The 126,021-nt window shown below is 43.4% G+C and overlaps 1 protein-coding gene across 1 annotated transcript; it reads right to left on the bottom strand.

Moving 5' to 3' along the window:
- Positions 1-25,530: 25,530 nt before the first annotated feature.
- Positions 25,531-103,075, bottom strand: PLPP3 (phospholipid phosphatase 3). Its single transcript, XM_081196896.1, has 6 exons — positions 102,379-103,075; positions 60,316-60,473; positions 43,733-44,016; positions 42,637-42,694; positions 34,047-34,223; positions 25,531-27,474 (listed from the first exon to the last, which is right to left on the bottom strand). Exons 1-6 carry the CDS (start codon positions 102,515-102,517, stop codon positions 27,349-27,351), a joined length of 942 nt encoding a protein of 313 aa, XP_081053022.1. The 5' UTR covers positions 102,518-103,075; the 3' UTR covers positions 25,531-27,348.
- Between the last annotated feature and the right edge of the window lie 22,946 nt (positions 103,076-126,021).

A 126,021-nucleotide genomic window follows, 5' to 3' on the forward strand; every position in this document is an offset into this window, starting at 1 on the left:
TCAGCATTCGGGGGAGGGGAGAGAGCTACAATGCCAAGCCAGTAAATGGAGGAAAGTAAATTTTGCCAAGCTTCAGGAAAAAAGAAAGTAAAGGTCTGATCATATACTCACATTCTTGAGAATTTTGCATCTACCAGATCCAGCACAGCCTTTGCTAATCTGGGGCTTTCCAATTGTCTTGAATTACAATTCCCACTCCTCCAGTCACCATAGATGTGGTGACTGAGGCTGATGGGAGTTGTAGTCCCAAAGATCTAGAGGGCATCAGGTTGATGATGGCTGACCTAGCAGTTCGGTGTCTATCATTTCTGTTACTGCTACTAAACTATTCTACCTCCAGCTTCATCTTGGCTGGCACACGAAAGGCAATCTGAAGCCAAACACAGATAAAAACTAGCATATTCCCTTCAAAATCTGTTGCTATTTGACATGTTGGTACTGTTTCTCTTTCCTCTTCATCCACTGCCTCTATTCTCTGCTGTACAGTGGTAAGTTGGTTCATCCCTCTGTTTTGAAATCTGAATCATAAACAGTCAAAGGTGTGACTTTGGGGAGGGATTCACACATGCCATTTAGCCCCCGTGATTGAGGGGGGCCCCCAGGGGGGCCCAACATCAGCACGCCCCATGGCATGCCACATAACATCAGCATGCCCTATGACATTTGTGTGTGGCCACTGTGGGACTTTGGGGGGGGCAGCCCTTTCATTGGAAATACTGGGGGCCCTGCCCCCCCTCTTGACACCCTTGGAGAGATTACTGTTTTTCTTTTCCACCATTGTATAGAACATTTGATATCAATATCAGGCACTGTTATCCCATCACATGTGCAAAAGTATAAGCTGCTCTGCCCAAGCCTAATTCCTCTAGCTTTTTTGCATGCTCCACCATGAAATTCCCAGTGCCTGATCTTTCCCTTTTAAAATTACAGAGGTACACTGTGCTGTCCTAGACAGGAGCTTCCAGTCTTTTTTGATTCAGCGAAGCACACCAAGCTCTAGGTGAATTCACCTGGTTTGGATAATATTGGTTCTGTGCAGAAAACTCCAAGCATGAAGGCAGCTGCAGAGCTGCCCACTATCTAGCTCCTGATGTTCATGGTGAAGTAGCCTTTTCTTCCTTCAGCTGTTGTCAAAGAGCAGCTCAAGAACCAGAGAGCAGGAGACATCTAGGCAGGATGCATACCACCCCCTGAAAGAATAATGGAAACTGACATTTACCCCTCACAAAGCTACAATTCTCAGCACCCTCAGCAGAATTTTTGGGGTGGGTGTGATTTAAATTCATGGTGTGTACACCTCTCCCCTCCTTGGTTCTGCTGTCTTATTATATTGTTACAGATTTGGGGTACCAGAGTTTGTGGGTGCAAAAGCACCCATAATTGGAGTATGTCAGTGTTAGGAATTACTAAATGCTTGGAGCCTTCACTTGGGAGAGAGACAGCCTTGTAGTGTAAAAAATGCAGGTTAAGCTTGTCTCCCAGACCAGGGCATCACCTGGGGGATGTGACAAAGGTGTTGATGACCCATCAAAGGAAGATGTTTGAGTCTGTGAATCAGCAAAAATGTTGTCCTGTTAAAAAGCAAAGGTCTGGAGCTGGGAGGGCATGTGATCGGATAGAAGGGGGGGTTGTGTTTGGCAAGGCAAACAAGGGAACAAGAAGGAGGAACGTGGCACTGGTAGGAGGAGGCTGCACCGACAGACCAGGGGCCATGACTGGCTGCTGCTCTGGACCCCAGCTTGCTGAAACTATGAGAGGAACAACAAGGGATACTTTTGGTGTGTAATGTTCTGTGCCCCTTCTACTGAAGGCAAACTGGACTTTTTGTGAAAATGTGCTGGCATGTAGGACTACAATTGTTTCACACAAGACCAGAAAAGGTTCCTAGAAACAAATCAGAATGGATACTCCCTAGTCAGCTGGTGTCATCCAATCCACAAAGTGTTCCATAAATAGGTCTTCTGGGAGTGGACTATTGCAGTTTCATTTGCCCTCCCCAGCCCTCTTCTTACTTTGCTTGGCCCACAGTGACCACAGGGAAATAGCTACCCGCCCTCTCTGGTATCACTGGCTCCTAGTTCACAGAATTCCCAGTTGCCTCCAAGTTCTCCCTTGTAGCTTCCCAAGAGACTGCCACCCAAAGGTCAGGTGCAAGTTGATTCAGAGGTAGAGAAATAACAGTTCAGCAGCTTGAACTGTGTGTGTCTTTAAGAAAGTCTACGAGTTCTCTTGAGTTTTATCAGAAACAAGCTTTCTCTTTCCTGGCCATAATCAGACCCATCAGGCAAGGGTGGAGCTTTCGGTTCAGAGCCAGCCGTGGTATATAAATCACCTTGTGCTAAAACTTAGAAACTCATGCTAGGCTCCAGGAGTTTTTTTGCTGTTTTTGCCAGAGCTTCTTGTCAGAACAACCTGCTGCCCTTGATCCAATGCTGCTTCTGCCTATCCAGGTGAAAACCACGACACACCCTTTCAGCTTGCGGCAAACTGTACTCGTGCATTATATATGGACTGTGTTTGCTAGGGCAAGCAACCTAGGGAAGCTCATTATTCCAGGTCCCTTTCATCCCTCTATTTTGTCATTAATTCTGGTACAATTATATGCTCACTGCAAATACTAAACCACTTAACAGAAACAAACTGTTTGCTGTTCATTGAGAAACAGCAACTAGGAAGAGAATTAAAATTTGCTACATTATCAAACGTCAGAAATATGAACGCATTCAACTGGAAATTGCTGAAAAACATGGATCCTGTCAACTTAACCGTCCACTGTTTTCCAGGGGAGTTGGAATTCCATGAGGAGTTCAAAAGAGGCCTAGGAATGGTGTAATTATGGAAAGAATTCTACTTCATGCTTTTACCCATATGTGTGTGAGCCAAGTTTTCTATTGTTTTCTACTTCGTTTTGAGAACTGCGCTCCTCCCAAGGCAATTAAAAGTGCAAATCTGTTATTCGTTAATGCGTCCTAAGGGCTGGGAGTTTAAACATGCAGCAAATTGAAAACTTAAAAAGCTGTGGTTCTCATTAACTTTGCCACGTTATACATTCTATATTAAGGCCTTCAAAATTAACACCATCTACAGGCCCCCAAACACAAAAATCCCAAACGCTATCTGGGTACACACAGTGTCAGCGATTGTTGTGGAAATAACAGGGCTTGATTTAATTCCACACTGCTACGTAACTTTTCCAGAATGTTGGTGTTGAGATATACAGGCTAAGCAAGTAGGCAAGCAGTTGGGCCTGTGATTGCTTTTCTGACAGAGTGACACATAGTCTGGGCAGACATCAGGCCTTGCACAGAAGTAACCATTGGATGTTAAGTTGCTGATGGTGCTAGTGGGCAGTCCAAGGGACTTACTGAGAGACAGGAAAGAGAATTAATTGCCCGTAGCTACTCAGCCCTTATGTGCTGGAGTTATCAGAGTAGCCCTGTGTCCTGTCTAGATGCAGCACTTTATGGGATATAGACCCACCCCTAAAACTAGCTTTTTCTCTATCCTGAACCACCAGGCATCATGCAGGACAGAACAGGAGCCTGAACATTACAATTAGAATTTGCTGAGTGTGTTGGGATTCGCAGGATACTGGATAAGTCTGCAGGCTTCAACAGGATGATGCAATACTCTGCTGGGTCAGAGTGACTCAGCAGGAGTGTGATTAGTGTAATTGGCTGTTTTAAAAAGGAAAGCCTGTTTAACAGGGGGTGTGGTGGTTGTGCTGTAGTGTGGTGGTGCTGTGGTGGAGAGTATTCTTTTGTAAGTACTCTATATGGACTGTTTCTTTTGTATATGCTCACATTAAAAAGGACTGCACTGAAAAACCTGGAACTCTTAGTGCTTTGCTGAAAACGCCGCGTGGAATACGCGACAGGGTTATGGGCCCAGCACGCTTCCGCTGCGCAAGAGTACAGGTGGCAGTTATCTAGCCGTGGGTGCTGGAGGTGAGCTGCAGGGATGGAGCAGTCCAGAACTGGCGTGTTGCTGGAGAAGCTGACGGCCACGAACTACAGCATCTGGTCGGTCCGCATGCAACACTTCCTCAAGCGTGAGGGCCTGTGGAAAGTGGTGGAAGAGCCACCGCAGCCCCCTGAGGAGGATGAAAAGGATGAGAAAGCTTTGGCTACGATCATCCTTGGAGTGGACGACAGCCAGCTAGTCTACGTAGCTGATAAGGTGACGGCAAGTGAGGCGTGGAATGCGCTCAAGGCTGTCCATGTGCGAGAGACAGCTGGCTCACTGATAACACTGACCAGGAGACTGTACCGGTGTCGGAAGAAACCGGGGGACTCCCTGGTAAACCACCTAAAATTCCTAACAGGCCGTTTCCAGGAGCTAGCCTTAAGAGGGAGGCCTGTGGGGGAAGAGGACAAAGTCTTTATAGTCCTGAGTTCCCTTGATGACAGCTATGATATGCTGGTCAACTCCCTCGAGTCTGTAGAGACTGATAAGCTGACTCTGGAATACGTGACCGGACGGTTGTATGCAGAGGAGGACAGGCGTGCAGAGCGAAAGATGACCTCAGCCCAGCTGTTGGAGCATCCCAGAGGGAACAACAGCCGGGAAGAGCAGAGGTGTCGGGAGCCGGAGAAACAGCCAGGAGGAGCTGCTGCAGACCAGCCGGTGGTCAACAAAGTAAAAAGGTGTTTTTGCTGCAAGTCCAGTGGACATCTGCTGCGGGACTGCCCGAGAAAACAACAAAAACAGCGGAAGCACAAGTGGCAGCAGAGGGAGTCTACTGCTTGGGTGTCTGCAGATGGTCAAGAAAATGAGGAGCTGTGGGTTCTGGACAGTGGAGCTTCTCAAACCTTTTGTAAAAGAAAAGGATTGCTAACTGATGCTAGGGCTTCAAACAAAAAACATGTAAGTCTTGCTACGGGCCAGAAAGCTAATGTGGTTTGTGAGGGGGAGGTTGTGTTCCCACAGCTGGGACACACATTCAGGAATGTGTTGTGTGTGCCTAGTTTGCAAAACAATCTCCTGAGCATTCCTGATTTGGCAAAAGCAGGCTTTGAAGTAAATTTTGTGGGAGATCAGTGCCAGATAAAGCAAAATGGGGCAGTGTTGGCAAATGCTAGCCTTAGAACTAATATGTATGTACTGCAGTGTGAATCTAAGGTTGCGAATGTGCAAAATGTCCCGACCCATGATATGTGTATTCATCTCCTGCACAGGCGTCTGGCTCATGCTAGCTATAAGGTGCTAAACAAAACATTGGAGTTGTGTGGGGGGATGAAAAACATTAAAAGTTGTGATAATTACTTAGACTGCAATATCTGCAAGGAGGTTAAAAGCAGGGCTTGCCCAGTAGCAAGAGCAAGCCAGAGAGAAACCAAAAAACCACTGGAGTTGATTCATGCTGATGTAACTGGTCCTTTTCCACCTAGTGTCTCCCACAACAAGTATTGTTTAATCCTAGTGGATGATTTTTCTAGATTTGGCTGGGTCTATCCATTAAAGCAAAAGTCTGACGTTGCCCAAACTTTGAAGTTCTGGGTAAGAAGGGTAGAAAGGCAACTTGGTGAAAAGGTGTCCTCTATTCAATCAGACAGGGGAGGGGAGTTTATGGCAAGCTCCCTAAGAAACTGGTTGCGTTCCCAAGGGATTAAACATAGGCTTACCAATGTGGCCACACCTCAGGAGAACGGAGTAGCAGAGCGTAGGGGAGGTGTCTTGCAGACACAAATGAAAGCATTGTTAGCAGATGCAAATCTTCCAATTAAGTACTGGGCTGAGAGTATTAAGACCGCGAATTATATTGGGAATCGCTTGTGGTCAAGGGTACTAGATGATATACCCTATAAAATTCTCTATAACAAAAGTCCAAGTTTGCAACATTTAAGAATCTTTGGGACAAAGGCATGGGTTGACATACCTGTGAAAAACCGAAGAAAAGGTGGGAAAAGGGCACAGCAGTTGCTATTTCTTGGGTATGAAAGTGGTACGAAAGCCTACAGGTTTGAAGATGATAAAAACCTTTTGAGTTATAGTCGATCAGCCAGCTTTAATGAGCAAAGAAATTGGCCCAAGATACATGCAAACCTGCTGCCAGAAAAAGTTTTACTGCCGAGCATACCTGATAAGGCAGTTGAAACAAAGCTAAGAATTGGCAGCTCTCCCAGAGAAACTGAAAGGGAGGAAGTAAAGGCTGAGCATTTTTCTCCAGCTGCTAGCATGGAGCAGGAGAGAGAAGAAAGTGCAACAGGGACAGGAGGAGGTAGATCTACAGAGTCAATCCACCCCAAAAGCAGTCCTGAAGGTAGCCCAGGGGGTGAGATTAATGAACCAAGGAGGTCTGCAAGAAGTAATAAAGGTCAACCTCCAGACCGTTATGGGTTCCCAGCCGCCATAAACCAGGTTTGTGTAACTGAGCCAGAAAACTTTGAAGAAGTGCAAGAGTTACCTACTCTAGAGAAAGAGGCGTGGTTAAAGGCAATGCAGGCAGAGTATAACTCTCTGCTAAACAACAATGTGTTTGTACCTACAGAATTGCCTGAAGGTAAAAAACCCATAAGCTGTAAATGGGTTTTTAAAGTGAAAAAGCTGGCTGATGGTAGTTGTCAGAGGAAAGCCAGGTTGGTTGCACGGGGCTTTACACAGAGGAAAATGATACATTATGATGAAGTGTTTGCCCCAACAGCAAAGGCTGAAACAGTAAAATCAGTTTTAGCAATGGCAAGTCTGAGAGGGTTAAAAGTTAATCATTTTGATGTTGCCTCAGCATATTTAAATGCTCCTATTGATGCCGAGGTATATTTACAGCAAATACCAGGTTATGAGCTAGAAAAAGACAGCATGGTGTTAAAACTGCAAAGGGCACTATACGGTTTACACCAAAGTGCACGTCTATGGCATGAATGCATAGACACAGCTTTGAAAAAGATGGGATTCAAACAAAGCCTGGCTGATTCCTGTTTATATTCAGCAATGGTGCAAGGAAGTGTTTGTTATTTACTTTTGTATGTTGATGATATCTGTCTAATAACAACTGCACAAAAGCAAGTGTCTTGGTTTATAAACAGCCTAGGTAACAAATACAAACTGAAGTATTTGGGAGAGATTCAAAATTACTTAGGAGTAGAAGTTCAGAGAAATGAAGAGGGCGTTTACTCTCTGAGTCAAAAGGAAAAAATCGAAAAGTTACTGAAGACATATGGAATGGAGAGGGCAAATGAGGTTGACACTCCCATAACTACCCAGTACAAAAATGAACCAGAAGGGCAAAAATGTGAGAATGCAACAGCGCTTCATTCTCTGTTGGGTTCTCTGTTATATTTAAGTTGTTGGACAAGACCCGACATAACATTGGCAGTGCACATGTTAAGCCAAAGAAGTGCAGACCCGGCTCAGAGAGATTGGGTAGCACTTAAAAGAATCCTAAGGTATCTGAAAGGCACAAAAGATTACAAACTGGTGCTGCATACAGGATATGATCAGCAAGTGTATGCATACGCTGATGCCAGCTGGGGGGACAGAGAAAATGGAAAGTCTACCACTGGCTATGCCATATATATTGGAAATGCCCTGGTTCAGTGGAAATCCCAGAAACAAACATTTGTTGCCACAAGTACTTGTGAAGCAGAGTACTCAGCCATAAGTGAATGTGTATCACAAATAGAGTGGTTTGCTTGCCTAACAAAAGAGCTTGGAATACCTTCTGAAATGCCAATCACTGTGCTAAGTGACAACATGGCTGCACAACAGCTTGCCAACCAACAGAACTTTAAGAGCAAGAGTAAACATATTGCGATAAGATACGGAAATGTGAAAAATGCTTTGGAAAGAAATGTGTTAAAGGTACACCACTGTAACACAAAATGTAATGTGGCAGATTTGTATACAAAATGTTTGGATGCTCCTAAATTTCGAGACTTAAGAGAATTATTGGGTCTCAAGCCTTTGACTTAAGGAGGAGTGTTGGGATTCGCAGGATACTGGATAAGTCTGCAGGCTTCAACAGGATGATGCAATACTCTGCTGGGTCAGAGTGACTCAGCAGGAGTGTGATTAGTGTAATTGGCTGTTTTAAAAAGGAAAGCCTGTTTAACAGGGGGTGTGGTGGTTGTGCTGTAGTGTGGTGGTGCTGTGGTGGAGAGTATTCTTTTGTAAGTACTCTATATGGACTGTTTCTTTTGTATATGCTCACATTAAAAAGGACTGCACTGAAAAACCTGGAACTCTTAGTGCTTTGCTGAAAACGCCGCGTGGAATACGCGACAGAGTGAAGGGAATTTACTGAACCAGGCTGCTTTCAGACAGTCACTTTTTTGTGGGAAGGATTCAAATGCACACTGGAAATGTAGGTTCGCCCAACTGAAGTGGATTAATGTGCTCTGCAACAAAGCCATTACAAAAAAATAAAAGGGAAACCCCCTGACTTTTTGCTGTTAAGAAAGTGATGGAGAAATGTGCTGAGAAGTGTGAGGTGAATTAATGGTTAACAGAAAGATGTGTAAACACCCCACAAGCAAATCTGGATGAATTCTCATTGCGTGACCAGGCGGCAACAGCCCCAGCCCCCATAAGGTAGGAATAAAGACTCTGACAACGTTATATGGAATTAAAATTAGGCCACAACTTTATAAAACTTCCGAATGCAGGAAGGCTTAGGCCTTGGGTGTGTATCCCTCCCAACCCCCAGCTGGGGGGAACTGGGGCTCATCAGGGTAAAAGACAAATGGGGGTGCTCTGCGAGATGTAAGTGTAGCAGGCAGCCAAGCCCATATCCCCGCATGCAGGGTAGTTCACTGACAACCTTTCAGTGTATGGCCAGTGACACCCATATATATAACCCCTTTAAGAGGGGGACCCTGGAATCGCTGCCACAGGGGATGAGACACCACTTCATGCCCCCCCATATAGAGAAGAAAAGACTAAAGGATTCCACCGAAGGCCAAAACCACCACCTGAGACCACCAACTCGTGGCTCCACCCCCTATTGATAAATGGGGCTGACTCCACATCCCAGCAAGAAACTTCCAGAAATTACAGCCCCTGTTTGCCAGTAAGCTCCTTGGGAACTGTAGCACCATGCACGATCTTGCAAAGGGCACCCACAATGTAAAGTGTGAGTGCTCATTGTTGTATAACTGCCCTGTAAACAAATCAGAATGAATGCTTCATACTACGCACAGAGTAACCACAAAGTAAGCTTTGTGCGAGCAAAGTAAGATGGATGAATCACAGAATTGTAGAGTTGGAAGGGGTTCCCCAAGGGTCATCTAACCCAACCCCCTGAAATGCAGGAATCCTGCCCACACGTGGGCTTGAACCACCAACCTTCTGGTTAACAGCCAAACAAATTGATCCACTGTGCCACAGAGAATAAGCATGAGCCTCCATAGCATCAGCTGTCGGTAGACTCTAGGAACTTAGACTCACTGACCCCATGTGCCCCTTCCCACACTCCACCATGATCCAGTTTCTTTTCCAGTAAGTTACCTTGATCTAGTGCCAGTATCAAGCACCTGAGTCCTTGAGACTTTCCCCCTACATTCCAGAGAATCTGATAATGTCTCCCGGAAGATGTTAAATGCTGCTGGCACCTACTTTGATAAACTTGTGTGCGCTATTCCCCTGAAGCTTGTAAACAGCCCTTCTCCCACCACCCGTCTTGCTATCTTATACCTCTCCCAGCATTGCAAAAGGTGTTTGTTTTGACTTGGAGGTGATAAATCCCCAGGAATAAACCTAACGCAGGCCAACAGTTCTTTATTTAATTTCTCCTTCCACTGCAAAAGCCCTGAGAATAACTACCATTTCCTGCTGAAGAAGGAAGCAGTGTTTTCCTCGACTGTTATAAATATTACTTCCTTGCTTATATGTTTCCCAGTAATGGAAACAGGAGAAGAAATCTTCCCAGCCATAAAGTTTGTTGGCTTAAAAAAAAAAAAAGTTAAACCAAACTACGCCCAGCTTCCTTTCGACAAATCTGGAATGTTTATGGGAAATGGGAGACCGAGGTGTAACCACCTCAGTCCATATAGCCATGTGTGTGGTCAAGCAATATAAATAGGAGGAGCATAATGTGGCAAAACTTAGTTCCACAAATATCCACTGAAATCCATGGGATAAAAATTAGTCACAATTATGCCTCTTGCCATTGCTGGCTCTGGATTTGGGTATGAAGGTTCCATCAGAGCAAACTCATCAGGTCACTGAGAAGACGATAATGCTGTGATGTGTTCATTTGGCTGTCAATTTTGATTTCTCCCAAAATTTTGCTTTCTCTTTTTTCCACTCTTAAGTTCATTTCCAAGTCAGTTCACTTTTTTTTTTAAGTCTTCACAAACATTTATCCTCATATGCACATTTTCCTATGCAATCTAAAAGACACATTTTTGCAAGAGATTTCTATCCCATGTAATGTGTGTTATGTGATTTCCGCAAATATATACATTTTTAATGCACATTGCTTGGCTGGAGAACTGCATTGCAAAATTCAAAGAAGTGCAAATTTCAAAGGATGGCTATGTCCCAATTCATCCTGGGGGGGAAATGACAAGTGGGGTGCCGCAAGGTCCTAGCCTGGGCCTGTTGTTGTTCAACAACTTTATAAATGATTTGGGTGAAGGAATTGAGGGGATGCTCATCAAATTTGAAGATAACACCAAACTGTGAGGGGCAGCTTTGTTTCAGAAAGTGCAAATTATGTTGGTTTGCCTTTGTTTCAGAAAGTGCAAATTATGTTGGTTTGCCTTTAAATGGGGACTGGATCAAATTTCTCCTCCATTCCTGGCCATGTGTTTTGCATTACCTACACACACACAAAATATTGTGGCATGCAGGTAACAGTGCATTTTGCAAAGCCTTGTTCTATTGGAAAAGGAGGCCATTCCAGAGAGGTTATCTCTCCTGAGTTGGTGAGAACCACCCTGGCTTATTAGATTGTATCTTAACTTGTATGGGCGCTGGAAACTTGCAGAGACAGCTTTCAAATGATTCTAGGACAAAAGCCAAAACATGGTGCTTTCTCCCAAAATGGTTTCTCTTCCAAGCAGGCCAGCCTAAGGTACATAGCGTCCAGTGCATTTAAAAATCAAATATATGTTACATCATTTTGGATTACTCCAAGAAAAGTCTCTGTTTACTACATTACCTCATTTGACAGAAGAACCTTTCCCAGCCCTCTGAAATGCAGTTCCCTCGTGACATTTGGAAACTTTCCATCTTTGGTATGATGCTATTTGTTTTTCACTTTAAAAAGAAAAGAAAAGTCTGTCTATTTGCCTTGTAGTATTTTTCTTTCACCCTCCTCCTCCTGCTTTAACACAAGGAATTCTGTGACATTGATCAAGTTTCATGGCACATTTGCATTAAAATCAAAATCAGGCTTGTCTTGAATGACTCTCTTCTGTGATCTTCAGATGCTGAGAAGAAAAGAGGGAAGAAGAAGAAGAAGAAAAGATCCCGGATTTGACTCCTAACCCCAAGCTCAGGGCTTGTTCTCTGTGCTCCAGGGATCTAGGGAAAGCAACATGTAGTTTCTTCCTGAAATCCAATTACAGCACATCCAGTTAGATCTGGCAGTACTGAAGGAAAGCAAAGTGGAGGGGAGGCTGCTTCCTGCTAGGACAGAGATGCAACTCAAACAAATTTCTTAAGTGGAATCCTAAACACAGTTGCAAGGAAGTAAGACCCAGTGAACTCAGTGGAGCTTAGGATGGGATTCACTTAATAAAAACCATCAGCAGAAGCACTGCTCAGGGACTTCCACTTGCAAAACAGGGCTTTACCCACTCTACATGTCCCATGTGCACCCCCAGCAATTGAATATGGGGGCTCAGGAGAACCCCCAGTGCAATGCATGGGGTAGGAGAGGGGGAATCGTTCCACGGCCATCATTGCACAATATTGAATTCCACCGTTAGTTCTGAGTAAACATGTTTTGGATCGAACTGGAAGTATAGCCCTATTCACTCATTTAGGAACTGGGAAAATCAGCTCATGGGGGAACATGTGCTAACTCCCCCACCCCATCCCTCTTGTAAGCTGAAGGGTGGCTGCACAGAGCGAGCAATATAGAACCCTGTGAAATTACCGTAGTCTGGTAGTTTGCTGAAGTGGATGTTGTGATCCTACTGATCCTGTTTATAATGGCACCATTTTTTATTGTAACATTGCCTTGAGAAAATACTTGATTTGGAAAGGCAACAGACAGAATGATTAAATAATCTGTAAGAGAGAGAGAGAGAGAGAGAGAGAGAGAGAGAGAGAATGAGAGAGAGAGAGAGAACGTGTTCCTGTGCTTGCTTGCATTCATCCCTAGTCACCATTGCTCCTTCCTTCCTTCCTCTCCCTTTGTCGTGTCTTGGTTCAAATTTCAGATTGTAAACTCATTGGATCATGGACATTTTGGGAGAACCCACAGCCCCACAGAAAGCAAGAAAGAGTTGAGTTGAAATGCAGATCAGAAAACAAACACATTGTTCCTTAATTTCTATAGGATGACATAGAAATTAAGCAACACTGACAAAAACAAAGATGGTTTTGGAGTAAAATGCACACCAGTGGGTGATATTATTAAAAAGCAACCATTAGCTTTCAGTGTTAGCAGTATGAGTCTTGCAGCTGATGAAGAAATATCTAGAAACACAATGTTCAGTTTCATAACACCCTTAATTAAACTTATTCTTGCTTTCTCTTCTGGGTACATATGTTTTTGCTTACTAATTATAATGATATACTGTCAAAATAACATAAATATTTAGACTGCCTTGGTGTACTAGAAACCTATATGCTGCTTCATGGTAATATGAGCTCAACCAGTCTGAGGCTTTCCAGGTTGTTCATTGCATCAATTTAATGCTTTCTTAACTTCCAGACACACAGCATTTTTATCAGGTCTTCCATTACAACCACTGTGTGGTCACTGTGAAATTGACAACATGAGACAAATGTGGATTTGACTTCAAAATCCACCCAACAGCAGTTGGGACTAGCAGTTGAGATCCCAATATTGAAAATCACTCCCCACCTTTTTACAAATCTTCTTTATGCTTCTGTTAATTTTTGCTTAATCCAATACTCCTAGACAGGAAGAAACACAGCACACAACAAAACCCAAACTACAAATCTCATGTTATAAACTATCTCCAACACCAATCTGAGAACTATCCACAAAATGTTTTTAACTGTGTTGTGTGACTAATCTTGTTCTCCCATACTTCTGTTGTTTCTTGTATAAATTGGATTGATCTTGATCTCCGATAAAACATGAAGTGGTTTGAAGCAAAAATGTACAGTTTATTGATATGTTTGTGTGTCACTGAAAAGATGCCTTCAGCATATATTTCTATAGATTTCTTTTTTCAAGAATTGAAGCTGTTTACCATTGTTCCAAAGGTCGTAGCAGCAGGAACAACCACTTTGCGTTACTTTCACCATGCCTCCTTTCATTTTCAACAAGTGGACACAGGAAAGCATCCCAGAGATATTTAAACATGTGCTTCTGGGCTGATACGAAATCAGTCCATTTGACCTCGCATGACTTGCCCTGACTGGAAGTAGCTTTCTGGGGTCATGGGCAGAGGTGTTTCCTAGAACCTGCTCACCTGATCCTTAATACTGATAAACTAGTGGTTCAACTTCTGACCTTCTGCAGGCATAACATGTGCTCTGTCACTGAGCTGTTTCTGCTCTTTAGTGAAACTTGTGATTATGTGGTTGTGCAAGCATAGGGTCAGGAACTGCCTGGGCAACATTGCAGTGCGTGAGGCAGAGGCTGCCCTTCCCTGTTGACCTATGCACCCTGTACTACACTGCCATGGGAGTTTTGCATCCACCCTCCATATGGCAATATCTTCTCCAGGGCTGCACATATCGACTGCTAGCTTGCAGAAGGGCCATAGCCCAGAGGCAGAGTGCATGTTCTAAATGCAAAAGATCCAAGCTCCAGGAGTGACTCGCAGGGTTGTGCAGGGGGACCTGCATTGCCCTCCTGACTTTTCACTGTTGTACCTCACTGCTATTTGCTGAGACAGAGAGGGGGAGACAGCAGGGAGCTCAGCATGGTGTGGGTGCAATGCTGGGAGTGTCAAATTGTTTGCACCTCAGACCCCCGCATCAGGCTGAGCACCCCACTGAATTGCCTCTCTCTTGGTAACCAGCAGCGACACATAGCGTTGTAAAGTCCAGAGAGCAACACAGCCCCACCCACACAGCTCTGTCAGATGCCACGGCCGTAATAAAATTATTATTATTATTATTATTATTTATTCTTCACATATGGCTGGGAAAGACTTTTGCCTATGGCGCTTCAAATGACTTCAACTTCCATCCAGCCCTGCCAGCTTGGTCAATGGTCAGGGTTGGTGGAAGGTTTGTTCTGCAACTAATTGTAGTTGTATAAGCTCCGGAGGGCAACAGGTTCCCCATACCTGCCTGTCCTACCTGCGCACAGGTAGGCAAATCCACCATGCTCATTAGGAATAATGGCAAAATAGTCACTTTGAGGCAGCTGCATGGTCCTATTGGCACTAGGCCCCAAAAGCAGAAATAAGGATCATAGAGGTGAATCTTGGGAAAATGTGATTTTTAATATCTCTTTTTGTCCTGATCTAAATGTCAGATGTTTTAAGACCTTGAAATAAAAAGACCCTGTCTGCAAGAGGAGGGAACTTTTTAATCTAACCATATACTTTTTAAGTTTCATTGTTGTGTAACAAAAAAACCTACATTCATAAGCTTAAGATGGAGATAGCTGGCGACAGAAGGATTGTGAATCTTCTCTGATCTGTATTTCTATGGCAGGGAAGAGCAGTTGAGGATGAATTAACAGAAGCATTTTCCATGACCTGAAAATTAACAAGGCTGGTTTAGCTAGGCTCAAACATTATTTTCTGTTATTATTTATTCCTCCAGATGCTACAGTCCAAGGAAATTATTTATGAGAGGGAAAGGATTTGGGGAACAGCTAAGAAAATGAGTTGTAATTGAGAAGCTTGAAGAAATGGAATGTGCTTCATTAACAAATGAAAAATGACGGCTACCTGTAGTTAGCCATCGTTTTTCTGTTGGCTCCTATTGTGCGTTGGATTAGAGGCTGACTGTTTTGTCTCAGTTATAGTTTCACCAAAACAATGGTGCAAATAAGAACTAAGGGGATGTTCCAAACTAAAGATCTGTCAGGATGAGCACGTTAGGATGTGATGAATCTCTGGCACAGTCCCTCATCCCAGCTCAGATGGACCCTAGCTCCATTCTGCTCCATCACACAACCTGGAAACCCAGCAGAACTTAATGCTGGCCAAAAAGGGTGTTATAAGTTAAACTCTGTTTTAAAGGTTTCTTCCCCCTCTGACAGTAGTCTCACTCCTGAATGGGGTTCGGATCTGGCATACTTTATATTGTCTTAACTTAAAGTGGCATAATTTATGCTGGCTTCCCATAGTTAGGATTGCTCTCTTAGCTGTGATAATGGGGTATTTGGATTAAGCGTCCTCCTATTCCTAAGAGGCCATGAAATTCAATCCATCTTCAGCATTCCCACCTTCAAGAGGTCTATGATTGCCTGTTAAAAGTGTATAATTACAAAAGTATCTCTTTACCTTGCTTTGTTGTAATGGGATGATTAGCTGCTTGTGCGTAAAATCGTGCTCCCTCAGAGTTTGTGCGACTCCACAAACCTCTGTGTGTGACAGAGCTCCACAAACATGTCTGCTCTTAGTCACTCGTAGAGTCTGACAGTGGCTGTCTGCGGAAGCGTTTCCAGCAAAGAAGCTCCTTAACGGAAACGCGTCTCCTGGACTCACGGCGTGACAGTTTCCGGCGAGGTGTGGGTCTCCCTATGGGAGACTCAGATACCTCCCCACTGTTCTCGCTGGAAGCGTCTCTGAGCCCTCCCTCCTGCTCGCATTCCCTCAGAGATTCACTCCTCCCCCTGCTGGTTCCTGCCTCAGCTGTTGAGTCTCTTTCTTCCTCCCTGAGACCCTCCACCGCCTGATGCTCCGATGGCAGTTCCCTGACATCCACCTCCCCTCCAGGGCCCCCCTCACCCCCTCCCATTTTCTCTTCCCTGGGAGGTGAAGGGTTAAAACCCCGAAAAGAATCTTCTTCATCTTCAGACGTCTCGAACAATTCCCTCCATCGATCGCCGTCCTGGCTCGCTGAATCCTCCTCCTCTTCGGAATCTGTGAACCCCTCCAACTCCTCTTCCTCGTCGGTGGTGGCAAAGTATTTCCTTCGGAACCTCGCTACAGGCTGAGGTTTGCATGGGAACCTCTGATGAAAAGTTTCTATTAACAATTCGTCATTGACATCCTCTGCCCTAACCCAGGTGTTTTCCGACTCCGGTTCCCCTTCCCACATTACCAAATACTCAACTTGATCTCCCTTCCACCTGGAATCGAGGATCTCCGCTACATGGTAGCTGTGTTCCTTCTCCTCCATTGCTGGTCCCCTAGTGACCCTCCCTTCACTGTCCCCTTTATACGGTGACAGCAATGACCTGTGGAAAACTGGGTGCAGCTTCATGTGGTTCGGTAACCGGAGTCTGAAAGCCACTGGGTTGACCTGCTGCATGACTTCAAATGGTCCCAGCCTTTTGGGTCTTAACTTCTTACAACCCCCTTTGAATGGCAACCCTTGGGTTGACAGCCACACCTGGTCCCCCACCCTGATGCTTTCACCTTCCCTTCTGTTTTTGTCTGCCTGCCTCTTATATTCCTCCTTAGCCCTGTTTAAGTTGAGTTGGAGCTGGCGATGGATCGCTTCCATTTCTTCAACGAACTGTTCTGCAGCTGGAACGCTCCAGTTCTCCCCTTCCCCCCCTGGGAAGGCTCTGGGATGGCACCCGTGATTAGCCAAAAAGGGGCTCATCCCCGTGGACACGTTCTCTGCATTGTTGTAGGCAAATTCTGCCAACGCCAGCTTCTCCACCCAATCATTCTCTCTGTCATTCACATAACACCTCAAATATTGCTGGAGAACACCATTAGCTCTTTCCGCCTGCCCGTTGGTTTCTGGATGACGGGCCGTTGAGAAATTAACCTCAACATGCAGTAAGCTCATGAGCTTCCTCCAGAACCTGGAAGTAAATTGTTTCCCTCGGTCTGAAACCACCCTCAAGGGGGCGCCATGCAACCTAAACACATTTTCTACAAACAATTTGGCTGTTTCTTCTGCTGTGACCGCATGTGAGCAGGCTATAAAGTGGGCCATTTTAGTTAACAGGTCTACCACAACCATGATGGCTGTTTTCCCTCTAGACCTTGGCAGATCAGTCATAAAATCTATGGCCACTGCTTCCCACGGTCTTTCAGGTGTGGGTAGTGGTTCTAATAAACCTGCTGGTGCCCGCCTCTCCCCCTTGGCTCGTTGGCATTGTTCACACCCTCTCACATACTCCCGCACATCTTCCCTGACCTTGGGCCACCAAAATTCCCTGGTAACCAGCCACATGGTTTTGTGTTGCCCAAAATGCCCTGCTGTGGGGCTATCGTGCAGTTGCTTGAGTACCTTCTCCCTCAATTCCCCTTCGGGTATATATAACGCTCCCTTGTAGTACAATGCCCCGTTTCTCTCCTCAAAACCCCCGGGTTTGTCTCCCTCCCTCCTGAGACCCCTGAGTTTGTCCTAGGCGTAATCATCATGCACCGTACCCTCTACCAACTCCCTTTGCCCCACCAATGCCGCCCCACACACCCAGCGGTCCTCTGGAATGACATGGGTCTCTTCGGGTGCTCCCTCCCCCTCCAAATATTCAGGTTTGCGTGAGAGAGCGTCCGCCCTAACGTTCTCTGGGCCTGGCACGTAACAAATCTCAAAGTTAAATTTGGAGAACTCCTGGGCCCATCTCAACTGCCGTTGGTTGAGCACTCGCGCAGTTCTCCAATACTCTAGATTCTTATGGTCCGTGCACACTTGCACCTTATGTTGTGCACCAATTAGCAGGTGCCTCCATTTCCGGAAAGCCTCATGAATAGCAAGAAGTTCCCGGTCGTACACCGTGTAGTTCCTCTCGGATTTGTTCAGCTTTCGCGAAAAGAAGGCACACGGTCGCCACTCTGACTCCTCCTTCCCCGACTGCAGAAGAAGCACCGCCCCTATGGCTCTGTCAGATGCGTCTGTTTCGACCCTCAGCTTCTTTTGTAAGTCCACATGCAGAAGTTGTTCTTCCGAGGCGAAGGCCCTCTTCAGTTCCTCAAACGCTCGCTCCGCCTCCGCCGTCCATACAAACTTCTTTTTACTGCTGAGACAGTCCGTAATGGGCGCCGTCAGGTGGGCGAAGTTTCGGATGAACTTACGATAAAAGTTTCCAAACCCTAGGAACCTCTGCACATCCTTCTTGGTTTTGGGTGTTTTCCAGTCCAGCACTGCCTGCACCTTACCGGGATCCATGGCCAATCCCTTGTCTGACAGGCGGTACCCCAGGAATTCCACCTCCTTGGTATGAAACTGACACTTCTCCAGTTTCACCCACAGCCTGTTGGCTTGCAGCCTGCTCAACACTTCTCTGACGTCTCTCACATGTTGCTCCTCATTCTCCGAATACACCAACACATCATCTAGGAAGGCAACGCAATTCTTGTAGAGCAAAGGACCCAGTACGTGGTTCATAAAAGATTGAAAGCACGCTGAGCCGGCTTGTAATCCAAAAGGCATAACGAGATATTCAAATGCCCCCAAAGGGGTAAACATGGTGGTTTTCCATTCATCCCCTTTCCTTATACGTATCAGGTTGTACGCCCCCCTTAGATCCAGCTTTGTAAAAATCTTTCCCTTCCTCACCCTGGTCAAAATATCATCAATCCTGGGCATAGGGAAAGTCACTGGTTCAGTCACTGCATTTAACCTCCTAAAATCACATACAAGTCTCGGCTTGTCCGTGTGCTTTTTATCCACAAAAAACACTGGGCTACCCCCCGCTGCTTTGGACTCTCTGATGAAGCCCCTCTTCAGGTTCTTGTCAATAAATTCTCGCAACTCCTGCATTTCTCTGTCTGACATGGCATACAACTTGCCCACAGGAAGCTGTGCTCCAGGGAGTAGATTGATCTGGCAATCAAAGGGCCTATGAGGGGGTAGTTGGTCAGCTTCCTTCTCGCTGAACACATCGCTGAGATCTGCATACTGTGGTGGTACCTTCACCTTCTCCAATACTTCTGTCCCTGCTAGGGTGGCTTGGGCCCCTGCTGAACCCTTTTCCCCTGTGCAGTGTTCTAAGCAATGTGCTGAACCAAAGGAAACCACTCTTTGATGCCAGCCCACCAGCGGATCATGTAGCGCTAGCCAGCTCATTCCCAAAATAATGGGAGCGCCTCCCAAGGTGGCCACATTAAACGCTATCAGTTCTGTGTGCCTTGCCACCCTCATTATCATTGGGACGGTCTGCAAGCTGACTCCTCCTCCCAACAACTCCCTGCCATCGATCGTGGTCACCTGCAGGGGGTTGCTTAAAGGGATCGTCTGTATCTGGTGTTCAGCAGCAAACTCCTTGCTCATAAAATTGCAGGAGCTGCCTGAGTCCAACAGCGCCTTTATTTTTAGGGGGTGTCCATTTTGCAGCTCTAGCGACACATCAATAACTAGAGCAGGTTGAGGAGCTTCTGGCACGGGCACTTTCACTGCTCTTTGGCCTGGCTGCAGTGCCCCGACTGTGGCAACCAGGCGTTGGCTTTTACCTGCTCCGTTTCTCCCTGCTCTCCTCCCTCAACAGCTCCCACCATCCCTTGCCATTCCTTCCTCTGGGGGCAGACTCTGGCAAAGTGGCCTGGCTGTTGGCAGAGATAGCATTTCCGGGCGCCTTTTCCCTCCTTCTTAACCCCCTCACTGGGTTTTGAAAATGCGCGCGCGCGCGCTGTTCCGATTTCCATCGGCTCTGCCGGCGGGAAAGCTGGCTCAGGAATGTCTGGAATGCGGAACTCCTTCCAATGTTCCCCTCTCCCTTCCCGCCTCTCCAAGGCTCTTGCCTCCTGACGCGCTCCTATGGTCAGCGCAGATTTGGTCAGCTGATCCATAGACACCGCCCTGGGGCTCCGGGACAGCTCGTCTTTCACAGCCGAAGAAAGACCTTCTTCAAATAGCATCTGAATAGGTGCCGCCGATAAATCCCAACCCAGTCTGTGAATCAGCATGGTAAACTCAGTCCAGTACTCACGGACAGATCGGCTTCCCTGCTTGCAAGCCATTAGCTGTCTGCGCACCACCCCTTCCTCAATATCGCTGGAAAACATGATATCCATTGCTCTAAAGAACTTCATCGTGTCCTTTAGGACGTCATTGTGCGTTGCCATTAGGGGTCGAACCCAGTCCCGCGCCCCTTTCTCAAGATGCCCAATTACGAAAGCAACTCGCGATTCCTCATCAGGGAACTCATCGAACTGCACATTAATGGCATATTGCATCTCTGTCCTAAAGGCATGGTAATCCTTGGGGTCCCCCCCAAACTTCTGCACCAATCCTGGTACCTTTCTGGGGAACTGAGTGGCTCTCCCCTTCTTGTCTGCATCCTGAGCCCTTCTCTCCTCAAGCCTCGCCGTCTGCAGCGCAAGTTGGACTTCCAACGCTCGGTACCTTTCTTCCAAGCTTGGACCAGCGCCAACTCCTGCTCCTCCGGTTCCGGCTGGTTCGCTCATGATGCTTTCTCCTGCACAGGCAGCGTACAGAGACTGTCAGACTGCTGTAATGGGATGATTAGCTGCTTGTGCGTAAAATCGTGCTCCCTCAGAGTTTGTGCGACTCCACAAACCTCTGTGTGTGACAGAGCTCCACAAACATGTCTGCTCTTAGTCACTCGTAGAGTCTGACAGTGGCTGTCTGCGGAAGCGTTTCCAGCAAAGAAGCTCCTTAACGGAAACGCGTCTCCTGGACTCACGGCGTGACAGTTTCCGGCGAGGTGTGGGTCTCCCTATGGGAGACTCAGATACCTCCCCACTGTTCTCGCTGGAAGCGTCTCTGAGCCCTCCCTCCTGCTCGCATTCCCTCAGAGATTCACTCCTCCCCCTGCTGGTTCCTGCCTCAGCTGTTGAGTCTCTTTCTTCCTCCCTGAGACCCTCCACCGCCTGATGCTCCGATGGCAGTTCCCTGACATTTGTTTCTAAACCTGTTACTGAGAATTAATAACAGAGCTCTTATTAACCTTTAACGTATTTCCTTTGTGCTTAGCAATCTACCAAAATAGTATCCTCCTTTTGTTTCTGTTTACTTCCTTTAGAATTCTGGTATGGAACTCCTAGGGAATTTTAGGTCCTTTGCCTACGCTGAACAGTCAAAAGATATTAAAAGTCTTCTAGCATTTCCTCTTCTCCCATGGAGTTATATCTACTGTCTAGGATGTGACGGTCTCACTTGCAACAGTAAACAATTTGTTAAGCTTCTTCACAATAACAACATTGTCTGTCATTAGTCTCTATCTCTGTTTCCAAGTAGACCTGCTGACTCCTTGTCAGTTCCTTCATAGGTATTTAAAGAACATCTTAATGTTCATCTTGATTTCCTTTGCTATTTGTGCTCTATAACTATGGTTGTCATTCTCACTCCCAACTGCCTTCTACTTTATTTAACTACACAGTTCATCTTCAAGGTTACAGCTGAAGAGGGTAATCAGCAAGGACCCAGTCTGTGGGAAGAGTACAGACAGATGCATCTTCAAAGGCAATCATTCTGAAGATGGTGACAAACTAAAATCTGTCCCCTGGTTTCAGTAACTTTGCTTCACCTTGGGCCCAACCTCAAAATATTGTAAAATGTTATGGAGCGAATGTGTTTTTATACCTTAAGCCCCTATCTATTGTATAGCCATCACCATTTTTGCACGGTGTGAATAACTTTCTGCTTTTGTCTGTTCTAAACCTGCTGCCAATCAGATTCAATTTTAGGAGAGGCAACATCATTTTCACATTTCTCACACTATCCATCATAATAATATAGCTTCTGTATGCGCCTCTCTCCTTTGTAATTCTTTCTTCAAGTAGTCCTACCTCTTAAATATATCCTCCTCACCGGAAAGATGTCCGAGTGCTTTACATCTTAGATAAAGGTAAAGGGACCCCTGACCATTAGGTCCAGTCATGGCCAACTCTGGGGTTGCGGCGCTCATCTCGCTTTATTGGGCGAGGGAGCCGGCGTACAGCTTCCGGGTCACGTGGCCAGCATGACTAAGCCGATTCTGGCGAACCAGAGCAGTGCATGGAAACGCCGTTTACCTTCCGGCCGGAGCGGTACCTATTTATCTACTTGCACTTTGATGTGCTTTCGAACTGCTAGGTGGGCAGGAGCAGGGACCAAGCAACGGGAGCTCACCCCGTTGCAGGGATTCGAACCGCCCACCTTCTGATCGGCAATCCCTAACCTCCCTTTTGTATATCTGCAGCTCAGCAATATATTTTCAGCAAAGTGGGGATAAGAACCACACTTGGTATTCCACAAGTGATATACCAATGGTTAATATAACGATGTTTTGATACCTGCTGCTTTACTTTCAGTTCCTTTCTTTACCTTCCTGTTTTCTAAATTGAATTTTCCCCTTTTCCCAACACTAAACTAAAGTTTTCAGTGAGTGTTCATTGTGAGCCCTAGATCTGTTGCAGCCAGTTTAGTGTCTATGTGGGAGAGATAATTCGTTTGTGATTCCACCTCTTGCTATGCTTGTTTTCTATTGAATTTTTTTTATTGAATGGAACATTAAAGCTAGCAGCTCCCTTCTACAATTTGAAGCAATACAGGCCCTAGTGACAGTCCAAAAGTAATTGGAAGAAAATATCTAGCTCAATCCAGTAGCATTTCTTATGGCAATATTGCAATCTCTGAGCAATGGCACGTTTTGAAACATATTTAAAAATGTATTTTGGAGGTACATTGGTACCTATAACTGTTCCCCCCTCCCCATGTTTCTAATTGTGTGTGATTTCCCCACACTCATCCAGTTTGTATACATGGAAAAGTGTTTGGGGAGAAAATGGGTGCTCTTTAATTTCTAGGGTAACACTACTGCATGCCAACCTCACATTTTGACTGTTTGCATTAATGACTATAAGAAATCAAAATGATTAAAGGTTTTAGCCTTAATAGAACTGTTTGTTTTTGCAATCTTACTTGTTTCAGATCTCGATCAGACCAGATAGTCATTTCACTTTACTGTTATAATATTGCATTGGCACAAATCTGGTGCAAGTATTAATACAAAATCAAGTTTCCTGTAGGGCAGTTGTTGGAAACGATCTTGAAACCAAAACCAAAATAATGTCAGTTTTCACTTCTATAGGTTCAATGTAACATATACATATCTGGCAGGCTGATGGAGGAGACCACCCCTAACGCGTATCTGTGTGCCAGGAAACCGGAAACCATGAGTTTGAATCTTGATTTTTATATAGAAGTTTTCTTGGATGCCTCCTAGCTTTTGACTCTTGCATTCTTAATGCCTGTTTGTGGTTGAGTGACTGGATTTGCAGACATTTGCAACAGTCTCCAGATGAGTAACAGAACAAGAAAAAAAAGCCAACTTCTAGTGTTAGTTGGAACACCTGTAATGGATGGAGCAGCAGGGGGCTCAGCCTTCCTTTCTTCTTTTGCTTCAGCATTCCAGGGTTGATTAGTGTCCTTTCCTTTAATGAAATCATCTACCGTTATTCTCTGGTTTGGAGCTAACAACAGCAATTACATTAGTGCCTTATAGCCTCAGTGTTGAACAATGATCATGAAAGGTGTACAGTGATGTATTATTCCGCTCCAGCTTGCAGAGACTACAGTGATCCACCTCCTTGCTGAGGATTTCTAATGATTTCTACTCCAAATGCAACAGGAACATAGCAAGTTAATTTTATTTTGCTAGTTTTAAACAATGTATTGCTAAACATTGGACTAAAAACGGGAGGACTAACCAGCTAACCAACTTTTAATCAGTATCAACCAATGTATATAATGATGGATCTAGAAGGTGCTGAAAAGGCAAGGGACACTCCAATTGCAGGCATGCTTGGGGGAAGCAGACTATCTGGCCCCGTTTCAATCCAGCTTTGGGCTCACGTTCAGCAACAAAACTGCCTCACTCGCCCTGGTTGACCTTTGTTAGGAGAGTGACAGAGGAAGAACAACCTTTTTGTTTCTCCTTAACCTCTCAACGTTTGATACCTGTGACCACTGTGTCCTCCCAGGGTGTTTTTGAGGGTTGGGAGATGGGTTCCACTCCCACCTCCAAGGCCAATTTCAAGAGTAGCAATGGGAGACTACTGTTCAGCATCATGTGAGCTATCTTGTGGGGTTCCCTGGGGGTAATCTTGTCCTCTGTGCTTTTTAATGTTTAAATGAATCATGCCACCAGGGATTTGGTGTCTGGTGTTATCAGTATAGTGATGACACCCAACCCTCTCTCTCCATTCCATCTCAAGTCTGGGAAGAAGGGAGAAGTCCAGTTCTGGAAGGCATTGCACGCCCTTGGAAGAAACAGGTGTGTAAGCTTAGGAGCTACTCCTTGATCCATCTATATCAATTGAGCCCCAGGTGGCCTCTGTGACCAGCTTTGGTTAGTTCATCAATTATGCCCTTTGCTAGATAGGGATATCTTGACCATAGCAATCCATGTTCTGATAATGTTCCGATTGGACTACATGGGAGCTACCTTTGAAGACAATCTGGAAGCTGCAACTAGAGCAGAATGAAGCCATGAGGCTGCTTGTGGGTACCTCTGCCAGACACATACTATGCACTCTTGGAAGTTCTCAAATTTGCTACTGAACCCAATTTAAGATGTTAACACTGGCATATGAATTGCTCAGTGACTTGGGCCTCCAATGTTTGAAGAAGCAGCTCCTTCCACATTGACTTGTCGGAGTTGATCATTAGGAGAGCTCCTATTGTGTTGGACACCCCTCCCCCATTCTGTGGTTTGAGGGACAGTGGTGCATGAGGTCTTCTCTGTGGTTGTGGAGGTGCATCTAGCACAATCGATGTCTGCTTTTCAATGATTGCTCAAGATGCGCCTCTTTGAGTGCATGTTCCTGCACTGCTTTTCTGCTATTTTGTCATTGTGACTTTATTTTATGAATTTAATGTCATTTGAATTGTGATAGTTTTGTAACCCACCCTGCAACCATGTGGATAGTATAAAGTTGAGCTCTTATCTTATGGAGTCTTCTGCACAAACCTTGCATGGTGCTGATTCAGGACCCTAAACCGTGTTTTATATAAATGACTTTTATTTTGTTCTGTGTATATTGGAATGTTTTTTGTTGCTTTGGCTGATGGCTGATGCAAATAAAGATTCATTCATTCATTCATTCATTCAACCTTGCATGGTGCTGTCCAGTGTACCACTAAACAATTGGCTCACCTGCCTCCATGTTGTTGAGGTCAATGCTCAAAACAGAACATCATTTGGGCTATATGTTAACAGCTTTGTAAAATATTCAACAGGTACTACTGAGCTGTATTCTACATAACCTCTCATCACCATTGGTATGTAGATATGCACAAAACACTAAACCCTTTTTGTGTAAAAATTTCCAAGGACATATCAGTCTTGCTATAATCTTCCATTTCATTTAGGCTCCAAGGAATAGTCAAAATGGAGAATATGGGTGCACAGCATTATTAATTTGTGCCTGAAACATTTATTTATAAAGCACATTTATACAGCATTTTTTTGTGTTTTTTTCTTTTGCAAATACAAACTTTAATTTTGTACTCTACAAAAAGTCTTGCATATTCCTCTTTTTACAAAAAAAGAAACATTACAAAAATACAGACAATTTAATATGGTTTTTATACAATTGTCTTTAGTTGTTACTTTCATTAAAATATTGCTACCACAGAACTACAATATTTTAGTCGACTATAAAAAATTAAGTCAATGCTTTTTGTTTTAAGCAGCAACATGTAAATAACACAGGTCAAAACACAGTTTATGATCATAGTGGATATATCTAAAATTGTTTCAGAAATAATATTTTACATAGTTAATTTTTAATGTTTTATACATTATTTATATAATATTTATATATATTTATATATATTTATATTTATAAAAAAAATCATAGCTTGCTAGAATTGAAATGATAGGACGGAGTTTGCATGGCAAAGATGTGCAAAGGTCAGTCTGCCCTGGTTAGCATCAGCAGTTCAGTCCTTTTAAGGTTTTTAAGAACTGTCTTTTGGAATTGCACCTGAAAGCCTAGAAGCGGGTCTCTTCCGGTTTACTTTCTGCGCGTGCCCTTGGTGTTGCTGAGAGCAGCATTTAGCCTAGTCTGTAATGAATAGTTGAAAATGATCCCTTTTCAATCCATGGGAATTACAAAAGGGATTTGACTGAACATCAGGCTAAGACGGTCCCGCCCAGCAGTCCGCCCGATAGCTGGAGGAGTTGCGTTCTGAGTCTCAACCCCAGAGCCAATAGTGCTAACATAGATCAACAAGGCTGACCACAAACAAGGTATCTGTATGTTCAGAAAATACTTTTGTTATTTGAGTCAATGGTAAAAGGGGATTTTTTTAAAAATTAAAAAACTAGGCCACCAAGCATAATACTATGCAGGCTGGACAATTCATACAGTACTGTTGACATTAGATATTAGAGGCATGGGTCCCATATTTCTTGTGTCGTCCCTTATTTGCACCTGCAACCTGCTCTCCAAAGTATTAGTGATGATAATAATTGTGAACATGGAGAATGTCATACAGAAAGTGAGGGATAGGTAAAAACAAATATGGAATGACTCTTTACAACCAGGGATACTGGTGAAGCAGGCTGGGTTGCATTTAGAGAAAGTGGATTCTACACCTAGCCGGAAATAGAAAAATACTGTCTTGCAGAATTGTGTAGTGGAAATAGGCACTTTTCTAACATTTTACTGGGTATACATCTCCGAAACCAAAAGTAAGTTCCAAATTAGAATGGAAATAAAGAAAACCAATAAAACAAGAGGTTACACTTAGAAAGTGATCACAAATCATGAATCAGTGCTTATTTTTCATAGATAGTGCTATAATCTAGTTGGCAAGGATTTTTCTCTCCCCTCTCTCACTTAATAGGAATTGAAAACTGTCATAGCAAATGAAAGAAGCAGAAGCAGAGATGGCCAGTTTCCTAGAAATCATTTAGTGTTCATTAAGCTATGAACAATTCAGCATTCACTACAACATGAACACTCAGCCAATTGCACATTTAGAATTCCTGCATCGTGTTTTGATTTATTTCGTAATTGTTGCCTTTGACTTACTTGAACAACACCCATTTTATGCAAATGTTGTGAGTGTAAAAAAGGCCACAGAGTCAGACCTCATTGGTCAGGCAAGAGTCTCTCCCTACATTCTACTGTCTGATGAGATTGAGAGCAGCAGGTAGTTGCTGTCAGCAGTCATTTTGCAAAAACAAAACAAAAACAAAAAATATATATATTTGTCAAATGTCTACACCATGTTGTGATGATTGTTCCGATCAAGGATATCCACAGGTGAAAGTAACTCCTTCCGGATTGGAGGTGGGGGCAGAGAAATCTTTGTTTTCTCCTTGAAGAGGTCTGAGACATAGAACACCTGTAAATAAAATGAATATATGCATTCAATATAAATATTCAGATTTTTACACCTGCTCCGGTTTATGTAAAGGAAATCTAAATCCTCCATTAATAACAGTTCTGAAGTTACACTATCCTCCTATAATGAGAACCAGACTGAAGGTCTTCTAGACTGGTCCATCAAAAAGCAAACAATTATTTCACAGGAGTCAAGCACTGCTAGATGCCTAGAAGGGACAAAGGCCCAAGGCACAACTTTGCATAAATGTCTAGTGCCCCTGGCGGGGATATCACTGGTATCAAATTTGCAGCATGCCCTGGCATTGTGTAAGCAAAGAAAAATAAATTATGCTTTCGAAAAAGGGGAAAGGGACAAGAGATCTATCTGGAATCTGCAAGAAAATATCTGGAACTTGGGACGCCTTAGATGCCCCTCTTAAGTGTGCCCAACAGGGAAGAGAATCCTGATTAAATGTAATTGGACAGTGTGATTGAGCATCACTTTCTCACCTACTTTTTACTGATATGGAAAATGTCTTTCCTTTTCCACTGGATCTCACCCAGCACCCATTGGTTTCTTTCACTATTTTAATTCAAATACATTCACTGTGTGTTTGGATGGGAGATGTACTGAGGGGATGGGAATTTTCTTAATACAGAAGTCTTGTTATTTACAGTTAAAAAACAACAACAGCCCGGCACACAATCAATAAGCTGTCAACATCCATACCAAGAGTTCACATAGCTTCACTTCCTCTGGTGATTTAAATGGACTAAAATTAAACTTCCCTTTGGAGTCAATTCTCCGTAATTCTTAGTCAGTCAGGGTAGCTTGATATTTCCTCGCCTTCCCACCCACCCGCATCCCCTTTCCTACTGCCCTTTCCTCACAGCTAGAAAATTAAAGCTTAGTCAGGATGACTGTCCTGTCATTTTAAAGAAATAGTGTCAAGGAAGAGATATTCCCAACCACCTTTCCCTGAAATAATCAATGACGTATCCGCTCTTACGGATGTGAAAAGTCTCCCACTTGACAATTCAGAGAGGCAGCCACACAATAGGAAAGCCCTGGGAGGAAACTTTGACATCCTCCCTCAGCCAAAATCGTATCAAGTCCAGCATGACTGATGTACTTTCTCCCTTGCAAAATTTAACTCTGAAGCCAGAAAGGAAAAGGGTCAGACAGAATGCAAGCTCTGCTAACAGGAGAATAAGGCTCATCTCTGCTATTCAATGCTAGAGGCTTGGTGCAAACAAATCCCAGCTATTAAACACATATAATATTTATATACAACAACAATCACACAAGCTGCTGCAGACTTGTTCACTGGCTGGATGACAATTGGTTTACTATTAAATTTCCAATTTCTTGAGCATTGTGGTGACTGGGCCCAGTGTCAAGAAGTGACAGCCATGGGATGGTTGAGGATACAGTGAGATGTGGGCTCGCTCATCCCCATCCCCAAAATATCCTGTTTTCTGCAGGCTACTGTCAGTGTAAATCCATTGGTAATACTTTGAGTGAGTGGAACATACCGGACGAATGATGCCAGTGTCATTTGATAAGCAGACTGGAGCTTCAGACTGCCATCTAAATACTGTATATGTTGACGGGAGTCAATGGAAAGCCCAAGGCAATTCATTCCCACCTTACCTGCAGTTACACAGGGGCTGCAGAATGGGATTCCAATTAACCCAAGAGCTACTCATGACTCAAACAAGAGCAGCGCACCTCCCCAGGACATAGACTGTACATTTTAAAAAGCAGAATATGTGGCTACATCACTCTAGACCCATAGCTGACTTTACCGGTAGGAAGTTTGTGATGGAATAGTTTGTGCAAAATGTTCCCTTGGTGCAAGGTGCCCCATTAACAACTACCTCTCCATCCTGCCTACCAGGAATCCCCAAAAAACAAGGTACAGAAAGGATAATGGGGTTAAATAAAACAGCTGATCCATGAAATATGCCCATCTATTGACAAATGTAATTCCACGAAAATCCATCACTCTGCTCTGCAGTTGAAGTAACCTATGTGTGAGAGGCTCTTATTCCACTGGCGAATGTGTCCAGCAAGAGCATTATTGTTCATATGTTATGACCAAAAGCATTGCTTTTATACTGCTTTGAAGCTCCAGCAGGGTTAGAGAAGTTGTGCTCCTAATTCAACTTCCCAAGACTTCCATTAGTTAGGCTACTAGGCTTTTCAGAGTGAGAAATCACAAAGCATTTGATTGTTTAAAGAGACTGCTTGTTTTACTGGATGCAGATGTTTGCATTCAGGCTTTCAATTGTCTTCCTATGTTCCCAGATCAGTTAGTTTGACATCTAAATATTAGCATTGAAGCAAACAGTTATTTCTCTGAGGAAACAGAACTCCACTCAGGAAAAAAATAGGTGGTTGGCTGCAACAAAAGAAAAATAAATAGTAGTACCAACCTCTTTCCCTGGCTTATTTAAATTTCATGTTCTCTTTGAAGGCAACACTAGGGTTCCTGAACCAAAACTACAGTTCCTTTTTCTGATTGCCAGCATATTAAGTCTCCTGATTCAAATGAAGCTATATTAGGGATGGATAGGCATTCTAGACTTTCTTTTGGTTCTGGAGAAAAAGGTTTCTTACCCATTATAACACTAGCCCTTCATAACGAGAGGAAAAGGAGATGTGAACTCCTGACAGCAAATGTTGTCTCTGACTGTCCTACTCAAATCAATGAGATTTAAATTAGTCAAGACCACTTCTGACTACTTGCTTTTGTTGGACGGTGTGCAGTACTTGTGGTTCATGCTTGTATTCTATCACTACTTCAAGAAACTTGTGGTGGAGAATTGTAAGCGTCCCTTTGATTTTTGGGGGGGGAATAGGTATACTTGGTGTTCTCTGTGTGTCTTCTAGAATTTGGAAGTATTTAAATCCTCATTTAATTTGAACACAACTGCTAAATGTCTGTGCCCATTCATCCATTTCTGTAGTATGGCAGAAGCAAGAGTTGGAAGGCGATTTTGACGCCATGCCTCTCATGTACCCACTTCCTAAGACTGGATTCAATCACGACGATATCCACATTCTATACCGAGAGCTCCATGACAAATCAATTTGTGGCAGGAGTGAGTAGCGGTTGCATGGTGGAAGTGGCAGATGGGGGATTAGGTTCAATCTGGCCTGTATTTTCTAACTGGATAAGTTATGGATGGAGTGTCATCTTGGCTTTCTTAGCCTTTGCTCTGCAGTTCATGGCGTGTGTGGCTTTAAATCAGATACTTGGGTAGTGGCGTTAATTCCCATTTAAACTGTATTTCACTTTTAGCAAGGTTTGAGGTTATAAAAACACTTTGAGAAATCATGAAACATGATCTCCTAAGGTTAGAACAGTGTGTTAAACCTTCCTAATGCTTCAGCTGCTTAACACAAAAAAGGAGAGGGGTAAATGCACAGAGTGTTTTTGCTTGGATTTATGCCACTTCCTGTGGAAGGTGCTCTCCACCCATAAAGAAAACTCAGCAGCAGACAACAGGGAATGTGCTACATGATGCTGTAAGCTGGCAGCTCACCATTTCAACTGATCAATGCCCTTCTTAAATTCATTATATTAGAAAAGACTTTGCTTGGACCCAGAACATTTTAGCAAACAGCTTAACATGAGATTAGGTGAATAGGAGAAGGAAATGGCCCCTAAGATTTGCATCTTCCTACAATTTGCCACAACACAATTATAGCCACCACAAAAGTGGTTCATAAAAGACATTTTGATTTCAGCCATTCTGATTGCATCTGAATTCCAAACAAAACAAGATCTTGTATGGTCTTGGATAAAACAAGTAATGCAACACCCTTAGAGGCTAGCCTCAGCTACTGGCACCTATTGCCAAGAATCAGAATTAAACTGCAAGAACTCCGGGTCAAAGGATAGGACATAAATTTTAAATAAATTCATAAAAGTATATAAAGCACAGTGAAAAAGGCGAGGCTAGGGCTTTTCTAAATCTAAGTCTCATAAGCAACACTCAACTTGCTTATGAACATTTAGGTGGAACATTTCTGGTGGAACGCTCTGTCACAAGAGACTAGGTCTCTGCAGGACTTGACATCTTTCCGCAGGGCCTGCAAGACAGAGCTGTTCCACCAGGCCTTTGGCCAGGGCACAGCCTGACTCCCTCCTTTGGTAATCTTCACAGAACTCTAGCCCAATTAATTTTATAATGAAATGATTTTAGAATGTTGTATTATTTTATTGTTGTTGGCCGCCCTGAGCCCGGCTTCGGCTGGGGAGGGCGCGATATAAATAATAATAATAATAATAATAATAATAATAATAATAATTATTATTATTATTATTATTAGGCCATTCCTTAGGAGCTGGAAATTATGGGAAGACGTAGGGAAGTAGTAGTTCCCCCTCTCTTAGTTTCCTTTTCTACAGCCATGTCTGTTTCCCCACCCCCCATGGCTGCACAAGGGCCAGACTAAAAGTGACCAATACCCTCGGCACATCCTGATGAAGGACTGAAGCATACAAAAGGGCATCAGCCACGGAGGGAGAGGGTTAAAAAGGAAGTGATGTACATGTGTGTGGTGTTTCTCAGGCAGCTGCTTCCTCCGTGGCCTTTATCTCGTCACAGGAAAGTCAGCCTATAGCGGCCGAACTCTCACCCCTCCTCTGGCCCAGTAAAACATGCCATCTGTTTACAGGTCAGGAAAATGGGGTCAGATTTGTAACTTGTCATTGGACAGGAAATGGTGAAAAGTGTCCTGCTCATGCCTCGAGACCCTTATTGTCTGTCAGAAGCGTTTTTGCTGCAATGCATTGAGTTCATCTGCATCCTACTGCACCCTAGCATTGCATTCTTCTTCTTCTCTCTGTCCTCTTCCACACTTTGGCAAAGTTTTTAGAGCAACTAACAGGAGAGCTTAGTCAAAGCCTTCCATTTAGCTATCTTCCAAATTGAAGCCCCTGAGCTGAAAAACTGTTTTGTTGTGCAAAAAGGTTGCCCAAAGTATTTTCTGAATATATCCAAGAGCTACTTCCAGGGTGATCTTTTGTTTGTTTAACCCGCGACAGAAATAAATAAGAATAAAAATGCCACGGAAGCTCTGAAGAATCTTGTTGCTCGGTCTCTGTCACTTGTGGGGGCTCTGTCACTTCTGCTACTAAGTAAAATGTAAGCAGGAGATGTTCACCCACTGAAATTACAATTGAGGTTCAGTGTTTATGTGGGAGATGCAGGACTGGGGAAGGAACGCTTTCTGGAAAACAAACTGATGGGCTGGGGGCATGGAGGGCACTTATGCATTCTCTCTCCCCCCCCCCCCAGATTCTCTGGCAGTTTTATTATTATTTTTCTTCCCAGCTAGATTGTGAAATTGCAAGTGAGGAGGGCAGGGCATTTGTAGGGGAGAACTGGTGGTTTTGGGAAGGAGTAAGCACCTGCCTGGCAAATCTCCCATATAAGAAGAAGAAGAAGAGTTTGGATTTGATATCCCGCTTTATCACTACCCGAAGGAGTCTCAAAGTGGCTAACATTCTCCTTTCCCTTCCTCCCCCACAACATACACTCCGTGAGGTGAGTGAGGCTGAGAGACTTCAGAGAAGTGTGACTAGCCCAAGGTCACCCAGCAGCTGCATGTGGAGGAGCAGAGACGCGAACCCGGTTCCCCAGATTACAAGTCTATCGCTCTTAACCACTACACCACACTGGCTCTCATATAAGTGCAATTCCTGTTATTGCATAGTCAAACTGCATCTTATGTGGGAACTCAGTGCTTGAAAATCCCCAGGTTTATTTACTTCACAAAATGCAGCTGGCTCTGATTCAGAGCACTGCATGGTGCTGATTGTGGAGTTGTGACCCTTTATCTCTATGCTGTGAAGCTCTGATAGCTTTCTCCTGAAGGTTGCGATGCCTCAAAAAGAGATGTTGATCTGGGCATGTTTTCTGGAACTAAAAACATTTCTGCTTAGCTTTTCAATCTGTACTTGGGTACTGAGAGACTACATTCCTCACAGAATTCAAACAGTGGTTTGGTTAGCAATGGAATCAGTGGAGAAGAAAGAAAATACATATATATTCAGCTGCCTTTTGAGATGTTTCGAAACTCGGGATGGGTGGGGGGCTGCTGTAATGGTTTACACATTCCCCTGTGTGAACCACCCTGCTAATGTGCCCAGTCTAGTATGCATTCAAGGAGAACTCTTTTCCGTGCACTAAACATCACCAATCTAATCCTTAGAGGGAAATTATTTCACATGAACTTCACATGTTACATGTGAAAGGTTACTGTTTGCTGTGCGTTTATCTTTTAGGTTTCTAACACTGCATTGCACATTTGTTTTCCTTATTTAAGTCTCCATCCCTTTCTCCCTTCTTTGTTTAAGTCTATCCTTCCCTGGTTTTACCAACTCCTGCACAATGCCAGCAACACTCTCCCCAGTGAGGTCCACCTAGCAGTGATACTACCTTTCTGGTGCCAGGGTAAAGCTTTTCTCTGCTCTTAGGATGGGCTTTAACACTCAAACAGTGCATCACTGTCTTATGGATAAGATGCATGTGGTTGTTTAGTGGAACAATTCTATGGTATGACATGTCACTTACTATGCAGTAAGCCACCAGGGCCCCTTGTACGAAACCAGCCAAGACGTCTGTTGGATGATGTTTGTGGTCAGACACACGAGAAAGCCCTGTGTAAAAGGCCATCATAATCAGTGTGAACTGCAACAGGGGACGCAGCAGACGGGCTCCTCTCCAAGTGAACCTGGCTTGCAGGTACAGCTACAAAGGAAAAAAAAAGGAAGAAGAAAGACATTAGGATGCTGTCTTCGCAAGAGTTGGCACCAGATCCAGTGGGACAGAATTGGTGCCAGGTTTACAATACGGCAAACAGAAAACCTATCTTCAGGGCAGAGCAAAATAGCAGCCAAAAAAAGAAGTGTTGGGTGGCAGGGAGGATCTCTGCTGTCACTACCAACACTGCGAAACAGGTGTCAGCAGTAAGCAAAAGGTGGTAGATGAATTTCAACCCCCACCTTGTCGACCAAATTTGGGCCCCAAGTTCAAACCTTCAGCTCAGTCTTCGTAACTTCTTTTGTCTGTCATGCCATCCAACTTTACTGAGCGACCCACAGTCCTATGATTACAATTACTGGGGAATGGTGTGCTTTCTTTATCAATTTTTAACACACTATTTATAATTGTTTAAACCTTTCTTATGTCTTTCCTTGGTCATTTTTTCTACCTGATAAGAAAGGTTTATACAGTTATAAATAGTGTGTTAAAAATTGATAAAGAAAGCACACCATTCTCAGATGGAAAGTCCCCCCCCCTTTATAATTTTGGCTTCCCCACTTCTGAACATTTTCCAGATCTGGAACCCCCTTTTTGAGATGAGGTAACTGGAACACTGCTGAATATTATTGCAAGTGGAGTTGCAGCATTAAGATTCAGACCATCTTATGTTTTTTTCCTAATTTGCTTTTAAATCCTAGCAGTGTTTGTGACCACTTTGTGACTTGAACTTTTAAAATGCCTTGGACCTAAAATACAGTGTTCGAAATGATACTTTTGCTTCAGCAAGGGAAAACGAACAAACAAATCAACAGCCAACCAAGGACTTGACCTGAAATGAAGTAGCTGAAATGATGTCAAACGGATATTGTCTCCTGCCTCACCCCTCCCCACTTATCCTGGTCTGGTTTCCTCTTGAAAGTTGTGGGCACAACCTATTCCTCCAGTTCCTGTGGGAACCTTGGGAAGCCAAAAAGAGAGAGGAAGAGGCAGCAGGAAAGGCAGAAACGTTTGCCCACAAATCAAAGGAGCTGGAGGCTAAGCCAATCTGAAATGCAGGGCGAGGGGAGTCTGAAAAATGGCCAAGTCCTCCCATTATGGCTGCCTTCCCATAGCACAAGGCAGGGAGATGAACGTGACAAGGTCACAGCAATGTCTGCTTGTATAATTGATGCAGTAAAAGTTTACAGTTGGAGGAAAAGCGAAGCACTGTAGTCTGATCACTGCTTACAAATCAAGACATGAATTAGGATGGGCTCATTCTTAAGCCAATAAACCATGGTTTCTCAGTCCAATATTTTTATGTCTGGACTGGGACATTTTTATGTAGTTGCTTTGTTGAACTTGCCATTGGTACAATGCACAAGCACTGGTACAAGCCAATCAGTATATTTTCAGAAGAAAACAGTGCATGCCAGTAGTCTGAGAGAAGAAAGGTCAGGTCTAAACTTAAGAGAGCTCTTGCAAGCGAGAACTGCAAGCAAGGCAGAATTTTACCAGATACAGCTGTCTCTACCATGGCATTGCAGTTCTGAAAGAGGCTGTACCTATTGGAATTCTCCCTTGTCACAGAATCATAGAATTGTTTTATCTAAGCCTGACTGCATAAGAGCCCATTCAGTCATTAAACAGTTTAGAATCATCCTTCAACATAATATCAATTATTTCTCTTTCGACGAAACTTTAAATCACCATATTTGCTGAACAAAATTTAGTTGCAGCATGTGGAAGGTTAACTAGCCCAATCTTGTGTTCTTTTTCACAAAACCCACCCTCCTGTGCTGTCATCTTCTGCCCTCTTTACATCCGAAAGGTTTTCATTATAAAGTGAAACCAAGCTAAAGAAAACAAACACTTAATGTAAAAAAACAAAAAACAAAAATGAACAACCCAACTGAACTGAAGTTGTTTTTACAGCAGACAAAAAGCGAATTACAAGTGGTTTTTACTCAAGTCTCTATATACTGCTAACTCAGTCGTGGGAGGTTTACGGAGGCGCCAGTGTGTTGTTTATATAGTAACATGAAATGAACAACTGCCACTTGCAGACCAATAAGCTGCAGTGGGAAAAGTGGCGGCCAATAGCACAGAGGAGATAAGTGTGACAAAACCAAAGAGGGAGGGAAGACAGCAGTGACCTCGTGGCCATATGTAGCCAGGGTTGCTGGAAAACCTCTCGCATATAAGAAATCTGGCAGTGGCAACATCACCACAGAGCAGACTGCTCTCAGGGCAACGTGCAGCAGTTCTGTGGCCAGGGGACTTCCAGTGATGTTAGTGGGAATGTCTGTGGTTAGTCAGGGATCCCAAGCAAATAAAAATGAGGGGCTCTAGTTCCCTTAACAAGTGAGGAGGAGAAAAATATTAATAGTTGCTTACGTTTTTTTTACTTTTCAGATGGTTTGGATATAATAATAATAATAATAATAATAATAATAATAATAATAATAATAATAATATCACATACAACATATATTTATTGTAAGAAGGGCTTTCATTCCATTTTCAGACAGTGGCTCAAAGCAGCTAAATCTACCATTTTCAACGTTTATATCATGTGTGAATGAATACATGTGTCATCAGTGCTGTTTTTCTAGAAAGAGGTGCCGGAACTCACCATGAACTCACCCTTGTTCTCTTATAATGGCAATGGTGCCCACCTGAGAGGTGCCGGAACTGAGTTCCAGTGAGTTCCAGCTGGGGGGGAAAGCTCAGCGTGTCATGAAGTTTACACAAGTAAACTCATGCTACCAGTACCAGCTGTGTGAAGGCATCTTTGTTACTTCATAGTACTGCTCTGGGGAGATTTTGTGTTGTTTGAAAACACTTTGGAAAGATGGAGAGGCTACTGGACAATCTGTTTAGGGTGGGAGAAGATGTGGTTAACCACACATACTCCCCTCATAAGCCCTTGACAGGTAAGCTCTGTTTGACACAACTGTAACCGTGACCCATATTCAAACTCTAAAGTGTTAGGCTCTAAAGCTGTCAGGGTTGCCTAACCTACGTCAAAAATTGCTGTGGGGAGGAGTAAGAACACACTATAGAGTACACTGCTGATTGAGAAATGCTTACATTAATGATTAACAGTTATGAAGTACTGTAGGAAATTTTCAAATGAATAAGTACCTGCATCTGGCCTCATTTGAGCAGATGGGTTAGAGACACACAAAAGAGAGTAAAGGGGGGAAATCATTCCCTTTTGTTGAGTCTGGGGCTTTGAAATCAGTCACTGATATTTATCTAATGACTAACAGATTGGCCATGATCCCACTGAAATAGAGTCAGAAGTTTGCTATTTGGCGTTCTTGCAGACATGAACTCCACTGTTCATCTGGCTGTTAGAGTAAGTATAGCACAGCCCCGGGAACTAAAACAAGTAGCATTTAAGGTGGCCACCTCAGGAGTTTATTTCCTAACCCCGCATGGCACAATGACATAAATGTCAGTGAAGTTATATAAGACATTAATCCAGCAGCTGTTTTCAAATTTGGCTGGCACAATGCAACACCCTGTGGGCAACATTACCTGGCTTACTCTAACAACCCCTGGAGTCGGGACACATTTATTTAGAAAGCTAAATACTACCTAGATCAGGCTTCCTCAACCTCGGCCCTCCAGACATTTTTGGCCTACAACTCCCATGATCCCTAGCTAGCAAGACCAGTGGTCAGGGATGATGGGAATTGTAGTCTCAAAACATCTGGAGGGCCAAAGTTGAGGAAGCCTGACCTAGATGGTAGCTGGTGTTCTTCCACATAAAGAGGAGAGAGTAAATGTGTGGGTATTGTTGGACTGGCCTTAGTAGTGTCTGAACTGGGCAGAGAGAGCAGCAGCAGGAAACTAATGCAATTGCTTAATGGAATGTCATTAAGTCAAGAATGAGCTTTGGCCCAGCACATCTGAACACTCCTGTGAAGAAGCTTCCCTATGTCATTGTGGGTTTTCCTTTGGAATTCAGGATTCATCTGAATCCAATGCACACTCCTAGTACACAATGCAGATTCCTGTTGCAAATCAACTAAAACCATAACACACACCTTTTCTTACCTCCTGCATTGAGCAACAAGAGACCAACCCACGGCTCTCCAAATAATATACGAGACTTAAAATAGATGCACAATGCATATGCTTCAAATGTTACAGTTTTAACTGGAACAAAACATGAGTCTATAATAGACTCATTCAAAAAACAAACAAACCCCCAAATGTATCAAGCAGTATGAAGAGCACAATGCTGAACTTGTAGGATCCAAAAAAATGCAACCCTGACAAATTTAATGAAGATCCACTCCCTACAGGACTGGAGTGCAAGAGGGAGAACCCTACAGGCAAAACTGGATCAACCGTGACAGCTTCTTCTACCTGAAGTCAAACGAGAGTAGAGGAAAATTAGCACCTTGTGGGAGAGTTTGACATTAGTCAGCACTTCGAGGTGGTTTTCATTTTGTTTTTTGTACGAAAGCAGCAGAGCAGGTTTTTATGATACGGTGTGCCAGGCCCACAAAGCCTGTAAAATTGCTTCTCTGCAGGTTCAGAATCAGCAATTGCCTGGGTGGGGGCAGTAGCGTACAGCGGTAGGGGCAGAGAAAGAGTCCAATTTTAAGTAAGTTGAAACTCACACAGCCAGCCTCCAGTTTTGCAGAAATTACATGCTTGTCTGTACATGCCATTTTCTTTAATGAATCCAAAACTAATAGTGACTCATCTAAGTCAAAGGTGACTTCTCTGAATGTTTGGGGAGCTCCCTGCCACATTCTAGTCTCTTACTTTCTGCAGCAACCATTTCCAAGAATCAAATTTGAACATTTATGAGCCAAACTAGCTGGGCACATTTCACGAACACCTTTCCCCCTATTGCCTGCATCCCTCCTTTTGTTTGACTCTTATTTGGTGGAAGGAGAATGAAAGGTGTTTAAATGATTGCAGAAACCCCCAAATGTACTCAGGACTGCCATGCTCTCCCCTGACAAGTGCCTCTTCCCAGTACAGCCAAAAATAAAAAGAGCCTCTTCGAAGTACATTTTGGGCATATGTGGTGCCCATCCTATCTCCTCAGGTCAAAATACACTCAGAAAAAAGGGGGGAGGAGAACTCTTCACAATCCCAATGGCTCTTGTATCAGTCATCCTCTAATTGAGCAGTGAAGCTGCCATTTAGCCAGTGAGAATTGGCTATGTGATGATATTACCAGTGAAGCAAATTCAGAGTGAGGACATTTAAAAATAAAAATAAAAATCTGTGTTAGATTTGTTTGTCCTGAATGACATCACCAACTAGCTAATTCTCACTGAATACATCGGGGGAGGGGGGGGAATGGTGCCAAGTAAGCAATTGAGTAGCACTGTGAATATAAGCAAAGAAGCATAGCACAAAAGATGCTATGTCCCCTCACCTCAACACGCTCAGGTGCTAAATGCATATAAAGACAGCGCCAAGTGTAATATCTCTGAGGAGAGCATTCCACAATTGGGGAGCAACCACAAAAAAGACTTGTTCTTGTCTAGCCACTATTTGCAGCTCCCTTGGAGTAGGGGCATGAAGAAGGGACTCAAGATGATGATGGCAGGGTCCAGATAGGTTTGTGTGGGGAGATGTGGTCCATAAGGTATTCGGGTCATGAGGTGCATAAGGCTTTATAGGTCTAAGCCAGCACTCTGAATTGAGTCCAGAAACTAACTGGCACTGAATGAAGGCGGGTCAGGATTGGTGTTATATGATCAAACATCCTACTCCCCATCAACAATTTGGCTGGTGAAATCTACACTGGCTGCAGTTCTGAACTGTCTTCAAAGGCAGCCCCATGTATAAGGCATTGCAGTAATCTAAACTAGAGCTTACCAGAGCACCTTCTAAGTTAGATTGCTGTTGACCTGCAACTGTCATTATCTCGGACTACTGGCCATGTTGTTTGGGATTGCTGGAAGTTGTAGTCCAACAAGATTTGCAGGGCCACGGGATAGGCTCCCCTGCTGCAGGACATTCAGCTCAGTCCAATACATTAATATAATTCTACCATTTTGTGAATTCTCCATGAATTGCTGTGGTTACTATACCAAAGTGCCATATAATCACTATTTTGTTTTCACCTCAGACCAAACAGTACAGAGGGTCTTCATACTGTTTTAAAATCAGTGAACATAAATGGCCTCTAAAGAGGTCCTGGAGAGTTTGGCGGGGTGTAGACATACAGCGTGGGAAATGGTGGAACCATTTCATGGCAAATGGAAGTGGTGATAGGTAAAACAAACCATTTATTCTGAAGTCCTCGAGACCAGCTCCATTGCTATAACCAAAGGACACACACTCACTCACTACTGCTATGATTATTCTTATTTTTTTTTTAAGAAGGAGGAAGGTGGGGGGACGACAAAAAATGAGCTTTAGCCTTTAGCATGTTGCAAATCCACCCGCCTCCAGTTCACTGGCAATGTTATTTTACCATCGCTGAGAGGAAATGGTGTAAATGTTTACGGAATAACTTTGAAACATTTAAAGAAAAGTGAGAGAAAAATATGGGGAAATAAATTCATGCAGACTCCCAAACAGTCTGAAAGGCATGGTAATTAAATTATGGAGGCTGCTTCCATCATAAAGAGTAAAAGGGAAAGGGGAGGGGAAACAGCAGCGAGCTGTGTGTTAATTTATCTTTTGGGGCAGCAAAGAGAAGGAATTGTGTTGCAGAAAGCCTACACATATATATCTACTTATGTTTAATGTTTTTATAAGTTCAGGTCTAGGTTCTCCTCCCCCACCTGCCCCCAAATTTCATATCTAAGGTTACAGGAGATTCAGGGCCCACAGATCTTTTGAAATAGTCTCAGAAGAAGAAAAAGCTTTCCCTTAATTACATTTACCACAAATCACTCCCTAAATCTCTCTCCCTTTTCCTTCCAAAGAGCTTAGGGTAGTTCCACCCATAATTGACCTGTGCCGTGCTCTTTTCACAAGCTCTATCAAGCATGCTTCCAGCAGCTACAGTCAGGAAATACTCTGGCATAACAAGCTGAGGAAAGGAAGGGCAGAGCCATTTTTCATTGACAAAGAAAAACAAGACCAGCCCCATAGTTTTGGATGAAACTATGTGGGCTAGTAAGTCCACCTGCCCTGCTTCCTGAAGAGCTACTCAGAAAGCAGATTACTTTTTTTAAAAAAACCCCTAATGAAACAGATAATTATGATTTTGAATCAATGTAGGTAAATGACAAATAAAGCAGCCTAACATTATCTCAATTATGTTGCTTGGAAAAATGAAATACACGCAGGCTTACATTCCTTGAGCTTTGCTTGCTCTTGCTTTTTCTAGTGAAACTGAGATCGAAACAAGTAATGCAGATGTGGTTCTTTTTTGGCAGGATAAACATTGCAAAGGAACAAGAAACTGCTGGTCTATCTAGCTCATTATTGCTTACACTGCCTAGGAGTCTTTTCCAACTGTACCTAGAGAGGCTGGGGAATTCAATTTGGTCCCCTATGCTTGCAAGGCAGATGCTCTTCCAACCTCTCAACTATGACTATTCACGCCAACTTCTTGAAACCACAGCATCCAAATGCCTCTGCAGCACACCTGTTTTATAGGTCATAATCCCATTCCATAGGTCATAATTCCCAACTCGAAGATGAGGAACAAATCAGGCAGATGTCTGATGTTACTCTCTGATGCACATTCAGTACACATCGCTACCTTCATAAACAGGGCCGTCTTACCCATTGGGTGCTCGGGGTGTGGGGCACCCAGGCACCGGGCTCTCAGGGGCACCAGGTTGAGAGTCCAGGGCCCGAGAGTTGAGTCCGGGGAAGAGCCCACCCGTTGGTCGGAGCCCCACGGTGGGCTCTTCTGCTGTGGGAGGCTCTGTGCCATGAGTCCGGGGGCGACTGAGCCAGCAAGACGCTGAGGTGGCCAGCCAGCTCCACTCTCCTGTGCACCTGGGACTGGGCCACCTGGGGGGGGGGCACCAGGCAGATCTTTGCACCCCAGCACTGCATATGCTTAAGACAGCCCTGTTCATAAACCATGGTTTATGGTAATGTTGGGCAGTAGTATTCGGCCCAGCGATTTTCACATTTTGGGGAAAGGGGTTTAAAGAGAAAACAGAAAAGAAAAATAATTTTTTAAATCCTCTCAGTCACCTTTCATTAAGGTAAGCCAAACGGCCAGATGTACAAAAAAGCTATTAGAATTGCCCCCCCATATGTGTGTGTGTGTGTGTGATTCAAATTTGATTTATTTGGTCCGGGGGGGGGGCGGGCTGTCACCTGAACACTACCACCCAATGTAATGTCAAAAAACAAAGCTAGGCTGAAAACTTTGGCCCAGCATAAGCATTTACTCATTTCTCACACTGCCTTAAGAAACATTGATAAAACATGATTTCTTAAAGACACATGACCTCCTACTTACCACCAAATAAAGCATGGTATAGAGGGAGAAGGAAGCATGTCCAGAAAAGAATGATTTCCTGCAAAACAAAAGAAGCAAAGTAGCACACCTGTTTTGTTACTGGAGCAAATGGCCAAATGCCTTGGTTTTCTGTACAACACCTTTGCACAGTCATCAATAAAATCAAGTTTAACTCTCAACCCCTAAAATACCAAAACAGGAACAGCAATTTAAAATTACTTAAGGATATGAAATTAAACAGTCCACACTGCCTGTCTATATTTACTTATTTTTATGTCTCTAAGATGTCTCCTCCTCCCTACACATATACACTCATATAGATGGCAATTTTAAATAAAATTCTGGCATGCAGCCATGCGGCCCAGGGCACTTACGTAGCAGGTTTTACCATCTCCTAGTGCATAATCAGTTGGTCTCGCCTATCTTCTTGAGGCAGTTTGGAACAGCAAGTTTTTTAAAAAAGTTATAATTTCATCTGTCTTTCTTGATATGAAAAGCTTTCTGAAATTCCTTTACTTTTTTTTGTTTTGTTATGAGTGACAAAACTATAGGTGCTTATCTTTATAAGTGGACTCAGATATTTGCAAGCCTGTGTAGCCAGATCTATTTGCTACAAGGCTACATAGCTTATCTGAGTTAAGTTACACCTTCCTCAAAAAATGCTTCCTTTGTAAGCAGCAGTGATTTTTATAAAGTTAAGTGTATCAAATTCTTTTAGTTGTCCCCCACCACCACTCAGCAGCTTTTTATAATCTTTCTCACCTTTTCATTCTTAAGTTCTTCCCTTGGACAATTATCCATTGTTTGTTTAAGGAAATATACTTGCAAATCTACCATTGAAACAGGACTTACAGTGATGTTATTACACCCAGTGCAAGAGAATAAAAATTGGACAAATGACTTGCAAACTCGCATGGAGGTATCAAGACTAAAGGAGAGCTATTAGGTCTTTAAATTTACGGTTGAGAAAGTCAACCCGCATGCTCATTCATTCAGGTTCCTCTGCCATTTTTCAAGGTGATTATGTAGGCAAACAAGGTTATCATTTTTATTCAACACACTATTCCCGTTGGAAAGAGAGAGAGGAAGTTCTCACCTGGCTTCCTGAACTTTGCTTTCGTCATCGTTAAAGCACTGGTACTCTTGGATATAACCCTGAGAGCAGTTGATTAGTGTAAAATTCGGCCGGCAAACCGCAATAAAATTGGGCCTCAAACGTCCAACAGACACTTTGGCGATGTCTGTGAAAGACTGGCTGATGGCACATCCAAAGGCAAAGCACCCTACTTGCTTGTACAGAGCTGCCACATAGGGGTTCTGGATGAAGGATCGAGATGTTTCCTTTAAACAATGGATCCGATAAAACTCTCCTATTATGATCTGTAAGGGAAAGATACGTATATGTTTAAGTAAGATAAGAAATTATGCATCCTTCATGAGCAGGCCACATGTCAATACAATTTTATCGGAACAGAGCGTACCGGTGTAGCTTTTTTAGATATCCCATTTCTCCCCTCAGAAACAATCCCACTTCACTGTATGATTAATCTGGGGGAGACAGAGCATCATGGTGCCTCTCTTTCTCCACCCACTGTTGAAATGGGCGAAACATATACACTTGCGTTCCATTGCGTCAGCTTGCTGAAGTTCATGGACTTGCTTTGTTATGCTGGGCCAAGTTTCTGTGATTCCCTCCTCTTCCCCCCGGTAATTATTTAGGGTCTTTATTTGAGAAAAACAGTCAAATGGCACCTAGTAACTCCCCTGTGAATGCAGCCAAAATGACAAGGAAGGTACTTATTAGTATAGAGACAGACAACATTCCCCAAACAATTTACACGTCCCAAAGTTATTACTAGAGACTATCTTATAAGTACAACTTGGAATGCAATAATAAATCAGAAGGCTTTGGGGGAATCTCTTACAACTGCAAAGGCTGCAAAACGAGAGCAATCATAGTAACTGTTATTCCATGCCTTAGCTTACAGGCAATGATGACAAGCCCAGTGATATCATTAGAAAGAACTTGTCTAGCTGCTTTCATTGGACGATCATATCTACTTCTAAACACCAAAGGAACAGAATCAAATCTAAGTGATGTGGGTGCTTTTGGCATCTTTATATATATGAGTCATTGGGCAATTGCACCTCAGACAAAGCTGGAAATAAGCTGCAGGTGTAGCCAAAAATAGCAGGTAATTCCACAAGCACAACAGTTCCTAAGCTGAGCTTTTCCAAGTCTGTCACCTGAACGGAGAGCTCTAAAAATTCTGCTCTAGTAATTGCAGCAAAACCTTAAGCGATGCAAGACACCTGGGCCAATTCACGTGTTTTTGAAAAGGAAGTCACTATAATGGCACTTCCCCATCTCTCTATTTAAACAGAGCTAGTTCACATGTCACATTAAACCATAGTTAAAATAAACTATGGTTTAATGCAAATGAGCATACAATGCTAAGGTGCGCTGTTGAAATCACAGACGCTTTGCTTCTTCTCCAATCCTGCTGGGAAGCAAGCTATGGTCTAGCTTGTGTCATCTGATCCCAGGCTCGTAGTTTCTCTCCAGATAAACCATAAGCAGAGACCAAGGTTTTCCTCTTTGACTGACTTTCATGGCTTCTTTGGGGTAAACACATCATGAGGGGTAGGGAGAGGCATTCCTGGTGCCATCATGTGACAGCAACAGGCCCAATTTGTTGTATTAGCCTGAGAGCTGGCACAGCAAGAAAACATTTTTTTGAGGTGGGGTGGTGGTTCTTTGCTCCTGGTCAGCACAGGATAGGGCTGTGGTGCAGTGGTGACCATGATGCTCCATTAAACCCTGTCACTGGTGACCATGGGTTTAGATTTCACTCTTAGCCCCGTATGATCTTTGAAACATTAGTCTCAGCTATATACTGGCAAAGTATGTGTTGTATATGCATTATAACATGGTGACACCAGATAGCACTGTGGAGTTGTGTTTTCGCCAACCGATTTCTCATACAAAGTTTACGACGTGTTTAACTGAAACACTTCTTTGATGTGTCTAGATCCGGCCACTGTCCAATAATATTTTGTTAATTTATATTGCACTTTTCAGAGCCATCTCTGGACGGATGGAAGAATAGGCTCCTTCTCAACTCTTAGGTGAGGTAGGTCGGAATTGCATATACATTCCTGGGAGAGCATAGGTTGCTCTCCAATACATCAGTGTTCCTCAACTTGTTAAGCATGGGATTCTGGTAGATGGAGCAAACAGTTTTGTGGATCACACAGATAGCAAGCTTATTTCTGTTGTGACTCCACTGGGATCATTCAAAGGGGGAAAAGGAGGATCACAAGTGGCTGACTACTACAGGACCAGTTATCCCAGGTTGTATGCAGGGCACTAGTCAGTGAGCAAGGAAGAAACTGGGTTGCTTTACCTTTTTCTAGGTTGCTGAGGGTGGGAATAAGTACACATTTTCTGCTTCAGCTATTACATTTTAGATGTCACCCTAAATTGTCTAAATGTACACCTTTTGCATGTGATCAACATAGGTACAATTGGCCGGATTCCAGGATTAGCTGTAGCTCCTTGCTTGACTGCATGCTCCCATAAAGTGCAAAATGGTTCTCGTTATAATTTTTTTAAATTGTGGGAAACACAGTTCATACCTGCACACACTTTTCTGTTGCTCTTCCTACAATGCACCATGTTTCTGGGAGCACGACCCAAGAACCCTTGAACCATACACTGTAAGTATTTCCTGTGCCACATCTAGAGGGAATGTTCTAGACTTGACACTAATGCTATCAATCATCATTATGAACTTGGCTTCCTGGCTTCTTATAATCTCAAGCTTTTAAAGGCAGTTTAATGAAAATCAGGCTGTGAAATCAATTCCAAATGTCACACCTCCAGGAAAGAGGCAAAAAGCTTAACTTGTTCTTTGTCACGTTACCCAAGTAGATTTTTTGAGCTCTGGTTTTACATTTTTAGGATTTTATTAATTACTTCACTGTTTTTATACCTCTGTAATAAAATAGGTTCCTTTCCTCCCTCTCCCTCTACATGTTTTTTTTATTCTGGCCAATAGAAGAATATACACATTCAATGGCCAGAAAAATGCCTTCATGCAAATCAATCTCTGAAACAGCCAATAATATTACTCTCAACATGGAAACATTGCCAATTACAGACACACACACACACACACACACAAATTCTTTCTAATTTACTTTTCTCCCCTTCACCACAAAGTCTTTGTGTACCAACTATCACTAAAATGAATCTATAAAGCTATTTAGCTTAATATACTAATTAAGCAAAACAAGGAAATAACTATTAAGAGCAACAAAGCCTGCTTCACTAGATATGGAAACACAAATTTTTATATTGTAATGCTTCTGGGGGATTGTGTATTGTTGTTTTTTCAAGATTGTTGCCCAGCCACAAATGGCATGCAGGCAACATGCTAATATAAGGATGCTTAGAAGGTTCAGAAAGAATTGCTTTTCACATGTCACACCACCAAACAGCTTCCTTGCTGGTTTATCCACAAAAGAGAGAAGGAAATGGCTAGCTCTCTTATAGATGTTTCATAGAAGGGGGATGTCTGTTTTGTTGATAATAAGATTTACAAGAGTTATTAACAATGTGCCACAAGCTGTAAGTGTAGTATTCTGGGTATTCTTCTTAGAACCTCATGGTGGCGAGGAAAAGGAAGACCCTAGAGGGTAGCAAGCAATCCAGTTTACAGAACAACAAAAAAATGCAAAGTTTAAAGGCTGCAGGCATAAGAGGTACTGAGGAGACGAACTACAGGAAACTGGGTTTCCTGGTTTGGGAAGGTTTGTATTGTAAGGTGCAAAACCTGAAACTGAATGAATATTCAGAAATGGAGGTAGAATGAGACAGTTGGGTGGGATGGGAAAGAAGAGAATGGGACATGGATTCCCTGAAATTACAAGCATTCATAGCTACTTCATGGAAGAGTGTCTAGAAAAAGTGTGGGCTTGCTAGTTTAGTTTCTTTTGTTTAGTCGGCAGAAAAACGGCACATACTGAAGAGCTGCGTTGTCACATTCCCCTCCCCCCACCGGAAATTAATATTGCGGTCCCTGGGGCTTTACCCAGGCTGTCTAGGTTTAGAAGCTAACCTGTTCCAGAATCCCAAGCAAGCCCTGGAGAACACAAGTGCTGCACAGCTGATGGCTTATCTCGACTGTTGGACCATCTTCAAATGCAGGCGATCGGCCAGGGTCTACATTTGCATGTGGGGCGAATAAAGGCATCTGAATCTCAGCATCTCCTCCTCTGGCAGAGCGCAATTAATTTGCCAGATGGCCTCTAATGGTTATTTACAGCCCGGGCCTCTCTCCGACAACCGTAGCATCAGTTTCTTTTCCCTATTGCTCATTTACTGGAGGATGAGTCTCTAACAAATCCCCTGTGGCTTTTGTGGACACTTGGGAATGCATTTCCACCACATATGCACGAGCAAAAGTGGCCTGTAGGAGCACTACATTCAAAAAGTACAAATATGTATAAGGGAGATGCACATGTGTTCAGCTGCTTCAGAGGAGATTCTATGCTTCCCAGCTGTCCTGGGATGGGGATGCAAATGATCAATGTAAAAACAAAAAACAACCACTGGAAATCTGCATTTTACAGTGGTTGAGCCTTTCGCTCCATACAAACGTGGGTCAGCATAAGAAACTGAATTAAGGAAAGAACGTAACAATAAGTGCTCCACCATTTTATTCCGAACACATGGAGCCTCTTAAACCATAGGTGCCTGTCCTGAGATAGACATGGGAATATTTTGACCAGGGCCAACAAAGTCTAGGGATTAATATTTTCTCTCGCTGCTGGTGGTCCTGGTAATTGCACAGATGTAGCAGACTGTAAATTGGAGACTTCAGCCCCCCACCAGCACAACAGTGTGTAGCCATGACCCGTCCTGCTTTAGCTGAAATCAGGGCCGGACCTTTAATGAGAAGCTGAAGTAGGATAAACTTGTTCTTTTGGCAACGCTGTCCCTGATTTAAAAAAAGGGGGGGAGAAAGCTCAAGCAACTAATTCAGCACAGATGTGCAAAAGCTGAAACTTCATCCTGAATAAACAAGTCTTAAAGATATTAAGCTCCTCTTCTGACTTGTGTCTCCAGCAAGTAGTATGCATGTGGTGTGAACTGCTGGAAACGCTTAAAGGGGAGCAAACCTGGTAAGGGACAAAGTGCAAAATGGCCCAGTATTTGGAAAGCATGGCTGCAAATCTGTTTTCATCAAATCCTTGAAAGGTCTCTGTGCAATTAGTTTCTATTATTCAGTCACCCTTGCAATCTCTCCTGACCACCGCCAACCATGCTTCATTTTCAAGTTACTGTGAAACTCCCCCCCCCCAACATCTAATAGGATGGGGAGATTTAAATAAATTAAACACACTTCTCTCTGTTTTGTTTGCACTGGTTTTGACTCTACTAAGTGCAACTGGTTCTATTTTTGCTTTAAACAAACTTTAAAGATGCTATGCAAGTGCATGCAAAGAGAGACATGAGGAAGTAGGCTAACTTTCACTTTAACTAGGTCACTGGTTCAAATTTAAGGTGGACTGGTAGTGCCTTTTCCTCTGCTAAGGTGAAATTCACCTCTTTAGAGAACAGAAAAGGCTCTGCATAATTGAGGAGATACATGTTTACGTAGAAACAAGTCCTGCTATGTATAACAGGATACATTCCCATGTAAACATGCATAGGATTTGTGTTCTTAAGTAGCAGAAGGTCACGTGTCTCCTTTGTACAAGATGAGCTTTTCTTACAGGAGACAAAGTCGGGTATAGATGCCAATAGGGGACCAGGCATTGCTTATTTACTGAAACGTGCAGAGAGAAGGGCCATCAGTCACAAATGTGAGACTTTACTAGATGGCCAGTAAGTAGAAGTTTGCATAGAAGTTTGCAGCCATGACTTGTGGATAACATGAGGTCCTGAAAGGTCAAACCAAGCCACATTTTCTAAAGTAAAAGAAATACAATGTGGGGTAAGATTTGGGAATATTTAGGGGAGGTCTGGAAAGCACAATCCCCTAAGGCAATTAGTATCTCAAGGGTCTTGTGCATTCATATCCTCCCATGTACTGATGGAGACAAAGGTCACAGCCTCTGGTATTTACTTAACAAGAACTTTGTGGGCCTTGCAAGCCCCATAAAACATGACCTAGACCTTTTGCTCTAGATGAGGGAGTCTATTGATGACACTATATAAAATAAAGGGTTAGCAGTGTGAAAATGATTGTCTTGCTTATTGCCCCCCAATGCCCTTATGCCAGCTATGGAGTGTTTGGAAAGCAAATACATCAAATTTAAAGGGGATAATTAGTACTCAGTGAATTTAGGGTGAATTCCAGTGGTGCTACAATAATCCTGGCATCTAAGTAATGCCTTCTGGGTGGTGGTGGGAAATATATGTACTGTATGTGCAGAATGAGAGTTAAAATCTCACCACTGGTCACCACTTGGTGGAAAACTGTTTTCCTAGATGGTATGGTATATATGGATTTAAACAGCTTTATAAACTGAAAATTGTTGGTGTTATGGAATAGAACAGGAATGAGGATGTTGTGCCCCTCCAGATGTTGCTGGACTACAACTCCCATCATCCCTGACCAATCCTGATTAGTGCTGATGGAAGTTGGAGTCCAAAAAACATATTGGGGGGGACAGAAGTTCCCCACTTCTGATAGAGAGAAAGTGAACGTTTACTTCATGCGTGGTGTTTTCTTGTTGTTTCTAGGTCTGCATGTATGCCTGCATGATGTAGCAGCAATTTTACATGTATATTTATTGATATAATACTAAAAATACGACAAATTTTCCCTATCTTCTCCCATCATAAATAAAAAAATAAAAATTCTAAATCCATTTCTTTGCATGCTTGATAAGATTGGCAATCCTCCACAATAAAAGTGCTGTATTGTTTTGTATTTTCCATACTTGGTTGCTTTTGTTGGGAAAGCTGCAAATATGGCAGAGAATCAGCTATTTAACGTCAGAGTGGCCGGGGTTTTCTTTCTCTCCCCCACACCCCCACCCAGTTTTTAATTAGCCTGCCATTTTGTGTTAGAAAGTTGACAGATTATATAGTCAGCTGATTATGTTTCCAGCCACATTTTCAGCACTAATAATACACACCACTGGCTTGCTCCTGATCAGAAGCAGATTCTGCAAGGAGCCCAAATGACGGTATGTTAGGCAATAACATGGAAATGAAAAGCTTTTTCACTTTCATTTATGGCCTTTCTATAATGGGAAAGTTCCCCTGCAGGATAAAATTCCTTCTTGTTTATAGGTTTATGTCAGGGAACTGCCATCAGAGCATCAGGTGGTGGAGGGACTCAGGCAGGATGAAAGAGACTCAACTGCTGAAGCAGGGACCAGCAGGGGGAGGAGTGGGTCTCTGAGGGAATGCGAGCAGGAGGGAGGGCTCAGGGAGGCTTCCAGCGAAAACAGTGGGGAGGTATCGGAGTCTCCCATAGGGAGACCCATACCTCGCAGGAAACTGTCACGCCGTGAGTCCAGGAGACGCGTTTCCGTTAAGGAACTTCTTTGTTGGAAACGCTTCCGCAGACAGCCACTGTCGGACTCTACTAGTGACTAGAGCAGACATGTCTGAGGAGCTCCGTCACACACGGAGGTTTGTGGGGGCGCACAAACTCTGAGGGAGCACGTTTTCACGCACAAGCAGCTAATCAAACCCTCACAGCAGTCCGACAGTCTTTGTACGCTGCCTGTGCAAGAGAAGGCATCATGAGCGAACCAACCGGAACCGGAGGAGCAGGGGCTGGAGCTGGTCCAAGCTTGGAAGATAGATACCGAGCGTTGGAGGTTCAACTGGCCCTGCAGACGGCGAGGCTGGAGGAGAGAAGGGCTCAGGATGCAGACAAGAAGGGGAGAGCCACTCAATTCCCCAGAAAGGTACCAGGATTGGTGCAGAAATTTGGGGGGGACCCCAAGGACTACCATGCTTTTAGGACAGAGATGCAATATGCCCTTAATGTGCAGTTCGATGAGTTCCCTGATGAGGAATCGCGAGTTGCTTTTGTAATTGGGCATCTTGAGAAAGGGGCTAGAGACTGGGTGCGACCCCTAATGGCAACGCACAATGACATACTAAAGGACACAATGAAGTTCTTTCGTGCAATGGATATCATGTTTTCCAGCGATATTGAGGAAGGGGTGGTGCGCAGACAGCTAATGGCTTGTAAGCAGGGGAGTCGATCTGTCCGTGAATATTGGACTGAGTTTACCATGCTGATTCACAGACTGAGTTGGGATTTATCGGCGGCACCCGTTCAAATGCTATTTGAAGAAGGTCTTTCTTCGGGGGTGAAAGACGAGCTGGCACGGAGCCCCAGGGCGGAGTCTATGGATCAGCTGACCAAATCTGCGCTGACCATAGGAGCGCGGCAGGAGGCAAGAGCCTTGGAGAGGCGGGAAGGGAGAGGGGAACGTTGGAAGGAGTTCCGCATTCCAGACATTCCTGAGCCAGCTTTCCCGCCGGCAGAGCCGATGGAAATCGGAACAGCGCGCGCGCGCGCATTTTCAAAAACCAGCGAGGGAGCTAAGAAGGAGGGAAAGGGCCCCCGGAAATGCTATCTCTGCCAACAGCCAGGCCACTTTGCCAGAGTCTGCCCCCAGAGGAAGGAATGGCAAGGGATGGTGGGAGCTGTTAAGGGGGGAGAAGAAGGGGGAGCGGAGCAGGTAAAAGCCAACGCCTGGTTGCCACAATTGGGGCACTGCAGCCAGGCCAAAGAGCAGTGAAAGTGCCCGTGCCAGAAGCTCCTCGACCTGCTCTAGTGATTGAAGTGTCGCTAGAGCTGCAGAATGGGCACCCCCTAAAAATAAAGGCGCTATTGGACTCAGGCAGCTCCTGCAATTTTATGAGCAAGGAGTTTGTTGCTGAACACCAGATACAGACCATCCCTTTAAGCAACCCCCTGCAGGTGACCACGATTGATGGCAGGGAGTTGTTGGGAGGAGGAGTCCGCTTGCAGACTGTCCCAATGATAATGAGGGTGGCAAGGCACACAGAACTGATAGCGTTTAATGTGGCCACCCTGGGAGGCGCTCCCATTATTTTGGGAATGAGCTGGCTAGCTCTACATGATCCGCTGGTTGGCTGGCATCAAAGAGTGGTGTCCTTTGGTTCAGCACATTGCCTAGAACACTGCAAAGGGGAGAAGGGTTCAGTAGGGGCCCAAGCCACCCTAGCAGGGACTGAAGTAATGGGAAAGGTGAAGGTACCACCACAGTATGCAGATCTCAGCGACGTGTTCAGCGAGAAGGAAGCTGACCAACTACCACCTCATAGACCCTTTGATTGTCAGATCAATTTACTCCCTGGAGCACAGCTTCCCGTGGGCAAGTTGTATGCCATGTCAGACAGGGAAATGCAGGAGTTGCGAGGGTTCATTGACAAGAACCTGAAGAGAGGCTTCATCAGAGAGTCCAAAGCAGCAGGGGGGAGCCCAGTGTTCTTTGTGGACAAAAAAAATGCGGACAAGCCGAGACTTGTATGTGATTTTAGGCGGCTGAATGCAGTGACTGAACCGGTGGCGTTCCCTATGCCCAGAATTGATGATATTTTGACCATGGTGAGGAAGGGAAAGATTTTCACAAAGCTGGATCTAAGGGGGGCGTACAACCTGATACGCATAAGGAAAGGGGATGAATGGAAAACCACCATGTTTACCCCTTTGGGGGCGTTTGAATACCTCGTTATGCCATTTGGATTACAAGCAGGCTCCGCGTGTTTTCAATCTTTTATGAACCACGTGCTGGGCCCTTTGCTCTACAAGAATTGCGTTGCCTTTCTAGATGATGTGTTGGTGTATTCTGAGAATGAGGAGCAACATGTGAGAGACGTCAGAGAAGTGTTGAGCAGACTGCAAGCCAACAGGCTGTGGGTCAAACTGGAGAAGTGTCGGTTCCATACCAAGGAGGTGGAATTCCTGGGGTACCGCCTGTCAGACAAGGGATTGGCCATGGATCCCGGCAAGGTACAGGCAGTGCTGGAATGGAAAACACCCAAAACCAAGAAGGATGTGCAGAGGTTCCTAGGGTTTGGAAACTTTTATCGTAAGTTCATCCGCAACTTTGCCCATCTGACGGCGCCCATCACTGACTGTCTCAGCAGTAAGAAGAAGTTTGTATGGACGGCGGAGGCGGGGCGAGCGTTTGAGGAACTGAAAAGGGCCTTCGCCTCTGAAGAACAACTTCTGCATGTGGATTTACGAAAGAAGCTAAGGGTTGAAACAGACGCATCTGACAGAGCCATAGGGGCGGTGCTTCTTCTGCAGCCGGGGAAGGAGGAGTCGGAGTGGCGTCCGTGTGCCTTCTTCTCGCGGAAGCTGAACAAATCCGAGAGGAACTACACGGTGTACGACCGAGAACTGCTTGCTATTCATGAGGCGTTCCGGAGATGGAGGCATCTGCTAGTTGGTGCACAACATAAAGTGCAAGTGTGCACGGACCATAAAAATCTAGAGTACTGGAGAACGGCGCGAGTGCTCAACCAAAGGCAGTTGAGATGGGCCCAAGAGTTCTCCAAATTTAACTTTGAGATTTGTTATGTGCCAGGCCCAGAGAATGTTAGGGCGGACGCTCTCTCACGCAAGCCTGAATATTTGGAGGGGGAGGGAGCACCCGAAGAAACCCATATCATTCCAGAGGACCGCTGGGTGTGTGGGGCGACTTTGGTGGGGCAAAGGGAATTGGTAGAGGGTACGGTGCAGGATGCATACGCCCAGGGGAAACTCAGGGATCTCAGAGGGGAGGAAGACAAACCCGGTGGTTTTGAGGAGAGAAATGGGGCATTGTATTATAAGGGAGCGTTATATATACCTGAAGGGGAATTGAGGGAGAAAGTACTCAAGCAGCTGCACGATAGCCCCACAGCAGGGCACTTTGGGCAACACAAAACCATGTGGCTGGTTACCAGGGAATTTTGGTGGCCCAAGGTCAGGGAAGATGTGCGGGAGTATGTGAGAGGGTGTGAACAATGCCAAAGAGCCAAGGGGGAGAGGCAGGCGCCGGCTGGTTTATTAGAACCACTGCCCACACCTGAGAGACCGTGGGAAGCAGTGGCAATAGATTTCATGACTGATCTGCCAAGGTCTAGAGGGAAAACAGCCATCATGGTTGTAGTAGACCTGTTAACTAAAATGGCCCACTTCATAGCCTGCTCACATGCGGTTACAGCAGAAGAAACCGCCAAATTGTTTGTAGAGAATGTGTTTAGGTTGCATGGCGCCCCCTTGAGGGTGGTTTCAGACCGAGGGAAACAATTTACTTCCAGGTTCTGGAGGAAGCTCATGAGCTTACTGCAGGTAGAGGTTAATTTCTCGACGGCCCGTCATCCTGAAACCAACGGGCAGGCGGAAAGAGCAAATGGGGTTCTCCAACAATATTTGAGGTGTTATGTTAATGACAGAGAGAATGATTGGGTGGAGAAGCTGGCGTTGGCAGAATTTGCCTACAACAATGCAGAGAACGTGTCCACGGGGATGAGCCCCTTTTTGGCTAATCACGGGTGCCATCCCAGAGCCTTCCCAGGGGGGGAGGGGGAGAACTGGAGCGTTCCAGCTGCAGAACAGTTCGTGGAAGAAATGGAAGCGATCCATCGCCAGCTCCAACTCAACTTAAACAGGGCTAAGGAGGAATATAAGAGGCAAGCAGACAAAAACAGAAGGGAAGGTGAAAGCATCAGGGTGGGGGACCAGGTGTGGCTGTCAACCCAAGGGTTGCCATTCAAAGGAGGTTGTAAGAAATTAAGACCCAAAAGGCTGGGTCCGTTTGAAGTCATACAGCAGGTCAATCCAGTGGCTTTCAGGCTCCGGTTACCGAACCACATGAAGCTGCACCCAGTTTTTCACAGGTCGTTGCTGTCACCGTATAGAGGAGACAGTGAGGGGAGGGTCACTAGGGGACCAGCAATGGAGGAGAAGGAACACAGCTACCATGTAGCGGAGATCCTCGATTCCAGGTGGAAGGGAGATCAAGTAGAGTATTTGGTAATGTGGGAAGGGGAACCGGAGTCGGAAAACACCTGGGTTAGGGCAGAGGATGTCAATGACGAGGTTTTAATAGAGACTTTTCATCAGAGGTTCCCACGTAAACCTCAGCCTGTAGCGAGGTTCCGAAGGGAATACTTTGCCACCACCGACGAGGAAGAGGAGTTGGAGGGGTTCCCAGATTCTGAAGAGGAGGAGGATTCAGCTGGCCAGGACGACGATCGATGGAGAGAATTGTTCGAGACGTCAGAAGATGAGGAAGATTCGTTTCGGGGTTTTAGCCCTTCACCTCCCAGGGGGGAGGAATTGGGAGGGGGTGAGGGGGGCCCTGGAGGGGAGGTGGATGTCAGGGAACTGCCATCAGAGCATCAGGTGGTGGAGGGACTCAGGCAGGATGAAAGAGACTCAACTGCTGAAGCAGGGACCAGCAGGGGGAGGAGTGGGTCTCTGAGGGAATGCGAGCAGGAGGGAGGGCTCAGGGAGGCTTCCAGCGAAAACAGTGGGGAGGTATCGGAGTCTCCCATAGGGAGACCCATACCTCGCAGGAAACTGTCACGCCGTGAGTCCAGGAGACGCGTTTCCGTTAAGGAACTTCTTTGTTGGAAACGCTTCCGCAGACAGCCACTGTCGGACTCTACTAGTGACTAGAGCAGACATGTCTGAGGAGCTCCGTCACACACGGAGGTTTGTGGGGGCGCACAAACTCTGAGGGAGCACGTTTTCACGCACAAGCAGCTAATCAAACCCTCACAGTTTATTCATTTTCTCTTTGAATGCAAAAATAACTGGTTATTGGGGCTATTTAGTTGATAGAGCACTTAGTAGGAACAGACTTTGTTGACAAATAATGGCAGGAGGAAGTTTTAATAGCTGTGAAGCAAAGAAACCTAGAATGGATGTGGGGGTTGGGGAGTCACATAAAGGTTGGGGAGACCTAACACAATGGTTGGCCAACCCAAGCACACAAAACTCTTGGATGCTACACACAAGGGTTTTGCTATAGATTGCCCTCTGTCATTGTGTTTTATTTTGTTTTTATTTTATTTTTCATCACTTGAAGCAGCAGGAACTTTGCTTGTAGACAGAGGGAGAAATGAGTGGGGCTAGGCTAAGAGTCACAATGTAATGTATATGCGATCTGCATGTTAAAATTATGTGACTGATGAAATTATTTTTCTTAACACGCCGGGCCTTACGTATGGTCTTAGCCTGCTATGCAACTTAGCATTTTGAAGAATGTCCTCAAAGTCCTGAAGGACAGAACCTACAACTGGCAGGAGTAGGCCGTGTTCAAACAAGAGAAGTTGTCAATTGAAATACTTTCTGGCATTTATTATTATTCCCACCCTTCATTTGGGAAGCTCAAAAATGGTCTCCTCTCTAGACGCTAACAAATCTGAGACCTGTTTAAAACAATTATTCTGCAAATAACAATAATTCTATAAGAATGTTATAATAATTTCCGGCATAAAAAGGAAATTCCAGTCATGAGAGAGTGTGCAGGAGGAACATGTGCCAGCCTTCCCCTCCCCAACATCCTTGCATGTGCCAGTCCCATTCTACCCCTGAGGTTCCTGCTTTCAGCAATAAGGTCTGAGGTGCCTCCAGCTCATCATGCAGGGCTCCCAGTCGCATTCAGCTGAACAAGTTTTCCATCCCATTTCTTACCTCACCCCTCAACACAGAAAGGTCACCAATGCAGGTGTTGTGGGGCAGGAACACTCTTACATTCCCCGAGCCAACTGTAATTCAGACCTTCATGGAAACTATGTGTAAACTCTTGGTTTACTTAGAAGTACAACCCATCTTCCCTTTGCCTAATTTCAAATATAGTACCAAACCATGGTTTAGTGCTAGGAAAATAAACCTCAGGTTCAGCTGCTCCCTCTCCTCCTCTTCCCTCGTTATTTCTTGTTTTCAACAAACCATAGTTTGCCGATACAACCACACCGTAGCTTCGACTTGCCATGCAAACCAGGGTTTATTCCTAGTTTGTAGAGAAAATACAAAGGAGAGTTTGTCAGGCTGGAGGTAACAGCAAACCACAGTTTTCAGCCCAACACACAAACATAAGGTTCCTCTAGATTTGTTTTCTTAGCACCAAATCATAGTTTGGCGTCATATTTGAACTGAACTACTCAGTTCGTAAAGTGGTCATCAATGCAATCATATGAGCAACCTCCATTCATAAGCCTGGGCTGAGAATATGCCTCCAATTACTGACAAAGAAATACCCAGTTGCCCCCTCTCCATGAAGCAGCATCTTTTTCAATAATGAGAAAATGTTTCAGAGATCCAAAGGAAAAGAACATGCAAACAGAATTATCTATCTTAATGCAAAGGATACTGGGAACACAGACATTGACCCTTCCCTTCAGCCTCCCAAGTTTCAAATTTCCTTTCAAAATCTGCCTCCTTAGTAGATATCAGAACCTAATACTGTCTGCAAAACATTTCCAGGCAGTCAGTGGCTGGCTGCAAAGCAGAACATACTTCACAACCCAACATGAAATACGGGATATGTAAATACCACAAAGCGTACCAGAATGCAGACAATGTACACCAAATCCTTCAAGACGCTAAATTTTTGCCGAACAAGCACGTAGTTGCTGAGCTGGAAAATGTCTCCTACATTGGTTGTTCAATGAAATTTATGGGATTTGGCTTACTTGTATGGTTTTGGAAGGAACGTTTTGTCCCCAACTCGGAGTTTGTTTCTAGCGTACTTCTGGATTAGATAACTAATCATGCTCTTCATACAGTAGAGACTGCCTAACAACTGTTGTGTTCTCCAGATGTTGCACGCCACAACTCTGGCTGTCCCTGACCATTGGTCCTGTTGGCTGGCACTGAAGGGAGCTGTAGTTCACAACATCTGTGCTGAAGAGCCCTCTTCAGATATTATGGCCCACACAGTTAATTTTAGGGACTGGGAGAGCAGGGTTAGGCCCCAGTAGCCTCATCCCTGCGTTTCTAACTGCCTGGTACAGCCTTGTTGCCATTCACACTGCCTGAACTATGGCACCTGGTGTATATGAATAGGCTCTTCACACAATTTACCGTCCTGATCATTCAAGCGTTCTAAACTATGCACAGGGCCTACTGCCTGCTTCAAACTTTCAGAGCAATGCATAGGCAGCAGCAAGGCCAAACCACCAGGGTCATGGGCAAGGCGGTAGTGGGAGCAAGCACAGCCTCCCCACTCACACCATGATAAGCATGTGATGTGTGCAGTGTTAGAAACTCAGATATATAAGCTAATCGCCAAATGGCACCTTAAGTCTGGGTTATGGTCGCCACAGTGGTATGTCTAGGCCCCATTCTCCCCCCAGCAATGGTGTTCGTTACTATTATTGTGGTTCTTATTATTATCTCATTTCTACACCACTTTACATTTTACATTTTAAAGAAAAAATCTCCAAGAGGTTTACAACACATTGAAACATGAAAAAAAACCCAAACCACTACAGTGGTACCTCGGGTTATATACGCTTCAGGTTACATACGCTTCAGGTTACAGACTCCGCTAACCCAGAAATAGTGTTTAAGGTTAGGAACTTTGCTTCAGGATGAGAACAGAAATCGTGCTCCGGCAGTGTGGCGGCAGTAGGAGGCCCCATTAGCTAAAGTAGTGCTTCAGGTTAAGAACAGTTTCAGGTTAACTACGGACCTCCAGAACGAATTAAGTACTTAACCCGAGGTACCACTGTATAAAACAAATTCAAGCTTCCAGGAAAATATTTCATATCCTTCTTTAAGCGACATTTTGCTTTCCCTGTATTTATTTACATAATTTATAGAGCTGCCCCATAGCAGAAGAACTCTAGGAAGCCAATGTGGTGGGGTGGTTAGAGTGCTGGACTAGGACCTGGGCTCAAATCCCCCACTCAGTCATGAAGCTCACTGGGTGACCTTGGAGTCAGTCACACCCTCTTAACCTACCTCACAGGGTTGTTGTAGAGATTCACTGAGGAGGAGTTGTACCCTGTAGGTTGGGATATAAATACAATAAATGAGCTCTTCTTCTTACCTGCTTAAGAAAGCTGGAGGGCCCAGCCAAATGAAGATGTCAGTCGCCAAACTGGCATCCAGAGATCTCCATGTGCTTGCAATTTGCCTTTGCCAGTCACAAAATGCACTTGGCACCTGTCTAATTTCTATCACTGGATAATATCATAGCTTCTTGAATCAACTGATATACTGATTAATTTGGTCTGCAGTGTGATTTGAGTGGTAGCTATACTGAAAGCTATTTTGTCAAAGCCAGTGAATCCACAAGCCACTTCCTTCAAAAGTTTATCCTTGTCAATTCTGTATTATCAGCAGTGCACATGACCCTGATGGGGTAACATGTAGTGGGTTTAGGGAACTATTCCATAATAAGTAGTTTGAAGATTTCCGTTTAAGAGCTGCCACTTAAGGTATGATCTGGTTTGCGTTAATTCCACAAACACATCCACGTTTTTCAGTAACAAAGTATTTAGAACCACTAATGTTTGATTAGTCGACATCCTAACTTTTATTTATGAACAATCAATAAAACAAAAACAGAACAGAAAAAATAGGCATGTTGTTTGGTACTGGGTGTTTTATTTTTATAGTTCAGGGAGCTGAAATAAAACCGCAGTCGTTTTGTCCTACTTACAGCAAGTATGGCTATAAGAATGCCTGCAGCACAAAGAACAGCATCGTTGATGGTCTCTCCACTTTTCAGAGGGTAGCGAATGCTTTCATCGTTACAGTAAAATCCCCGCTTATAGGGTGGGATTGTGCTTGTTTCGATTATCAGAAATGGCAGGCCAGCTAGAAGGAGAAAAGGAAGGGGAACAAAAGAAAAAGAGTGTGGTCAGAAACACAAGTAAGAATTAAACAAGGAGCTTCGTAATCATGATTATGGCACACTGGGAAATGCTATTTATTGGGACTTGCACTGGGAAATCCCATACAGATACTAGGGGGGGGGGTTGCATAAACTTATTCAACACTGAACTATACTTTAGCCACCTCCCCTCCCCCAAAAGAAAAAGACATGCATTTAAAATCAGTCAAATTCACAAGATTCTCTGATTCAACTTGTTTAAAATGTCACAACCCTAAATCTCCCAAAGCAGATAGAGGACAGAGGCAAAGCACAATAATAGAAACACAGGATGAAACCAACTGCGCTCTTTGATTCAATTACTTGTAACAAATTTCAAAGCCACATCATTATTTTTTAAAAAAGCTAAATTTCAATCACTGAAAATATTTTCAACCTGGAAGAAAACCGAAGGTAATTAAGGATTTGATATTATTTCTAGCTGCCTAATACTATATATGTTTCCATATAGCTATTAATTGTGGTCTTGGTGCTTGTCATGCATGTATGTTTTGCACAGTGTCCTCTTAACATTGTCCTCATCAGAATGCTGCCCCATATTTTTTCCCCATTTACTATTAATGTAGAAAAGTATTTTTTTTTAAAAAAACCCTGTTGAAACACTAAATGCAAATTAAATTGGGGGGGGGGGGACATAGGGGGTGGCATTTTGATTTCCTAAAGGTGTCATGAGAACACTACACAAAGCAGCACTGAGTCCACAATGAATTGGCAAGTGGAACGACCCTATGCAAAAAGTCAAATTTTAAAATATAGCTTTACGTTTTCCTTTTTGCTGAACTGCAGCATACATAGTTAGTGAGATCATCTACTCCTGGCACCTTCATAAAGGGAACTGATGCACTGCTGCCTTCACAAGCCTAGTCAAAAGCTTGACTCATTGTACACAGAAGTGTGTGTTTTGCAACACATTCATAAAATAGTGAATAAATGTGTCAAGAGGCATCAACAAACCTCTGATTTTGCATCTCAAAATTTAGCATATTTGTACAGATCCAGGCCATCCTCATTCCACTACCTAAAACCTGTTGGAACAGAGTCAATTTGGATACAGAATATGTTTTCTGAGCCAACAATATATGATATGAATAGCCTTTTTAGAAAAAAGAAAAAAACCAAAATAAAATCCTTTGCATCCCAATAAAAAATTGCTGCCAAAAAGCTAACACTGCACGATGAGATCTGGTTTCACATCCACTAGAAGCAGCAGTTTAATAGTCAAACTTTGGGGATTAACCATACCATGGTTACGTGACTTATTGTTATTGCTCCAGTTCCTCTTTTTAATTGTTTTCATATGACAAGTCTGTAAAACACATGTTCCCTCAAACAATAAAACATATCTGAGAGCTAAATCGGGCTTTTAAAAAAAAGAAAAATAAAGAAATAGGGGACACGGGTTAAGGGGGAGGAAAGACAATAGTGTTCCTATAAATTATGTGAACTCTGGAATAATAAAGATTTGTTCCCCCCTTCATTCACCGAACAGCATGGGAGTAGTATTTCCACATTTCAATTATTTTCAGGACTGCCACCACCATAATAGGAGCAAGACTTGACCAAGATTGTATATATTTTCTTTAAAAGCATACAGACATGGTTTTGAAAATGTGAGGGTTTTGTTTTTTTCTCCTGCAAACTTGTGGTTTAGTGGGATATTGCCAATTGAGTCTTGACATTTTTCCAGCACAACAGTAACCTCAGATTCCCTATTTTCATATGAGAAACATAAACATACCCTCAGGAGCCGAACGGATATTGCTCACAAAACCCGCGGCATGCCTAGACTCTGAGGACTGGGCTGGAGGCCATGCTTCACCAAGGTCACCGTCCAGGCCAGGGCACACATTGCCGTCAAAATGAGCACTGTGGTGTCAGAGCCCTTGCTAAGGTAGCCTTGTTTCCAAGGAAGATCTCTTGGAGCACAGATTGTTTTGAGGAATTGTGTCACCACCCACAACTTCTGGCACAAACCCCATCTTCTGGAAATGGTTGGCGCTGAGGTTCCAGCATGGGCTGGTGCCAATGGCCACCCTGAAAAGGGGTTTACAGAAGATACTACTAGAAATCTTAAGGGGGGGGGGATGCCACAGATGAAAATCAAGGATGGAGGGGAGGGGAGGAAAGGAACAACAAAATGGAAATAGCTCTAGCTGCGCAACTGTTTACAGGAAAGGCTCCAGGCCTTAATTTCATTTACACCAAAATGGTAAATATGAAGTGTCTGTGGCAGTTCAATACCTCATACTATAACCCACCTCAATCAGTTTCCCAGGCCAGCAACAACCTACTATGGTCGTACAGCGAGACATCAGGTTCTAGTCAGGCAAAAATCATTCACTCAGACTCACTGCCAACACTGCTGAAACCAAACTTCAACAAGACTTGACAGTGTTTCAGTATAAATGATGGTGTCAGTTTTTGTTGGGATAAAACAAAACAAAGTTCCAACAAAATTGGAAAAGATGGATTTCCCGGGCATTCTAGTTCCCCGCTGGATTTGGTGGTTGAAATATCAGTCTCTGGGCTAAAGTTTAGTAATCTGAGTTTGGGAGAAATGTGACCCTGGATTTTTCAGCTGTAGCCATTTCAGAAGCTTATCTCTGAGACTTAATCTCTTTAGGCCGGTTCTGGGCATTATTCTCCACACATTTGTTTGGTGAGATTCAAATGTTGGGGTGCATAACCAGTGTGGGGTGCCTGCCTGCTTTATACCTGAAAGACCCCCTTGTGATTTACAGCCCTGCAGGATCCTCTATAGACAAGCTCAGCTAACATGTGGATGGTGGGCATGGGATGAGCAGACATGCCACACCTCTCTTCTAACAACTGTGGAGAGCTGGAGAGCTTTTAGGATCCTATAATTCCCAGCCTTTCTCCTCCATGAAAGATACAGATAAGAAGAGATGCTTGTTTAGTTTCCCAGTGTATCCCTTTGCCTCTGTAATGGCACAAGGAACCTGGGATAACTCTGGACCTTTTACATGCAAAAGTCAAAACAGCAGCCCCATGGACCAGACCAGAGTCCCCCTGTCCAGTATCTTGCTTGCCACAGTGACCAACCAGACCAAGTTCAGGACATCCTCTGGGTATTCAGTGGATAAATGCCTTGGGACAAAAAGCTCCCATATAGCCACAATTGATAAACCCATGATTTCATTCACTCCTGTAACTCCAATTCCAGTTTGGCCTTTTTCTGTGTTTCTAAAGTGTCTGCTCAAGTGCCGTTGGAGAGCCAGATTCTGCAGCATCTTGAATAAGGGTTGTAGGAAGGCTTTCCTGTTATAGTAAGGCAGTGTGAAAGGAAGTGGTACCTGCTCCATTTGTCTGTTTTTAACTACAGTGGTGCCTCGCAAGACGAAATTAATTCGTTCCGCAAGTCTCTTCGTCTTGCGGTTTTTTCGTCTTGCGATGCACGGTTTCCCATAGGAATGCATTGAAAATCAATTAATGCGTTCCTAGGGAAACCGCCTTCAGACCAGGTCCGGGGACAGTCTGTCCCCGGACCTCTTCTGAAGGCTGGGGGGGGGGAACAAGGGCTTTTCTTCCCACCCCCAGCATTTTAAAAAACCCTGGGACAGCGGAGGATTTCTCCGCTGTCCGGGGCGATCTTAAAATGCTGGCGGGCGGCATTTTAAAATCGCCCCGGACAGCGGAGGACTTCTCCGCTGTCCGGGGCGATTTAAAAGCCCCTGGGAAGGCAGGCAGGGGGGACAAAGACTTTCACCCCCTGCCCGCCTTCAGAAGGTGTTCCCGCCCCCCGCCCCACTTCGGAACAGCTTTCCGAAGTGGGGCGGCTGGGCCAGGTGTCCCCGCCCCCCCGCCCCACTTCGGAACAGCTTTCCGAAGTGGGGCGGCTGGGCCAGGTGTCCCCGCCCCCCCCTCCCCACTTCGGAACAGCTTTCCGAAGTGGGGCGGATGGGGCAGCTGTTCCCGCCCCCCTCCCCCCTTCGGAACAGCGTTCCGAAGTGGGGCGGATGGGGCAGCTGTTCCCGCCCCCCCTCCCCCCTTCGGAACAGCGTTCCGAAGTGGGGCGGATGGGGCAGCTGTTCCCGCCCCCCCTCCCCCCTTCGGAACAGCGTTCCGAAGTGGGCCGGATGGGGCAGCTGTTCCCGCCCCCCCTCCCCCCTTCGGAACAGCGTTCCGAAGGGGGGCGGCTGGGGCAGCTGTTCCCGCCCCCCCTCCCCCCTTCGGAACAGCGTTCCGAAGTGGGGCGGCTGGGGCAGATGTTCCCGCCCCCCGCTTCGGAACAGCGTTTTAAAATGCTGGGGGTCGGCAGCGAACGCTCCCGACCCCCAGCATTTTAAAATCTCCCCGGGACAGGGGGAGATTTTAAAATGCTGGGGGTCGGCAGCGCTTCGCTCCCGACCCCCAGCATTTTCAGATCTCCCCGGGACACGGGGAGATTTTAAAATGCTGGGGTTCGGCAGCGCTTCGCTCCCGACCCCCAGCATTTTAAAACCTTCCCGGGACACGGGGAGATTTTAAAATGCTGGGGGTCGGCAGCGAACGCTTCGCTCCCGCCCGCCAGCATTTTAAGATCGCCGGGGCAGGCGGGGGGAAGGCAGGCGGGGGGGGGGAGCAAAGACTTTTGCCCCCCGCCGGCCTTCAGAAGAGGTCCTCTTCTGAAGGCCGGCTGTGGGCGAAAGTCTTTGCTCCCGACCGCCAGCATTTCCCTATGGGCTTTCGTCTTGCGATGCAAGCCCATAGGGAAATTCGTCTTGCGAAGCGCCTCCAAAACAGAAAACCCTTTCGTCTTGCGGGTTTTCCGTCTTGCGAGGCATTCGTCTTGCGGGGTACCACTGTATCTGACTCTTCTTTAGTACTTGAAGGACGTATCCAGATTTGCTTTAATCTGTAACTTTAGAATTACATTTGCAACGAAGAGCAGGTCCGAAATGCTTTAAATAAGTAAACAAACGATAGAAATGGCTTTTTGCTTCAGTGCCAGGTCACCACTTATTTGCCCAGATGTTTTAAACTCCAAAGCCTGAAAACTGAGGAGCATCCTCCTGCCTGTTCCTCTTGCTTTTTAAAAACACACACACACACACACACACACACACACACACACACACACACACACACACAATGATGCTGTTTTGTCCTTAATTGTATTATATGAGAGTTGAGTATTTTATTTCTCTTTATCTGGATGAAGGGCAATCTGAAGCAGTCTTCACCAACCTGATGTCCTCCAGATGTGCTCCACACACTCTTGCCAGCTCTAGCAAGCACAGATATGCTGTCCAAAATAGCTGCAGTCCAAAATATCTGGAGATCGCCAGGTTGGTGAACGCTGGTTTAGAAGCATTTCCAATGAATCACTTAAGAAGTAGCTGGACTACACGGGTTGTGGGCACTAAGGAGTTCAGCTAGGCCCTGTAGGAGTTGCTTTGGCTGCAGCATACACTGGAGGAGGAAGGGAAGGAAAAGGAAAAGGATGCTGCTTTTCTTTGGAGGAAGTCAAAATGACTTTCTGACTCCTCGCGGCTGGTGTCCTATGCAAAGCTGCTTCGGTGGAGAGCTGACATTGCATTCTGCTTTACATTTTAATAAGGGCTACTGCAGCTGGGCTGGAACTTGGCAGGCTTTGAATGTTAAATGTAAAAGAACAACATTGTTTTATTAACATCTTCCTCAGCAATCAATTAATTTTTCTTTACCTCCTAGGAAACCTAACAACCTCAGAGACACAGGAGGTGATTTAAAAGGTGGGGAGGGGGGCATTGACCGAGCAGCTTGCAATTGATAGGAAATCAAAGGCCTCTTGTGCTGAATTCAATGCTTTGAAACATTGAACCTTTGAAAACCTAAGAGTTGGGCAGATTTGGGGAGCGTGGAGGATATAAGACAGGATAAGCTTTCATTGGCCACCCATTGATAAAGTCATGTGGGATATGTTACTGTGGTGACCCAAACAGGCAGCTCTGATCTTCCCAGCTGAAGTTTCACCTTTGCACTAAATTAAACACAGTTGCCTCTCCCACTTTCAAGTTTCTTCTTTTTGTTTTGGAATGAAGCATTGAAGAAACAGCCTCTTCAGCCCCTTGTAGACATATTAAGACAGAAAGAAATACAGCCCAGGAAAACCACCTCAGCTAATTTTCAGTGACTGCTACCACTCTGCTGTGTGGTCTCTAAGCTTTGTTAACTAAGGGAGCAATCTTAATGCCATTTCTGGGGAAAGCAGGGCTTGTATCCTAAACTGGCCCATTTGGTGGAGAGTGGTCCCATATTTACACACCCTCTGAGTGACCCCAGGGCAGAGTTGGGGTAGATGTGCCCAGCATATAATTCATATGTTGCTTTGTTTTACAATGAGTTAAACAGAAGAAAGAGTATTCCACTGAGGAAAAAATACTTTTGCATTATCTCTGTTTTCATCGTGAGGCAACTGACTGTACAGTAGGGCAGATGTGAGTACAGTGGTGCCTCGCAAGACGAAATTAATCCGTTCCACGAGTCTCTTCGTCTTGCGGTTTTTTCGTCTTGCGAAGCACGGCTATTAGCGGCTTAGCGGCTATTAGCGGCTTAGCGGCTATTAACAGCTTAGCGGCTTTAAGAAAAAGGAAACAACTCGCAAGAACTCGCAAGACGTTTCGTCTTGCGAAGCAAGCCCATAGGGAAATTCGTCTTGCAGAACGACTCAAAAAACGGAAAACTCTTTCGTCTTGCGCGTTTTTCGTCTTGCGAGGCATTTGTCTTGCGAGGTACCACTGTACAACTCATCATTTAAAACAAGCATTGAGTGCTCTGCAACCAGTATGCAAAGTTGGTGGTTAAAACCACACAGAGTTCTTGCTTGTGCAAACATACCCAAGGTAATGCTCTCAATTTGGGTTGAGAAGCCAAGGGAACAAACCTCTGAAACCATTCTGCACTGTGCTCAACTCTGCATATAGACAAGATTGGAATCAAACAGAAATTCTTGGGGGGGGGGTTGTGTGTACATGTTTAGTAAAGCAAGGAACAATTTTGTCACACCTTGGTATAAAATCATAGAACTGTAGAGATGGAAGGGACCAAAATACTGTAAATCGTGAGGTCAAAAGGAAAGGAAATTCAGAGAAGTACAGATGGAAATAAGTACCCTATTAACAGTGGCCACTAATAAAAGAACAGACAACTTGGTACTGAGAACACCATGGCTGACCTTATGGTGTCTATCTGTGAACAAAGGAACTTCAAAGGGAAGCTGGCAATGTAAAACCACTGATTTACAATGCCTCAAGAGATTCAGTGCTATCCATTGTGGACTAAATTGACACAATGGATTTTTATCACACTACATGTGGCTACTGGCTCACCAAAGCCAGTATGTCTTTGTGTTGTCAACAACTGTATTTTGTGAACCATCACTGTTAATAAAGGTGATAATCACCATGCAATTTTCCTGCAACTCAGCAGCACTTCATGCTAGATTCTAACCAGTGCTCAGTATGTACTGACCATTCACCCTAGAGTTGAGCTAGAACTCAACGGAACTCGGTTCTGGCACCTCTCAGGTGGGCACCTGCCATCCTAAGAGAACGAGGGAGGCATTCATAGTGTGTTCTAGAAAAATAGCACTGTTCATAACCTTCTATGAAAAAAACAAGTTCTGCAGAAAACTACACTGGCCTTTATGAATTCACATACATCAGCAACTGGTGTGTGTCATGAGAAAATAGCTACCAAACTTATTGCACTGAGTACTGCTAAGGCTGAAAAAGTCTTAGTTGGTTGACTGTCCAGGCTCCTAAAACCATCACAATAAACTTACCATTGGTACCTTCACAGTTTGATATTTTTGCAGATTTGGCTCTTAAAATATGATGCTGCAGCCTAGGAATTTAAAACGAGAGTCTCAGCTCTGATCAGGGGTATCTAGCAGAAATCTGAACCAATGGTCTTTTGTTACAAAAATATTATTTTGGTTGGCTTAAGCAACATTGCAGATTTTTTCACTCCAAGTACTCACTGCAGATGTTTGAGTGACGTGTAATTTGCAGCAAGAATAAGGACCTTGGGAGTACCTGAGCTTATTTGCTCTATGGTGTTAACGAAATCAACTTCTTCTTATGGTTTTCCTTCCTACCTTTTTTTTGGGGGGGGGCTGTTCTGTTTGGGCAAGCAAAGTGGACTACCAAGTAAGTGAAATGTTCTCAAGACAGGACATTAAGTCCCTATTTATGCACTTTTTATTAACATGCACGCTACAGTTTCCATTCTTGACATTCTAAGAAAATTGTGGTGCTTATATATTGAGAGAGAGACAGAGAGAGAGAGAGAGAGAGAGAGAGAGAGAGAGAGAGAGAGGGAGGGAGGGAGGGAGGGAGGGAGGGAGGGAGTCTTCATACACTGGAACAGAGGGGTATGGGTCCAAAGCAGCAATAGGGCTGGGCATGTTAAATCCAGGCTCCTTTTCAAAAAAAGAAGCATGAAGGACCCTACATTTATTTCCATGCTAAGACGAGGGGATTTCTTTCTTGATTTTGTAATTATCCTACCAGTAAAGCCACAATTTTTCACTGTTCTCCATGTTAGCTATGAATAGTTCGAAACTTGTTCAGGTAAACTGGGGAAGCCAATGGACAACTCCCATCAGCCCAGCCAGCATGGCCAACCAGGAGAGATGATGGAAGTCACAGTCCAACAAGATCTAAAGGGCACCATGCTGGCTACCCCCCAATGAAATGTTGTTTCCCCCACACCTACCCAGATTCCACTACCACCCAGGAGTCACTTGCTTTTTCATTAGCTTCCGACAAAGTCTTAACCCTAAGAATCCAAATAGAAACCCCAATCCAGCTCTCAGGAAGAACAACTAGCAGCTGTGGTTAGTTGTGTGCACTGTACATCCCCATAGCAACAAAAGATGCATCTTGCCAACTCAAGGGGCTCAGATGAACATCCAAATGACACCTGAATTCATACCTAAAAAGCACATGAGTTTTTCTTCTATGTACACATACATCTGCTCGTTGGATCAAGACAAAAGATGCTTAAAAGATCATTTCCTCTTAGACAGGCTATTTCATTTGGGGGCTTAGGAACAGAAGCTGCACATTTTTTATTTTATTTTTTACAAAATGCTAACTCTAATCCTTTTCCCAACTCACAACAGTAACTTTTTACGCCTTGCAAACTCCTAGAGCTTCCAAAGACTTTCCCTAAGCTGCCCTCCCCACAAAGATACCAGAATATTGAAGAATGTTTCCTCTTGGTTCACATCTTGAGAAGAGTGGAAGTAGCCTGAAAGCAATTAGGTGGAAAGCCAGTCTCTTGTCTGTTGGGTTTCCATGTCTGAGTCTCTACAGTAATGCCTCTTAAGGCAGGCTCATCCCACCCTGTTGTCGTACTTGTAACCCAGGGCAGGGAAACATTTACAAGCCTTGAATTGTCACCAAATAAAGGTTTCACGGAGTCTCCGGTAACTATTCCTTGCTATTCCTTGTATGTGCTTTTCAGAGATGCAGTTCCAATCTGGACCCTATTAATAAATCCTCAATGGAGCAGGCAGTAGCAGAGCTACAGTTCATTTGTTCTCTTGGGGCACAATGTGTATAGTGTTCGTTCACAAATAAAAATGGAGAAGTCCCAGCTTCCCTTTTCAGAGCTCTTGTAACAATGGAGTGCCCTGCTGTCAGGCAATGTGTGAATAAATTGGAGAAAAAAGGTTAAAGAAACCTAAGGGAATAGCAGCCTCTTTTTCTCACTTTCATTCCTTCCACCCCCCCGCTCCCCTACTTTTGCACTTTATTGCGGTAGGTTTTTGACAAAGGCACCCCTGTTCTCTGTACTTTTTTTCTCCTTCAGGGCTTGGTGCCAAATAACGTTATTCCCCTTCACCATGGTACTGCCATGAGGGTAGGCTGGTATGTTTGCCTGAAAATCGCAGGTTTTTCATGGAAATGGTTTTCGCTCAACAACTCCCTTTGTTAAAATAGACATGAAAAGGGAGAAGTGCTCAGATGAAATCTAATCATCGGAACTGGGAACATGGCACTGGGCAAATGCCACTGAGAGGAGCCCAAGTAGCGGCTTAAGTGGGTAGTGCACGATATAGCTCTCCGGGTTCATTAAAGTACGTGTGTGATCCCTTTCGCAGGCAGTAACATTCTGAAATTTCTCACGGCCTACCTTATAACACTGCCAACATTATAAACCTATCCGATATAGAGCAAGAACCGTAAATAACTTTACAACAAGAGCCCCAAGAGCTTAATCAAAGAATGTTTTCCACATCACTGAATAAATTGGTTCAACTGATGCTGATCTGAAAGCTTCAGCAGTCCTCTCTTCCAAGACACTGAGCATCCTAAGATATACATGTGCATGTGTGTGTGTGTGTGTGTGTGTGTGTGTGTGAGAGAGAGAGAGAGAGAGAGAGAGAGAGAGAGAGAGAGAGAGAGACCGACAGACTGAGAGATGGATGGATGGATGGATGACAGGTCACTGTCATCTATTTCTACTTCCCCACTCCCTAGCTAAGTTTAAAAGCTGTTTTGTAGAGGCGGATTTAGGGGAAGTTCCAGAGAGTCTCAGGAGCACCGCAGGGGAGCCACAACTAAGTTATTGAATGGAAGTGGGGGGGGGGCGAGGACGCCGCTGCTGAATTTTAGTGTTGTACAGGGTGTCGCTGATATTTGAGACACCAAGGTCTGCCACTGTTGCTTTACTTCAGAATATACACATGCATATTTAGTTCTCCGAGTGCAACCCAGGAAACTAGTCCCTTTTTAAATCCTGCCAAAGTGAGCTTTTTGTCACTCTTCAATATGCTCCCCCCCCCTTTTTTAAGCTTGTCAAACTTCACAAACCAAGCAGGGGTCTCTCTCTCTCTCTCTGGCAGAAGTTCATTAGCTGCCTATGTCTTTCCATGGGTGGCTCGTAATTAAGCGTAGAATCTGCTGCCAGATTCTAATCTTCAAAGGGAACACCAATGAAAGCAGCTGCTCATAGATTCACAGGTAGATAAGTTTTGACATTTATGGAAGCAGCCTGCCCAACACCATATATATATATATATATATATATATATATATATATATATATGAATTCCTAGTGCTCCACAGGGATATATACTACACCATCTGAGACTTTGAGACACCCGAGTAAGCAAATATTTTTGCTTCAGTGTGATATATCTTTGGATACGATCAATCTATGGTATATCCCAATGAAATGACTAATCGGATGGATGACAATTGCTACATTTGTTCTCTGTGGACTAAGAACATAAGAAAAGCCCTACTAGATCTGACTAAAGATCTGTCTAACCAAGCACCCTGATTTCCAAATGGGTCTGGAAAAGCCACTAAACCAGACATGATGGCAAAGAAATGAGAAGCATCCTAGCTCAGGGGTAGACCATCTGCTTAGCCCACAGAAGGTCCCAGAAGGTTCAATCAATGGCATCTTCAGTTAGGACTGGGAGAAGATCCCTGCCTGAAACCCTGGAAATCTGCTGCCACTGTACACAAGACTGAGCTGGATGATCCAGTGGTATAATGCAGTTTCTTATGTTGGTGTGCAGTAGCCCTTCCTGGCTTTTATTCTCCACCAGCTGTATTCAATGGCACACTCCCTCTGAACATGGCCAACAGCCATTGATAGGCGTATCTTCTTTGGTTTTATGTAATCCATTTTTTAAGTTATCTAAGTTAGTGACCACTTCAATGAAATACCATATTGAAACCCTATGCTTCCAGGCTCAACCACATAGACTTTAAGAACACAGGAAGTTGTATTATTCTCTACTTGGCTTTGTTTTCTCACAAGTTCAAACAATATTTCCCCCCTTCCCAAACCAAACTTGTGTGTCTGTTAATCCAATTGTTTCTTTAATTCATCCTCCATTTCCCAGTGTTAATTGCCACCTCCCCCACTGAGAAGGCAGATGGTCTCCCCCATCCCCAGAAGGGTTTTCAGTTTGAGGCTTCAGGCAAATTGTGACATGTGGGATACTGTGGGAATTAATTCATTATGGAGCTATGAGTTTCCGACACTGGGAAAAATATGCTTTGCAACGCCAAAGCAGGACATACAAGCCTCAGAGGTGGAACAGTGATATTGGAGGATACTGCAGCTGCAAGCTGTTCTGAAGCACCAGGAATCAGCCGATAGTCAGTGGATCACAGAAAGAGTGCTGATAAAGCCCTGTGTATGGTGAGACTCTAACTGGGAAGGGGACACAGACACTAATGAGGGGCTGGTTGGCAGAATGGGCAAGAGCTGAAACACAGGACCCTCTGAAGAATATACTTGACAAATCCCTCGGAAATCCCAGATTTAAGAACAGTTAAATGCTGATATGCTGAACATGTTCTTCCCTATTATAGAAAGTGGAGGGAGTGCTATATTTAGAGCTAGGTTCAAATCTCTGATCACAAACACAAGACTCCTTTGCAGCATTATATAATAGCAAGCATAGATTTCTACTGAGATAAAGCGTGATCTAAGGGCACATGATGCAGCCACCTTGCTAAAGCTAAGAAGATCTAGGTCTCATCCAATGCCTGGATGGTAGACCACTCAAGAACCCCAAGTAAATTCAGTGTGTACATATGGGGGAAGCATTGGCGAATTATGGGTCCCCAAAAGATGCACTTGTTTTACTTATTTATTTGTACTTATAGCCTGCCTTTCACAGAGTGGCTCCATAGCAGATTATAAAAATCACAGTTTAATAATGATGATGATGATGATGATTTTATATGTCGCCCATCTGACCGGGTTGCCCCAGCCATATTGGGCGGCTCTCAACAGAATTTTAAAAACACATAAAACATCAAACATTAAAAACTTCCCTAAACATGGCTGCTTTCAGATGTCTTCTAAAAGTCAGATTGTTGTTTATTTTCTTCACATCTGACGGGAGGGTGTTCCACAGGGTGGGCACCACTACCAAGAAGGCCCTCTGCCTGGTTCCCTGTTACCTCACTTCCTGCAATGAGGGAACCACCCTCGGAGCTGGACCTCAGTGTCTGGGCTGAATGATGAGGGTGGAAATGCAAAATATTATTTAAATCATAAAGCAACCTGCCCATGCATGATACATATCTTTGTAAATGCCTTTCTGATGCACACAAGTTTTACATTTTTAGGTTTACACACTGAACTTCTCTCTGTACATCCAAAAAGAAGTAAAGGGGGAATGTGGCTTGGGAAAGTCCCTAACAGTGAGTTTCAACATCCCACTGGTAAAACAGGAATATAAATGCCTTTCTTTAGAGGGATGTAATGAGGTTGAGTGACCCAAGACTCGTACAGCATTTTATTAATAATGTAGCATATCTACTGTATATACACTGTGTTGAGGGCCTAGAAAAATATGTACAACAGTAAATGTAGCTGTTATCGATGGCAGAAATCTGAAACAAAGGAGTCTGCCCTGAACTTTCCATCTTCATAATACACAATATATGAATCCTTGAAATATTTGAGTGGGAAAGTATAAAGTTCAAAGCCAAAGCCAAAGCCAAGCCTGCACAAATCTGTCCATTAGTTTTTATGCTGTCTGAATTGTGCATTTTCTAGGAGAGTTTCCACCTAGGGGGAAGTCAAAGGATCTTCTTCCTTATCAGAGCTGATGCTCTCTGAACAAGTGTATAGTATTTCTGCAGCTGACCTACATCAAATGCATTCTTCTGATAACCCGTATCAATCCATATGCTGCATTTACCAACCACTTCAACAGGGATCATCAACCCAATGATGAAAGAGAAATACAGCAAGGAAATCTGTTATCTGGCTTGTGAGCTGTAAGTCATGAGAACTGCGTGCTGACAGGTCACACTGCCATTGTCCTTCCGCAGTACTCCAATCAGCCTGGTTTGTGAATAGTTCCACTGCTATCTTGGAATTGGCCCAGCCTCAGAGCTAAGAGAGGCAGACTATTCTTGAAGCCTGTAAACAAAAATACCATGGGAGATAGGGAGTAAGAGAATGGACGCGTGATAACGTATATCTCCCTACAGATTAGTGTTGCTATAGACAGGACCTTGGACTCCCAGTAGAGTTGGAGGGGGTGCCATTCGACAGATCAATGGAAGCTCAGCACGGGTTAGAATGTTTGCTAGCCCTAACATTAAGCAAACAATTCAAACAATCTTGCAGATGTTCTGCAGTCAAGGAAGCGAAGAAAGAGTGCCTATGTATATAGCAGGGCAAACCACTTGTATGGAGGTCACTACTCTTTTTTTTTATAAGACAGATAATTATTAAAATAGTCAAGGAAGTTGTCGTCTTTATTCTGTTTGTGATTTGTTATAGTCTTCCTGTCTTATGAACTTCTGTTTCTAGTAGAGGATAAGAATGACTATCCTGACCAAAGACACTCAGTAAAACATTAAAAAGTTATAGTCTTTCACATCTGACACTCTGGTTTGGTCATAGTGCTAAACTATAGTCCAATATTTTGAGGATCTAAATGATCTTTAGAACAGGGTGGAGAACCTCAGGCCAGGGGGCTGAATGTGGCCTTTAAGCCTCTCTAATCAGACTAAGGGATGCGGGTGGCGCTGTGGGTTAAACCACAGAGCCTAGGACTTGCCGATCAGAAGGTCGGTGATTCGAATCCCCATGACGAGGTGAGCTCCCATTGCTCAGTCCCTGCTCCTGCCAACCTAGCAGTTCGAAAGCACATCAAAGTGCAAGTAGATAAATAGGTACCGCTCCGGCGGGAAGGTAAACGCCATTTCCGTGCACTGCTCTGGCTCACCAGAAGTGGCTTAGTCATGCTGGCCACATGGCCCGGAAGCTGTACGCCGGCTCCCTTGGCCAATAAACCCTAGAGTCAGCCACGACTGAACCTAATGGTCAGGGGTCCCTTTACCTTTAATCAGACTAAGCCATGCTGCCTCCCCAGGCTGTACCATTCGCCTGTCTTGCTCTGTTCCATCCTTGAGTGCTTTTGCCTACCTGGAATGGGTGGACGGAGAGGTATGTGGTGGCATGTTCTGAAACCTCTAACTTGTGTGTGGCTGAACGGCAGCCTATTGTACAAAGATGAAAGAGCCACATTTGTTGCTCCACCCACTTTTGCTGCCACAGGTACATGGCCCCTGGAAAGCTCCACACTAGGGAAATGCAGCCGAGTCTGAGAAAGGTTCCTTTCCCCGTCTTTAACGTCAACAGAAGCTGAAAATAAGGGGTGAGGGGAGCTAGGCCATCTCCTGATACAAAAAGATTTTAAACCATGCACAGGACATCAGCTTCCTGCATTGCTGGGGGCTGGAATAGATGGCTCTCAGGACCCGACTCTACAATTTTATGATTCACTTCTAACTGCTTTTCCAGAACAAGACAGAACAAAAATTCATATTGAGCTCGTTTTCCCTTTATCCAGTGAACTCAAAATCCACATGACTAAGTGAAATTGCGCAACCTGTCAGCATCTATCCAGCAGCAAGAAGAAAAAGAAGAAAAAGAAAAAGAAGGCAGTTGCTCAACAGGGGACTTCCAAACAATGTAACATCACTTAACAGCTTTTATCCTAGTGTAGAGGTCAGCACCGGCGTTTCCGTGCGCTGCTCTGGTTCGCCAGAAGCGGTTTAGTCATGCTGGCCACATGACCTGGAAGCTGTACGCTGGCTCCCTCAGCCAATAAAGCGAGATGAGAGCCGCAACCCCAGAGTCGGTCATGACTGGACCTAATGGTCAGGGGTCCCTTTACCTTTACCTAGGGGTCAGCAGTCTTTTAGAGCCCATGTGCAAACTGGAGAAGCTGTCATGGGCACTACATGCACACACACACGCACACACATCAGTCAAGCACACACTGCTATCCATTCTATTGGTTACAGTACAATGCTTCTTTTTAACCTAATTCAGCAGAGCATGGGGAACGTGTCCTGGAAGGCCTCTGCAGATGCCCTGCACCCATGGGTGCCACAGGGGTGACTCCTGTCCTAGTTGCAGCTATAGCTAGAGTGGAATATATGATGAGGTCCCAGAGAGTGAACAGCAGTGCAGTCCTGGGTTTCTAGTAAACATGTTAATTCAGGGTCCTGTTCAGGTGAAACATCTGTGAACATGTGGGCAGGATTTTTGCACTGCCAGGGGGGTGGACTAGACGACCCTCAGGACCCCTTCCAACTCTACAATTCTAAGAGTCTTGGCAAGATGGTTGGGATCACATATGCCTGACCCCTGTCTAACTCAGAACACTACACAGAATTGTGAATAAATATAAATACCTTCAGAAGAGTTCAAACTGAACAAAGAACAAATCTTTACAGACCTTCAAAATTTCTGCCAAAGATAACACTTAATATCTGTATGTTTGTTCATTTCATTCATTAGATGCTCCAGGAGGAGGGCAGTTAAAGCTGCACATTCTAAAATAAATTAAAATCGCAGAAACAGCTTGCACTGCATGGTTTGTTGACCTCATAACACCTTCAGAGCAATACACCCTTCCGTCTTTTCTCTTTTGATTTAAATTAACATTTCCGCATGCTTGAAAAGAAGCAAGTCTTAACCAGTCTTAAAAGGGTTTTGTTCACCATTAAGATTTCCTAAAATAAACTAGGAAGAAATAGGGAAATATGAGCCTGGCATTTTATTGCTGGCTTCCCCCCCCCCCCTTTTCTTTTTTTGATAGCTTGCAGTTTTCTCTAAATTGTAGTCTTGCTAATCTCTACAAGTAAAATTGTTAAGCTCATGTCATGCCAAGTGCCATATTATGAATTTCTGGCAGATTTTGCTTATCTTGTGTCCTTCAAATGTTTTGCACTGTAAGTACCATCAGCCTCAGCCAGTCCCAAACGTCTGGAGGGTACCAGATACAGTAGATCAGATCTATGTTATGTTGCATGCTCTACAAACCATTTTGCCATGAGTACAGAACTTTAGAATAATATAACTACTGTATACCCACATCAGGGATGAGGAATTTATGTTGCTGGACACAACTGCTATTACCCCAACCACTGGCCATGTTAGCTGGGGATGAGAGTCCAATAACATCTGGAGGGCAATAGTTTCCCCATCCCTACCCAAACAAAAAATCAAAACAGAGTGGTGCTTTCCCCCCATAATCATTTATTGCAATTTAGTTACTTGCTCCTCCCCAACCCAATTAAACTTTTCCCTCCCTGCTTACATCCACCGTCCTTCCAAGTTCTGCTACCTGGATTCAGATTGAAAAGAAGGGCAAATACATTTGCCATGATGCAGCAGACCTTAGCCTGTCCCTCTGCAATCAATAGAATGGGACTCAGTCAAGAGTAACCTAAAGCCAACTATTTCTGTGTAAGTTAATCATGTCTAACCTTTGCTGAAATGTGCCCAGAATGCAATGAGTCAACAATTTTTTTATAGAAAACTAGCATGTGTTTGGAAGAAGGATCTGCACCAAAAAGCAGAGAAGAGAGAAGCTAAACTGTAAAAAGAATGGAAAGAAAACCCCCTAAAGCTGATTCTGTAAGCTTTCAAACAAAACCATGCTGTTCTGAGTACTACTTCATTGCATCTATCCAATATATTTCTGCTCCTCTCCCAGAGCTCCGGATGCCTCTTCGACCCAAAACTGCTCTTGAGCAAAGCCAAACCTCAACTTTGCCACTGAAAAGCTTCTTTGTTTGCCATCTCTTTCCAATTCAGCATATCCTGTGACTGAACCCTGCAGTACAGTATAATACTCACAGGCCTTGGCAGCTGGAGAGTCTGCTAGCAGGTCTATGGTTCCCATAATAGCTTTCCAAACTTCAATGCCGGAGTATATTTACTATTAAGGAACTCTTTCCGGTGAGAGGCGGGGGACAGGGTGTGCAGGCAGGGAGAACAGAAAAATTAACAGAGTAGGAAGAAAGAGACAATATTACAGAATGACTTCAAAAACTTTTATCCTTAATTACTACCAGAGATCTAAAGGCATTTTCACCCCAGGTTAAATGATAAGAGGTAATCAGCCTCTAGCAGCATCTGTTGAAGATGCAACATAAAGATGGAAATAGTTTGTTTTGTTTCTTTAAAGATGCCACGTTGGGTAGCAACCATATGTTTGGCCCAAGGTCTTTGTGCTGAAGTCCTTTGCTTTGCTTTTTTCCCCTGAAGTAATTTTCAAGTCCTTATCATTTCTTGCAAACCTGATAAATACATGCTTTAGGGTTTGAAATCCAAACAACACACAGTTCAAATTTCCCATGAGTTACTAAAGTTGTTATTTCTAAATGGTCTTTTGCATTACTGGGTTTGACTATCACAGAGTGAGTGCAGGCCAAGAAATGGTCACAAACATGAAATGTCATCTTCTTTTATAGGAAATTAAATATGAGGATTAATTAAGGTCAACTAGCAGCGACATCACCTTGCCGACAAAGGTCCGTATAGTTAAAGCTATGGTTTTTCCAGTAGTGATGTATGGAAGTGAGAGATGGACCATAAAGAAGGCTGATTGCCAAAGAATTGATGCTTTTGAATTATGTTGCTGGAGGAGACTCTTAAGAGTCCCATGGACTGCAAGAAGATCAAACTGATCCATTCTTAAGGAAATCAGCCCTGAATGCTCACTGGAAGGACAGATCCTGAAGCTGAGGCTTCAATACTTTGGCCACCTCATGAGAACAGAAGACTCCCTGGAAAAGACCCTGATGTTGGGAAAGATGGAGGGCACAAGGAGAAGGGGACAACAGAGGACGAGATGTTTGGACAGTGTTCTTGAAGCTACCCGCATGAGTTTGATCAAACTGTGGGAGGCAGTGGAAGACAGGAGTGCCTGGCGTGCTCTGGTCCATGGGGTCACAAAGAGTTGGACACGACTAAACAACTAAACAACAACAATAAAAAGCTCAACATATGCTTTCAGCTTGGAACTCTGCTGAATTACTCTTCAAAGTGTGTACCTGGACTCACATGTGTGCAGCCAGCACTCATGTATGTTCATATACTGAGAGAGCTTTAGGATCTTTCGCTGGAGTAATGACATGTGCTTGTTATGCCCACAGGAAGCTCTCACACAGAGGAATAAGGAAAGCTTGGTTTATTATATGAAATAGGAGTGACAGAATATATTAAAATGCTGCTTCAGACAGCAATGTTGCAATCTAAGCAGGCAGCAAATTCTACAATATACAACAGCATGTATATGAACATACGCGAGTGCCGGATGCTCACATGTGAGTCCAGGTACACACTTCTAACACTACATGCATAAACTCTGCCTGCTTCCATTCCAACCACCTGCTCCTACTGGGTGGGGCTGCACATGGAAGAGCAACTGTCACTCTCCTGCATATGAAAAGTCCTTAAACAAGTTGAACCATTGATCCATCTATCTAGGACTCCTTTAACAAAACTGCAACAACTTCGGTCCCAGTGACACAAGTGGAAGATCAAAATCAGGAAGAAGCATTCACAGGTGATAGCTGGGGTTTTGTAAACAAAAGCAGCACTAACATCATTTTTACTAATGGTTAAATGTAAACAATTGTCCAAGCTAAGCAAGGACACATTAAAGTGGGTTTATAAACAGATCCTTCTAAGTACAAGCAGGCGGGCGTTGCCACGCTAATCTCCTAATCCTTCCACTATGCTATCCAAACTATTGGGGGAGCGATGTGAGCTATGCACCCCGGTGGATGTGCTGAATCAGTTCATCGGAACCACACTCTCCAAGCATTTCCTACTCCCACTGAAACTAATTTATCAGCTGATGCAAAGCCTATTGATGTCACATACCAGTTCTCACTGCAAAGAATTGTGCTTTTGAATCTCCCTGCTCTAATAACTACAGAGAATCAGGAACAACCGCAGCCAAGGGGAAAAATCCAAGTCACATCCAACAGTTTTTATCGCTCTTGGTATCCACACCATACTGCCAATTTTGCAGTGGTGAAGACTCACTGGTTTGCAACCAACTGCCCTTATCCAGGATCCAAATAAACAGGAATTATGTGGTTCATTTAAACAAGAGGTAAGATTCAAAATAGCATCATGTGGCAGGCAGTGATAATTATCAGGATTGCAGGGAGGGTGTGATTTAAGTCTTGGCGCCAAGGGGACAGTGTCTCCCAATGCAAATAGTACCTCCAGATGAAAGATTTTCTATGGGGAAGCAGCATGAAATGAAAGGGTTAAAAATCCCTTTCCCCACTGGCTGCTATCCTGAAAATTATTAGCTCTCCCCCAGCTATTATCTGCATTAAAAAAACAACAACTATGTGGGTTAAATGCAAAGCCTGATTTAATGCCTAATTTGGCCCTCAGACTGATCACCTTTAAAGGCTAATCATGCACATGCCAGGGAATTAGTTGAAGAAGATGCTTGCTGGTGTGCAGTCTGCTCTGTGATGCCAGAAAAAGAAAAGGCTGGGTTTTGGAATACATTGCCTAGGACAGACATAGCCAAATCTTCAGAAAGCTTCTTTGTAACCTTAAAACGTGTGAGGATATTTCTCTCTCCCCTTAAATGGGCTCCCTCCAAAATTCTATTTGACTTTTCCATGGGTTTGTGTTTGTGAAAGATTCATGCCAAATGAGTAAAAAAAAAAAATAAATCCAAAAAGGACGTCGCAAAACTTATCCTTTTAAGGGAAAGGAGGGTGAGAGCAAGTATTCTTTCTCAGAAGCTGGCTCACACGCTACTCTAACCCTTAATGGCATTTCAACAAAGGCCTTGAAATACACAGAACCAAACGCTCCTTCACACACAAGACTTTTGTCCTCACTAGGTACCAGCTCTGTGTAGGAAGGAAGAACTGCGCACAAGGTTTTACACAGTAATGTGTACCTGTGACAAAACAGACATACAGTGGTGCCTCGCAAAACGAAATTAATCCGTTCCGCGAGTCTCTTCGTCTAGCGGTTTTTTCATCTTGCGAAGCAACCCTATTAGCGGATTAGCGCTATTAGCGGTTTAGTGGCTATTAAAGGCTTAGCGGCTTAGCGGCTAAAAGGCTATTAGCGGCTTAGCGGCTTAGAAAAAGGGGGGAGAGGGAAAAAATCGCAAGACTCGCAAGACTTTTTCGTTTTGTGAAGCAAGCCCATAGGGAAATTCGTCTTGCGAAGTGCATCGAAAAACGGAAAACCCTTTCGTCTAGCAGGTTTTTCGTCTTGCGAGGCATTCGTCTTGCGGGGCACCACTGTATAGCAATGTGCATTCTTCACAGATGGTGTACAAGTTTTTGTTCCGTATTGTGACAATTGTAAGTGCAGGAGGAAAACAGCATTTTATCTTATTGATGCCTAATTTGGCCCTCAGTCCTTGGTTCTTGCTTTTCATGAGACAGTCATTAATGTGAATATTTACCTGGTCTCTGGGAGCCCTTCCTCTACTTGACTGAAGAAGCATAAACATCGTAATAAGACAAAGTTGGACTTGTAAACTTCACAAGATTTATTTAATTGAGCACTGGCTTTTCCAAAATCTGAAAAGTGTTGTTTCATAGATGGTAGAGCGAAACCTTCAATAAGATCAATGCTAACAAGATAGTCTTTAGGGATCCTAGAGTGAAACTAAGGCTTCCATGTCTTTCAGATTAGTTATCACTTTAGACTCCCACCATCAGCAATAGTGCCTATAGGGGTAGTCAATATTGTGCCCTTCAGACTTTGTTGGACAATAACTCCCATCAGCCCCAGCCCATGGTCAGGAATTATGGGGGCTGTCATCCAAACATATGGGGGGCACCATGTTGCTTATGCCCACTTTAATGAACTACAAGCAATGCATTAGTTGGTCTATCTTAATCAAACAGCAGGTGGCACAAAGTGTGCCAGGAACAGAAGTGTCAGTTATTAGGATACACCCAAATCATTCTGTCAGGAAATCCATGTCAAAAGGCAAAATAAGGGAACAAACCAGTGTCACCATCCAATCTTACTAAGGGCAGATGGATTCTACATAGAACCATGAGCAAGATTCAAAGAACGAGGTCCACCAGCAGGACCAAGCTAAACCTCTGTCCTACCTTACCATTCTTCTCAGACCATCATAGACTTCAGTAAAAGAGGAACAGAAAACAAACCCACAACAAAGAAGAAAGTTCAGGCACTAAAAAGATTCACCTCACCAAGTTGCCAGAGTGGTTTGTGCCTCAGTTACCCTTTGGTGACTTGTGGCTTGTGGTTTGTCTGTCTTGTTAAAATAGGAAGTACTTGAGGTAGCAGACTCTATGCCACCTCCGAACTTCCCATTGTCCTTCTCTCTTACTTGTTTTTTGATAAGCAGCTTCCCAAGTTGTGACAAGTCTGTCTTCTTTTCCCTACTGCTCAATGTGCATGCATTGATCAAATTAGTGCTAATCAGAACGTAAGGAAAGGGAAAAGCAATTCCCCTCTTTCTTTGAATCAGGGCAAAAAATGAGTGTGGTTGCAGTCTTGGTGTATTTCCTGAGTTTAGCAGCGTATTAACCAAAATCTTCAGTGGGCCAAATTGGACATGACCATCATTCATGTGTCCACCCTATTCAAATGGAAAGCAGGGGATAGAGCTGGCAAAAGGGGCCATTAACCTTTCGCCTCTCATGCCTTACCTCCTGATAGCTGATTGCTCCAGCCAGGTTTCCACCATTCCTGGCCCCAATACCAGAAGTGAGCTATGAATGGGCAGAAATGACTGAAGTAGTGAACTGGAGGGATGTAAGGCATGGCAGGGTTAGAACTTTTCTAGATGCTTAATTGCCACTAACTAACTAACCAACTAACCACTACCTGCCATCTTCTGCTAGAGTCTTCATATGTCCTTCCAATAATTGGGAGTGTGAGATTATGCGGGAGAAGGATTTCCACACAGGCCTCAGTGGACCTCAAGTAAAACTGTCAAATACTTGGTTTGGATCCACAGATTTTTTTTCCCCATGGAACTTATGATCGATGTGAGACTACTCCCAAGTGATTTAGTGAGTCGCATCAATTATCTGTAATCAATTAAAATGCTTTCTCTCCCCCCCCTTTTATGAGGGGGGAGACTTTCTGGGAACGAAGCATTTATCCTCTGAGGATCTATGAGGGCTGCCTGAGCAAGAAATACTGTTAACTGCATTCAAATGACCAGTTTACCAAAACCTTCTGGGATTATGGTATTCTTTTCTCAATGCTTTCCTCAAAACCATGGCGACAGACTCTCTTTTGCTAAGGAGATCTTAGCTTGAAGTTCTTGGCTGGTTGCCATGGATACCAGGCTTATACAATGCCTGCACTGAAAAGCAACAGTGGGAAAGACAGCGAACTCGGGCTTCTGTGCAAATTACGGACAGCAGGGACTGACCTCTGCTAACAACTTTTGTGGCTGGGGGGTGGGGGTTGGGGAATGCCTCCCCTCCCCAGGATTGAAACAAATTTCAAAGAGCTGGAGCACACACATACTTCACGTTCTGTCCGTTTTTCGGCCCTTTTTGAATTAAATGCTTAACCAAATTCATTAAAAGGAGGGGGAATCTGCCTCCATTAGGTCTGGAAACAGAATTAATTTGCATGCTTTGGACGCTATTATAGCACAGGCAGAATCAGAATCAGGGCAACTCAACGGTTTTCTTTAAAAAAAAAAAAAGGTTTTCAACATGATTGCACTAAGGACCAGTTTAGAAGAACAGCATTTTGGGATTTAAACATGCGATACAGTTTTGCCACTCACTTGTTGTCAAGTGCAGTGGGTAGCTAAAGGGTGTGTGTGTGTGCAGCACTCTGTCAAAATACTAGTATATTACAAGGCAAAGAGTTACTGTATTTTTCGCCCTATAGGACGCACTTTTTCCCCTCCAAAAATGAAGGGGGAAAGTGTGTGCGTCCTATGGGGCGAATGCAGGCTTTCGCTGAAGCCTGGAGAGCGAGAGGGGTCGGTGCGCACCGACCCCTCTCGCTCTCCTGGCTTCTGGAGAGCCCCACCGCCAGCCCCACAAGCTCGGGGGACAGCGGGGAGGCGCAGCGCGCCATCCCGCTGTCTCCCCACCTGGTTTGGAGGCTGGCGGAGGGCTTTGCCCTCCCCCAGCCCTGCAAGCTCCCAGAGCGATGCCAAAGCTGCGCGCAGCTTCGGCATGGCTCTGGGTCCCATTCTGGGGGCTGGGGGAGGGGGAAGCTTGGGCTTGCAGAGAGCTTCCTGTTCTGGGAGCTGGGGTTGGGGGAAGCTCGGGATTCCCCCGCCCCAGCCCCACGCCTGGGGGGGATAATTTTTTTCCCCTTTATTCCCCCCCCCATATCTAGGTGCGTCCTATGGGCCGGTGGGTCCTATAGGGTGAAAAATACGGTACTAAAGCCACTGTCCACAAAACCTCAAGTTGGTGATCAACAGAAGCACAGCAGTCTAGGCAGCTGATTGCACCAAATAACACAAAATTAGCTTCTGAAGCACCACTGTTTTCACTTGAAGTTCCAACTGACAGGTGTCTGTATTATTTATTTATTTTAGTGGGAAACTTGGAAAGGAATCTCTCTGAACCACCACTAATACAGGATCTTCTCTAGACAAGTTTCTCAGACTCTGTGACCTTGCCTGTCTTCTACTTTCTGCCCTTCTCACCCAACCCAGGGCCACCCTGTTCCACAGCAGAGCATGCAGAGATCCTTGAAGGCAGACAAAACAACTGAGCCCATTCTCCATGCTATCAGAGGAAGGTTAAAGATGTACCAATAAGCTCAGTTGTTGTTTTTTGGGGTGGTTTTAAAAAATTATTCTGGTACTCCCTGCAATATAGGGACGTCATAACACTTTGCACCCTTCCATTCCTGGTGTCAGACTGTAATACAAGAGAACGTAGATAAGCATAAATGTGCTTGAAACTTTTAAAAAATGTTACTAAAGGCTGGAACTACACTCCCTTTTCTTTAAAGAGAGAGGCATGGGAGGGGATAGGACACACTGTTTTGTCTAGCACTAGGTCTGTTGTTTTGTCCAGTAATTAGGGCAAGGACCACAAGTTGCCCAGGTGTGAACTAGATGCTAAGCAATGCAGTGATGGTTATATTAGCTGCATCAGTGACACAAGATTGCTGTGACAATTATTTTCTTTCACCTGCAGGGCCCTTTCTAGCAATTCCAATGCAGCTGGGGATGGGTTACAGTGCACATATGTGGGGGGTGAGTTGTGTTTGTGTATGAGAGAGTGGGGTTACGTGTCTCTTAAGTTTGTGACAGAGGCAGGGAGGGTGTGTATCTGTCTATGAGGCATACAAAGACGTGTGTTTGAGAGAGAGAGAGAGGAAGGATGTGGTGGTGAAGGGGTACTGCTAGGCAGTGCCCACTGGCATGTAGTTTCCAACTGACTGCCCACTGCTGCAAGTGACCCTCAGAATCAAAACGATTGCCCACTTCTACTCACCATTTTAGCCTACCTATCCCTTTTAGGCACCTGCTAACTTAGCATGGCAGGCTAGATCATTAAAAACAACAAGCATCAGGTCAAATGCACCAGGGTGAGAATAGACTTCGTTTGTGAAGTCCCTGAACTCACCTGTCCAGGGTCTGTCATTTCCCTGCCTATCTGTGCCCTCCTCAACATTCCACCACCCATTTAGTTTCCCGGGATTCATCAGGACTACAGCTGACAAAGTCTTCAAAATATAGGACCTTCCATACAACATTGTAAAGTGTGAGTTACCCTACTCCTTTCCTTCCTGCTTCTACTGCCCATTCTGCAATGATATCCAAACGGTCGCCTCTTTCCAGTCTCATCAAAATTGTTATTCCTTGCAGGCTGCGCCATGCTGCTTCTTAAAACTCTGCCAAAAGGTACATAAAAGACTCATCTGATCTTTGGAGTCTGGAATGAATGTAATGAAAAGAAAGGGAGAGGTTTGCATCATCCACTAATGTCAGCCACAGGTTTCTGACATTTAACCAATAGGTTCTGATTCCATCATTTTAGAAGCACTCTATTACTTCACTAACACTCCTTTTAACACAATCAACTTTTAACGCAATGATAACACAATCATGCACTGATTCACTTGTCAGATGTTGCTAAACCTTGTCAGCAGCATATTGCCTGTAGGCACTGATAATGCAGAGGAGAGCTAATTCGAATTGTCCCAAGATAATTTATTGAGGAAGTTCTCTTGCTAAGCAAACACTCTGTGATGAAATCATATACAATATACACAAACAGCTCATTATTTTGCAAGTTGAATCAATTAACTTCCCCAGCAAAATCAAGAACAAGTAAAGTAAGAATTTTCAGGCTGAGTCATATATCAATGGTCCATAAAACTTATTGACAAAAGATCAGACAAGATGCCTAAGGCAGGTTCACAATCAGAACATAATAATAGTGATATACATTCTTAATAGTTACACTCCAGCCCAAGGTATGATCTAAAGGAGTCAACCTGCCCACCTGGTACAGTCCATTCATTTTGGACTACAATTTCCATCAGCTCTAGCTCTGAAAAAAAAATCTCAAAATGGAGATTGAGTTTGGCTTTTGGGGTTAGCTTCCACTGACAGGCCTAATACCCAGTCAATCAAGTATCTTTAAAAAAAGCTTATTGGATAACATAAGAAGTAGAGTTTTATGGAGCTCAAGACTGAGAAAGTGACTGATTCATTTGATCTACTCCAGTTTGATTTTCTTTTTAATTACAAGTTGTCACTAGAGGGTTTTTTTCCTTCCTTAACCATGAGCATAAAAACTGTCAGCCAAATCCATCTAAAGGTGGCTTAACTCTCTGTTTTATCACTTGCCTACTTTTTCAAAGCAATCACAACTTCTGGCAATTTCACGTGCTTCTCCTGCCGATTAGAGTCCTTAGACTTGTAACTAGTTAAATCATCCACCAATCAAGTGAAAGCTATACCTTCTGAATTTCTTTTGACAGCTGTCAAAACAAAAGCCTCATGCACAGAAGCCTGATTAAGGGGCTTAGTTTCCCACCAGCAAAAGAGCCTACGCATTGTGGGAATGTATAAACTCTGGTATGCTGAAAGTTGCAAGATATGCAAGGGATTAAAAAGCAGAATGAAATGAAAGCATGTTTGAAATACGGCACAATGCGGTGCCTCTGCAATGTAGGCCTTCAGGTGCTGATCCCATTTCACCAGATCAGTTTCAGCAACAATGAAATTGCAGGACCCTTCCTCAAAAGTTCATGTAAGTACATAAGATTATTTAATGATATCGCCTTCAAATATGCAAACATAAACTACCCTGGGTGTTAAAGCATTTCCCCCAGTGTTTCAGTGCTCCATTCTCCTTCCAGCAAAAAAGGGAAATCTGGATGATTGGGGAGTTGTCATCATTCCCATATAAGGTCTTACTGCATCAGAGCTACTAAAACAAGAAGGACTTTATTTTCTCCTAGTGGCAACCATATTGGCACACCATTCAGGGTTCAAAGCTGGCAATGCAATATGTGTAGAGAATTAAGCTGGTTGACAGAGGTACAAAGTCTGTTTCATGAGCACTCAAACACACCTGTCTTTTAACACCTTCTTCCAACCTGTAAAAATGGAAATGTTAATAACGGATTGCCCACTGGGATGTTATCAGAACTTATTATAAGGTGTGGTTTCAAATCAGGTATGCAAATATCCTGTCACCTTGGAAACACAGTGCCAATGGGAACCTGCCTTAAAACAATTCAAACCATTGATCCAACTGGGAAATTCGTATTGTTTGCTAGGATTGGCAATGCTCGCCAGCATTTCAGGATTGGTTTCCCAGGCTTACCTAGAGGGTAAGTCCTTTCCCTTACGTCTTGAGTGAATATTGGGAGCATGGGCTATTTATATCCTGTGGTTCCACTGTATCTGGTACACAGAAGGGTGAAAAGGCACTGGAAAAATGGCAATGGCAGGGAAAAAGGGAAACTGGGAAACATTTCCAGGGGCTGCAAAACTCCTCCTTACTGTTTTGAGACTGTTTCCCATCCTTCACAAGCCTTACTTCTCAGGAATAACCAATATCTATATTAAAAGGCTCATTTTATTATGATACAGAACAAGCATTTGCTGATGTAAATGGAACCAGCAATCAATGCTGAATCAAACATACCAAATCTGTCATAATCTTAGACTGTGGCTGCCAGTGCTTCTCCAGGTTGATCACAGCTTGAATAACTGGCAGTAGGGAAGTACAGCTGCAGGCAACACTAATCCAAAAATGCTATAGCAACCTCAGTAGCAAGTGGGGAGTCCATTCTATTCCATGGAGCATAGAGAAGGGGCCCTGCTAGCTGAGGCTGATGGGAATTAGAGTCCAATTTCTGGAGGGCCATAGGCTCCCCAGCCTTGGAGTAACCAAATGGTTGTCTTTATAGAAGAACATTTCTTATGCCTTAGGGTGAGATGCAGTTAATGATGAAACATAGAAATGGGCTAAGCAGAACTAATATTTCATATGTTCCAGTACCAACTATGAGCAATGGATTAATTATGTAATAGAAAGCAAGCTAGATTAGTGAATTATTGATTTCATGAGATCTTATATACTTCAGGTTGCAGACCCGTTTCCTGTCTATTCTTTCTCTTTTGGCTATTAAATCAATTCAGGAATCCAAAATTCTTAAAGGAGACCCGTTATTTCTCAACACCCCCCATATAGCATTTGTCCTCTGTTCCAGGCACCAACACTTTAGGATGACATTTACTTTGGAAGTTATTCTTACACACCACTAAGTCCAGCAGAGCTCACACAAGCAGAAGAGATAGCAAGCACATTATCAGCTCATTATCCCCCTAGTTGCTCTTGTTGAGTAATTGGCTGGTATAATAAAATAAAGCTCAGTAGCTGAATCTGGATGGCAACTGTGACATGGATATACAAAGTTGCCAGTCCAAATACGGCCCTTCTAAGAGGAGCAAACATTGAAAGTGTTTCAGCAAGCCTCAGACAAAATCTAGCAAGATGCTTTATATTACAAAGAGTTGTAAAAAGCCTGGAGAATATCTAATGCCACCATTAATACCTCATGTTATTCAGGATATAAATAAAAGCAAAACCATTGAAAAAATAAAGTTTAATCTAATCAACCATCTCTGACGTAACTTCTCACAAGGTTGTAAACAGTCCTAAACTAAATGGGCAAACATTTCTATGATGAGGATGAGGTCTATTTGAAGAATAATCTTGGTAGGAAACAAGGGCTTCAGAAACAAAAGATATTCAACCAATTCATCAATAGAAAGTAAATAAATTCCTTGCCTGGAAATTTAGTGATGACTTTAATTATTCTTAATCAAAATCCAACTTTTCCACCATTCAGATAAACAGTTTTCTTAATGATTAGGAGTAGAACATGAGAAGAAAAATTAATTCACACTAGGAGTAGTTTGTAAGTACCAGTTGTAGCCATTTATTTCTGACATTCAATCATAAGAAATTTAAGACTCAGTTTTTCCTGCTATTAGTTGGCTCCAGGTAGTCTATGCAAAACAATAGTCCAACACAGGATTTATTTTTATAATTATTATTTTTCTTTTTTTCTTCTGCATCTGTGAATAATAAAATGGAACATTCAGGTGCTTTCGTGAGACACAGAAAATGAATTATTGCTAAGATGGCAAGGAGAAGAAGCTGTATACAAACCTGACCCATCATTCCAAATTTATCAGTATAATTGTGCAAGTCATACATGTTTGCTCAGGATTTACTCCCAGGTATAATATCTGTAGGATTCTAAGTACTGTACATGTGTAGAAGATTTCACCGTGAATTCCTTATATTCAACCAGCCTAGCATCTCTATACCTGGGTTCTATCATACTGAAAGCAAAATATGTTCTAGCTAAGCAATAAAAGAGAACTAATTTGAATATGCAAAGTCTTTTACCATCTTTACTTAATTTTCACTCACAACGTTATTGTTCCTGTTTTAGATATTGGAGGCTGTGGAATAGCAACTTGCCACTCAGTGTTATGACTCAGGTGGAACTTTCAATAATCCATTAACTCTGAACAAAAGTTATTTAACATAACACTAGATCTTCTCCAACAAGCTCTGGTTTTCCTTAACTAAAAAGCACTTGTTGCTTCAAACAGCCATGTGAAAAGCAAAGTATCAGGTTAGGATTAGATCAGAATCAAGTGCTTTTGCAATCCTGCAGGAATATCTCCAATATGTAACCTGCACTGAGGAGGAAATGCACTTCTAACAATACAGCATCTGAAAAGCTCCCAAGAACCTTTGTTCTTGACATGCAGCTGATAGCACAATCCTACCCATGTTTATCTAGAAATAAATCCAAAAACCTTCAAGGGGACTTACTCCAAGTAAGTGTCCATGGGATTAAAGTCTGAAGAACAGGGACTTCCGGTCGGTGCCAGCGCTTAATGGCGGTCCTACCTCCGAGCTCCGGAGAAGGACTGCTTCGCAAGTTCGGGTCTTACCCGCTACGGCAAGCGGGGGACCCCTAAAATCCCAGGCGCTGAAGCCTGAGAACAAGGAGACTCGGTGGGCACCTTCGCGCCCCCCGGTACCGTGAAAGAGCCTTTTTAAAGGCTACGGATCGACATCGGGAGTGAGCGCGGTGCTGAGAGTCGCTACCCAGCCTGCGAAGTGAAGCCGCGTCGCCATAAGCGGAGAGCGCCGACTCCTTCCTGAAAAGAAATTCGGACTGATTCCCCGTGAGTAAGAACTGAAAAATAACTGGGACTTTTTTTAATTTTAAAAATTGGGCTAAAAACGGGGGAGATTTAAACAAAGGAAGTCTGCCTCCCCCCGACCGCATGAAAGTGAAAGCAACGGAGCTCTAAACCTGCATCCGTTTAAATTCGTCCTTTGATTAGCTAAACCGGACATTTAAACCTTTGATCTCCCCTCTAGCAAGCAGGGCAGAGGGGAGGCGAATCTGACCATTAACTGCATGACTTATTTGAAGGAAAAAACCTCTGCTATCTCATCTACTTGAAAGTCTGAAACGGTCTGCCTTCTTAGTACATTGAGCTGACTTTTCCCTGTGAAGTGACACCTTGATACAAAGTTTCCACAGTGCCTGACTTTTGTACATTTTAAGAAGAAACAGTATAAACAGTATACTGGGCAACTGTGGCAATTGGAAGCTATAAGACTTTAGTAACATTGATTTTGACTGGGTTAATCTCCTTTCTTTCTACATCTTGGATGGTCTCCTTTGTTCATGTATTTGGAAATTTCCTTCTATGGCCATTTTGATTTGCTCCCTCTAGAGGATAAAGTGAAGTCCAGCACGGCCTAAGACAGTGGAATTTTCCAAGGGAGAATAAATCCCGTGGGAATTGACCTTGACATGAGTGGGCCACAAGAAGAGATAACTACAAGAGCCAAGACCAAGCAACAACAACAGCAACAGCTGCAGCTGCAACAAGCAAAGAGAAGAGGTTCGATCTTAGGCGTAACAGCCGGACTAGCTGGAACAACAGGACAGGACAAAGGAGCAGCCGTTTCTATGGAAGCTGTGACAGAAGCTTTGCTTAAGATAAACCAGACTCTGGAGTCTTTGACAAAACAGACTTCAGAGAACACACAAAAATTAACAGAAATATCAACAAGATTAAATCAGAATACAGAATCTATAAATAAATTGGTCGAGGAAAATGCCACCACGCGTCAAATTGCCGAAGAGGCCAAAGCCACAGCTGGAGAGACGCAGGAGAAATTAGAGCCACTTGCCAAGAAGGTCTATGAGCATGATGCAACCTTGGCCTTGTGGGAGTTACAGAGGAAAGAGAGAAACTTAAAATTAAGACTGATTCCGGAGAATGAAAGTGACAACCTTGTGGAATATTTGACACGGGAGTTTGCGGATTGCTGGGACCTGGAGGAAGACGATTTCAAAATCACAACTGCCTTTAGACTCGGCAAAAAGCAAGATAGAAAGACACCAAGAGATTGTTTGATCACACTCAGATCTAAGGAGGAAAGAGATAAAATTTTAGGACTACACTTTGGAAAAGCCCTCCAAATTGGAAATTCAGCTGTACAGATCTTTAAAGACATACCAAAATATATCTTGGACTTAAGAAACTTCTACAAGGATTTGGTGCTTTTGTTAAAGAAAAATCAGATCCGCTTCAGGTGGGAATTCCCACAAGGACTGTCATTCGACTACAAGGCAAAGAAAGTGAAAATAAAGACAATTCAAGATAAAGACAAATTTCTGGCAAGATATCAGGAGGACCTACAGAAGGGGACTGTGGACGTACTTGCAGAACAGAGGAGAGCACTGGATATCCTGAATCTCTCGTTTGGACAAAAACCACCACCGTCAGAAGAAGAGCAACAACTTGGAGCTGTTGGAGGAGCCTTAAGAAAATAATAAGATGGCTCTGCAATTCCTTAGTTGGAATTGTAATGGACTGAATGGGCCTTTGAAGAGAAGACAAGTATTTCATATTTTGAACAGAGAACAATTGGATTTGATATGTTTACAAGAAACTCACATAACTAGAGCCCACAGGAGACTACTCACAAATAAAAGGTTAGGACAAGAATTCATCTCATCAGACAAAGTTAAGAAGAGAGGAGTGGTAATATATGTGAAGGAGAAATGGGCTCCAAAAATGATATTTAAAGATGAACAAGGGAGATATCTGGCTGTGGAGATACAAGTACAAGGAGAAAAACTTTTAGTTGTTGGAATTTATGCACCAAATGAAGGCAAATCTGACTTCTTTAAGGGACTTCATGAAACTTTGACGGACTATCTGGATTATAATATGATAATCATGGGAGACATGAATGGCGTGGTCTCCACTAATATGGACAAGGCACAAAGACTAACAGTCACTAAAGAAGGGAGACTCCCTAAGACTTTTTTCGAAATGACAGAAAACATGGACTTGATAGACATTTGGAGAACAAGGAACCCTCTGGAGAGAGAGGGAACCTTCTTCTCCCAAGCAATGATGACCTGGACCAGAATTGACCAAATCTGGGTTACTAGTGGATTGGCTCCAAAGATTAAGAAAGTGGAAATCTGCCCAAAAACTTGCTCCGACCATAACGCCGTGAAGATGGAGATGAAACTCACAATAACCGGTCAATTTAGATGGAGAATGAATGACACCCTCTTTCGAGATAAGGAGATTCTCACGAAGGCCCAAAAGACCTTAAAAGACTATTTTGAAATAAATTTGAGGACTGACGTGGAGAAAAGAGTGATCTGGGACGCAAGTAAAGCTGTTATGAGAGGATTTTTGATTCAACAAAATTCAATAAAGAGGAAAAAACAAAATGAGAAAAAAGAGAAGATCTTGGAAATGATAAAGGAAGGAGAGAGGAAACTAAGAACAAAACCAAAGTCTCAGGACATTTTAAGAGAGATTAAGTTATATCAAACTCAATATATGGAATTGATGAACCAAGAGATTGAATGGAAGATAAAGCAAATGAAACAAAAGACTTTTGAATCAGCAAATAAATGCGGTAAACTTTTGGCATGGCAATTGAAGAAAAGGCAGAAACTAAATACAGTTACAAGCCTAGAGGTCGATGGAAAGAGCATATCTAAACCTAATGAAATTAGAAATTGCTTTTTAAGTTACTTCAAAAAACTTTACACCCAAGGCCCGCAAAATGAAGAAGATATAGACAAATTCCTTGGAAGATATGGATTACAAAATATCTCTCAGCAAAGTAAGATGGACTTGAACCAGAGAATCTCAGAACAAGAGATAGAGGCTGCCATTCAGAATATGCAATTGGGCAAATCTCCGGGACCAGATGGACTGACTTCTAGATACTACAAATCGTTGAAGGAATGGTTGATTCAACCATTAAGAGAAGTTTGTAATGAGATCCTTGAAGGAAAAAGGGCACCTGAATCGTGGAAAGAGGCATATATCTCACTCATACCAAAGTCAGAGACTGAAAAGACCCAACTCAAGAACTACCGCCCGATATCACTCCTTAATGTGGATTACAAAATTTTTGCAGACATTTTGGCAAAAAGATTTAAAAGAGTTTTGATGGAGAAGATTCATAAAGACCAAGCAGGCTTTCTCCCTAAAAGACACCTAGCAGACAATGTAAGGAATGTAATAGACATTTTGGAAAAGCTGGAGGTGAATATAAACACTAAAGCAGTATTGATCTTTGTGGACGCGGAGAAAGCCTTTGATAATATCTCTTGGAGTTTTATGAGGAAGAATCTTCATGGGATGGGGGTAGGCCAGGGTTTTGAGAATGGTATGGCTGCAATATATTCCGAACAAAAAGCTAAGCTGATTGTAAATAATGTTGTGACTGAGGAACTTAAGATAGAAAAAGGAACTCGGCAGGGGTGCCCAATTTCCCCATTACTTTTCATTTCGGTTCTGGAGGTGTTGCTGAATATGATAAGAAATGACCAGCAGGTCAAAGGTGTGCAGGTCGGAGCTAAACATTACAAGTTAAGAGCGTATGCAGATGACCTAGTATTGACTTTGCAAGAGCCAAACACTAGTACGAAAAGGGTTTTAGAAATAATTCAACAATTTGGCCAGGTGGCTGGATTTAAGTTGAATAAGCAAAAAACTAAAGTCTTAGGGAAAAACCTAACAGATATGGAAAAGGAGAAATTTCAGGAGGAAACAGGTTTGACAGTGGTTAAGAAAGTCAAATACCTAGGGGTTTATTTAACACCTAAGAATGTTAATTTGTATAAGGACAATTATGAAAAATGTTGGTCAGAGATTAAAAAAGATCTAGAAATATGGTCAAATCTGAAATTGTCAATGTTAGGCCGAATTGCAGTAATTAAAATGAATGTATTGCCTAGAATGTTATTTTTGTTTCAGACCTTGCAGATTCTTGACAAGATGGAATGTTTTAAGAGGTGGCACAAAGACATTTCGAAATTTGTCTGGCAGGGCAAAAAGCCCCGAATTAAATTCAAAATACTGACTGACGCTAAAGAAAGAGGGGGTTTTGCCCTGCCGGACCTAAAATTGTACTATGAGGCAGCAGCGTTTTGCTGGCTGAAAGAATGGATGCTCCTCGAGAACACGGACATCTTGGATCTGGAAGGCTTCAATAATGCTTTTGGTTGGCATGCATATCTTTGGTATGACAAGGTTAACAGTACCTTTAAAAATCACATTGTTAGAAAAGCATTAATTAATGTTTGGATAAGATACAAAGATTTATTGGAAAATAAAACCCCTAGATGGGTGTCACCAGTGGAGGCTAAAGCAGTGAAGAAACTCAATATGGAGGTCGGATGGCCGAAGTATTGGGAAATTTTAGAACAGGATGGAGACAAGTTTAAACTACAAAGTCAGGAGAAATTGAAGCACAAAGTAGAAAATTGGTTTCAATATCGCCAAATAATGGAATTCTTTAAACAGGATAGGAAAATCGGTTTCCAAGTGGAGAAATCAAAACTAGAGACCGAATTGCTAGAACCCAATACTAAGAATTTATCTAGAATGTATAACTTGCTGTTGAAATGGAACACACAGGATGAAACAGTTAAATCTGCCATGATTAAGTGGGCGCAGGATGTTGGACACAACATTATGTCAGATGACTGGGAATGGTTATGGAACACCGGTATCAAATTTACGGCATGTAATGCCTTAAAGGAAAACATTATGAAAATGGTATACAGGTGGTACATGACCCCAGTCAAGCTGGCAAAAATCTACCATTTGCCCGATAATAAATGTTGGAAATGTAAAGAGACTGAAGGTACTTTTTATCACCTTTGGTGGACATGCCCGAAGATAAAGGCCTTCTGGGAAATGATCTATAATGAAATGAAAAAGGTACTTAAATGTACATTTTCTAAAAAACCAGAGGCCTTTCTCTTGGGCATTGTCGGCCAATTGGTGACAAAGAAAGATAGAAATTTCTTTATGTATGCCACAACAGCAGCAAGAATACTCATCGCAAAGTATTGGAAGACACAAGATTTACCTACTCTGGAAGAATGGCAGATGAAAGTGATGGACTATATGACACTGGCTGAGATGACAGGCAGAATCCGTGACCAACGCAAAGAGATGGTGGAAGAAGAATGGAAAAAATTTAAAAGCTACCTTAAGGACTACTATAAACTCAACGAATGTTAAAATGTTGTGGTTGCTAGAAGTAACAGGGTACAGGGATGTAAGGTTAGATAATAAAGGAGGACTATGACGACAGAGATTAGAAAGTAACAACTGGGAGTTGCTAGTTCAAATATGGACACTGGGATGCAGAGAGGGGGGGTATGGGGAAGTCCAAGAAAAGAGGTTTATGAAAATATCTTTGAAATTATTTTGTATGTTTGTTTTGTTTTTTGTTTGTTTGTTTTTCTTAAAAATGCTGTAAAACCAATAAAAATTTATTAAAAAAAAAAAAATAAAGTCTGAAGAACAGAATAATTTTGCCACACAGCAGGTATTTAAGAAGCTCATTCATTCCCATCACTGATAGTACACTATGTAATTGTAGTGCACTTGCTACACATATCTGGATGACTGAATGAGTTGAGTCTTATTCAAGTGTTCAAAAGGAATGGAGAGCTCAAACTAGGGAGAGGAATGGGAATGTGCACACTGGCCTAACCCCCAATGTCTCCAGGTGCGCTAGGGGCACCTAGTCCATCCATCTTCCTGTGCTGAGTGCAGAGGTCTGAAGGGAGCTTCTACATGCTTGGCTAAATGCTCTTAGAAATATTCCTGAAAGCAAAGTGGCATACATTCTGCACATCCTGGGATTGTCAATGTGTGAAAGAGTGCTGGCAGTCTCCCAATGCAAGAACAGCACGTGCATCTCTCGGAAGATATGCAGTTGCCTGTGTTAGGTGCTAATGGCATAGTTAAACGTAGGGCAGGTGGTAAATTCCCTTGTTCTTCTCATATGTGCACATGTATCACTAGCACTCTGAAGCTGTTGTTTGATATGTCCAGGCCTACAGCCACTGTTATAGCACAGTGAACAATTGAAGTGGGGGCAGGGACCACAAGGCACTGGCTACAGAGCTGTGAATATCTGCTAGCAGGTTCTCACACCTGGTTCCCCACACCATATTGATGGCAGCTGGGATAACTCATTTGGCACAGCAGTGTTTCCCAAACTTGGGTCTCTAGCTGTTTTTGGACTACAGTTCCCATCTTGCCTGACCACGGGTCTTGCTAGCTAGGGGTGATGTAGTCCAACAACAGCTGGAGACCCAAGTTTGGGAAACACCACGGTAGAGCAATAGATTCTTCATCTCAATGTTGTGGGTTCAAGCCCTATATATTGGGCAAAAGATTGCTGCATTGCAGGAGGTTGGAACAGAAGACCCTCGTGGTCCCTTCCGACTCTACAATGCTATGATCTGTGCACTCCTGGAAAGCTGACAATGCTATCCCTAGGCAGGGATAAATAGAGTTAAGTCATGCAATCTGATCCCTTGCATGCTCTCTTCACACCTCAAAAAAGGAGCTGGAAAAGATGCAGAAAGGGGTAACCAAAGGGGCTGAAGGCTACAACTTTTGGGGCTTTTATCTTGGAGAAAAGATGGGGCAGGGAGATAAAGGGGTACTTTTTCGCGTAGCACCTTAATTGAACTAAGGAATTCACTACCACAGCATGTAGCGATGGCCACCAATTTGGAAAGATCTAAAAGCAAATTAGACAATTTCATGCATGATAAGGCTTTTAATTCCAGTATAAGAGGCCATATGATACCAAATACAAGTTCCTCAAGGGTTTCCCACCGGCATCTGGTTGGCCACTGTGGGAACAGAATTCTGGAATAGATATGCCATTGGTCTGCTTTTGTAGGACTCCTCCTATGTTCTTAGGATAAAGGATCCTATGTTTCTACTAATCACTTTTATGCTGTACATATCAAATAGTTCATTTCCTCCAGACACTAGAGGATGAAACTTTTTCCGCAGGTCCATATTCATGTGGGATTATAAAGCAAAAAGCTATTATTCTCTCTCTCTGCCTAATATATTTGTGCCTGATAATAGAGAACAGATGAACGATAAACTGCAAAAATTAAACCAAACTGACAGTATGAAGAAAAATGTGCTGTAAGCAGAAACAATCAGTGTTAAAAGGCTGTGGTATCTGGATAATTAAAGTCACATGCTGTTGTGCTCTTCTTTTCTTTCTTGGAAATCCATTCATTTTGTAACATTAGTGTAACTGAAAGATTCTTCAGCATGTAAACCATTCATAGAAAAAGTTGTTTGCAGTCCTGTAGCTTTCTTCCAATACTGGACCCTGCTAGACGTTCATACAATGTTACAACAGGGGCAGAATGACAAGATATGGTGCATTGGCTTAACAACTGAGGCAAGTGCCTCATTGGAAGCACAGGAGAAGACACAATTTTCACAGTGTTAAAACTCACAGCCTGATCCTATTTGGGTTCAGTCATAAGTAAAGCTCCCAGAATTCATTACTTCCAAGCAAGTGTGCATAAAATGTCACTTTGTGAAATTTGTCATAAGCTTAATGTCTTTCCAGAGGGGTAGCTGCCTTCAAAAACCATAGTCTTGTGGTATCTTGTTTTTATCTTTTTCTTGTTTTCCAGAAGATCCCAACTCTTTTTAAGAAATTGATTATGGCATAAGCTTTCATGGCAATACATATGATTACTGAAGCACTAAATATATTCAAGAGTAGATACATGGAGAGCTCTAGTAGTCAAGAGATGTGTTATTGTTGTTAGCTCTCACCTGGTTAAATTGATCCTTGTGAGTTTTACCTACCTAGCATTTTCTCAGTGAACTTCAGACATCCAAGTAAGTATTATCTATAAATGCTTGTATCCCATAAACTAATTAGCCACTAAGGTGCCACTCCATAGTCATCTCATTGTAACATATCTGTACAAAGATGCACCATCTATGTCCATATTTCATACAGTAGAGTGGCCCAAGAGCCGTTATATCTTTCAGAGTTGTCCCTGGACTATAAGTGATGTAATCCAGCTATCAAACTCAGCTCACTGTTTCTTACGCACTTTTTCCTATAACTGTGATTCACCCCCTCTGCTGTTACCACAATACTGCTTCCTCATTTTTAATGCTTCAAAAATTAATAAGCATTGTTGTTTACAATGCATAGCTGGTACAGCACACAAAGGTTACTCTCCCAATAAATAATGCTAAGGATTGGAACTCAAGTCCTTGACTCAATGTACCATCATGAATTGCCTTGGTGAATTACACGCCATCCACTACACCACAGTGCCCCCTAGACTCTGTTTACAGATATATCCCTTTTCCTTTTTTCACTTTGCCCTATAAACAGGTCATTATGATGACAGAGGAGAAAATTTTTTTGTGTTAAAAAATGTTCATTGAGCACAACCCCTCTTCATATTGCATCTTTTAGAGTTAATGACAAAACACCAACTAACGTGAACTGAAATAGTATGACCGTGAACCCATCAAGAAGATTTCTACAGTCAAAAACTCTTAGAATTTCTTAAGTGATACAGAGTGGTTATTGATTGGTTCACCAAACACAATGGATTTCTACTCAAGAGAAATGAGCAGCAGACATAAAGATCTTTTAAAGATGCTGGTTCACTAAATGTTCATCAAACGATACATAAGAGAGCAGTGAGAGAAGATTCTCTTTTCCCAAAACAAAGCCTTACACCTACGTAGCATCTCAAGTGATGGGGAACACGCCAATATTCCACTTACACTGAAGTTCTTCTATAGCAGAGCTCTTCAGCTCTTGGGATTTAATTGCTCTTAACACGCACTGTTATTATAGACACATCAAATTGTGCAGATTGGACAGCAGTCAGCATTATTACAGATCCCAACCAAGCCAGGTGCTACTAGTGTAAACTACAGTGTCTCATTCCATTCTGTACCAGCTGGGATTCCCTTCCACAGTCTCTTAATGCCAATGGCTATGTTGCTTCTCATGTTGCATTTTTAAGGGTACCTAAACATTTGAAGCAGGAGGAAGACTTTGAAAACACGTAAAGTCACTCATTAGAAAACCTTTGTCTTGAATGTGAAATGGCCCTGATCTGGATTCAGTCAGGTGAACAGACATCCTTATTTTGTTCTTTCTCTAAACACCACAACCCCTCAAGCATAATAAATCACTGGAGCCAGGACACTCAGAGAACTTCAAAAGGGAGTAATCCTTTCAGTGTCTCCAAGCTTACTTAGAGTAAGAAGTTTGAGACATGCATTTTTACTTTTCCCAATGGCAATCTGTTTAAAGGGGCAATTCAGCACTGTATCTTCACTATCAAGAGAAAATGGGCACCATATGACAACAGCACTGTTTGTTTTGTAAAGTTCTTTGGAGCACTGACAGTCTGAAGAAAGGAACAATCTTTTCAGATAGAGAGCATCTTTCTGCCCTGTTCCTAAAGCAGACAGATATTTGTCAGGAACAGATAGGATATCCAGACATCCTTTAACACGCCCTTTGCACTACAATTCCCATCAGCACCAGCCAGCACAGCCTGTTAAAATGCTGTCCCAAACATCTGAAGGGCACCAGGTTGGTTGATCCACCTGAGTGTCTCAGCCCAAGCTTCTGCACACTTCCCACCTTTTTGGAATACTCTATGCCTCCGATCAAGAATGGTGGCATGAAAGCCACCATAAGCTAGCTAAGACACCATAGCTACATGCTAGGATTGTCACCTTTTAACATTTCCTCAGGCAGGGTTTCTGTGCCATTAACAGCTGAATGGTAGACAGAAATGTCAAAGGTGAAGCCTTTCCAGGCATGGAGAGCTAGCGCTGCTGGCTTTCCTGTTGGGTTAAAGAAACAAGAGCCCTAACAGAGAGGAAAAGTTTGTTCTTTCTTTGTTTCCTATACCCTTTCAGACAACTACAGGAACCCTCGTTTTAAGGAGTGCCCCCGTTTTAACCAAGACACACTTCCCTGGAACTCCACAAGGTAGAATTCAAAGCAGATCAAGTACTGCAGCACATGCTTTCCACTCTTAACACTGACAGGTCACAGGTGTGTGTTCCTCTGTGTGTGTGTGTACCAAACAGCACAGCCAAACTTCACCTCTCCTCTCTTTTCTGCAAGCTACATTTTTACCCCTTCCCTGGGAAAACTGGGGACCTTTCAGCCACAAACTGGTTTGAGAGCAAAATCAGCTTCAGCACAACTGCTGCTAACTGGGTCTTTTCTTGAGATCATTGCAGTTCCTTTCTCCTTTTTCTTTTGAAAGGCACACAAAACACTCCCTCGCTCCCTTTCCCACTACAGAAAATCCTTTGGAGGGCACCTTTGAAGCCTATTCTTTAACCAGGAGCAGCCAAGTGAAAAGCATGCCTTGTTTCCCTGGCTGCTCCTCAGGGGCCAGCTGGGATGGGAGATGCTTTGTTTACATATGAGGCTCAGCTCATTTGCTGGGACATCCATTTTATTTGGACGGGCACCAGGGCTGCTCTGGGTTTCCATACGTTTCTGTGGTTTCGCTGGGTGCTTTCCTAGAGTAAAATGAAGCCCTTAAAAAAACCCAAAGAAACTTCTTGGCATCAACAACGCCCGGCTGCCCTAGCTAGTGCATTTTGTACACACAGTACGGTATATATTGCTACTTAAGAGCTCTTTTGCAACACAGTGGAGCGCTTTGCTTTGTTTCTGCTTGCTTTTTCCTCCCACATTTTTATCCTTTGGCATCATAACCCATCATGAAAGCAGAAAAGGTCAGGGGAAAGGAGAAAAAAAAAGCTTGCAGGATGCAAGATGGGGAGAGGAGAGGAATCTATTCCGAAGAACTGTCTTCTTGCAAAGCAGAGAGCGGCTCCAGAAGATTTGTTATGTCCCAGTCACAAAGTTTTGTGGTGTTTTGGTTTCTTTAAAAAGCAAGAAAGGAGAGAGCAAAAGTGAGCAACCAAAAGAGTAAAGACGAAGAGTGGAAAGAAGAATAGGAGACTGGTTAGTTTTAGCAGAGAGACTGCTGGAAGGAGGGGGAAAAAATAGTTGTGCAACCCTCTGGAACGGCTTCTTATAAAATCCGAAAAAAGTGAATTAAGATGGGGGAGAGGGGGGGAGAGAGAGTCGCTCAAGTTTTAAATCTCACCCATGAAGAGGCAGAAGAGGTCGAGGCAAATGAGCAAAGCTTTCTTGCTGGGGCTTTTGCTGGGGTTGTTATTCAAGGCAGGGCTGCCGCCGTTCTTGCTCTCGGGAGCCATCGCCTTGTCGTACTTGTAGTTCTGCATGGCAAGCAGGGGAATAGCCTTTCCCAGCTGCGTCTCCTTCTCGCCGCTCGGGGGTCGCGCTGGGCCGGGAGCAGCAGGGGAATCCGGGCGCCGAGGCTGGGGCTGCTCGCTGCCTGCTCACGTCGGAAGAGCGAGCAGGAGGAAGGGGTTTTGCAGGCGGCTGCAGACTTTTGTCCTTGTGGCTGCCTCGGCCAGGGCCCTTCGGGGTCCGCGGGGAAGTTTTCCTCCTCCTCCTCTTCTCAGGCAGCAGAAAGCGCGCGAGTAGCAGCTCCCTCGTCGGCTGCGAAGACCATGCAAAAAGAGCACAACACGGAGGGAAGCGAAAGTTTTTTAAAAGTTGGGAAAGTTTGGCGCAGCGTGATCGGGAATCCAACCAATCCCGGCTGGCGGCAGGAGCGGAGCTTGCAACTCGGCCAGTCCCTTGCCAATGAATGGGGAGAGAGAGACAAGCAACTTGCACACCCGGCCGCGTCGAAAGTCAGGCTCCGGCTGAGCTTGTGTGATCCGACGGGGTTACTTCTGCACTTTTAATTCCTCTGATCCTTTTCCACTCCTCTCTCTTTCCCCTCTTTTTTTAAAGGTTGCTACGGGCTATCCAAGTACAACCCCCTTCCTGAAACTGACATATACATATGATAATTAACCCCCCCCCGAAAAGAAAATCCTCTATATGCCCCTAGCGCCCCTTGCGTTCAAAACAAGCCTGCTGAGCTCAGTGAGGACGCAAATCTTGCTAAGGTTGAGTTTCTCTCTGACGATGCCCTCTCTTCCTCTCTCTCCTCCCGCCCTCGCCCTCCCCACTCCCAGTCTTTGCTTGGAAGCAAAGCTGGAAAAGTTTGCTTTGAAAACTTCCGCTGCCTTTTGGTATATCCTGGACGGAGCGTGGGATTTAATTCTTAGTGGGCTCCTGCAGATAACACTCTTCGAAGCCTTAAGAGTGAAACAGAATTTGCGAGAATATCGGGTTTAGTAGGACTCAACCCTGTTTTTCATAGAGCTCATCCCCGGGACATATATGAGCCTCTGAGCATGTGCAGAATTCCGTTCCCTGACCACTACATACAGCCAATCTGCAGGCACACACAACACCCACACCCACACCCCCATATCTGGGATTTTAAGGTGAAGGAATTTATCTTGAGAGGGGAAGACTTTTAGACCAACTCACTAACCCTGTCTTTAGAAATTGACCTATAAGCATAGTATAGCTGCCAATTTGTGAAGATATGCTGGTTATGGTCTATTCCAAAATCATGGGGTTAGCTGCACAAAATTCATGTGATTCGTGACTCATAATTTTCAGATACAGTATGCAGTTAGTTTTTGCCTCCTTGCTTAGGAGAATACTCTTTGTCTATGGCATTGTAAACTCTTGCGTGGGTTATAGTTCCCTAATCCATCCCCCTTTTTATTTTCCACCTAAGTGTTTATCTTGCTAAATGAGGAGGGCCAGGACATGGGCATAGCCAGGATTTTTGTTAGGGGGGCAGGCTTTTGGTAGGGGGTGGCAGAACCTCAGATTTGTATTGCTTTTGATTGACTTGGGGGGCAACTGGAAGAAGTGGCTGTTCAGTAAGGTTTAGCAATAAGGATAAAGACACTTGGGAAATTGATGCTCAATACTTTCCCTGCCTGCCTTTCTGACACTCCAGATTCCAATCCCTCCAATGGCCCCCTGCGGCAAGTGATCAAAACATGGGTAAACATACAGTGTTAGTCAGTGATAGTGTACAGGCACCTCATTTGTGGAACTCCTTGTCCCAAGAAATTAGGTTATTGTGCTCTTTGTTTATGTCCCACCAGCAACTGAACACTTGCCCTGGGCATACCAACATAATGTTAAATCCATCCAGGGCAGAAATGGCTCTGGGTCTTTTGCACCGCCACGTATCTCTTGCTCCTTCTCCTCTTTTCAAACCATTTTTTTCTTTACTAACAGAGTGGCTACGTGCTCTGTAAAGTACAGTCCTGATGAGACCCCAGCCATTAGTTGTCTTAATTTGTCTGGAGGTAAATTGTGTCATGGGCCCGAGCACAAAGTCTGTTAAGCAATGCCCCTGCGTACAAGTGAGGTCACATTGACAAGTAGCAACTGTCTTCAGATTAAGTCATTCTGTGGCATGAGTCACAGAATGAAGTTCTTGTGAGTAGCTTTGGGAAATTCAACAGATAAAGCACACACTGCTACTCAATCGCCCCCTAAAACACTCTTCCCACTTTCATTCTCCTGAATGCTTCCTTGTTCCTTTAAAATCTGGCCATCAGAAGTCCAGCTGCTGTGTACTTCTGAGATATTTTACCTTCTGAGATATTTTACCTTCCCTCCCCCCACACTTCTCAAACCATGGGTGTAGCCAAGTTTCTTTGTTAGGGACAGACTTTTGTTGGGGGGGGCAGAACATCAGATTTGTATTGATTTAGGGGGGGCAGCTGCCCCTAGGGCCCCCCCCGGCTATGCCCATGTCTCAAACTATTTATACCCATCCCTTGTTTCTTCTCCCCATCTCCTTTAATACCTAGCTTTTCTCAGCCTACATGAGCAGCGGTGTGGAATTTGTGTATTTATTTATTCAGATTTCTAAACAGCTATATATATAAAACCCTCAGTAAAACAGTATAATAAAAACACGATACAAGCATAAAAACAGTAGAACAATATTATATTTTTTATTTTTAAAAAACAGTATGAGAGAGAGGGAGAGCCACAATAACCTCTTAAAGTATCTGTAGCTGGCCTGCCACCATCCTTCTGAGCACCTTATTCCCAAAAGGGAGCATTAGTGGATGAACGGTAGTTGTTAAATACTCAGGGTCCACACAGAGCTTTTATTTGTAGGAGTGGTCACATCGCCATTTCTTTAAAGGTGCCAGGTGCCAACCAATCCCTTGAGCTTTCAAACTAAGCCTTGGTCTGTGAGAATCCTGCCCAGCAATAGCAAGGTTCCAAACAACAACCAGAAATGGTTGCATAGCCACAGCAGAGTAAGAGTCTCATATGGCTACCATTGTTACACGACTCCTGGGTAAAAATCTTATACTAAGCGTTCCCCTTTGACCCAAATTAGAGGCCTGTTTCTTAAAACACACAGGACAAACTGGGAAATGTTTTCAGAAAAACCACCTCAGCAAAGTCGATGGAAGAACACACAGCACCCGTCAATGTGCCAGAGTCTCTCATCAAACATTTAACTTGATCAAAATCTTTTGTATCCCTAATTCAGCACAGACTGCCCTCAAGCCTTCCTCTCCTACAATGCCAAATTTCAAGTCAATTGGCTGAGCCTTTTTCGAACTCTAAGCCATAGAACATACTGCCCCAGTCCCCATTTCTCATTATAATGGTGAAATGTGACTCAGATGACTCGCCCAGGGCTGGCCCAAAACAGTCTGGCATCACCCTCCCCACAGCGAAGTCGGGGTGAGTGAAGATCTACATCAGAAACAAGGGTGGGGGATAAATATTTACCTCAGGATCTTCTACCCCTGTGGTTCTCCAGCCACCTGAGGTGGTCTCCTCACCTTGCCTCATGGGTGGGTTGGCCTTGACTCGCCCTTCCTTAACAAGAGGACCACAACTGGGACTCTATAAATACCTTGTAAATGCTGCATTGATTATTATAACAGTGGGGTTATTAACAGGAACACTTCCCTAATGCTGTGATAGCTTGAGATTGTTAATATGTGATTTATTTACGGTATTTATCTTTTGTCCTGGAACAACTTTTATCAGTTATTGGGAAATTACAGAGATTTTTTGATATATTTTTTTTAAATCCCCTTATCATTATATTCACTCTGCTTCCGTGTAACTTACCACTTATGTGTTGGCTTTGAATTTTTAAGGAATACAACTGTTTGCATCATTGGTACAGGAATGGGGGATTTTCCCACCACAAGCCTAAATAAATAGTGTGGGTTTTTCCATGAACCAACCTTTTTTGCATGAGCCAACCTTATAAGTGCCAAAGATGTGCACAGACCAACCTTCCTTGTGTTGGGGCCTTTCAGATACTGAAGGACAGCAACTCCCTTTGCTTCTGACCATTGGCCATGCTGGCTGGGCAGTGCTGGATCAAACACAGTGGAGGCTCCTAGGCAGTCAAAATCTTAGAGGGGCCCTTGTGTGCATGCTCTAGTGGGATAACATTGAACTAAGAAAACTTGATTGTAATTTTCTTTCACAATCAAATCAATATTATTTCAACCCGTTGTTGCAGGTCCCCTAAAAGGCATGGGGCCCATAGGCCAGTGCCTACTCTGGTAATCCGGCACTGGGGCTGGGGCTGATGGGAGTTGGGCTTCAAGGCAGCTGGAGAGTGCTATCAAGTTGGGGAAGACAGGTACTGCCATGTTGTTGTTGTTGTTGTCATCGTCATAAATGATCATGTTTCTAAATTGCTAAAACTTGGAATTTCAGAATTCAGCACAAATTAGAGAGGTAAGTCCAAGTAGCCAGGGAAATCAGAACATCCTGCACTTGCCAGACAGATACAGTGGTACCTCGGGTTAAGTACTTAATTCGTTCCAGAGGTCCGTTCTTAACCTGAAACTGTTCTGAACCTGAAGCACCACTTTAGCTAATGGGGCCTCCTGCTGCTGCCGCGCTGCCGGAGCACGATTTCTGTTCTCACCCTGAAGCAAAGTTCTTAACCCGAGGTAATATTTCTGGGTTAGCGGAGTCTGTAACCTGAAGCGTATGTAACCTGAAGCGTATGCAACCCGAGGTACCATTGTACAGTAGTTATGGAAGCTCCAGGATGAGGTATGTCAGATGGTTTGCACAATGTAGTATGTGTTGGTCCAATCATTAATATTGGCACTGATCTGTATGTACTCAAATTCACACACAGGTTTTGTGTGCCTGTGGAGAGATCTGTCTTCATTCAAAAAGATCAGCCCCTTTCATTGAAACGAATGGGAAAGGCTTCTGGATCATGAATATACTGGATCAGGCCACTCCTTTTCATGCATACTTGGAGAAAATGGATGTGACTAACTTTGGGGCTCAAACTGTAGTCTGTAGGTAGAGGAAAGGCTTTAGAGATCCACTTTGCTGGATTATCCAGTTGGCACTGCCCCTTAAGGAATTGTGGGTATGGGATCATAGATTTGGAAGGGGTCATGAGAGTCATCTAGTCCTACCTCCTGCAATGCAGGAATCTTTTGTCCTATGTGGGTCTCAGACCCTGAGATTAAGAAGCTCATGCTGAACCAACAGAGCTATCTATGGTGATTCATATTTGACTTCCAGATGTTCCAGCTTCTGCCAATTCTGATACTTAAAGCCGTGATAGGTTACATTCAATTGCCTTTTTATTATGTTTTGTTTAAAAACTCTTATTATGATCACAACAACGGGAAAAGAAGTGGTTTACCTGTCCTTGAAGAGGAAAAAACCAAAGCCGACAAAGGAAGTTGTGATGCTTGCATTTGCAAAAACTCTTTGGGATTGCAATGTCCAGTTCAACTGAGGAATTTTAAAATGCACAAAGTCAAAAAGTATAATTATGTCTTTAGAGAACAGAACAGAATCCTGCAGTGATTTTATGCACCCTTGTGTCAATACACAGGGAAAAGTCCCCCTCCCATACAAACGAGAGTTGATCACACACAAACGGTTCTGTAGCATCTTGTATTTAAGCATCATTAATGTGAAAGTGAGTTGGGCAAGAGTTCTAGGGAAACACCAGTGATTGACCGTCTTTCCTCCCTGCAGAAAAAAACCCCTCTTTATGTCAGGAAATATTTGTAAAGAATTATGGGTGATGTTCAATATTAGTCACACTCATATCCAACATTAGTCAGTCACAGAAGACATATGCTCACCCACCCTGTTTTACACAATTCTCTGTCACAGCGATGACTGACATATGTCTGCCACTGTAAAACAGCTGTCTGGTGCCAACTCCTGACCCTCCTCCCTTTCTATCTAGTAAAATGCAACAAATCCCATGTAGCTCTCTGTCATCCATTCATTGTATATATTTTGCTGCCAAAATCTAACAATGCATGTTTGCTAAATAAGAATATGAAGGGGTGGAGAGTTCAAGCTGACTAAAGAGGGCACTGTGTGATGTCACTTCCCTTGAGTTTTCTGACCTGAAAAAAGACAAAATGGGTTTAAGCCTTTCTACTTCCCCCTACCTCAGAAATCATTCTCTTACCACAGCTTGTATTAATTGTAATAACACTACTACATAGCCTAGTCCCAAAGTTTCCACTTCAATGCTGTAGGAGATGGCGTTTTAAACTCTCCTAACTAAGTTTAAACGTTCTGCTCACATATGTGAGTAATGGGAAAGAAAAATTGTAAAATATATCCTATCCTGCCTATAAAATCCACCCAACACCAATGAAGTTACCCAGTTTGACTCAGGATTCATCCTAATCTGATGGACAAGTCATCTAGGGGACCATCATGCTTTCAGAACTTCAGGCAGGGTGGCACTGAATCTGTATAAACACTACAATAGCTCAGTGGAGAAACAATGAGCTTTCCCATGTTTATTTCACTCATGTCCCATCTCTCGCTTTGCCACAGCTTGATGGAATGGCTGCTATTAGATAACTGAGCAAGAGAGGACAGAGTCCAATGGAATGTCAATAGAGTGGTTCTGCAGATCCATTTCTCCTTCACTCATTTCTGGTATGGAGTACTAATTCTTGTTTTTAAAAATAAAAAAAAATCTTACTATCAAGGAAATAAGAGATTGTTGGGAAAGAATGGACTTGAACCTAAGGAAGCAGCTGCTGCCACTCTTCCATATAATATGTCTTTCTGTGCCATAGCATGTTCATACATGAAAATCTTATTCTCCGATCCACATGGCAGGCTCTGAATTTCTGCTGGGCTTGCATTCCCTTTGAAGTTAATGCAAGTTTCACCCTTGTCAGCAAAGCCAAGGTCCACCATGTTTAGTCTGAAAGAACGGGGTGGACGTCCTCTACCTAAGAGTCAATCCTGCATCACACTGAATGTTAGATGAGTGACAGTCCACAACTGATTCTGAATCAAAGGTTAGGGCTCCCTGTGAGTTGAGGCTTCCATTTGTATTTGTCCTGGATTCTTATTGAAACAATGCCCTGCCCTCCCTTTCTACAGAAATCAACAACAGAAAAATGCAGGGCTCTGATCACAAATGAATACCTACTTTCTTGGGAGTCTACTCTGAGTAAGTCAAACGCTGGGTTCAATCCTTAGTTCTTAATGCCTATTTGAAGATATTCTGGGATGCAGCCTGCTATAGAATTATAGAAGGTGATGAATCATTTATATCATTTATGAATCATTTCTTCTGTGGCATCTCAAAGCAATTTGCAATACAGTGATGAAAATATCTAATGCAATTAGACAAAACCAGCAGAATTAGATATAAAACAATTAGCTGAAAGAGGAAAGCCTTCAACAGGTGTCATAAAGGCAAAAGAGATGTGGTGTGGTGGCCCATGGGATCATATTCCACAATTGTGGGACCACAGACAGAAAAACAAAACTCTAAGCCCGCGCCTAACTTCCGTCACTAGTTGGGCATCTCAACAGGAGTTCCAAACAGTCTTCAAGTTACAGCCTGGAGTATATGAAAGTATGTTGTCCTTTAACTAACCTGGTTGCAACGATTTAGGGATTAGAAAGCCATCACTACCAGCACATTAAATTAGGACCAGAAGGACACTGGCAACAACTGTTGCCATTGCTGGTTAAAATCTGCTTTGGGGGAAACCCAGAAGAGATTTAGGACCCACGGGAGAGGATTTTCCATTGTAAAAGAAGGAATCCTTGTGCTGTTGGCACAATTTGCGTTAACCCAAAATGTTTAATCCAGTTGCTGTTTTCATTGGGATTTGCGTCCTCTGCTGTGGCTCCTGGCCCAGTAAGTGGGCAGTTGATCAGACCCTCTGCAGTCCCAATCTCGCTAGTAAGTAAAATCCTATGGAACTCAGTAGTATTTGCTTGGACGTAAACCCCATGTGTGGGACCATGCTACACGGCTGTAACCCTAGGCAAACTTACACAGAGCAAAGGCTTGTGAAGAAAGTGGGACTCGCAGCATGCTTGTGTTTATTCAGAAGTAAGTCCCGCAGTCCAGTAGGAATTACTACCCAATTAGCATTAAATCTGAGAGAATTTGGATAGGATTAGAGATATACAATCATGCCTGGACAAATCAATCCAATTTCCAGTTGTTCAGATCTGCTCTTTTTAACGGAAGCTGTTACTGCACATGCTCAGAAATTGCATACAAGATTTAGTATCCTCTAAGCAGTGTTAGGGAACCTGTGGCCCTCTGGACATTGTTGGATGAAAGCCCTATCATCCCCGATCATGGATTGCACTGGCTGATGGGGATTGTAGTCCAACAACACCTAGTGACCTGCAGTTTTCCTTTCTCTGCTCTAGGGAGGCCAGACTTGCAAGGAATATCTTTGTCTGCCATCTTCTGACGTCACATCGATAGAACAGCACCCAGATGCCAATGCTGTCCTCTCCTCAAAAAAACTGAAATAACATTTTACTGGTGTCCTTTGTACATTTTATTTTTAAAGTTTGTCGAAGTGCAGCAAAGCACAGCTATTGTTACCAGAAAGATAGCCAAGCTGCCTGTAGGGTTAGCAATGTGAAAAATGACTCTTCATAAATAGTTAGGTAATTGGAAAGTTATTGAGCTGTTTCCCTGATAATCTGCTTGACAAAATGAATCAGATTTGATTCTGCTTTCTTAGAGGGTTGAGGTTTCTGCATTTTCAAACAGAAGCAGATGCTACCATCTAGTGCCTTTGGCAAGTATTGCAATCAAACAAAATGTTAAGGGTTTTCGAACATACGAAACCTCATCTTGTAAAATGTATTATGCTTTTTCATGCCGGTACAATGGTGTGCTCAGGTTTTCAATGCTATGGGATACTGTGTTTTCTGTCTGTATCCTTCTGATTAAAAACAAACTCCAGATGAGTGGCTTCATGTGCATATTAATTTCAAACGCACGTTTTGAAATCTCAGCAGGTTGTGTGTGTGTGAATCTGCATGTGTAAATTGTTGTGCACAGTACAGCACATCTACACACACCAATCAGGGAAAAGCAGGGTGAGAGCTATAAGTGAAGAACAGGAAAGAATATTTGGGATGTAGGCAGTTGTGCATGGAGTTCCTGGTACATGTCAGTGGTGGGGAACCAAATCTGGACTCCCATCAGCCCCAACCAGCATGCCTAATGGTCAGAGACAATGGGAGTTGTAGCCCAGTAACACCTGGGGAGGGGTACACAGGTTTGCCATCCCTGCTACAGACAATCTTCAAGCTGCTCAAGCATGAGATAATATTGGGAAAAGAATCTTTCCACCTCCATAAAATGTAGGGGCATCAGACTATAACCTGTAAAAGTATCCGCATTTGTTATTATTAATAAAAAAGCAAGTATTGTTCTTGATCCTTTCTCAGCTCCATCACCTACTCTCAGTCCCTGCCTGCTGAGGCATCTGTTCATTTCAACAGCTGAGAGGGATGTTGACAGGACCAGAGGAGATGTGGGCCATATAATGAAACCTTTGCATGTTTATTCATGACTTTAGGATTCTAAATGAGAGGTGTCAGTTCCTAGGTGTGGCAACACTGACATGAATGTGAGCCTCCTGCTTTGAAAGTCATTGAAATAGTAAATAATAGTTGGCATTCAGTCAAGGGTGGGGAAACTGTGGCCCTCCAGATATTAGAATCATAGAATTGTAGAGTTGGAAGGGTCTCTGAGTGTTATCTAGTCCAATGCCCTGCAATGCAGGAATCTCAGCTAAATCATCCCTGACAGATGGGCCACCCAATCTTTCCTTAAAAACCTCCAAGGAAAGCGAGTCCACAACCTCCTGAGGGAGTCTGTTTCATGGTCAAACAATTCTGACTGTCAGAAAGTTCTTCCCAGTGTTTAGCTGGAATCTTTTTTGAACTTGAAGCCATTAGTTTGTGTCCTACCCTCCAGAACAGGAGAAAACAAGCTTGCTCCATCTTCCATGTGACAGCCCTTGAGTTACTGGAAGATGGCTATCATATATTCTTTTAGTCTCCTCTTTTCCAAGCTATGGCTCCTATCATCCCTGAATATTAGGCTGGCTGGCTGGCTGGGGGTGTTGGGAGCTGGGAATCCCCCAAACCTCTAGAGGACTGCAAATTCCCTACCCTGCCCTTAAATAATCTCTTGCCATTCTCCCTAGCCTTGTGCTTCTAAATTCTGTTTGATTCAAATCCTCACACTCAAGCTAGACTAGGGTTAAAATATATTTATTTTGGCAAATGTGTGGTTTGAGCATAGCTTTTGAGTATCTGGGAAAGGTTGATTTGTTATATATATATAACAGCAGACTTTAACAGTAGGTCTTAGCAGTTCTTCATAAATGCAGACTTAAATCACCTAAAGTTATATATACAACTTGAGCTTCAACGTTGATAGAAAGATGGGATATAAAAGTTGAAATTATTATCTTGTGGCTTCCAAAATGGCTTAACTGTCAAATGTAAGTGTCTGGAGCAAAATTAGAGTAAGTGTGGCAGGCTATTAAGTAAAGCAAAAAGGAGAGTAATTATTAGACATTCCAGCAGAAGATAAACAACAGTATTTCAAAATCACAACATTGCCATATGTATATATTTTCAAACTCTTTTTCATGTGGCTGTAGCTCACCTTAGAGAGCTGTGTGTATACTACCCTATGTGTTATGTACACAAAGCAGGCATTTTTGGAGTAAGCTGGCAATGAAAGAAATAGTATGTGTGCAAGAGTCTATATAAAGGCTGGTAAATTCCGACTTTGTGCTGCAGGCTGGCCGGTTTCCAGGAGTAAAGTTTGGAAAGCGAGTAAAGTGGGATGCGGAGGCCGCATTTTCAGGTCACTATAAGGATAGCCTGATACCTTGCAATCTTGCCAGGGAATTGTTTGAAAACAGACTTTACTGGAGGGCTGCAGCTCAGAGGTAGAGCATCTGCTGTGCATGTAGAAGGTTCAGTCCCTCACATTGGACAAGCAGGGCTGGGAATGTCTCCGGTATGAAACCCCGCTTGCCAGTCAGTGTACACCATACTGAGCTAGCTGGACCAAAGATCTGATTCAGTTCTGGATTACCAAATAGGCAGAGAAAGCCTTGGCCTATGGGCCCCCATGCCTTTTAGGGGCCCCGCAACAATGCATCAAAATAATATTGATTTTCTCTTGAAAGAAAATTCCAATCGAGCTTTCTTAGTTCAATATTATTCCACTAGAGCGAGCGCACATGAAAGCTCCAGATATGAAGCTTTCTTTGAGTTCCTGCCGACTCCTGATCCTAGTATAATATTTGAGATAATTTGCAAGGGGGCCTCCAAGATTTCGACTACCTAGGGACTTCCACAGGGTTTAATCCAGCACTGGTCTGACTTGGTATAAGGCAGCTTTTTAGTCCCTAATTAAAACATCAAACTGGCCAATGCCAACACCTGCTAAAGGACAATACAGTGGTACCTCGAGTTAAATACTTAATTCGTTCCGGATGTCCGTTCTTAACCTGAACCTGTTCTTAACCTGAAGCACCACTTTAGCTAATGGGGCTTCCTGCTGCTGCTGCGCCACTGGAGCACATTTTCTGTTCTCATCCTAAAGCAAAGTTCTTAACCCGAGGTAATATTTCTGGGTTAGCAGAGTCTGTAACCTGAAGCATATGTAACCTGAAGCGTCTGTAACCCGAGGTACCACTGTACTCTCCAAGTGTCCCAATTTTCCAGAGACAGTCCCAGAATTACAAAAGCCATCCTGGCTTCTGATCTGATCCTGGAATGTCCTGATTTTCTCTACCAGTGTAGCTCAGAGCTATGGCTCTCCCACAAAGCAGTGCTGCTTCATTAGTTACTTTCTACTGAATGAATTTATATCTACAATATTTACACCAATAGGTCTTTAGGGTTTCTAAAGACTGCCCAATCCTGTGCTGACAATGCCACCTCCTCTATCAATTATTTCTATAGGGGCAGGAGACACAATGTATAGGAGCAGTGGTTTTAAATAGATGACCATACCTCATAGGAAGCTGTCAAAGAAAAGCAGAACAAGAATTGGTTCTGGATGTTTAGCTTTCAAGACTCCAGAGTCCCAATGTTCAGCTGACAGCTCTGTGTGCAAAGCACCCAAGCTCTGACAAGCAGCTGATTGTTGAGGCTTGCAGAGTTCTATACACAAAGCTTCCAAGTGCAGATGGTCAGCTGATGGCCTCTGCAGGCAAAAAGAGGTCACCTGACATCACTGTATGATTGACAGGTGGGCAACCCCAACCACCTGCCATGTTTGGTCTATGGCAGGTGCAGGGAGATAAGTATCTGTCCCACCAGCCAAATCCAACTCCCCAATCCTGGTGAAAAGAACTGCTGGCATCCTTTCCAATTCTTGAAGGGCTAACTCCTTTTCCAACTCCATGCTACTCAGGGCATGCAACCAAAACGCATGTGCCTCTGGCTGTGCTTTAAAGAGCCTGAGATTTAAAGGCATCCCAGATTGAATTATATATCCCTCGTGTATTCCTCTAGTTATAGTGCCCACTGCAAGCTGAGTCTGCAGAATTCAGATTTGTTAATTTCAGAGCCATTGTTTCTATAGCACATTGACATGTAATGTGTTTTCACAACAATTCTATCAGGCAGCTCACTTTTATTTTTTAAACAGATGGGTGACATCATTAATAATAGCAAAAAAAGAAAAAAGAAAAAAGAAAGAAAAGTTGAAGCACAGCCATTGCAAGAGTTTCACTTAAAACAGAACTCAGGAAAATAAGACTGTAGAAATACCATGAAAATGGTAGGCAGTAGTAACATAAATAGAAGAAAGTCAATCTTCGTGACAACCCACCCTCCCCCCTCCCCCCCCTTATAAAGGCTCTTCTCAGCTTTTGTGCTGCAGTAGCAAATTGAGCTCCCCTATAGGTAATCTATTTTCCATGGTTGCACAACAGATGGTTTACTTTCCTCAAAAAGTCATTTGCCTCTGCTGTTCTCACTAGCAGACCTGACAACACATGTATCATTGGGGCTGAATAAATAGAGCAATGAAACAAATAATGACAGATATCTCCCCCAAACATAAAATGTTGGTTTACTGGAACCTCAGAGTAATGACCAGATAGATATTGAGATGGTTTTGTCTGTAATCTCAGTTCAGTAAAGGCCCTAGGTGGAGTGCTGTATGCTAGACTGTGGAAGTAACTCTCCAAGTTATGCATCTCTCTTGCAACACTGGGGTGGGGGAATGACGAGACTTGAATCAGTGCTTTGCTATGTGATGCCTTCAAGGTATAGGGACCCCTGACCATTAGGTCCAGTCATGGCCGACTCTGGGGTTGCGGTGCTCATCTCACTTTATTGGCCGAGGGAGCCGGCATTTGTCTGCAGACAGCTTCCGGGTCATGTGGCCAGCATGACTAAGCCGCTTCTGGCGAACCAGAGTAGCGCACAGAAACGCCGGTTACCTTCCCGCCAGAGTGGTACCTATTTATCTACTTGCACTTTGACATGCTTTCAAACTGCTAGGTTGGCAGAAGCAGGGACCGAGCAACGGGAGCTCACCCTGTCACGGGAATTCGAACCGCCGACCTTCTGATCGGCAAGTCCTAGGCTCTGTGGTTTAACCCATAGCGCCACCCGCATCCCAATGTGATGCCTTACCTTGGTCCTAAAAAATAAACCAGCCTATAGTTTGTACCTGCTTCGAGACCAGGTCAGTCTCCACCAACTATCTTTCCTAGTACTGCACATATATGAGCTGTGATCTCCCATGCACACAAGCAGCAGGATTTTTTGGTAAGTTTAAATGTTTATAGAGAATTGTTGACTTCAGGGCAGAGTCAAAAAAGCAAACTGCCTCTAGGCTGACCTGGCATGAACCCTCTCCATTGACAGCACTGCCCCCATCATATTTCCCCTTCCTTTACATGGCAGCAGAGGCTCATGATGGGGCTGCTATTAAGCCCTAGATGCAGGTGTGCTGACATCCAGGACAACTAGGAACCATGGGAAATTTATTTCCCATGGCACCTAATATTTCTCCAGATTTGGCAATGCAATTCTGTGGTTGCACAAAGTACAGTGGTACCTCTGGTTACGTACTTAGTTCGTTCCAGAGGTCCGTTCTCAACCTGAAACTGTTCTTAACCTGAAGCACCACTTTAGCTAATGGGGCCTCCTGCTGCTGCCGTGCCACCGTCACACGATTTCTGTTCTCATCCTGAAGCAACGTTCTTAACCTGAAGCACTATTTCTGGGTTAGCGAAGTCTGTAACCTGAAGCGTATGTAACCTGAAGCGTATGTAACCTGAAGCGTATGTAACCCAAGGTACCACTGTGTAGAAAAATGGATATACTGGGGGCGGGGAATAAAGTATGCATTCAAATGCATATATATATATTAAGGGAAATTGCTTTGCACAAATGTGCACATTAGGCAAAGTTCAAACTAAAAAGCTGGTGAATTTACCTGACAACTTTTTAAAAATTGAAAATTGATGTGGAAATGTGGAAAACGGAACTGAAAAAACTAAGACAGCAAGGGACAGGTGTTGATGGCGCAGTCGGGCAAAAGGTGGGGGGACAGGATGCATTCTTCTCTTACATTAGGCATACTTTTACAAATTAAATCCACCCAAAATACTCTATTCAGGCTCTTGTAAATTATAGTGTGGGGGATGCTCCATCTAGTGTTCATCATTCATGGTTCAGTAACATGTTCACTATGATGCAAGTTTCAATGAGTCAAAGAATTCTATCAGAACACGAACGTTTGTCCAGAATTGCTGTACAGATGCTTGAGATAATCTAAGTGTATACTCATTTATCTCTGGAATGTCAGGACACATCAATCTTGTGCAGCATGAAGGCTGAGAATCCAGAGTGACACAGCTGTCCTTGACTTTGCAGTAAGACAAGTTGCTGTCTTTTAGTCCTCCTTAGTCACTCTTGCTTACAGGGGGGAAACAAAACAACCGTCCTCTTTTTCCATTCATGTCAGCTAACACCAAGTGTCAGAGATAATAGGCTCTCCCTTTCCTATTAGGGCACAATAACTACACTGTCCAAATATACCCTGTTATGATTTATGAGCTGTTGAGGAGATAGACAGACTGTTTCTTTTTAAAAAAATCAATAGTCACCATCTTTTGAAGGGGAAAAAAGGCATTAAATCAAGGAACCTTAATCAAATATTTCATTTATTATCATCAAGCGGCATTCACAGTGCAACGCTATGCAAGAAATCCCCTTGAGTTCAATGGTAGCTGGCTGTAGCAATATTCCCCAACCTGGTGCCCTCCTGATGTTTCAGACTTCAGCTCCCAGCAACCCCAGCCAGGATAGCTATGTTGGCTGGCATTGATGGTGTGTTGATTAGGGCTAATGGGAGATATAGTACAAAACTATGGGAGAGCATCAGGCTGGGGAAGGTGGTTGTGTATAAAATAGGAAAGTTAGAATGGTAGACATCACAATTGTATTTTATATTCTATTTTGTAATTTTGTCATCTTTGTAAGCTACCCAGGGTACATTTGTTGATGGGTGATCATATGAAATACATACATAGATATATAATGCCTGCAATCAAACTACATAAAAATGTTATTAATTTAAAAAAACACAAAAAACCACATGCTAAGCAACCACAGGAGAGACAAGGCAGAACTGAGAAAGCAAGGGCATATAAACCTAGCACAGGAAAGTCAGACTGGAGGTAGAATTCATTGCAGACTGGGCTTTCAGTGAAATCTATCACAAGAAGACTGCAGTAGGATATAGGACAAATATAAGCTGCATGCCCTGAACTGGCAGGATGACAGGGAGTTGGAAGAGAAGGAACAGGATCCTGGCATGGGGTTTAGCCGGGACTGAAACACACCGGGGCAAGCTGGGAATTGGGTTGGTGTAGGAAGTACTCATGGGGTGGCAGAGGATGGTGAGGGGATGGAGGTCAATGCACAGGAACCAGAGAAGCAGGACCCATCACCAGAGCCAGAAGGGCCCCTGTCTCCACAAACACAGCAGGCTCTGAGGCATAGGGAGCAGCGAGAGGGGTTGCTTTAGGAGGCTGAGGCAGGCAAAGGTCCACAGCCCAGCTCCCTAGCTGGCCAACTGGGGATCACTAGTTTGGTGAGGAGGTTTGTGATTCCTCAGTTTGAGTAGGCTCCAAACAGGTGAGGGTCACATGCCTCATCAGGCCCAGATGCTGCAATCAGCTTGCAATGTATAAAAGGGCAGCTGAGCTGAGATGCTGTGTCTGCTCAACTGCCCGTTGGTGGTCCTCAGCTTGGATGAGCCAGGTTCTCTGCTGAACTTTGGACATGTGGATTGATCCTGGACTGGGGACTTGACATGTTGACTTGCCACCAAGTAGGCTAGGGTTTCGTTAAGCTGATAAACCAATGCACACACTTGTACATAATCTCTTTAGTGCATGTAGTTACTTTGTTGAGTTGTTCTTATTTAGGTATGTTTGTTTCAAATGGTTTAACAGGGTTCCTTTAAAAAAAAATCATTTTGCTATCCTATATGTACTATCGGTGATAAATCAAGCAACCTTTAAAAATAAAAAGTGGAAAACAGGAAACCAAGTTGTGTCATCACATGGTTTCTTCACTGTTGGAAAGATAATGTTGCGCTTGAGAAATCTTGCCTTGAAAACAGTGGTTTCTTGCACGTGGTTATTATTGATGCAGAGGGAAGAGTAATAATGTAGGTATCTGTTCCAAATCCTATAAGATAAACCACAATTTTACTAAGAATTGATGCTACAATGTCTTCCAATGTAAGATAGTGAATACACTGTCATACAGAAAAAAAGGTTGCTGGGAATTGTTTACATATGAAAACAATCTTCCCACCCATTTCCAGTCTGCTGAATGCCACTATATTCAACCTTTTTATTTAAAAAGCTAGTTTCTAGACTGACATGTTTATTGCTTGCTTCCCTGCACCCCCTCCATTCACTTGAGCTGTGAAATATTCACTGAGGATTTAAACAGGCAACTAATGTTCTTCATATTGGCTGCTGTGAGAACAATCCTTTGAGGGGGTTGTGTTGATACCAGAAATAATGAGAACAATAGTAAGCATATTACTGTAAATTATACTTCAGTTTTCCTGTATTTTAAAAAAATATATTTGGAAGAAATCATTCAAAGAAATACTCGCATTGCAAAAACGCCTTATCCTTGACTAAAAATAGCACAGCTATGGAGCGTCTCATGTGGGGCTTTCATTTTAATTAATATTTCAGAGCTGTTCCTTGCAGATGAAGAAAGTAAGGCTTCTATTCATAAAAATGCTGGCATTCTGCCACAAAAATGCTGCTTTATTGAGCAAAGAGGGAAAAGTTGGAATGTGTCTTTCCAGGAGGAATGCGTATTATTTTTATTTAATTCATAAATCCTTTTTCACCCCATTGACTAAAGGTGAACTTTTTTTTTTAAAGAACTACTTCTGCTGAGAGGGTAAGGGGGAATGGCACATAAAATAATCAGAAGAGAGACACTGCATTTAAAAGGGCTCATTAAAAAAAAGTTATTTTTTTTTTACTACAGAAAGCAGTGTCACAATTGTGCCGGGGCAAAAAATGAAACGGATCCAGACAATTAACAGCTAACAAACAATAATTTGAGTTGGCTAAATCAGCTTGAAATAGGGTGTTACAAGACAATTGAATTTAGCATCACAAAAGAAAAAGAAAAAAGTTTAAATAAGGTAGGTGTGAACCAGTTAAAGTATGTTCACAAGCAGTGCCAGATTTACTTATAAGCTAAACAAGCTATAGCTTAGAGCCCCACTCTCTGGGGGGCTCCAAAAAAAAAAATTAAAGGGAAAACCTGGATGTACATTTCCAAAATATAAGATAAAAATAAAATAAAACCTACATACAGAAACAGTGTTTGATGTTGTGTAGGCTCCTATGATGTAAGTAATGGGCCCCGCCTGCTAGCCTGCTCCCTAAAATATCACTGGTTTGCTCATTTCTACATCAATCACTTTGATAAAATACATATTTAGTTATGTGCAAATGGCTTTCGATACCTATTAGGTCCATAAATTACCGTATAGCATATATTCAACACAAAAAACAGCGACAATTTGTTGTTGACAAAGGACAGCTGGCCATATAAAGGGCCCCATTACCTTCAGTAGCTTAGGGCCTCATCAAACCTAAATCTGGCCCTGTTCACAAGATTATTTCCTAAGAATATTCCCACCCCACTCCCTTTCTGAAACGCCTAAGATAGACATTGTACAAGACTTCCTGTACTTTCAGGGCAGATCTCTATTACAAATATTTATTGATTTTTATTACCAGTTTAACTGCAACGGCTTCCCTCAAAGAAACCCAGGAGTTGTCATTTGGCAAGAGGGCGGATAATTCTTTGTTGACAGCACCTCTCACAGAATGTCAGTCCGCAGGCCTCCCTGTGAAGAGGGAATGGCTATAAAACAGGTTTCAGTTTGTGGTGAACATGTGTGCTCCTTCTGACGCTTTTGTATTAATCCTAAAGAGAAGGAAATACAAGACAGTGCATGCTGTTTGAATGGGTGATAGTGGGTAGGGAATAAACATTTACCCTGCTCCCACAACTGTATTTTTAAAAATGTGGGAGAATTTTTTTGCTATAAACTTTTGGTGAAATGAAGTTGTCCCCCCCCCCAAAAAAAAGCTCTTCAAAATTCTACTTTGCAAATTGTGATCTTGAATAGTCACTGGGCTTTCGCTTAATATTTAGTCAATGTTGATACAAGAACATAGAGCATAAGATCTCTGCTGGACCAGATCAAAGGCTCATCGAGTCCAGCATCCTTTTTTTGTAAGAAATTTTTGTTAGTTTTCAATGGCAGTCCAATAATAAGCATCATTATAGCAATACCAATTTATAATACAATTATGAATACCAATCATTCAAATACCAAATTATATAATTTAGTTAAGAGTGACCTCCCACATGCTAGATTTGACGGTTTGATGATTTTATTTCTGCATTCCAAAATCTTATTAGTTTCAATTACATTCAGGTCATAATAGTAATCCCTTATACAACTGCAATATTAATACCGTAACTTCTATTTGTGTTGACACTTTAAATGATTTATAAAACTTAAAGTGAGGAACTCAAACTATATCTTTGTTCTTCTTGTGTGTGGCAATTATTCTGTCCGTGGTGTTTCGTCCTGTCCTTGTAAGATGTTATGTCTTTCCCCCAATTGTTACTGTTATCTGTCATACTTTGGGTGGAGCCGATATCCCATTTTTGCTTCAGAAATTTCTCCATCACTCCGTCCCGTGCTTTGTTGTTTTGCACCAAGAACTTTAACAACAACTGCAAAAGTCACTCTGTCCCAGTAAATAAACTGTTGCCACCATTTTCCCTCTCAGCCTGGGAAGAATGACTCGATAAAGAACCTTCAGTTCCTTGGCAGTTCACAGACTCCTTTCATCCTTCCATCCAGCTGAACATATATGAGCAATTATACTTCTAATTAAATTAAATTCCAAGTCTTCTTAGTGTTATTCAGGTCACTTCGTAAATAATAAAGGCTGGGGAAGAGTCAGCTCTAAGTTTCCATCATTAACCTTTTGCAAAATAGAGCTTCCCTTCCTTTTTCCTTTTTTTACACACAGTTCCATTTGATGTTATATTCCATTTTTATAATCCCAAGGCAGACCACAGTGGGACTATTACATCCCTTAATCAACTGGTTCTTCCTGCCTAAGTGTAGAACCTTACATTTTTCCCTATGGAAACTCATTTTGTTAGTTTGCGCCCAGTTCTACAATCTGTTAAGGTCATCTTTTAAGAAACAAATAACAAAACCTATAGATGGTGGCTATAGTTTGTAGTTTGTCTGGAGTAAGATAAACCACAATCCCGGGTTCAAACATACTGCTAAGCCAAACGATGGCTTAGCTATAGGTAAGGTAAAAAAAGGTAAAGGACCCCTGGACGGTTAAGTCCAGTCAAAGGCGACTATGGGGTGTGGTGCTCATCTCACTTCAGGCCAAGGGAGCCAGCGTTTGTCTGCAGACAGCTTTCCGGGTCATGTGGCCAGCATGGCTAAACTGCTTCTGGGGCAACATGACACTGTGACGGAAACCAGAGCGCACGGAAACGCTGTTTACCTTCCCGCAGCAGTGGTACCTATTTATCTACTAGCACTGGCATGCTTTCGAACTGCTAGGTTGGCAGGAGCTGGGACAGAGCAATGGGAGTTCACCCCATTGCGGAGATTTGAACCGCCGACTTTCTGATCGGCAAGCCCAAGTGGCTGAGTGGTTTAGACCACAGCGCCACCCACGTCCCTAGCTATAGGTAGTGCGGCAGCAGAAGGACCAGGAAAAAAATGAAACCGCTGCAATTTTTGTGGGTTACCTGTGCCTTCATTGTGTGTGAACCAAGATAATACACCAGTAACATACACTGCCTGACTGGAAAACAATAGATAAGAACCTGGACTGAAAGTTTAGTAGCTGGTTATTCACAACCCCCTTATGTCTCTTAAAAGGAGGTTCAAGTATAATTGTCAGATTTAGGGCAGTGTGGGTGGTTCCCCTGCACATGGTGCTGAGAAGAGGAGGCACCAACCAACCACTCACTCTATATTTATATGGGTACCTACTGAGAAGATCCATAAAAAATTCAAATATACAAAAATGAATTATTGTGAAAATGAGAAATATTGGGGTGGGGGTGGGGATTTGTCTTTGCTCAGGGTACCACATTACCAAAGTCTGCCCCTGCAAGTATAGTAGTTTGGGATAGAAGGCATTGTTACAAAGCATTTGTTCCCTTCCCTTCAGAATTATTTATATGCTGGCTTGTATCAATGGCTTCAAGGTGCTTCACAAAAATTAAAACATGGTTAGAGTGCTGGACTGGCAGCTGGGAGGTAAGGATTCAAATCCCCACTCAGCCACGACACTTCCTGGGTGACCTTGGGTCAACCACAATCACTCAGCTAACATACTTCACAGAGGAAGAGAACAATGTACATCACCTTGGAATTCTTGGATGAAAGGTGGGATAAAAATGTAAACAATACAAATAGGTTATGAAGTAATCAAAGAATGAGAGGGCTCATGTGTGTCACTGTGCATTCTGGACATGTCAAAGAATTATTTATGAAGATGGATCAGCATTCTTCAAGAGAATAATTGAAAATGGTGGGGGTATAAAACAACCTCTGCATAAGATCATCTACAAGGAAATCTATTCAAGGAACTAGCATAAAGTGTGTGAAGAGATAGGGACAAGATCTTGATGGGAGTATAAGAAGGAACAATCAAACCTAAAATGTTTAAGGCAAAGAACCCGAAAAATGTGTTGAAGTTATATTTGAGGAAGAAAGTTATGTATTTAATCTGAATTTGGTTTCAGGCTGAACTGGAAACAGTGTTTTAAAAAATTAATGCACCTTATATTGCCAATATACTTATGACCCCTTGCATTGTAACAGACAGACTTCTGTTCAATTGCAACTTACGAGTCATGGGTGCTAGGTAGCTGGAAAATAAATAAAGAAATATTAAACTCTCCCTTGATTAATAGGGGATATTTGGTAACCAACAACATCGCATGCCTGTAGGCAAAGCTTTTTTTTTAAAAAAAGGAAAGGCACCAACTCTTAATTCTGCTTAGCCACCTGACCTTTCCCTCTATTAATTTGTCTAAGAACTTTGTGCTCCAAGCAAGTCATCTGATAGCACTACCCATAATAGTGAATTCAGGTGTTGAGTGCCCAAATAGGCAACAGAGCCAAAATAGGCAAACAGAGAACACACAGTTGTCTTCTGCTACCTACTATCTCCCTCTAGACCAGAGTGTTTAACAATATCCCAACAAGAAGCAGTCATTCTTTCTAAATTGCAAAGTCCCTGTGCTTAATACTAACTCGGGAGGGCTGACATTTATTGCCATTTACACTCCCTTGTTGCTTCACTTGCTCTTACTGCTGCCCCCCCAACCAACCAATTAAGCTTTTATCCCATTTTTCTAAATGACAGGATATCAACTGCTGCCTTCAGACAAGCCTATATGTTTCCTCTACTGAAGAATGAGATTCTGAACAATTTTTGAATCTTTGGATCTAGAACTGTGAGGGGAAAGTCTTCATCAGGCAAGGCCTTCTTCCACCTGCCTTGCCCCACCCTCCAGTCTTGCTTCTCAATTTGTATTGTACTGTATTACTTTATGCACTGGAACTTGCCGTTGTTTTATTGATTAGTTTAAACAGAAATCCACTCTTAATTATAATACTTTCCAATTTTTATATGCTGATATTTAATATTCTATGCTATTCTAATGGATTTTTGAATACTACTTTATTTGATATAAGTTGCTTATTTTAAAGTTTTTTTATTATCACATTTTTGTATTGGATTAGATTGTTATAAGGTGTACATTCTTTGTTTCTTCAGCTTGGAAACCGCCTTGGGTATTGTGAAATAGAAAGACGGTATACAAATTAAAAGTGAAATGAAAATGAAAAATGAAATTTTGAAATGCAGCCAACAATCGTCCTTGATCACCAGTGCTAAAAACTAGCAAACCTGAGGAACGAAAATAGATGCCTGGCACATTTAATGTCGTTTCAGATTTTTATCTACTTCCGCCAGCTTGCCTTTTCCCCACCAGAAGCCGTCTCACTCAACTTCCTATGGATACTTCCAAAACCACACATTTGGCAGCCACCAACTCCACTCCAGCAGCGTGCCAAACATATTTTTCGAAAGGTGGTAAAACTATATATACATACCACTGTTCTTCTGGTCAAGGGTTAATGTGAGGGTCTAACAGAGCAATGCTACACATGTCTACCCAGAAATAGGTCTCTTTTTAGTTCAACGGGACTTACTTCCATTTAAGTGTGTATAACTGGATTGCAGCCTAAAACGGTTTGCATTGCAAAGTTTCAGCTCAGGAAGTTATCGGGAAAAGAAAAACACCCAAGCAGGGAGACTTAGAATGAGCTCCTCCTTTGGCAATTATTCAAGGAACAATGGAAGGACAGCTCTGCTTGTGTTCCCTTGCACAAGATCAAGGTGGACAAAATGTTCCTTCTGCAATATCGGTGACATATTGATAGACCTCCTTTCAGCTGGTAGAGCACGAGACTCTCAATCTCAGGGTCACATTGTGCCAAAGATTCCTGCATGGTAGGGGGCTGGAATAGATGATCATTGGGCTCCTTTCCAATTCTATGATTTTTCACAAGGCGGCTTACTAAAATAAAACAGTAACAGTAAGGTAAGGTAAGGAAGGGAGAGCCTGGATAGCTCACTTGGTTAGAGCGTGGTGCTGATAACGCAGCAGTATATTCCGGCACTGCAAGGGGTCGGGGGTGGACTTAGATGATCCTGAGTTCTGTGCTTCTACGATCCGGAAAGAACCTAAAACCGCAAGACTGTCTCTGAGCATGTGTCGAGTGCAAGGCCGTACCCACAGTCCAGGGAAGCTTGCAGGGGGGTAGGTGGGTGGGAAGAAG

Source organism: Podarcis bocagei (assembly GCF_964188305.1).
Source record: "Podarcis bocagei genome assembly, chromosome: 5".
Taxonomy (NCBI): Eukaryota; Metazoa; Chordata; class Lepidosauria; order Squamata; family Lacertidae; genus Podarcis; species Podarcis bocagei.

Excerpts from the sequence above, each read along its gene's own strand:
- PLPP3 (XM_081196896.1), bottom strand. The coding sequence starts at position 102,517 with ATGCAGAACTACAAGTACGACAAGGCGATGGCTCCCGAGAGCAAGAAC. Across the intron at positions 60,474-102,378 it reads CCTCTTCTGCCTCTTCATGG|CTGGCCTGCCATTTCTGATA; the intron begins GTGAGATTTAAA and ends TTCTCCTTCTAG. Across the intron at positions 34,224-42,636 it reads ATACCATGCTTTATTTGGTG|CTGTACCTGCAAGCCAGGTT; the intron begins GTAAGTAGGAGG and ends TTTCCTTTGTAG.